Genomic DNA, 144,179 nt, shown 5'->3' with positions numbered 1-144,179 from the left:
TAACATGGTCGGAACAATGGGATGACGGACCAATGGCTTGTCGGAATAATGGGCTGTCGGACCAATGGGCAGGCCCCAGTTCAAACTGAGCAACATTTTGAAGTGCAAAAACAGAAAAAATGGGCTATGGCGGCTTAGTTGTAACACCACATTACAACTAAACCTGTTATGTGGAAATTTTATTAAGCCTAGCCAACACTTGCTGGGAGTTGGTTACATAGTTCAAAATGGTGCTACGTTTTAGGCAAGAAGGCAATGATTAAAATAATAAATGGCTTGATTCAATGACTTACATAGACAGCTCAAGTATGACAAAGACATTTACTTAAATCGTCCAAAAACACTGTTTTTGGACAGCTAGACCAGGGCGTAACAGTTATTGAACTCTACTGAAACACGTCCAATTTCTGTGGAATCTCGTAGGTCACTGTTTGGTGGTATTGTGGTCAACTTGCCAACTCTTGCTAAACTTGTTTACTTTAGGTTAGTGGTGCGTGCATATATAGCCAAAAACCTTAGTGTCCTCCTGTTTACAAAAGTCCTGTGTCTGCTTTCAGCAGGCCAAAGAGGAGAGAACTGTTGCTCATTGTTTAATGCAGCAGGGATTTGAGAAAGAGCAGAGGACCGGTAGGTAGCTCCTGCTACAGCAGTGGCCCTCCTTGCTGGGGGTTCCAGGACAAAGTAAGGAAGGGTCACATGCCACAGGGAACAATGGTGACTGAAGAATGGCTTCACAGGGAGGGTCTCATGGTGTGATCCATTTGCACTTGGAAGTCGGAATTTCCAAGTTCCCAGTCAGACATTTCAACTAGAAGGCCCCCTTAAGTCAGATTTCCAACTCAGAAAGTTGGAGGAACCTCACATACCCCAACCTCAAAATCCAATATGGCGGCTCCATGCATTAACAGTAGTCAAAGCTGTAGACCCTTTTACTGTTAGTAAGCAGTATGAGGTTTTTTTTGGTGGGCCGGACTTAGCTAGAGGCAAAACAATTCTCCACAGACATTAGCTAGTACTTGCTAGCAAGTTCTGATGGGGTGTTTTAGACAACAGAGGAAGATGATACAAGTGGTGCATTCAGAAATACTCATTCAGAGTGTCAGAGCACACTGGCTCAAACTGGACCGTTCATAAATTCAGAGTGGAGTGAATGTGTGAATAACTTAACAGCTGGTTAATTCATGTAGAAATATAACACTCTGTTTCTTCGACCAACAGGGCTCTCATTTTAGTGTAGAGCATCAGACTGAATTTACCAATGCACCATGTCAGGTCACTCACTCTGCGGGGCCGCACATGTTACTTGAATAAGTAAACACTGACCAACGTGACCAGACAGGGCAACCTGTATGCTCTCACTCAGTGGATGGATGATGTCACAGGAAGCTTGTGGTTGATTACTATTACTATCTTACAAAGGAGGACGACACTTGAACGGTTTCCTCCAGTTTGTTTTTCTGTTGAAGCTAACGTTAGCTAATGTGCTAAAAAGTTAGTGTTACAGAGAAATCCAATATTCCTCTTAATACCTCCTCAGTTTCTGATGAGGTGAACATGATAACCTTTAATACACATAACGTTATTCATCCTTAACACAGCAAATACTTTCTCCCTAACCTGATATGAAGTCTGCGCTGCACATGCGAGTATTTTTGATGATCGCCTTCGTCCAGTCCTTTTATCTAATTGCATTTATCCATACTTGTCTTTGTTTTGTTGATGGACAGTGGTGGCTGGTTTTGAGCCATGACTCCTTCTATTCTGGCTCCCAATAACACAGCAAGACCACATTTTAAGACTCCTATGTAGCCTACAGCCCTGTGGTGGAGAGGCAGGTTTTGCCTCCAGCTAATAAAATTACGTCATTGTGACGTCAGTTCTATAAGGGTCTATTGTGTCTCATTTAACCCTATGGGCCCTAGGCGTTTTTGGGGTATTTTTACTGCCTTTATTTTTAAGATCATGTCACAGTCATTATAAAGGCTACATAGACATGCTATATCTTGTTATTTTCAGGACAATCTGGGCTAACCAGATTTGCCATCATTTCATGTCCTTCTATGTGCCTGTATTTTATATTAATTTTTATATCAATGAAAAAAACAAATCTGTGTTACTAAATTCTTACATTTTTACATGTATGATAGCAAGTTGGAAGTTGACAAATTCTGCCATATATGAAGAGGGGGAAATTCCATTGACTCATTCACAAGTCAAAAATGTGTTTTATCTGAAAGAAACATGCAATATTTACATCTAAGATAACAGAAAAATAGTCAACCAAGTGCAATGATGTCCTCCAAGATAATATTTGCCACTTTGTTTGCAGTAAACAAAGTTTGTTGTTGTTTTTCAGTTTCAGTTATATATTGGGGGGACATTTTGGGCATTGGGGGGGGGGGGGGGGGGGGGGGGCATGTCCCCCCTCAATGTATATGGTGACTACAGCCCTGTCATGCATGCATAATTAGGCTACAGTTGTCTGGGTGTGCAAAGGTGAAGTATGCTGGTCTTGTCATACAAAGTTTGATGAGTGTCAACTGAACAATATGGAGATATTTGCATCTTGAAAGCCAGACTACAAATGTGGATAGACAGGGAGAAACACACGCAAGCCTAAGACGTGGTAAGATACGATATTCCTCACTATATGAAGTGACTGATAACAAGATGGATTGTAAAGAAATTCGTCAGGTTTTTATTTTGAGAACAAAAGATTTCAGCTGCCATTTTGAGTGGGCTGAGGTCACAGAAAATGCCTTTACAGTTTCCATTTATAGTTACACAGATAAAACAAATCATCTGCGGAGTGATCCCAACAGAATGGTAAACACACAGTTTCACTGGAACTACTTAGTAGGTGTCGGTTATCAGGAATTAACCTTGCAGCTAATCAGAATCAAGTATGCACCCAGACCATGGTGTAACTACAGATAAATCTAATTTCCTACATTAACTAATGAGGGCAGACAGCCCTCTGGAGGCCTGCTCATGCAGCTCTTAAATGAACCATGATAATTAGGGGCTGGGCAGCCTAAGCTGCCAGGACCCTGTTGTTATCCTGCATGTTCTTCTTCTTTCTTATTCTTCTGAGGAAATCCTACTTCCCATGTGCGAAAAATCAACAAATTTTGCACAAAGGTCCAGTCCCATGCCAGATTGCCTCAGCTGCAAAAACAGGCCAATAGTCCTGATGGTGGTGCTACAGCAAGCCTCTAAAGTTCAAAATTTTGAAAATTTCACAACAAATCAACCATATATGCCCCAATACTGACGAAACTTTTGTATGTTTAAACCTCTTGCAAATTATGAAGTCCATCACTCTGTTTTTTTTTCAAAAACTGTAAAACTTATTAAACCTATCTCCTCCCACAATTTTTGCTCAATTGACATCAAACTTGCTACAGAGCATCTTCAGACTGTCCTACACAAACGATCCACACAGATTTTTGATTTATCGAAAATTGAGCCTACAGTGCATCAAAATGTTTGACTGTAAACGGTATTGTAAACATATACTTGCAAATTCTTGCTAAATACATTTTCAATGCTCATTATAAAAATTGACAAAATTTTGGAGTCATGGTAGATGAATATCAGAATTTTATCTCAAAAACTGAATTTTTTACAGCATTTTGAATTTTGCTCTCATGCGAACAATTGGAGTCAATGCATAAATGGCATTTTTAAACATCAGTTTTTCACTTATGGAGCCAATAAATCATTGTTAAAAACAAATTACCAACATCTCCATGCTGTCTAGATGCAATTTGTGTATTTTCGGATTTTTGTCTTAATAACTGAATTTTTGACAGCCGTTTGAAATCTGCCTTTACACACTAACAGCTGCTGTCTTGGACACAGGTGACTGGCTTAGTCAATTTGTGAAGCTTCATGAGGCATTTCCGTTTGCCAATTAGCTCAGTGAGATAGAGGATGATTCTTGGTGTTGAAGATTATGAGTTCAAGCCTCAGCTCATGCAACATTTCCATATGAGAAATTTACCCAAACTTTTCATAAAGGTCCAGTCCCATGCCAGATGTCCTCAACTGGAAACACAAGACAATAGTCCTGATGGTGGCGCTACAGCAAGCCTTTAAATTCCAAAACTTTGAAAATTCATAACAAATCAACCATATGTGCTACAGCTTTGGAACTTTCACTTTGAAATTTGCTTTTCCATGGCATGGATGGCTACTGTCTGGCACCCTGATGTTTGGCTTAGTCAATTTGTGAAGCCACACATGAACTGTCACTTGCCAATTAGCTCAGTGAGATAGAAGACGGACCTCAGTCTCAGAGGATGTGAGTTCAAGCCTCAGCTAAGGCAGAACGGACATTCTAATGTGAAAGTCCTATGTTCAGGCATCATGCTATGTGGATTAGAGACTACCAAGGTTAAAATAATTATGATCCAGGCAGTTTCGTGGAGAGACAAATACTCTTTATCAACACTTTCCCCTGTTATCCCTTGTCTCTTTTCCCTGTTTATTTGGCTTAGCTATCAGTCAATATGCAGAGTCTATCCAATAGCTACTTTTACATTTTAAAAAATGTTTTCATCTTTGCCACCATGGATAATGTTTAGCTTTAAGCTAGATCAGGGCAGTTGATCATAATTGCTAGTAGTTAATGTTATTCTTACTTTCTTGTTCTTGAGTTTTTTCTTTCCTTTGTATATTATGAGTCTGATCACTTCAGCCACTCATCCACAAATTGAAGGGCATGCCATAATTATATGATGTAACTTCTATGTTGTGATATGCTTTGTTTTAGTGTGTGTGTTGCTCAGAATTGCCTAATTTTGCCTAAAATTGCCCGGCCCCGACCATTGCTGCGCAGTAGCTATAATTCATTCTAACATTCAGATATTTAAAGCAACCACAAACTTTCTACATTACATACAAACTTTACTTTCTTTAGTCAGCAGTCTATTACTGTTGATTTCCATCCAACAGTTTTCTGATTCGTCGAGGTGGTCTGACCGGGTCGTGGGACACGAGTGTGATGTGCTCATTTTTGAATGTAAACAGAGTGAATCAAAGGGTCAATCAGAGTTCAATAACACACTGAGCACAAACACTTTGGACCAGCTCAGCGTGGATGGGGGGCTTTGGGTGAATAAAAAATAAGAGAACTTCAACTAATGGAACTCTTAAAACCTGCCTCTCCACCACAGGGCTGTAGGCTTCAAAATAGTCTTAAACTGTGGTCTTGCTGTGTTATTCGGAGCCAGAATACAGAATTCATGGCTCAAAACCAGGCTCCACTGCCCATCAACAAAAACAAAGACATTTATGGTTAAATGTGATAAGACGAAAGGACTGGACGGAGGCGTCATCAAAAATGCTCGTACGTGCAGCACACAGTTTATATCAGGTTAGGGAAAAGGTATTTGCAGTTGTAGGGATGAATAACGTTATGTGTATGAAGGGTTATCATGTCCACCTCATCAGAAATTGGGGAGGTATTGAGAGGAATATTGGATTTCACTAACACTAAAACTTTTTAGCACATTAGCTAATGCTTCAAATTGGAGGAAACTGTTCAGGTGTCGTCCTCCCTTGCAGGATTGGCAGAGTAATCAATCACAAAGCTTCATCATCCATCCACTGACTGAGAGCGTACGGACCGGCCAGTCTGGTCACTTGCAGTCTCGGAGAGTGAGAGACCTGACATGGTGTGTTCATAAATTCAGACTGATGCTCTACACTAAAATGAGAGCCCTGTTGATCAAAGAAAGAAAGAAAGAGTGTCCAGAGTGCATTCTGCCACTCTGAGAGTGCAGTGCTCTGGATAACCGAACGGTACATTCAGACAGCGTTAAGAGTTTAAGAATTTATGAATGGTCCAGTTTGTGCCACAGTGCACTTCAACACTCAGAATGAGTATTTCTGAATGTACCACTCACATCAACTTCCTCCATTGTCTAAAACAAGCCAATAGAGCTTGAGAATCCTAGAATAGCGAGGAAATGACCACCCCCCTACTCCTCCAATGAGTGGCCAACCCATTCTCATTCCAAAGTCAACATGTATCACCACTTTGCAGATGCCTTTATTACTATTATTACAGTATACAAGTATCCTTCTGCATCTGCCGTTGACATTCCAGGACACCACAACAAATGCCAGGACATCGAGAAAAGCATGTGGTTAGGTTAAAAAAAAATAATCATGGTTTGGCTCTACATTCATACGGGAAGCAAACAAAGGCCTCCTGGATGAAAGTCTTGGGTTTATTGGACCCATTCTGACATCAGAATGAGAACAGACTGGAGGGGCTAGTACTCGTTGCCTTCAAAGGTTGGATTGGTTAGGTTTAGGCAAGAGGATAGGGGTTGGTTAGGGTTAGGCTAAGGATGTCAGTGTAAGCCTATCAGAGGCAGAGTGAAGGCCAAAATACACCCTGCCCCCATTATTTTTAATGTACAACCCCCCCACCAGCGGTGGCTAAATGTGCTTCAGTGCTCCTGGATGCGCTGCCTTGTGGCACTTCACACCACTGTCCTATTTCCAGCCTCGCCGCCCCCTGAATTAAATGCATTTTTCCCCCCACTCGCTCTCTGCTTGTACATACCAGCACCTGTAGCAGCTCTTTTTCTCTGCTCCCGTGGCAGCTTGACTCCTCTCCTCATCATGGATGTATAAAGAGAACACTGTAGCTGTTTTGTTTCATGTGTGATGAAGAATTGATGAAGAGACTCATTGTTGAGTCAGAAATATCCTGAGCTAAACAACCCACAATCCTAACAGCATTAAGACAAAGGCTAAAAAGATTGCCTCTCCAGATGAAATATTAAGTGTGCTCGCACGTGATCTTAAGCTAATGCCAAGGTGGGGGAAGTACAGATCTTTCAGTAAAAGTAGTAAGAACTTTGAGTGGTCGTCTGTTGACGAGCTGCAGCGCGACGCATCCAGTGAGGGGCGGGACTTGACATGAGGTGTCACATGACGTGCTGCACCTCAATGGTTCCGGTCTGTTTTCATTCCTTCACTATCCCAGGATTCGCAAATTGGCTTCCAGTCAGAGTTCTGCATCAGGTCCCTTTTTTTTGCTAATGACTTTGTACGTTTTGTGGCCAGAGCCGTATCAGGGCTCAGAATTAAGTTTGGTTAGTTACTTTGAAGTTACTTCAATTATAAGGCTCACTTAAACCATCAAAAGGCCACAGATCCCAAAATGATACAGGTGACGGTCAAATAATGGTCAAAGACAAAGGGCTTCCCCCAAGATTACAATCTTTATTGCACTAAGCAGCACATTTAAAATAAACCAAACTTTAATTAATCTAAACAGTTTAAAATACAGGCAGGAGCACTACAGGACGGCTTGGCATAGCCGTAGTCGGGGAGGGGAAAGTTAAATGGGGACAGAGTACTCACCACGCTCCCTGCCCAACACATGCACACACACACACAACAAAATAACCAAACTACAAGGGAAAACTATAAAGTGTGAAGGACGTTCAAAATTACCACTACACGCACACACATTTAACGGGATGTGAAGCTGGAGTGAGAAACTCTGAACACCAATCCGTCCACCGTCCAGGCGGCGACGCTATCACCAGTCCTGCAGCACTCATGCAAAGAAAAAGACAAACAAGAAATGTATTAAAAACACATAGAACTGCTGCAATAATCTATTAAAAGTCTCTTGGGGGAAATCAATCAAGGCCCCAGAGGACTAACAAAAGGACAAAAGAAATTAACAGAAGCCACCTAATATAATAAAAGGCAAAATAATGCTGAAATAATTCAAAAAATAGAACTACTGGATCAACAATGAAAAAAACTAAATGAGCAAAGCAAAATAAAATAAACAAAACAATGCAAACAAAACAGTGGCAGTCTAATAAATGAAAGAAAACAAGTTAAATGAATGACCATTCTGCCAAAAAAGTAATTCATGTGAACAAAGAGTTGGCATTTTACCTCTTCTGACAATACCCTACATGGGATTCACATGCGGGAGCAGGGGGGTAGCCAGGGAACAGGACCTAAGGTGTACCAGACAGAGTAAGGCACACATACACACTCATAAAACATTACAAACATTTACACAGGTAAAATCAACCCCTTACCACAGCACATGTGGCAATCTGTCACACAAAGGACCAAGGAGGAGAAGCATCAGCAGCAAAGGGAAAGCCGACACCTTGTCTGCCAGCTTATATCACTTTGTGAATGATTAGTGGGAGGAGCTGACTGCTGTCAAACCCTACGGTGGCCCGGAAGGGACATTCACTACCGGTCACAGTTTGGTTTGGGTAGGATTTCCATGGGCCTGTTTCAGAAGTTGAACCCATGAAGACCTCAGCTGGCAGTACACAGGGCGAGACAGCTGATTAAGTGTGGAGGTGCCAAACCATTCAGAACTGTAAACTGCTGATGAAATTATAAAATGGGTTTTACGAGATAAAGAAAGTGACCGCAAATCTGCTAAAATTAGTGTGATTTGATGAAGAGCTGCATTTTGTAGAATGAGGAATCCTGTAGAGCTAAAACATGTTAGCAGGGACCTTTTCTTCTTTTAACCTTTTACACACAAACACAGCAAACTGAGCGTAAACAGAGCGAATCAAAGGTTCATTCAAAGTTGAATAACACACTGAGTACACACACACTTTGGACTGGCTCAGGGTCCTGGGGGGGCTCAGGGGTGGTTATAAACCAACCTGGTTCGCTCCTCTCACTGTGCTGTCCTGACACATCACAGAACAGAAGGTGTTTGATTTGTGTCTCAGAACAGGATGAGTGTTGTGAAGCAAGGAACGCTGCTGCTGCTGCTGGCGGTGATCGGCACCAATGCAGACCACGATGACTGTCATGGTCTGAACACAAAGCTGCCAGCAACAGACCTGCATAAGGTGAGTCTGAGACCAGACGTCCATCACTTCTGAGGTGAGTGAGCTTTTCATACTCACACCATTCATTTTTTAAATTCAGTTGAACTTTATACAAGTTCATTTAACCTTTGGTATGTCCTGTCAGCCTGGTCTGCCAGCAGGTATGTTTACATTAATATGCAGAGGTGGGGGAGAGGTACTCAGATCCTTTACTTAGGTAAAAGTAGAAATGGCATTCTAAAAATACTCCAGTAAATGAATTCAAAATGTCACTGAAATAAAAGTACAGAAATATTTAAAATAGAAGTACTCATTATCAGAGTTGGGTATAACACATTACAAAGTAACGTGTTAGAGTACTTGAGTAATCAAATACTTGAGTACATTTTCAAACAAGCCATCAGTTACTTCCGTTACTTGTAGAACACGGGTCCTACAGCTCCGAAACAGCAACGACTGTCTTTTGGCTCTAATAACGGAGATAACGTTAAACCTATCAGTCCAAAAGAAGTCATGAAGCTTGTGGCTCGCTACGTGGTAGAAGAAATGCTGCAGTTGTCTACGGTGGAGTCTACAAACAGGTGGAGTAGGACTCGCTGACAGACAGGTCAGACTCAGGACTTGCATTATGCCTGGTACACACTACACGACTTTTCTGCCCGTTCTGAAAGTCACTATGTCACATTACACGATTGTGGAGTCATAAAATCATGCCGTGTCTTGGCCGACAGAAATGACACACTACATGATGGTACACACCAGTTATCCCCGGTCGTCTTTCACGGCATGTGTGATGTCATCGGGGTATTCTTGTCCTATTTTTATTACTTTTACTATTATTTGAGTCACTGTGTCTGTTCATGTGCCAGCCGACATGTTGTTGTAGTAATGTAAAAAGCGCAACCAGGTGGCAGAGCTCCATTTGAAGTACCGTACACAAACATTCAAGCTACTGTATCCGCCACAAGTTCCTACAAATGTTTCACAATAAAAGGCTATTTAGAAAATGGAGGGATTCTCTCAGCCAAGGTTATAAGGGGCTTTTAATTTGAAGGAAAATCAGGAAGTGTTGAGTTTGAAATGATGACACGATATGTTAACTTTATAAAGACAACAGGAGCGGATAAAAAGTAAATATATAAACACACAGAGGGATTAATAAATAACGGACCATCTATAATGTAGTCTGTTTCAAATGAAGCTGGGAGCCTCTGCAGTTGTGGTGAGTAAAAGCCCCGCCGCTATTTGTTAATGTTATTACTTTATGTCCGACCGTGAGGATGTAACATTGTTTGCTAGCTTGATGCTAATGACAGTAACGTTAACTCAGCGGGTTGACAAAGTGCCTCTGCTGTTTCACACCATCATTTCCCCCTTTACTCTGTGTGGTAACATCCCTAGAGGAAATATTAAAAATGCTGGGGTGTTGTTGTCATACAGTTGACTACAGCAGCAGATCGTTCTGTGTTTCTACTGGTCAAAGTGATGGCTGTGACGGGAGAATTGGATCTCAGTGAAGGGTAAGCGGTCCATAACTTTAATTTTGGAGAGAAAAAAATGTAGGCTTAGCGCCCTGTGGTCCATTGCCCAATAGGAAATGTAGAATACTCAAAAGTACTTTAAAAGTGCTTGAGTTACTTTTCTCAGGGAGTAATGTTGGAAGTACTTTTAAAGTAATTGAGTTACTTTTCTCAGGGAGTCAAGGTGGAAGTACTTTAAAAGTACTTGAGTTACTTTATTCAAGGAGTAACGCAGTAAAGTAACTGGTTACTTTAAAAAAAAGTAACCCAGTAAAGTACTTTGATTACTTTTAAAGTAGCCCTTACCCAATTCTGCTCATTATGCAGAATGTCTCCTTTCACGGTGTTTTATTATTTTAATCTGTTTTTATCACTAACGAATTCATGTAAGAGCATTCTAATGTTGTAGCTCATGGAGCCAGTTTTAGATAGTTTGTATACGACTAGGTAGATTAGTACTATAGTACTGCGTTATATCATATAAACGTATTTTTTTGCTGTTTGTTTGTTTTTAGGCAAAAATAACTATTTTGTAGTTTTGTATTCATGTGTATTTATGTAAAATAGCGTACGTCTTGGGACACGTGAAATTTCAGTAAATATTATGATGATAAAGTGTAATCAAATCAAATCAAACTTATGCCGGCTTCACACTTCACTATATCAGCCCGATTATAGCCCGATGCAGTGCTCAGATTGTGAACAACAACATGTTGAGTATCATAGTAGATGACAACAGATGTAGCGTCTGGGATGCCTCACGACGCCCCGACAGACGGTCTAGCATGTTGATTTTCTTTTAGTCATTCACGATTTCTTCCGTCACAGCCGTCAGTTTGACGAAAATAAGACAAGCATAACCCAATGACATCACACGTGTCGTGAAAGACGACCAGCGATGATTGGTCATGGACCATCATGTAGTCAGTCTGTCATGTCTGTCAGCCAAGTCATGTCACAATTTTATAACTCTACAATCACCTAATCTGACACAGTGACTGCTGGAACAGACAAAAATGTTGGGAAGTGTGAACCCCGTATTAAGCAGTCAAATAAATCTAGCGCAGTAAAAATGACAATATTTCCCTCTGAGATGTAGAGGAGTATAAAGAAGCAAAAAAATCGGAATAGCCTACTTAAAGCACAAGTATAACAAAGTTGAACTTAAAGAATACTTCACTGAGTTTCTCTGGCTCTCAGGCTGTTGCTCAAATTATAGGCTGTACTTCCGCATTTTGGTATTGCCCGCCACCCATATCACCACTGCGGACACAAAAGATGCGTTCCGAATCGTTTACTCGTCTTTTTACTTTCAGTAGGTACTGCAGCTGCCCTTAAAAAGTACGTACTGCTGCGTGCAGTATGCACAAAATTGGGATGTACTATTCTCTCATAACATTACACCCTGAACTTTGACCCTCTTGCTCATATATTTCTTACTTTGAAGATGAAACAAAATGTTGTTCACCGAGTTTGCAAGACAGAGGTCAACCCAGAGAGATCTGCTTTTGTTGTTACTTTGCGATGTATGTAGATTAACTTTTAAGTTATAACTGTATCATTTCTATTCAACTGGTCATCAGTTACTCGAATTAACCATCAGCCATCATTGCAACTTCTGACAGCTGTCACAGTCACAAGTGCACGTCACAAACTGAGTGAGCCGCCTGTTAATGATGCTGTCGGCAAAGCAGTAATGAAGTGGCTAATGGGCATGTAGCTACTTCCATGTTTCAAATGATGTTTCAAACACATATGTGTCATGTCTGTAGTTGACGAATGAAGGTGAGTTTACATATCACCTTGGGTTCATCCTTCACCTTCTCAAAATGATCCCACACTTTGGATTTCCTGCTCGACATGTTATTAACTAGCCTGTGGAATAACCACAGGTACCAGCCCTGGAAATTAGGGGCTGTACACATGCAGCGTCTTTAACTGCCTGGAAAATGCGAGGTCAGGCGCTGGGTACTACTCTTGTGCCTTTTTTTTTGTCAGCGGCAGATTTCATCTGAGGTTGCTAAGCAACCTTAACAAGCATCATATAGCCTGTTTACCTGAAATCCATCCAGAGAGCAGAGCTGATCTTCTTCCAGGCACTGTTCATAAGTGTGTAGACCTGTCGACTGTGGGACAGATGTAAAGCCCTGGGTAGCCCTGCACTAATATGATCAGCTGTTCAATATTTATCAGACTGAATATTTACAGAAGAAGGGAAAGATATTTGTCGGCTGTGATTGGTTTGTAACTCGACTCCTGTCTGACTGCTGAGCGTGGCCTCTTCCTGTGTCTTTCCTTTCAAATTAAATTCCCACATGGTCCAGTCATATAGGTTTGGATTTATTTTGACAAAGTGCAGCTCCTAGAGTTTCATGTTTGTTTGTTTGTTTGTTTTTATCTGGGGGGTTCTGCATCTAAGCGACCAATGAAATCTTGCTGACCTTTCTGGTCGACTAAAGTTTGGTTGACTTTTAGGGGTCAGCCCTACTGCATTTCACATACTATGTATTGAGACATATTAGGCCTACATCTTTTTCTGGTGTACTATATAGTCTGGTAGCATAGGGATTGGAATGCACAAAAAGACCTATAGATGCAGATGAAGAGACAGAGCCACCTCTTTCTCTGAAATCCCATCAAACGGTAAAACCATGTGGTGCAAATATAAATCAAGATTATGTTACTGCACTGCCTTTTCCTCACCTACAGTGTTTTAAGAAATGTACTCTAGTTCCCTGTTTAGCTGTAATAATGGGACTTTGTGAACAGGAAGTGGGCATCATACTGTTTCCTGAAATAAATATAAATCAAGATTGTGTTATTGAGTTGCATATTTCCCACCTCAAATGTTTTCAGAAACATGTGTCAGCTTACTGTTTAATTGTAATACTAGATCATTTGTTACCAGCAGGCCAAACAGATGTGTTTGCATTACGTCACCCACCAGCGGGATTGTTTATTGGTCTGCTGCGGGGCAGTGCATTCTGGTAGCTGTAGGTTTTCTCCCTCTTGACGAAAAGCATCCAGCTCCAGTTTAAAAAGCATTTGTGTCTTTTTACTGCAGAGACAGCCCAGTTTTATTGAAAGGCCATCTTTAAAGCAGTGAAGTACCCCTTTAAGTACAGTAGTTGAGTAAATGTAAATGTTGAATATAACAGATGTGTCCTCAGTGCCCTTGGTGGTAGCTTTAGCTTTATCTGACTCTGTCCTCCTCCTCCTCCTCCTGCAGATTGTTGGGGACTGGGTTCTGGTCTGGTCCGTCTCCGACCATCAAGAAGGCTGGGACCTGCTTCCAAACGTCACCAGCTCCCATGCTGAGTTCCGACTCCTCCCTGACAACCACACCTACATGTTCAACGAGAGGAACGTGTACATGTGAGTGTTTACATTAGAGATGGTTACAAAATTTAGAGCGTGATTGTGCAGTTATTTTGTTGTGTCTTTATGTTTTGTTATCTAACTTGTTCGTGTCGTTTCCAGTGACAAGTTGTGTGCTAACTACATCATCAACATGTCGACAGAAGGCTCTGACGACCACATGCTGCACAATCGCGGGGCCAGTGAGTTGCATTTACACACACACACACATTTGTCTGTCCAGGTCCCTCACTGACATCATTTTTTTTTAAATTTAATTCTATATACTTTTTTTTTTTTTTTTAAGATATTTTTTGGGAGCATTTTCAGCCTTTAATGGATAGGACAGACAAGTGTGAAAGGGGGAGAGAGAGAGAGGGAGTGACATGCAGCAAAGGGCCACAGGCTGGAGTCGAACCCGGGCTGCTGCGGCAACAGCCCTGTACATGGGGTGCCTGCTCTAGCACTAAGTCACCGACACCCCACTATATACGTGATGTCAGAGTGGGGCTGCCCATGACAGGCGCCTGGAGTGGTTTGGGGGGTTCAGTGCCTTGCTCAAGGGTGCCTCGGCAGTGCCCAGGAGGTGAACTGGCACCTCTCCAGCTACCAGTCCACGCTCCATATTTGGTCCAGATGGGGACTTGAACAGGCAAGCCTCTGGTTCCCAACCCTAATCCCCAAGTCCCTATGGACTGAGCTACTTCCGCCCCCCATAATGTAGTATGGTAAAGGAGTATAGTAGGGCCTATAGTATGAGTGTGGTCTGGGTGAGTACTCACTTCTGACTGGTTGCAGGGTGTCCATTAATTCCTGATGATAGACAACTAAGTGGGATTTAAACTTCTTTGTCGTATCGATGTTGTAGCCACCCCATAGGCTCTGCATAGACATGTACTCTACGCCATAGCCTAATGTGCATCTTCCCAGAAATGTGACTACATGTCGTGGCAACACAGACGTCCTGTCTATTTTGTTTCCCTCTGTGGAAACAAAGCTTTTATTTACTTTAATCTCACAGATGAGAAACAATAAATCATGAAGGGCTTCATATGAGTAGAGAAAAAAAAACTCTATTGGCCACTAATTTATGCAATGTAAAATATCAAAGGCTCATGCTAATAACGTTAGCATGTTGTATATGCTTAATTATTCAACTCTGCAATGTACTTCAGTATACTAATTTATTCTTACCAACACCTCTTGAATGTATATTCATTTAACATGTAAAGCACATAATTCTACATTTTCTTACTATTATTTTATTCTTTTTCTTATTTATATTCAATTGATGTATGTATTGTATTGAACACCGCAGCATAGTACATATTTTATTTTATTTTCTGCAACATAACATTCTAGTTTATACAGTGTAACATAGCACACTGCACATTTGTTTAACTTTATACACTTTACAGACCCAGCACACTGAACATATTTATATACTTAATATTTTGCATTTAAGTGTTAAATATTTCAGCGTACTGCACATTTTGTTTTTATTTCTATTTTATTTACTTTATATTTACATGTATCTTACTTCATACCCTTATTCTTACTTTCTTGTAATCTTCTATGCTTTACATTGGAGCAAATGTAATGAATCACAATTTTCCCTTGGGGATCAATAAAGTATTTCTGATTCTGAAAATGGAGCCAAATTTTGTAACGTTAACCTTTGTTAAATGTTGCTGTTGTTCCTGGCTTTATGAGTAGAGAAAAACTCGCCAGTTGCTAGGCTAATTTATGTGATGTAAAATGACAGGGTTACACTAATAACGTGAACATGTTGCGTTTGTGGGGAAAATGTGTCCAGGAAAAGAATCTTGGGAGTTGTAATGAAGCCAATTTGTGTGCCTGTGTTTAATATTGTCTCTGTAACACCAGTTTATGTCTGGGTGTGTTTTGAATCAATCAAACTTTACAGGACTTCACAGAAAATCAACAGACCTATATTTGGGACAGGCCTTTAATTCCTTTCACACAAAACTGTTGCTCAGCAAAGATGGGAAATACAATCAAAATGTTTATTCAAACCAGTATGAAAATCACTTGTCCAAATATGAGGCTTCAGATAATACAGTATATCAGTTAATAATCATTCATTTGATTTAGCTCAGACAGACGGAGCATTTACTTGTTTTATTGAGACTAGGCTTCTAATTGAAGTTTTACAACATTTTATAATATATTAAATGCATAACAATGATTGTACAGAACAACTTATTAACTGTACAACTAGCCCAAATACTGACCACAATAACTGCAGGACATTTGTGTAAAAAAGAAAAGAAAAAAAAGAAAAAGAAAGGAAGACTTTTGAGCAGGTTATTTACTATAAATATTCATCAGAGTTCCCCTGATATTTTAGTAATGTTTAATACAATTTTCTGTCAATATTGGGTTTTTTTTGTTTTTGTTATTGTTCTTTTGGTTTTTCTTGAATAGTCATACAAACTTAATGCGCTTTCTTCTTCAGTGTTTTCTTCTGCCTGACTGTATATTTTGTGTACTTTTCTAATGCAGGACGAGGCTGTTCAGTGAAGGCTCTGTAAATATAACTTGTGTTCAGGTCTTCACTGTGTCATTATCCTGTGAGATTATATCTTGAATAATAATTAGGGCTGTCAGGCGATTAAAAAAATAATTTGATTAATTACTGTACGTGCTCTGTGATTAAGTAATCTAAATTAATTGCATATATCAAGTTTTGCTGTGAAAGTATTAAAAAAATCTATTTAAATGAATTTTGGCAGATATGTCGTAGTAAAGCTGCTGGAATTTGGATACAGTTGTCCCCCTGTCCTCTACCGTCTAAAGTGGTCTACAGTCCATTTTATAAGGGAGTTAGTGAGCCGGTCACAGGTAAACTGACTCAGTTTAAATTCCTGGTTGAGTGTGGCTTGACAAGGCTGGCTGCTAGCACTAGCATCAGAGGCTGTGCTAGCTTGGACTTCCAGGTTCGCTGCTAAGTTCTTTGTGTTGAGGTGATAGTTCAGGCTTGAAGTTCTCAGATAGTACAAAAATTCCTTACTGCAGAAACTGCAGAGAACACTGCTCCTATCAACAGTTCCATTTTGGCATTTTTTTCTAAATGTAAACAGGGCCAAGCGTCGTCGTCTGCCTCCATCATGTAACAAAGCCACTGTGGCCTTCAATGACACACCGGGTCAAAGGGCACCATGGAGTGCCATTAATCAGCATAATGCGTTATTTTTTTCTGTGATTAAATAATTGAAAATTTACGCATTATTAAGACAGCCCTAATAATAACATAAACTTAAGAAATTAGTTTTCTTCACAGAAATGAATGGCATGGGGATGTACTGTAGGCCAACTGTGTATTTCTAAATAAAGTTTTCTTCACCCCTTAAAATCAAGAAGGCCTCACAACCCCTCGTGAAGCTCTGGTGACCCCTAGTGGGGACCCCCACTAGAAAATTGTTTTATCAGTGAATCTTTCAAGTTGCAATGGAGCCAATTTGTTTATCGGTGTTTGATATTGTCACCATTAATCCATGTTTAATGTGTGTTTTGAATCAACTAAACTTGACAGCACTTCAAAGAAACTCCACTGCCAACTCTACAGCATAAGTATAAATGCTCACAACAACATAGGCCACGTGCGTAGGCTCTGCATAGAGCTGACGCACAAGTATATATCAGCCTGAAGTAGTTTCAGTTAAACTGTTGCTGCTGTTGCTGCAATGTCTCTTCTTCTTGCTGTTACTGTATCACTGTTGTTGTTGTTGTTGTTGTTACGGTGGTGATGTGTGTTGTGTTTGTGTGTGTTAGCGGTGGAGAGGAACGGCATTGTTGAGCTGTACAATGAGTCAGGCCATGTGGATTTCTATGAGAGCTGCCCCGACTGTCTGGTGATGGTCTATTTTAGCCCTAGAGGCCGATACCTGATGAGCTACAGTAAACTCACCACACACACACACACACACGTCCATATTACTATCTTCATATTCAGAAACATAAAGAAATACTTCAACATTTTGGAAAACAAATTCATGTGAGAGGATGTGTTTCAGGGAGGGATGGGCATCATCGGGATGTTGAGGTGTTGAACGCAGCGCATGACAATCACAAGAAACAGGCTGAGTGTCTGGGATTCCCTCATGACAAACCGTTCAGCTATGACGGAGTTGCAGGTCAGTTTCTGTGTGTGGTCTGCATGTTTTTAATCCGACAGATAGCTTCAGTAAAAACTGCAAATAAATAGATGAAATAACAGATACATTTAAATGATTTATCTTCTCGTCTCCTTGCAGATTTTTGTCATAAGAAATCGTCTCCAGATGTGGAGGTTGACCACCATGACAAGGCTGAACAGCATGAGAAGGTTGAACCAACTGTGAAGGCTGCAGAGTCCTGAGTGACAAACATTGGAGAGGCAATATATCAGACATATCTTCCACCAATAGAATAAAATCAAGTACTAAAACCTGGATGTGTGTTTTTGCTTTTTTTTGGGGGGGGGGGTGGTACAGTTACAGCTCTACTAAGCCATTTATTTGGACTCGGGTCCTTGTCCCAGTTTACAAGCACTGGAGGGGAATCAACACATTGACCGAAGTGTGTCCGACTCCACTACGATAGGTGGTGAAATATCCCATTTCAGCTTCTTTCAGCTTGATAGTATTGGACCTTTTTCCAGTTGACCTATAGACCCTTTTTGTGTTTGTAAACAGTGTTGATGTATTTTGTGGGTGGAGCCGAACTCGTGGCAGAAAGGGACAGTAGTGGTGTAGGCTTAGGTGTGAGCACCAAATAAAACATAAAAAGCACTCTCATATTTATATTTCTTAACCAATTGCAATGAGTCGTTTTTATATCCATGACTTCATGATTTTCATGTAGTGGAAAAAAATAGTTTTGTCTCCAGTAAATTAGAATCCGGATATTTAGGCTAATTACTGCTGCTCAATACTCAGTGGAGGAGTGTGTGTTTGGCTTATTTGAATTACTTTATTATTTACATGGTGAGAGATGAATGATTATAAGAGCTGTAAAAACTCAAGTTCTATTTCATATCAGGTCAACACGCCACCGTATGGGTCACTCTCTCCGAGGGTGAGCTGTTTCAGGAGACAATGTAGCAAATTAATCACATTAACACCTCCGCCCTGCGGGTGCAATCAGAGCCTATATATACAGCTGTGTGATCGCCTGTTCAGTTTCTTTTTCTCCTCCTGGAGCGCGAGTATGGTTTTCAGATTGAGACATGTTATGTCAAACTATCCATAGCGATACTTATACGCCTTCTTCCTTCAGGAACAGCTTGTTGCTGCAGTAAGGAAGAGTGCGCGGATCATCGGATCGTTTTTGGACTTGTATTTATTGTGTGGCGCTGCAGGGAGCCTCTTCCCTCCGTGAGGGAAAACGCTACCTCACTCACCAGGGGCCTCATTTATAAAGCTTGCTTACGCACAAAACCAGGCTTGGAAGTGCGTACGCAACTTCTTACGCAAGAATTGGGATTTATAAAAAAAAGACTAGCATAGGAATGTGCGTAACTTTAAGCAAACTACAGACCTTGCTTAAGCACATTTTGGAGACAATTGTGACAAGGTGAGAACGATTGGTTAATGGAAAGAGCGCATATAAATAGCCATTCAGTGGCAGTCGTGCGCAATAAGGCACAATGGATGCACTTGCACTTCTCGAAGACCATGCCAATGGACGGATCCGACTGGAGAGGGTATTCCGAGATCGGGAAGATTTCCTGGTTCATGATGATGACTGGCTAATAAGCCGTTTCAGACTACCTAGAGCCTTGCTCTTGGATCTGATTGCTGAATTGAGTCCAATTTTAGAGCGACCAACCCACCGGAACCGCGCCATACCGGCACACATTAAAGTGCTGACAGCGTTGGGTTTCCTAGCAACGGGCTCGTTCCAGAGGGAATTATCCGACAGGTATGCCTATTTCTTTTATTGTCTATTGATATAAATTCAATTTATAGATTTCTGTTCTATTCAGGAAATAGAAATTAATAATAAATCCTGTGCGAATAGGTCTGGGATATCACAGCCATCCCTCAGTGCTGCACTGCCAGCTGTTTTGGATGGGATAATCCAAATGACCAGTCGCTACATCAGGTTTCCCTACACTGTTGTTGAACAGGCCAACAGCAAAAGGCAATTTGCAGCAATGTCCAGTTTCCCTAATGTAATCGGCGCAATTGACTGTACCCACATTGCTATAAGAGCCCCCAGCGAGAACGAATTTGTATATGTGAACCGAAAAAATGTGCACACCATAAATGTACAAATAATTTGTGACCCCTCAATGGTGTTGACAAATTTAGTGGCACGGTGGCCTGGTTCAACACATGATTCATTCATTTTGGCGCACAGCGGTGTAGGGAACAGACTGCAGGCAGGTGCTGGTCGTGATGGTTGGCTCCTCGGTAAGTATTACATTCTCACATAATGCAACTGTACTTGTTCTGTTGGGTAAATTCTTTTCTCTATTTGGCCCATTCTGTTGCTGCCACTGTCACTGAGTGGCGCTCGTGGAATGTTTTGTAATTCGAGTCTGCTTCTTAATTACTCTGGTTATACCTTGCAGGTGACAGCGGCTACCCACTGAGGCGGTGGCTCCTCACACCATTTCCAAACCCGCAGAGTGCAGAGGAACGGCGCTTCAACATAGCGCATGGCCGTGCACGTTCCGTTGTGGAGCGCGCCATCGGCCTGCTAAAAAATAGATGGAGGTGCTTATATTGCCTCAGGTGGCAGGCTGCTCTACCACCCCAGAAAAGTGTGCAAAATTATAAGAGCGTGTGGAGTACTGCACAATTTGGCACTGAGGGATGCAATCCCTCTCCCACCTGACCTCCCCCCCCCCCGCAACACGTAGACCCCGACCCACAGCCACCTCCCCAACATGAGGAACATCAGCATGGAGCAAGGCTACGTGAGGAAGTGATGCGGCGTGTGTAAAAAGGCAAGTGCGCTTCACTTTTGTAACTGTTTTATTGCGTCAGTTGCAGATGAAATCAGTTCACACATATTCTGCATGACCATGCGTATTTGTGTTAGTTCATCCCTGACTTCACGGATGGCACTGATGGTTTCCCGCTGTGTTTCCAGGACGCGATCGGTGAGAACCCGGCCACCTCCGCGCACTCTGGATCCGCTGGGCGCTTTGGGTACAGACGGGTCCGTGCCAGACGTGCTGGGAATCTCCTCCACCACCTGTTCCTCCTCCTCCTCGCCCACTGCTACCACCTGTAACGTGACTGAGGACACAAGTCACATTTATTGCCACATGTCTGTACAAACATTTGATTGAATAAACATATGAAATTGTAACCTACCACTCTCCTCTTGAGCAAAATCTGTGTCCCCCTCCCTCTCTGACACAACACCAGACATGCTGGCTGGTCCGAGAATGGAAGCCACTTTGGTGTGAAGTGGTGTAGGTTCTTCCATGGTACGGCCGCCACCTGTGTAAAACTACTTTTTCTGCTCAGTCAAGAGTCACAAAGGGGTGGCGGCAACATCACAGAAAATGAACCTTGCAAGCATGATTAAGTAGTGTTACATTTTTCATTCATAAAACCACATTGCAGCTATTGGGTGCCGTTAGATTTAACATTTCGATGTAGCTATATTTAGGACTTATTCACAACATTTAATCTGAAATGTGACCAACAGTTTTCACTTTGAATATTTTGATTTAGCAGATTCCGATTTTTTTATTGCCTAGTTTACAAATGTAGACTACATGTGCAAGAGAACAAATTCCACATGCATTTATCAGATTTTGTTTAAAGATAAATGTGCCTAAATCCTTTTTGTGTTTTTACAATGCTGCTTCAGAACTTTCACCACATGTGCATGTTTCATGTGTTTTCTGGACCCACCTGTAGCCGCCACGCTCCGGCGGTGCAAAGCCACTTTTTTTTTTTGCCTCCACCTTTAAATCCGACCACTTCTTTTTTATTTCGGCGACACTGCGCTCTGTGCCAGCCGCGCTTACTGCCGTGGCCACAGCGTGCCATTCAGTGGCTTTTCGTTTGTTGGTAATGCCACTTGAATGGCCGCCGAATAAAGTTTCCCATCTCGCTGACACCTCATCCACAAGCACCTCGATCTCTGTCTCAGAAAAGTTTCTCTTTCTTCTGGTTGCTGCCATGATTCAGCGTGAAATGCCGTGGATCCATCATGCCTATTTATATGCAAAACACATTCATGAGGTAATTTGCATGACCATACATGGTGAATTGTGGGTGTGGAGAGGGAGGGACATGAATCAAATCCTGCTGCGCAACTTTCCGGTTGGACTGTGATTTATAAAGGGAAAGTGCTTGCAGGTGTGCGTAGGCATGGTTTTATAAATCCGACTTCTTTTTTTCTTTTCAGCTTTTCAGCGTAGGTAAACTTTTAGTATGGATCCTACGCCAGGTTTTATAAATGAGGCCCCAGGTGAGTAGAAAGAGAGACAGAGAGAGAGAGAGAGAGAAAAAAGACTTACTTTTTCGACCCGAGAGGAGCCGCTGCGGCCGCGAGGTCGTACGCTGCCTGAGGTTTTATCCACACCTGTATTTTCCTCCGAGTGACTGTCTTGGCATGCCAGACCATGTCACAGGGCGGCGATGGCAACATTTTCCCCCCTCCCTCAGTTCCCCCTGGCCAAGGCGGTCAGCAGGCAGAGGATGAGCTGGAAACAGAGGCCGCGCACAGCTCGCTGCTGGTGGAAAGACGGCGCGCGCGGAAGAGGAAACGCCCGGAGGCGGAGTTTGGGCAGCTGCAGGTGCAGGCAATAGGCTCGTTCGAGATGAACTGCGCCTCGCCTGAAAAGTAGACGAGAGCAGGCGGCCACAGCTGGGGGCGGTGACAAAAAGCTGCAGTGAAGTCGGACAGTTTCCCGACAGTTTCCAGCAGCCTTCAGTCCATGCAGGAAGTCACAGACACACTTACATCCTGTCTGGAATGATGTCAATTCATTAAAAAAGTGATCAGGCCCATATATCGTTTGTTTTCACCATCAGTCACACAACATGTTTTCTGTTCACAGAATAAACCTTCAGATCAGACAAATACAATCTTAATCTCTAAAATACAACAAAAATGAGTAGTTTATCTAAAACGTCATCTTGTTGAGTCGACATTTAAACCAATCAGCTGTTAGATCAGGTGAGAGCCAGGCGGTGCAGTCGGTGGAGAGCAACTGCAGCGCCTGGCTCTAAAAACTGCAGCCGCCTCGCTCTCGCGGTTTTATCGCCGTCCACTTTTGTAATACGTCAAAGCAAGTCGGGATGAAGTCGGACACAAAACTAACCGGCATGCATTGTCCGCCGATCGCCGGTGATCGAATCTGCACAGGACTGGCTCATCTCGAATGAACCTAATGCAAGATACCCTGCAGGAGCTTGTTCATGCTCAGCGCCCTTTGGGCTGCATGACGTGAGCAGGCCAGTTTTGGATTTGAAAATAAGGGAAATTTTCCAGCGCCCGCTGCAAGCCGTCCCACCACCCAAACCAAGCTCCAGTATCCCTTACATTTTAAGACAGGTGTACAGGAAATCTAAAATAACCACTTGTCAACCAAACCCGCTGTCGACACTAACCTTGTGACAATGCCACCCAGGCTACTGCAGGTGGCAGTTCTCGCGAGGCTAGTGACAGAGTTCAGTTTGGAGAGGCAAAGGAATGGTTTTTTTTTGTTGTTTCTTTTTTAATTATATTATAATACGGGAGATTTACGGGAAAATACTAATATGGGAGGACGGCGGGAAAGAAGGGTAAAATACGGTAGTTTCCCAGCCAAAACGGGAGACTTGACAGCTATGGGCCAGCCCCTGAGGTCTGGGATAAGGATCCAGATGTGCTTTCTGTTGCAGCCTCTGACAATCTGGACTACCTGCATGACCCCCAGTCCGAGGAGGATGTCCAGTCACTCTCTGATTTGGGGGATGGTTCTTCGCAGGCTTTGGAGCCTGAGCCGATGGACCCTTCTGATAGGGCTATGGTTGTGAGAGCAGCAGCACGCTTCCAGCTGGTCTGCCAAGCTCCTCTTCCAGCTGCTTCAGTGTTTGACAGGGGCACACGCCGACGCAGGTCAGATGGGCTCCCTGTCCTCCCTGATTTTGTGACTGAACTACAGTCCTCGTGGAGGGCTCCTAGTTCTGCAGCCCTTCCGAGGACCCAGCTGGCCAACATTGCAGGGGCGGAAACATATGGGGTGGCCACGGCCCCCCAGATTGGGCCTACCTTTGCTATGCTAGCAGGAGCTGTGGCAAGAGCCGGCAGGGATGCAAATCACCCTAACAGGCGCTGCAGGGCAACTGATAACCAGCTCCGCCGAGCTTATCATGCCTCAGCTTTGGCAGCCAGGCTGGAGTGCACCAATTCCTTGTTGCTGCTTTATTTGGAGGGCCTGCTGCAGGATGTGGCTTCAGCAGCCCCAAGTGGTGAGACGGCTGAGATGCTCCGTGTAGCGGACATGTTGCTGCAGGGAACCAGTGCGCATGCTCAGGCCCTTGGTCAGTCAATGGCCTCAGTGGTCCAGGCGCACCACCAAGTCTGGCTGTCCCAGTCCAATTTGTCCGACCAGGACTGCATTGCTGTCCTGGTGGCTCCAGTGGTGCCAGGAGAGGTTTTTGGCCCACCCTGTGAGACAGCCATGGAGCAGTCTCGTAGGGCGAGGGAGCTGATGCACTCTGTGAGGGATGTACCAGCCTCACGTTTGCACTGGGGTCATGGGTCCTTTCCGGCCGTCTCTACGGCCTCCAGGGCACCGCAACCTGCCACCCGAGGGCCCCCGGGTGGCCAGGCTCGCCAGCGTTCCTTTCGCAATGACCGCAGTGGGACCACCCATCTCAGGGGCACCAGACCCCAGTCGGCTGGCGGCCGCTTCCGTCGCTGATGGTTATCGGCCTCCGGCTTCACGCTTCACTCCTCAGCACTTTGCTCACTGGCGCCAGCGTACTCGCTGCCCTTGGGTACTGAATACACTGGAGTCAGGGTACAGACTGCAGTTCCAAACCAGACCACCACAGTTTTCCGGAATCATTCCTACCCTCCTAAGCGACATGACAGATTGTCAGTCCCTTGTGGCAGAGGTCTTGACCCTTTTGAAGAAGGGGGCAATAACACCCGTCCCCAGCATGCGAGATACGCCAAGGGTTTTATTCAACCTACTTCCTGGTTCCAAAGAAGGACGGAGGCCTCCGTCCTATCTTGAACCTAAAGGGTTTCAACGGCTTTCTGAAACGCCTGCCCTTCCATATGCTCCGTCTGTCGCGCCTTCTGTCATCTATAAGGCACGGGGACTGGTTCACTACAGTGGATCTGCGAGACGCATACTTCCACATTGCTGTACACAGAGACCACAGGAAGTACCTCCGTTTCTTCTTTCAAGGCACTGCGTACGAGTACACCGTCCTCCCGTTCGGCCTGTCCTTGTCCCCTCGCACCTTCACAAAGTGCATGGAGGCGGCACTGGCCCCTCTCCGTCGCCAGGGTATTCATATCTTGAATTACCTGGACGATTGGTTGGTTTGCTCCCCAACAGAACAGCAAACCCGGCTCGACACTTTGAGAGTGTTGAAACACCTCAAGGACCTGGGGCTGGCCTTGAACAGGGAGAAGAGTTGCCTTGTTCCATCCAGGACAGTGGAATATCTGGGTTTTGTTCTAGATTCAAACTGTCCTGACCTTGAAGAGGACAGCGGTGCTGATGGACAGCTTGTCACATTTAACTGTGGGCGAGCACATAACAGTGAAGCATGGCCGGAGGCTGTTGGGCCTCATGGCGGCAGCATCCCAGGTGGTGCCCCTGGGGTTGCTTCATCTGTGGCCGCTGCAGCGTTGGCTTGCCAGGCACAAGGTGAGCCCCCACGAGGATGGCCTGAGGGCTATCCCTGTGTCTTTGATTTGCCTCCCAGTAATTGCATGGTGGACCACGGCCCTGGGCCTCAGGGAAGGAGTTCCACTGGGCCCAGTGTGCTCAAGGGTGACCGTAACTACAGACGCCTCAGAAGCAGGCTGGGGGGGCTCTATGGGAGCACCACCCAGCCCGGGGCCGGTGGGGTCCCTTTTGGAGGGAGGCTCACATCAACCTGCTCGAACTGGAGGTAATGTATCGGGCCTGTATTTCCGTTCCATGATTTGGGGGAAGCATGTGTTAGTTAGGACCGACAATTGAACCGTGGTTGCCTACATCAACCACCAGGGAGGTATGCGGTCATGGTCCCTGCACGACCTGGCACACAAACTCCTCCTCTGGGCTCATGCTCAGGGTGTGTCCCTGAAAGCCATCCACTTGCCGGGGAAGGTGAACGTAGCAGCAGATCTCCTGTCCAGGGGCGGCCCCAGGCCAGGGGAGTGGCAACTTCACCCACAGATTGTGGAAGCCATTTGGTCTCGATTCAGAGAGGCCCAGGTAGACCTGTTTGCGTCACTGGAGACCACCCACTGCCTGCTGTGGTACTCCATAGCGGGACCGGTGGGAACATTGGGGGTGGACACTCTTGCAGGCCGGTGGCCCCAGGGCCTGCTGTATGCATTTCCTCCCTTTCCCCTCATACCAGCCATTCTGGCCAAGATGGGAATGATGGAGGCCAGGGTTCTGCTTGTGGCCCCAGACTGGCCACATCAGCCATGGATGGCGACCTTGCAGAGGCTGCTGGCAGGAACCCCATGGTGTCTCCCAGTCAGGCTGGACATGCTGTCTCAGGGTCAAGGGCAGCTCCGGCACCAGAACCCAGGGATTTACAGGCTGCATGTCTGGCCCCTAGACGGGGCTCACGCTGCAGCTTGAGTCCTGCTGTTATGGCTACCGTGCAGGCAGCCAGAGCTCCCTCTACCAGGGTGCTTTATGCTGGTAGATGGAAACGGTTATGCCAGTGGTGTGCAGGAAAGGGCTGGAACCCAGTCTCCTGTGGGACACGGGGGTCCTCTTATTTTTACAGACACTGTTGGAGAAAGGGCTGACAGAATCCACCTTGAGGGGCTACGTGGCGGCCATATCTGACCGTCACATCCCTATTGAGGATAGAACAGTGGGCTCACAGCCCCTTGTTAGCCAGTTTTTGAAGGGGGCTAGGCGTATACGGCCACCAAGGTCCCACATGGTCCCATCATGGGATTTGCAGTTGATGCTGCGGGCTCTGTTGGATCCTCCTTTTGAGCCTTTGGCCAATTTGGGGCTGGAGCTTCTTTCCCTCAAAACAGCCTTTCTCCTTGCCATGGCCTCAGCGAAGCGGATCTCTGAACTGCATGCCCTGTCTGTGCATCCGTCTTGTCTGAGATTAGGAGGAGAGGGATCTGCCATCTCTCTCCTACCTAATCCAGCTTTTTTACCGAAGGTGCTCCCTTGCTCTTTTGTGTTGAGGCCCTTGGTTCTGGAGCCCTTCCATCCTCCTCCCCATGAATCTGCAGAGGCAGCCCAGTTGCACTTGGGCTGTCCAGTCCGGTCCCTGAGGGTGTACATTGACCGCACATGCCCCCTTAGACAGACCGATCAGCTCTTTGTGTGCTATGGGGAAGCTAAGCTGGGCCAAGCTCTGTCCAAGCAGCGTTTGGCCCGCTGGGTCATCAAGGCCATAGCTCTGGCCTATGATGGTGCTGGGGTCCCTCCACCTAGGGGAGTGGTGGCCCACTCCATCAGAGGGATGGCTGCCTCTTGGGCGCTCTTCAAGGGGGAGGACATTTGTGCGGCGGCCAGTTGGGCCTCTTCTGGGACCTTCGCAAGGTTTTACAGACTAAATTTTGCTTCATCAATGGCCTCTGCCATTCTGGAAGCAGGCCAGTGAACTGTGCAGCCCCTGCCATGCTGGACCGTGGCTTCAGGCCAGGGAAGTGTGTGTGGTCCCTGCCGTACTGGACCATGGCTTCAGGGTTGGTATTCACCCGGTGGTTGTGTTTCATTGATTAAGGAGGTTCTGTTTATGGGGACCTTTTCCTTCTCAGTTGAAAATGTTTTATTTCACAACAGGTGGCCTTCATCGGCCTTTGACTGTTTTATCACAACCTGAGGCTTTCCTCAATAAACTATGTTCTAAACCGAACTGTTGTTCTGAGTGTTTTTGGCCTCACTACACCTCCTGCCTGACGTTATTCGGTATACTGTTGACCCATTTGGTGGCGTGTTGACCTGATATGAAATAGAACGGATGGTTACGGAAGGTAACCGTGGTTCTACGAATAAAGGTCAACACACCAGCTTGCAGTGTCATTCAGAAGGCTGGTTCGGCCTCAGTCGGAGAAAAGAGACTGAACAGGCGATCACACAGCTGTATATATAGGCTCTGATTGCACCCGCAGATCGGAGGTGTTAATGTGATTAATTTGCTACATTGTCTCCTGAAACAGCTCACCCTCGGAGAGAGTGACCCATACAGTGGCGTGTTGACCTTTATTCATAGAACCACGGTTACTTTCCGTAACCATCCGTTTGTCAAAGATTTGGCTTAATGTCCTTGATTAATAGTTGTGGAGATGTCCCCATATAACATAATTTAATGTGGAAGTACAACTTATCTTATCAACCTTGATCATAACAAAGTATATGAACTTTCATCACTACTCATTTTAGAGAGGACACCAAAAGAAAACACACTCTTTGTTCATGTAAACTTATGGGCTCCAATCTGCATCCAGGCAGGGAAAATTAAAGGCCTGCTAACATTAGCGATGTGGCTGACGTAGATAGTGAGTTACCTATGGCTGATTATGACAGCTAAACAAACAAGTATCCATTGTTTGTATGCTAATCTAAACAAAGAACATTTTCTTGCGGTGTCCTTTCTGAAATGAGCAGCGGTGATAGTACTATATTCTGTTATGATCATGGAGTTAATAAGCACACAGCGTCAGCTAGCTAGTTCAAAAGTTTCTGTTACTTCCACATTAAATTATATTACATGGGGACATCTCCACAAATTTTAACCAAGGACAATAAAATCCATGCTTGACAAATGTGAGTTTTCACAGTTCCTGATGATGAATTATCTTTCACCACGTCAGTAATTCTATTCATGTAAGCCAAACACACACTCCTCTACAGTATCCAGCAGCAATTAGAGCCTGAATAATCACATTATCATTAACTGGAGACGAAACACTATTTTCTACTACGGCATCCTCTGCGACAGTTATCTGTAAAAAAGAGGGTTATCGAATACATTCTCACTCTGACCTCGTCACATTTTGACGTTTGGTCATGGGTTCTCCACGTCCACATACAGCGTGCAAGGTACTCTGGGTGCATTGGCTGTTGACAGTCTATTACAGTCAGTCTATTACATCACAGACCAAACAATCCCCCTTCCGTGTTTTCCTCCCATCCTTGTATTTTAAAATATTCAGCTAAATAGGCTGGGAATCTTCATCTTCCTTTGTATAAAACATTCCGTGGTCAGTTTTCTATTGGAGTTGGAGTTATTTTTTAGAATTAACCCCTTCATGCATCAATTATGAATACCTCAGTCAATATTTTTTCCCTTATTGTTTTTATTCCTCTTTAGTTATGAAAAAAAGAAATTTGAATTTCATTTTTACCTCCGCTAAGGAGGTTATGTTTTCACCGGCGTTAGTCTGTTTGTCTGTTTGTTTGTTTGTTTGTGTAGGAGCCAAATTCATCTTTTTGCTTTGTGAGAAGTGTATCTTTTTTGCCCCATTAAAGGTTTATTCTTTGTGTTAATAAATATTAACTATTATTAATATTAGAATAATTGGTTATGGTGACCTGCCTGACTTCACGCCTTCTTTTCCCATGTTCCTCTTGTTTCCTTTCCACGCCTTTATCTTGTCAGGTAATTTGGGACTCAGGTTGGCTCAGGTAGAGCGGCACTACACAGTTTTTTGACCGCATTTGATTTGTCCTTAAATAGGTTGTCTTAGAGGCTTGAGGCCGTTTTTTCGTTTATTTTTTATATAGTCAATTGGGGCTGTTGTATGAGAATATTTTCACATTTCTTCTAGAATAAATAAGTTCATTTTTATACAATTCTCGTGGGATCCCTCCCTTTTTTTTTTCTCCCTTTTTTTTTTTGTCAATTCAAGCGTGTCTGACTGCAAGCGGCATACCTGAAGCCAGAAGGCAGCAAGATTGGTTCGTATAACTGCCTATCAGTTTGTTTGTCTGTGTTGGAGCCATGATTATGATTTTTCCAAATTTTTGCTTTTGGAGTTAATTTTTGTTTAACGACTTTGTGTATGGATTTTGTTATTATAAATTATGTCAAATGAAATGAAAATGGGCTTGTTGCAAGCTGTATTTGCGTTAATTGTTAATCTGACAGGTAGATGTCTTTGACAATCAGCTGATTGAGCATCGGCTGAGTGATTGCTAGCAGCCGTGTATAAAGAGGTGGAGCTGTCAGCTGTCTAGTGCTTTTTCTGGTTTGTAGCGACACGTTTTTTTGACCACTTAATGACAGCAGTTAAGTTTTGAAGTCTGTGTTTTAAGTTTCGAGTGCCTGCCCTGCACCTTGTGGTAAGACAAGTTCATTTGTACATTTAATACGGAACGCAACAACATGGAACATGTGAAAAGTGAATGGAAAATAAACTGACAAAAGAAACCGGATTCTGACTGTTGTCTAAAGCGCGTCAGCCAGGCACACACACCAAAGAACAAATACGTGGAACGGAAATTGCCCTTACAGTCTGCAAAATAACTCAAAAAGTTATGAACAGATTTTGATGAAATTTGGATAATGAAAGGTGGAAAGGTGGATAATGGGACAAGGAACAGATGATAAAATTTTGGTGGTGATCGGTTGAAGCAAAGTGGATAAAATAATAAAAAAAAAGTCTATCATCTGACAGCCTCAGCAGCAATTCAATTTCTAATAATGAGATGGTGAAAATAGCGCCATCTGGTGGCCGGAAAGCACATCTCGTTCTACTTGCTAAATATTGTTGTAAGTTGAAATTGAAAAAGTTAAGTTGAAATTAATTTTCTGTGTTGGAAAAAAATAAAGTGAAAAATACAAAAAAAAAATTTATATTCTGTGTTGGTACAAAATAAAAACTAAATGAATACACCACAGTGTCTCCATGGTGAAGGCATATATAACCTAATAATGATAGTGAAGCAAATAACCTAATTGTGATGCAGGCTGCAAAATCTGATGCAGAGGGGGAGGGAATATCACCTACTTGGCGGAGGTCTGCACTCTCTGAGTGCTTTTCTAGTTTTAAACATGCATTTTTCAAGGAGTCATTTATTTTTCTATTCGGGTGGACAGCATGAGTTGAAGTTTTGAACTGAAGAAATAAAAAACAATGAAAAAAAATTATATATTATGTGAAACTATAAAAATGAAATTGTTAATTCTGTCAAACTAGTGTGTTTACATATTTTAACATATTCTAATGCCGTTCAGTGGAATGCAAAAGTACTGAAACTTGCTCCCACACCTTCCCCTGTTGGACTGTATATTTTCTTCAATTAACATTTTCTACAAAAATATTGTGAAAATATTGTTTTTGTTACAAAAACTGCAAGTTACACTGTCATAACATAAATTACTTACATCCCAAAAAGTGACTACAGATTAAGCATTTTAAAATTTAAAAAAACTGCAGTATTAGTATTAATTGTAGTTTGAATATAACCAGCGATGCATGATGTCCAGTTTGGTGGACAGATGAATAATTGAAATCTCCTCCAAGCATAAAATCAGAACTTGGAAATTTGAACAACTGTATTACTCTTTAGATATAACATAATGTAACCAAATTTGATCTATCTGCAAGGGTTTCCAATTAAAGGGGACCTAATGTTTTTTTTTCAACTTGGGCCCTATTTTCCGATCTACTTTTGTCTAAATTCAGTTTTCAATTTTCAATTTTATTTATAAAGCCCAATGTCACAAATCACAATTTGCCTCACAGGGCTTTACAGCATACAACATCCCTCTGTCCTTAGGACCCTCACCGCGGATAAGGAAAAACTCCCCAAAAAAAACCCTTTAACGGGGGAAAAAAACGGTAGAAACCTCAGGAAGAGCAACTGAGGAGGGATCCCTCTTCCAGGACAGACAGATGTGCAATAGATGTCGTACAGAACAGATCAGCATAATAAATTAACAGTAATCCGTATGACACAATGAGACAGAAAGAGAGACAGAGAGAGAGAAAGAGATTCAGGACAGACGGTAATGACAGTAGCTTACAACAACATTAATGAAAGTAATAAGATTAGTTATAGTTCTGGCTACTGTGGTACAATATGTTGAAAGTATATATTAATATCTGGCAGTATACATGTGTGACAGTAATCATATGTGTATAATAACAGTAGAAGTATGACTAATGACTAATGATGGCAGCAGCAGCAGGAGGCATCTGGCAGGACCACGGCAGCAGCACAACCACACACATCACGCTATCCAGGCACCGCTGCGATATGAGTTAATCTGAGAGACAGTGGAGCACAAAGGCTCCGGAGAAGAAGCCGAGTTAGTGACATCCAGAATGGCCGAGTTAGCAAGATGCAGTAATAGGATACAAGAGAGAGAGAGAGAGAGAGAGAGAGAGAGAGAGAGAGAGAGAGAGAGAGAAGGAGAGAAGGTGCCCGGTGTATTATAGGGGGGTCCTCCGGCAGACTAGGCCTAAGTCAGCCTAACTAGGGGCTGGTACAGGGCAAGCCTGAGCCAGCCCTAACTATAAGCTTTATCAAAGAGGAAAGTCTTAAGTCTAGTCTTAAATGTGGAGACGGTGTCTGCCTCCCGGACCACAACAGGAAGATGATTCCACAGGAGAGGAGCCTGATAGCTGAAGGCTCTGGCTCCTGATCTACTTTTGGAGACTTTAGGGACCACGAGTAACCCTGCGTTCTCAGAGTGCAGTGTTCTGGTGGAATAATAGGGCACTATGAGCTCTCTAAAATATGACGGAGCTTGACCATTTAGAGCTTTATAAGTTAACAGTAGGATTTTAAATTCAGTTCTGGATTTTACAGGGAGCCAGTGCAGAGAAGCTAAAACAGGAGAAATATGATCTCATTTCTTAGTTCCTGTTAGTACACGTGCTGCTGCATTCTGAATTAGCTGGAGAGTTTTTAAGGACTTACTAGAGCTACCTGATAATAGAGTTACAGTAATCCAGCCTTGAGGTAACAAAAGCGTGGACCAATTTTTCTGCATCTTTTCGGGTCAGGATAGGCCTGATTTTCGCAATATTACACAGATGAAAAAATGCAGTCTGTGAGATTTGTTTTAAATGAGAATTAAAAGACAAATCTTGATCAAATGTTACTCCGAGGTTTCTTACGGTAGTGCTAGAGGCCAGAGCAATGCCATCTAGAGAAACTATGTCATCAGATAAAGAGTCTCTGAGTTGTTTGGGGCCAAGAACAATAACTTCAGTTTTGTCTGAATTTAACATCAGGAAATTGGTGCTCATCCAGGTTTTTATGTCTTTAAGGCAGTTATGGAGTTTAGTTAATTGATTACTTTCTTCTGGCTTCATCGATAAATACAACTGTGTATCATCCGCATAACAATGAAAATTTATAGAGTGATTTCTAATGATGTTACCTAAAGGAAGCATATATAGGGTAAATAGGATTGGTCCGAGCACAGAACCTTGCAGAACTCCAAAACAAACTTTAGTACGTAAGGATGATTCATTATGAACGTCAACAAACTGAAAACGATCAGATAAATAAGATTTAAACCAGCTTAGTGTAGAACCTTTTAGGCCAATTAAGTGATCCAGTCTCTGCAGTAGAATTTGATGGTCAATAGTGTCAAACGCCGCACTAAGATCTAATAAAACAAGTACAGAGTTGAGTCCTTTGTCTGAAGCAATCAGGTCATTTGTAATTTTAACTAGTGCTGTCTCAGTGCTATGATGCACTCTAAATCCTGACTGAAATTCCTCAAATAAATTATTATCATGGAGAAAATCACACAGCTGGTCTGCAACTACTTTCTCAAGGATCTTTGACAGAAAGGGAAGATTAGATATTGGTCTATAGTTGGCTAACACCTCTGGATCCAGGGTGGGCTTTTTTAGTAAAGGTTTAATTACAGCTACCTTAAAAGACTGTGGTACATAGCCTGTTAATAAGGATATATTGATCATATCTAATATATGAGTGTTAACTAAAGGTAAGACCTCCTTAAGTAGCCTAGTTGGGATGGGGTCTAAGAGACATGTTGATGATTTAGATGAAGAAATCACTGCAGTCAATTCTTGAAGAGAAATTGGGGAGAAGCTATCTAAATATATATTAGGTCTTACAGCTGTGTTTGAGGTTAGATAGGTACTATCTGAGGACAGGAGGTCATGAATTTTACCTCTAATAGTTAGAATTTTGTCATTAAAAAGCTCATAAAATCATTACTGCTAAGGGCTAAAGGAATACAAGACTCAATAGAGCTGTGACACTCAGTCAGCCTGGCTACAGTGCTGAAAAGAAACCTGTGTTTATTCTTGTTTTCTTCTATTAATGCTGAGTAATAGTTTGCTCTGGCATTGCGGAAGCCCCTCTTATAAGTTTTGAGACTGTCTGCCCAGATTAAACGAGATTCTTCCAGTTTGGTTAATCGCCTTTCAAATTTTCGCGATATTTGTTTTAACTTACGTGTTTGAGAGTTATGCCAAGGAGCGAACTTTCTCTGCTTTGTTAACATCTCTTTAAGAAGAGCTACAGAGTCGAGTGTTGTTCGCAGTGAGCCTACGGCGCTGTTGACAAAATGATCAATTCGGGAGAGGTTAAAGTCGGCACGGGAAACCTCTGTTACTGAAGGACTTGGTATTGAATTTAACGACGGAGTAATCATTTCCTTAAATTTTGCGACAGCACTATCTGATAAACATCTAGTATAGTAACTGTTGCTGAGTGGTGTGTAATTGAGTAAAAAGAAATCAAAAGTAATCAAATAATGATCCGATAGTGAGGAATTCTGTGGAAAGACTGTTAGGTTATCAATCTCAATTCCATACATCAGAACTAGATCAAGGGTATGGTTAAAACAATGAGTGGGTTCATGTACACCCTGACTGAAGCCAATGGAGTCTAATAATGAGATAAATGCAGTAGCCAGGGAGTCATTATCAACGTCGACATGAATGTTAAAATCGCCTACAATAATAACTTTATCTGATTTAAGAACTAAACTGGATAAAAACACTGAGAATTCAGATACAAATTCAGAATACGGGCCAGGAGCACAGTACACTATAACAAATAAAAGTGGCTGCGAGGTTTTCCAGGTCGGATGTAAAAGACTAAGAACGAGGCTTTCAAATGAATTATAATGTAGTTTAGGTTAAGGGCTGATTAACAGACTAGAGTTAAAAATGGCTGCAACTCCCCCTTCTCGGCCGCTGCCTCGAGGAATGTGGGTGTTATTATGACTGGGAGGAGTGGATTCATTTAGACTGACATATTCATCTTGACACAGCCAGGTTTCAGTGAGACTGAGTAAATCAATATAATTATTTGATATTAATTCGTTTACTAACACTGCTTTAGATGATAGAGACCTGATATTTAACAGTCTGCATTTAATTCTCCTGTTTTGTCTTTCTGTCACAGAAGAGGTTTTAATTTTTATGAGGTTGTTATGCACAACTCCTCTTTGTTTCATTTTAGATTTAAGTAATTTAGGTAGACGGGGGACAGACACCGTTTGTATAAAACTATGAAATGAGTGATAGGATATTCAATATTTGATATTTCTCCAGTACTAAGCTATGGCTGACCTGCCTGCAGCCCGTGAGCACACGCTACCTTACAAATGCAAGGAGTTACTCTGTTTGGAGTAGTCATGGCTGAATTTTTACCCGATTTTGACGAACTGTAAGGTCACTACAGCGGTAATTTCCTGCAACAACTCAAATCTTGTGAGACCAACTGCCATAAAATACCAAAGAAGAAGAAGAAGAAGAATCTCACGAGACGTGAGATTTCAGAGCCAGTCAGCCATCTTGGTTTTGAGAGATGTTTGTTGCACTTACAACACTTGGCCAGTGGGTGGCAGTGTATGGCATCACACAGTGGGGTCGACTGTAGTGGCTTACAGTAAATGCAACTATAGTATCAGAATCCATGCATATACAGGAAAATGGCTTTAAAATTGCTGTCCACCGTGGTGACCACTATACGTGAAAGGGTTAAAATGTTTAATTAACTTGATTCTTCTGTATTTGTACAAAAAGAAATGTCAGAATCTTCAGCTTTCAAAATAATTGGATTTACAACAGTACTGATCACTGTTAGTCACTGTTGTTCATGCTGTTACTATAACAGTTACTTTATATTTAAATTTTAACTGTGTACTTACTGTGTAAATTTTTCTCAATTCTAGTATTTAAAATGTATTGGCAATTTGTTTGTATTTTACCATTTCTATGTTTTATGACTATGGTTTTATGAAATGAATAAAATAAATAACTCTCTCAGCTGACACAGCATGAACAGTGTCTCCTTGTCCATCCAAAAATGCACAGCTCTGGATGTAGATTTCACCATGTTGTTACCGGCTTCTTCTTCTGTTACACATTTAATGCTACTTGACTCTCAGGATGCAAGCAGCCGAAATGAGTTTCTTCCGTGGAGTGACAGGGTTCAGCCTTGGGTTCAGACATCCAGAGGGAGCTTGGAGTAGAGCCGCTGCTCCTTTGCATTTAAAAAGTGTCAGTTGAGGTGGTTGGGATCAGAATCCTCCTGCGTGCCTTTTGTTAGAGGTTGTCTGGCCACATCCAACTGGTAGGGAGCCCAGAACACACTAGAGGGATTACCTGTCTCGTCTGGCCTGGGAACACCTTGGGCTCCCCCAGGAGGAGCTGGAAAGCGTCACTGGGGAGAGGGACATCTGGGGTGCTTTGCTTGGCCTGCTGCCCCCGCGACCTGACCCTGGATAAGCAGAAGAAGTTGGATGGATGGATGGACTTCTGGGTCAATGCCCGGGTGCATGTGCAGAACGCCTCGGCCAATTTGAGTAAGTAAATAATATAGCACCCTTCACAGCATGAATGCAGAGTGCTTTACATCAATAAACAATACAATAAAATACAAGATAATAAAATAAAATAAGGAATTAGAAATTAACAAGGTAAAAGCATAGAATAAGACAACCAGTACCACAAGAAGAGGACGGTGGTTGGCTACAGGTGGGCGAAAGCCTGCCTGTACATAGGTGCTCTAGGATGGGACTGAACACAGGGCTAGGGGGAGGGCATTCCAGAGCCTTGGGGCCACTACCCCAAAGGGTTGGTCCCCTTTGGTCTATAGTCTGGTCCTGGGGAGCACCAGTAGCTCCTGGTCAGCTGATCGCAGTGATCGGCTGGAGGAATATGGGGAGGATGAGATCAGGGGTCCGTTTCACAAAGCAGGTTTAGTGAAAACTCAGAGTCTGTTAACCCTGAAATGAGGGAAACTCTGAGTTTTCTGTTTCAAAAAGGGAGGTAACTCAAACCAGAGAAAGAGGGGTAACTCTAGCCTGTTTCAGAGAGAGAGGTAACTTAAGCTCTCGGTCAGTTACCGTAGTAACAGACTCTATGAACCTAACCTGGTCAGGACCAGGTTTTCTCAATGAACCGAAGAACCTCGAGTTTCTCTCAGTCTCCGCCCTCTTTCAGAGCCACACACTCCATTTGATTTCCTCATTCATTCAGTCAGCAGGCGAGTTTTGGCTTAGCCTAGTTCTTCCGTCTGTCATTTCAAAAAAAATCAGAGTCAGTATATTAGAGGTCCATTAGGCACAGTAGGTGGCGACTTTTTTCACTAACATGGCATGTCCTTTAGATAACGATCCCGTGGATGAAGGTGCAGCATTACTGCGCAGAGAATTAAATATTCGTCGGGAGATGGTTATCAGACCGCGCATAGATGTTCTAGCATTTCCAGACAATTATCTTTTTGAGCTGTACCGTTTCACGTCACAGTCCATCATCTACATACACAACCTAATCCGTCCTTACATTTGCAACATTACCAATCGTAGTCATGCTCTCACATCCCAGCAGATATTGTGTGTTGTGCTGTGTTTCTTTGCAAATGGAAGTTTTTTGTACAATGTCGGAGATGCTGAGCACTTGAGTAAGGCAACTGTATGCAGGGCGGTCAGAAAAGTTTGCTCGTTTTATGGGCATCTGCCTTCTTTCTGTTGGCTGAGTAGAAGTCTGTGTTAGTTTAAATAGGCTTAATTATTTAACAGAACATGATATAGATGAGAAGACATTTATGTGTGTGAAAACAGCATTATGTTGGGGATAAATCAACTGCACAGTCAAACAGCCACTTAATATTTACTTTACAATGTAAAACATGATCAAAATAAGGTACCTCAATGAGATTATGCCGAGGTCTTACCTGTTTGAACAATGTTTTTATATTTCATCCTAAACTGCTGCCAAGTGCGCTTCTCCTCCGCGGGATTGCACTTAAATGAAATAAATTAATAGGCTACCATTCAAGCAGTTTTCCCCTGTAATATTAAAATAAATTAATAGGCTACCATTCAAGCAGTTTTCCCCTGTAATATTATTGTGATTGCAAAGGACTACATTTAAACTTATGCATTCTCCCACGTCGTCTCCCTCTCTTTTGCAGCTGCAGCGGTGTTGCACTTCTTTTTGAAAACGTGTGCAAACTCGCCGTATGAGCGCATTAAGATTAACTCCAGGTGAAACTACTCCGAGTTGATTAAACTGATTCAAATCAGTTTGTTCTGGAACCGGAAACTCAGAGTTTCCTATCTCAGAGTAGATCAACTCAGAGTTCAGGATTTGACTCAGAGTTTGTTGAACCTGTTTTGTGAAACGGACCCCAGATATGTAGGAGGGGGCTTGACAGTGGAGGGCTCTGTGGGTAAATACCATGACCTTGAAATAAATTCTGAATTGGACTGGGAGCCAGTGCAGAGCAGCAAGGATGGGGGTGATGTGGCATGATTTCTTGGACCTGGTGAACAGTCTAGCAGCAGCATTGAACTAGTTGAAGTTGGCTGACAGATGATTTGTTGAGGCAGGTGAACAGAGAATTACAGTAATCAAGCCTTGATGAGATAAAGGCATGTACAGACATTTCTAATTCGGAGTGAGATATGATGGACCGGAGTTTTGCAATATTTCTGAGTTGAAAGACACAGGTGCGGGTGAGGGATTTGACATGCTTGTCGAGATGCATAGACTGAAAAATAAGACGCTGCAAAAATCACACTTGCTCCCGCACACACATTGAAGCTCTGTTTATTGGGTCATTGGGTCAACGGTCGTAGACCTTCATCAGGACCAACATGTTACAATTCAATTCAATTCAATTCAATTCAATTTTATTTATAAAGCCCAATATCACAAATCACAATTTGCCTCACAGGGCTTTACAGCATACGACATCCCTCTGTCCTTATGACCCTCACAGCGGATAAGGAAAAACTCCCCAAAAAAAACCCTTTAACGGGGAAAAAAAAACGGTAGAAACCTCAGGAAGAGCAACTGAGGAGGGATCCCTCTTCCAGGACGGACAGACGTGCAATAGATGTCGTACAGAACAGATCAGCATAATAAATTAACAGTAATCCATATGACACAATGAGACAGAGAGAGAGAGAGAGAGAGAGAGAGAGAGAGAGAGATGCAGGTAATGACAGTAGCTTACAACAACATTAATGAAAGTAATAATATTATAGTTATAGTTCTGGCTACTGTGGTACAATATGTTGAAAGTATGTATTAATATCTGACAGTATACTTGTGTGACAATAGTCATATGTGTATAATAACAGTAGAAGTATGACTAATGACTAATGATGGCAGCAGCAGCAGGAGGCATCTGGCAGGACCACGGCAGCAGCACAACCACACACGTCACACTGTCCAGGCACCGCTGCGGTATGAGTTATTCTGAGAGACAGTGGAGCACAAAGGCTCCGGAGAAGAAGCCGAGTTAGTGACATCCAGAATGGCCGAGTTAGCAAGATGCAGTACAACTGCTGTATTGCTTCCTTTTAACTCATCAGTACACTCATGTAATTAGTTGATTACAGGTGCTTGCAATTATAGGAGGAAGTGACATCACTACACTGGAAAACAGAGAGATGAACTAAATACTAAATATTAATAAATTTACCTAATAATGTATGGAACCACACTAAAAAAATTGTGGTAATCTAGAAAAAAGAGAGAAAAAGATCAAATATAGAGAAGAATATCAAATATAAGTGTTATCTCCACCAGCAACCCTTCATCTCCGAAAAAATAGGGGGGAAAAATGAATATACATGTCATAAAATACAGACAACAATCTTCATTCTTTATAGAAAATCATTAAAAACTTCAATAAAGTTACAAATATTTAAGCAACAATTCAATAAGTCAGACTGATTATAGGAACATTCTCTACAGACACACACTCAAGTCCAATTCATCATTAAGACCAAAGTTAGTCACAAAAGTCTGGAGTTCTGTGATCCAGAAGGCTTCTCACCTAAGGAGTGTCTCGTTTAGATCACCCCCACGTCTAGGCAGGACAACGTTTTCTATACTACAGTAGCTAAAGGCTGTAATTGGATGATTAGCCTGTTTAAAGTGGACTGCTACTGGGTTGTCTGGATCGTTATTGCGGATAGCTGAACGATGTTCTGCAATTCGTACTTTGAATGCTCTTAATGTCATTCCAACGTACCCTTTAGAGCAGCTACATTTAATCAATTAAATAACTCCTGTTGTAGAGCACGTGATAACTCCTCTGATTTTATATTTCTTACCAGTTAAAGGGTGCGAGAAGGTATCACACTTAGTTGTACAATTGCATTGTGCGCACCGGCCACATTTATAATTGCCATCTGGTAAAGAGGGAAGGCTACTCTTAGGTTTTTGTGTGCGGGAGCAAGTGTGCATGTTGTTGAAGAAAATTATAGCCCATCCAGATTTCAATAGTGGAGAGACTCCTGTAGGCATGTGAGGCAATGTTCGCTCACGTTTTCTGGGGTTAATGTTAACAAATAAATTAAAAAACAAGTTCCACCAAACCGACCCACCCCCGTATCGTATCAAGCTAACGTTAGCTAACTACCGACTAACCAGATAATATTAGCATGAAGATCAAGCCTAGTAAATCTAGAAGCATCTCAATACATAGAGGGAAGTTAAGTGATAGGAAGTTTGTCATAGATGATGAGGAAATCCCAACAATTAGGGAAAAGTCAGTAAAGAGCTTAGGTAGGTGGTACAATGTGGAGTTGAATGATGAGGAACAGGTGGTGAAATTTAGGAAAGATGTGGCAGAAGGATTGGATAGAATAGATAAATCAGAACTTCCAGGAAAGTTGAAGTTGTGGTGTTTGCAATTTGGGCTATATCCTAGGTTAATGTGGCCATTGTCAATTTATGAAATTCCAATATCCGTAGTGGAGAGAATTGAAAGGTCGGTTAGCTCCTATATTAGGAAGTGGTTGGGTGCTCCTAGGTGCCTGAGTAGTGTTGCATTGTATGGAAAAGGGATACTTCAGCTGCCAGTATCTAGTTTAACAGAGGAATTTAAATGTACCAAGGTCAGGACAGAGCTCTTGTTATCTGGGAGTAAGGACGTGGTAGTTAGGAGTGTGCTTCCAAATCCAACCAAGGGGAGGAAGTGGAAGCCAAGTTCGGCAGTTCAGGAGGCAGAGGCAGCTCTTAGGCATGCAGAGATTGTAGGTAATGTTCAGTTTGGCTGGGGAGGCCTGGGGCTTGGCTCAGGCAAACCGGTATGGAATACAGCAGGTCTCAAAGATAAAAGAAAGCTGGTTGTAGAACAGATACGTAGACAGGAAGAGATGCTAAGGGGTGCAAAGGTAGAGGCCCAGGCTAAACAGGGACAGTGGTTGAATTGGGAAAGTGTAGAAAAGAGGAAGCTTAGTTGGAGGGACCTGTGGAGTATGGAGGAGAATCGTATTAGATTCCTGGTAGGGGCTACATACGATGTGTTACCAACCCCCCAGAACCTAAAACTGTGGGTAAATGAGGACCCATCATGCCCATTGTTTTTCAGGTACTGCAACCTTAAAGCATATTTTGTCAGGCTGTAAAGTTAGCTTGTCACAAGGCCGATATACATGGCGACATAACCAGGTGTTGAAATGTTTAGCTGCAGGCATCGAAGGGAATCGAAGACAGGTGAATTCAGAAGGTGTTAAGGACAGGAGTTTAGCAATTCAGTTTGTCCGTGAGGGAGAGAAATACAGAAGGGACAAGTTAGTGAGGAGGCAAGGGTGTGGCGGCCTAGAAGGTGCTTGTAATTGGGAAATACAAGTAGATTTAGGCAGAAAGCTTGTTGTTCCCCAGGAAATAGTTTGTACCAGGCAGAGGCCTGACTTAGTGTTGTGGTCAGTGAGTCAACGGATAGTTTATTTCATTGAGCTGACAGTTCCTTGGGAAGACTCAGTGGAAGAAGCCTATGAAAGAAAAAAGCTTAGATATGCAGACTTAGGAGCAGAAGCTGAGCAGCGAGGATGGAAGACTAGGATTTGTCCAGTGGAAGTGGGGTGTAGGGGATTCATAGCAAGATCAGCTGTCTTGCTCCTGGGGGAACTCGGAGTGCGGGGACAGAGTTTAAGGAAGACAGTTAGGGAAATGTCAGATGAAGCAGCAAGAACCAGCCAGTTTATCTATTACCGAAGAAATAATGTCAGTTGGGGGCCAGCAGGGGGAACTACTAAACAGGGCACATAACTCCTTGAGATCAGGTGGAGAGATCCACTTCCTCTCAGGAGGAAATCCAGGAAGAGGAAGTATTTAAGTGTGGGAGTGGCCTATTTGAATCCATTTTGTTTGAGGCCATGCGGCAAGGTGAGTGTGCTTGCTGATCCTGTTAGTTTATTTAGCTCCTTTAACTTTAGCTTATATTGTAGTTATGCTATGTAGCATGTGAAATAGAGTATGGTGAAAGGTAGTATCAGCCCTATTTCTACCTGGAGCTCACATGTACGGAGCCTGGGTTTGGTTGAAGGTGACAGTGCTGTTTGGGCTGAGAAAGCCATGTGTAAGTAAGGTAAAGGAGGTTATTGGGTTGGTGCGGGGAGGGGAGCAGTGAGACCTGGCATTAGGGGAGTGTCTCTGGGACGCCAGAGATGACTGTCTAGCCTCCTGGAGGTGTCGTGGGACCAACTAGACAAAACACTGGTGAAAGGAGGATCCCACCCGATGACCCCAAAGACATGCTAGTTATCACTGCTCACTGGTTTGTATAGTTAAGCATTGCCATATTAGCTTATCATAGGGCTTAGGTTATTCACTGAGTATTCACCTGTGTTTATTTGAACTCATGAGCTAATTGACAAGCAGGAATAAGCGCAATCTGGTGGACATAGTTCATTTAGAGAGCCCTATTTCAGAAAGCAGGCTTAAGAAACTCTGAGCCTAACCCTGATCTCCGGGTTGACTGAGCCTGAGCTGAGTTTTCAGTTCCAGAACAGCTGATCAGACAGATCAGCTCACCGACAGACAGGGTGCATCACAGGGTGCAGCAATGAGCAGCAGCACTGCACTGAGCATAAACTTTTTGTGGCATTTTGGACCATATTACTGCATACTTTTCACTTGGTTCTATTAATGGTGGCTGTGAAGTGGTTTTGGACAACTTGTGGCAGTGGATTGATAGTTTAAGAGGAGATATCTGGAGGATTTGGATTTGGATCTGTCTGTCTGCATCAGCAGCAGCCTAGACACCAGGCCTTGACAGCTCAGCTACCACCTGGGCCCAGCAGCAGCAGCAGCAGCAGCAGCAGCAGCAGCAGCAGCACCTTATCCACCAGGAAAAACCCAGGCCCTGCAGCAGCCCATCCACCTGCCCAGGCCCAGGCCCAGGCCCTGCAACCAGCCAAGCCCAGGCCCTGCAGCAGCCCATCCACCTGCCTAGGCCCAGGCCTTGTTGCAGCCCATCCACCTGCCCAGCCCAGGCCCTGCAGCAGCCCATCCGCCTGCCTAGGCCCAGGCCCTGCTGCAGCCCATCCACCTGCCCAGGCCCTGTAGCAGCCCATCCACCTGCCCAGGCCCAGGTCCTGCAGCAGCCCATCCACCTGCCCAGGCCCAGGTCCTGCAGCAGCCCATCCACCTGCCCAAGCCCAGGTCCTACAGCAGCTCATCCACCAGCTGAAATGGGCACTAAGAAATATTTTGAGGATTTTAAAAAATCTATCAATTTAATGGGTGAGGAGTTGGCAACCATAGCTAAGCAGCAGCGTACTTTATTGTGCCTGATGGATGAAATTAAGGAACTCAAAAAACAAAATGAGGAAAAAGAGAAGAGGATTGCACACTTGGAAAACTGAGTGTCTGACCTTGGGCAGCACTTGCGTATGAACGATGTCATAATAACAGGGCTGGTAATCAAACCACGGTCATATGCCTATGCCATGAAAAGGGATGACAGACTGAGCAATCTTGAAATGGAGGAGGAATCAGTGGAGCAACAGGTAACTGCACGAAGTCCACGAGGTTGAGCGCAAACTGTCCGTGCAACTCCTCTCTAGTGGGAATCTAACCCTCTACCTTCGCCTGATGTTTGTTATTTGTGCTGCCATCGCCCATCGTGTTTCTGAGAGCAGGCTAACTTCAGCCTACCTGCTCGGCTCACCACCTGGCTCCGCGTCTCATCCTCTCCGCCACGCTCCACAATGTTGGTCAGCGGGGTCTATGTGTCAGCTATTCTGGTGTGGACTGTCTTGTTGCTCCTCCATCTTCCCGTGGAAGGACTCCTCCAGTACTCGGCGACAGAGCTTCTCAGGCTCCGCTCCCAGCAGTCTGGATCTCCACCGGCAGCTCTGCACCTCCATCCGGACATCGCCCTCCTGCCTCGTCGGAGGTACATCCACCGCAGGTCTCGGCGGGGATTCCACTACAGCGGTTCCAAGGGGATTGCCTCCTTTTGGTCCTCCACTCACCGCCCACCCAGAAACACCGGCCGGTCTGTGGACGACAGTGTGTTAGCCGGCCTGGCTAGGTCGGCTAGCGCTCCCCACAACAACAACACCGGCGTCAGCTTTGGTCTGCTGAACATCTGATCCCTCACCGGCAAAGGGCATCTTATCCAGGATCTCCTTAACGACTGTAAGCTTGATTTTCTTTGCTTAAACGAGACGTGGCAAGTTCCTGGTGACTATTCTCAGTTGAATGACTCTACTCCGGCGGGGTTTGTTTATATCTGCAAACCTCATGGCTCGGGTCGCGGGGGAGGTCTCGCGATACTCTATCGCGAGAAGTGGAAAGTCCTTCCTGTTTCTGTGCCTCCCCTCTCCTCACTGGAATGCCTTGTCTGTCAGATCCCCAGACCCACCCCCACAATCATTGCCACAGTTTACCGTCCCCCCAAGCCTCACAGTGACTTTTTAAATGAATTCTCCACCCTCCTTACCCACCTCTCCACTCTCTCACCCAATATAATTCTGCTAGGAGATTTCAATATCCACATGGACAATACTGCTCTTCCCCTCACCACCGCTGAACTGGCCATCGGGCATACTGGCCATTTGCCCGGTGGGCCGATGGCGATTTTGGGCCGGGCCTTTTTTTATTTTTTTTACACTAATGGTAGTGGTATTAGTCATAATACCTATTGGTACACAAAACTGGTAGATCGGCCCATTAGTCATGATTGATTCTGGGCTGGACCAATTACAGCCGAGGGCCGATGCCCCCCTCCCTCTTGGGCCTCGGCTGCAAATCAATCAATCATACAGAGAGAGAGGAGATGACAAAATGGAGAGCAGCAAAAAACGCAAAGGAGGCGCAAAAAAAATAAGGCAGAAAAAGAGATAAGCACTTCAGGCAGATGCTGCCAAATGTGCTAAAATAACACACGTTTGCTGGCTATGGGGGAGGTTCTTCAGCAGCAGCATCATTGGCTGCACCCGCAGCCGCAGGTAACGTTAATGATGGTGGAGATGGCTGTCAGGTGGATGAGGTGAAGGGGAGGCAGGAGGAGGAGAGACCCGTGGCCGCCGCATATGACGATGGCACAGGCGATGCGAGTGGAGGGGGATTTGAACTTCAGTTAAGAAGTGATGAACTGTAGTCTACCTGGGTCAGATATGAATTAAGTTTGGTTGATAGTTTATTTTTCGTTGTGCTTGCTAACTCTTAACACAGCATAGTTATGAGTAGGCCACGTTAGCTCAGTTAATAGCACTCGCTTGATTTTAACAATTTAGCTGGCTGTTGAACAGCATGACAGGTTTTCTCTACTGCTGGGCTGTTTCTATGATGTTATACTAACGTTAGTGATAGTGATCTTAGTGCTTCAGCAATTTTATTTTATTCATTTAGTTAGTTAAGTATAGTCTTTATTAGTTAGGTAGCTAAATATTTCAATGTCTATTAATTGATATAAGTGCACTATGCAGTAATTCTTTACTCTTTAAAGCTCAACAAAGCAAAAATGTTCATGTAAAACCAAATGATGAGGCTAGTATTCATCATAAACCCACTGCACTTGCAGATATAATTTAGATTGAATCAAATTAGGATTTGCCAGGAGATGTGATGCTGCTCATTAACATAAAAGTGGCTTGGAGTTAAAAGTAACTACTTAAATGTATTTGTCTTTTATACATAAATATCCTCTTTATTCTAATGGGCATGTTTCCGTTCAATTTAAAATATTTTTCGGTAAAATGTTCTTGTGGGCCTTCTTGTTCTTGGGAAAAATGCGGGCCTTGAGGTTGTAACTATGATATGGCATGAGTATGGTATGGGGCCACCCTACATGTACTTGAAAACAGTACAGATTTAATACAGATAAATAGATTGCATTTGTTACATTATTTTTTTCACCTGGTTTATGTTTGATTTTATTAAACAATAATTTGTCCATTAGCTATATTACTGGTTATTGTAATGCAGCTTTTTGTTACCTTGTTATCAGGGAACTCCTCAAAACCTCAACAAATTGTGTCAGTCCTCATATATTACACCAGATTGATCCACCATCCCCAGTGGAGCAGTGTGTGAGAGAGAGAGAGAGACGAGACGGAAGAGCAGGAGAGAGAAACAGAAGAGAAGGAGAGAGAGACGTCAGAGCAGGAGAGAGAGACGGAAGAGCAGGAGAGAGAGACGGAAGAGCAGGAGAGAGAGAGCCAGGGCATAGACTACTTTGCTCGCCCTGAGCTCGCCATATTACAGGCATTCCTAGATCACCACCCACAGCAGAGCACCAGCAGTGCAGTTGTGATGAGGGTGTTCACCTGTAAAGATGGCACTAGCAGGAAGTGGCTCACTTATTGCAAAGAACGGCATTTATTGTTCTGCTTTGTGTGTCTGGCATTTGCAAGGAGGACTGATACCAGCGCATTTATTACAGGCATGAGTGATTGGCGACATGTACATCTGCGCACAGAGGAACATGAAAAGAGCACTGCACACCAGACCTGTGCCGAAGCTTTTTTCTTAAGGTGCTCAAAAAGCAACATCAGCAGCTTTTTCGCTGGCAGTCAGATGTCAGCTCATAGGGAACAAGTGAAAAAGAGATGCAAAGTTTTGGAGCGAGTAGTGGATGTGGTCAAAGTGCTTGGGAAGAGGGGGCTGAGCTATAGGCAGGTGGAGAATGAGGCCGCATACACTTTAGATGATAACACCATAGATCATGGTAACTTTTTGGAACTGATTGTGTTATTAGGCAAATATGATATCTGCCTTAGAGAGCATTTGGATGGCTGTGTCGAAAAAAGCAGGAAGTTGCATCAGTCCAGTGGATCAAGAGGTAGAGGGTCTCTCATCACCCTACTCTCCAAAACAACAGTTAACTCAGTGATTGATGCACTTGGGCACCTCATTCAAGAGAGCATCGCCAGTGACGTCCAGAAAGCTGGAATGTTTTCTGTTCAGCTAGACACAACTCAGGACATAACCAGTTATGATCAGTGTTCGGTAATCCTTAGGTATGTTACTGAGGCTGTGCAGGAGAGGCTTGTTGCCATAGTGAGGTGCGAAGCATCCACAGGGCAGTACTTTGTGGACTTGCTCTCAGGAGTTTTAGAGCATCTGAATCTGGACAAGGCCATGTGCATTGGGAATGCAACAGATGGGGCATCAAATATGCAGGGCCAGTACAAAGGCTTTTCAGCACTGATGACCTCTCAGTCTCCAACTCATGTGCATGTGTGGTGCTATGCACATGTACTTAATCTTGTGCTTGCTAACACAACACAAACTGTCACTGAAAGTGGATCACTCTTCAATCTACTTAATGACATAGCTGTGTTCATCAAGGAGTCCTATCAGAGGGTCAATCTTTGGGAGAAACAAACCCAGGAGACAAGACACAGACGCCTCAGTCCAATTGGTGAGACACGGTGGTGGGCCAAGCATGATGCTCTCCGAAAAATCTTTGGACATTTTGGAAAACCAGAGAATGGCCTCTTCATTGATGCAGTGCTCACACTGGAAGCAATCGAAAAGTGGGAAAAAGAAAAGCCAGCTGTTCGTGCCAAAGCAGGAGGCTTTAAAGAGTGTCTCTTGAAACATGAAACTGTGTTAACAGCACAGATTTTCCTTAGAGTGTTTGAGCAAACAACTCCGCTGTCCAAGTACCTCCAGTCAAAGGGGATGGACAACCTCTCTGCCCATCGTATGGTGACTGCCACACAAGAGAGCCTCAAAAGCATCGCCAGGGACTTCACAACTGTGAAGGCAGCTGCAGACTCATTTGTGAAATGGACAAATGAGAAACTGGAGGAGAGGGAGGACAACACAGACATGGAAGTGGAGGCTGCACTACCTGAGAAGAGAGCCAAGAAGAGAAAAAGCAGGGCTGGAGAGATGGCTCAAGATGAGGTACATATCAATGCTGAGAAAGCATATGAGGTGAAAGTGCACAACACCATCCTGGACACAGCTATTGAGGCAACCCACAGACGATTTGTCACACATGGCAATCTCCTTGCTGATTTGGCATGGCTGGACCCCAGGAAGTTTGAGCAGGTCAGAACTATTTCTCTTCCTAGTAATGCACTTCAAAACCTCAGCACATGTCTCCTCAAATTTGACAGCAGGGCTACAGTAAATAACCTTCAGTCAGAACTGAAAAGTTTTGCTGGACAGTGGGACAGGCTTAAGGCATCACATGTGGATGAGTACAAGACCAGAACAGCAGAGGATGGATCTGCAGAATGGGAAGAAGAAAGTGAAATTGTGACCAAAAGCTGTGATTCTTGCAAAAATTGCCCATTGTGCTGCTATCAAATACTCAGGCGGTTCAACATGCTATCAGATGCCTATCGTCTCCTTGGGCTTGCATACAAGTACCTGCTGACCCTCTCCCTGACTCAGGTGGCCTGTGAAAGAACATTTTCAACACTCAAATTCATTAAAAACAGACTCCGAAGCAGCCTGTCCACAAACAAGCTGGAGATGTTTATGCTGATGGCCACTGAGAAGGACATTCTCATGTCATTGGACTCCGACATGGTCATTGACAGGGTAGCTGAGAAGAGTGAGCTGTTGAGAAAGCTGCTTTTGTAGCCTGATGAGGTAAAATAAAATGATCAAAACACTCATTATAATGTATCAGGTAAGATTAGATTAAACTTTATTGTCATTGCACAAAGTACAGTGCAAAGAAAAAGTTTCGCATTTAACTTGAGTGCAAACAAGTGAAGTGCTCAGAAAATGCTTATATTAGAATTAATTAGAATTAGTGCATCTTAATAGGTCTTAATGTATAAGAAACTTGATGGAGGTATTGTATGTACAAACAGCTGTTTTCTTCCAGCCTTAACCTCTCACTGTCTCTTATAGGATGCTGTCACTTGTTTTTGGAAGCCTGCTGTGGTTTCCTCTAAGTAAGTACTGTAGAGAATACATGATGCAACTATTTTTTTTTAGAGTAAAGATACCAGCACTGTGATCATCTAAGCAAGTCCATCAAGTGTCATTCTTTCTCACCTTTCTCTGTCTGTCTCCTTTCACTTTTTAAAGATTACCATGTTTGAGGGAATAGTGTGTGTTGCTGTGCTGAGTATTGCTGCTGTGGAGGTCTTAGGTGACTGTTTATTGATTTGGTGAGTACATAGTTTTATGAAACTATCACTAAATCACATTTTAATATTCATCTCACCTCTATTCCTCTCTGTCCTATTTTTCAGGATCCCATCATACATTCATTGTTCAGGAGGTTCACTAGACCAAGCAGCCTTTTGGGTTCCTTTAAGTAAGTACTGTATAGAATAATGGGACTGGGAGGATGGTGTAGGTTTTGTAAGTTTATTAGACAACTACATATACACCAACAAGACAGTGTACAAGCGGTGTCACAAGAAAGTTTGTTTTCATTCATGGGCTTCATTGTCTGTCCATCAATACCTGGTGGGCCGGTCTAGACTCAAAATGCCCGGGCTGATTTTCTGTCCCAGTCCAGCCCTGCCCCTCACCATGGACTTCTCATCACTACTTGACAGCTTTGGTTTCCAACAGTTTGCAGACTTCTCCACACACATAAAAGGTCACACAATTGATTTAATTTGCTGCTCAGGTCTCACCCCCTCCAACTGTACTGCTGACAATCTTCACATTACGGACCATTTCCTCCTCTCTTTTAACGTCACCCTCCAGCTCTCCATCTCCAAACCTCTCTGTATCATCTCATACCGCAATATGAAGGACATTAACATGGACTCCCTCTCCTCCTGCATCACCACCCTGACTACGGACCCCGCTTCCACCCCCGATGATCTCGTCACACAGTACAATAATGGACTCTCCAACATACTCAATTGACTTGCTCCTGTCAAATCCCGCTCTGTCTCCTTTACCCGGTCTGCCCCCTGGTTCACCCCATATCTCCGTTCCATGAAATCCCAAAATCGACAGCTTGAAAGACTCTTCAGAAAAACCAGTCTCAATATCCACAAAGACATCTACTTAGCTCAGTTAACTCTCTACAAGGACTCCATTTCTCATGCCAAATCTCAACACTACTCTGGACTCTTTTGCTCAAATGCTGGAAACACCAAGACTCTCTTCTCCGTTTATAACAGAATCATTCAACCCCCGGACTCCCTACCCCCCCACATGTACTCCTCAGACACCTGTGAGTCCCTCCTCCGGTTTTTCAATGACAAAATCAATAAAATTCACCAGCACTTGGGCTCCACTTCCTTACCACTCCCCTCCTCTGAACTCCTCCCTCCTTATCAACCATTCTCCACCTTCGAACTCCCTCATCCCTCAGTTATCTCTGACCTCATCAGAAAGTCCAAACCTTCATCCTGCCAGCTAGATCCCCTCCCTACTCCTACCTGGTCGGTACCAAATCCACTTTATCCAAAACTGACAGTTTCTCCTTCACTATTGACAGTTCCACAGTGTCCCCCTCCCCTCAGGTTAAGAGTCTGGGTGTCATCCTCGACAGCTCACTGTCTTTCCACTCACACATCAATAACATCACCCGGTCTGCATATTTCCACCTACGAAACATTAACCGTCTCCGCCCCTCCCTCACCTCTCACACCACGGCTATCCTGGTCCACAGCCTCGTCACCTCCCGCATTGATTATTGTAACTCACTCCTCCTTGGTGCCCCTCACAAATCCCTCCATAAGCTTCAACTGGTCCAAAACTCTGCAGCCCGTATTATTACCAGAACCCCCTCCTTTCACCACATCACCCCTGTCCTCCAGCAGCTTCACTGGCTTCCAGTCAAATTCAGAATCCATTACAAAATCCTTCTGTATACTTTCAAGGCTATTCACAACAAAAGGCCATTCACAACAAAAAGATGCATTTGTGAGTGAGATAGAACAAATAGACTGGTCTGTAGTATGCAAGGAGGACAATCCAGAAATAGCACTCATTATATTCATAAACCTGTTTATAGATATTGCTAATAAGCATGATCCATTTAAAAAGATTTCAGTTAGGTCAAAAAGTGCTTTGTGGCTAGATAAAGAACTCAGGGACTTAATGGCTTCAAGGGATAATGCAAAGAAAAAAGCTAACAAACTTGGTTCAGAGTCAGAAAGACAAGTTTACTGCAAATTAAGGAATCTAGTGACTAAGCTAAATAAAAGAAAAAAGAGAGAGTACTATAAACAAAAGATCAATTAAGTAAAAAATTATGGGAAAAAATAATGGTCCACACTGAATGAAATAATGGGGAGGAAAATAAATTCACCTATCTCATTCATACAATCATTTATAACTAAGCCTCATGACATTGCAAACCATTTTAATGATTTTTTCAAAAGTAAAGTTGACAAGTTAAGAAAGGGTAAGCAATGCAGTGATGGCTCACTATCATATACATTAATAAAGAATAGAATTATTAAGGACAAAAACCGCCTCTTTAAATTCAGTCAGATTGACAGAAAAACTGTTTCAGACTCCAGTTCCCCTGGTACAGATAACTTAGAAAGTAAAATGCTCAAACTTGTAGTCAACTTTGTTACCACTTCTATATGCCACATTTTCAATCAATGCCTAAGCTATGGGGTTCATCCAACTATGTGGAAAGAAGCCAAAATTATTCCTCTTCCAAAAGACAAAAACAAAATGTTTAACAGTCCCAACAGTCGGCCAATTAGTATTTTACCATTATTAAGTAAAGTTATTGAAAGTTATACTTTCTAGCTGTCAACATGCTTACAGAGAAAACCATTCAACAGGCACCGCACTTGCACATATGACTGATGACTGGCTAATAGGCATGGAAGAAAAGAAATTAGCGGGAGCAGTTATATTGGATTTCAGTGCGGCATTTGATGTCATCGATCACAGCTTGCTAATTGGCAAGTTACAATGCTATGGCCTCTCTCCCACTGCAACCTCATGGTTTAGACATTAGTAGTAGTAATAGTAATAGTTATAGTAGTAATAGTTTAAGAAAGAAGCAGAGAGTCTACTTTAACGGCAGCTATTCAAACTGGAACGTTATACACTGTGGGGTCCTATAAGGGAGCTGCCTCGTGCCTTTATTATACTCCATTTTCACTAATGATCTACCTCTGTATGTTAAAAATGTCAACACTGTTATGTATGTGGATGACACTACCTTGTACAGTGCCGCTATATCTGAGCAAGCTGTAACCTGTTCCCTAAGTAATGCTCTAACAGAAGTGAATAAGTGGGTTGAATGCAATAAGCTGGATTTAAATATCTCCAAGACAAAATCCATTGTGTTTGGAACCTGACATATGTTGGCCAAAAACCCTCAACTAAAATTAGCAATAAACAACATAAATATTGAACAAGTCAACACAATAAAACTTTTAGGTGTAACCATTTGTCTTTTATTATGATGTTTTTACATGTAGCACTGAGATTTGTTTTCAAATGTAAAGTGCGTTACAAATAAAATGCATCATCATTATTATTATTATTATTATTATTATTGACAGCTCACTATCCTGGTCAAATCATATAAATAATATTGACACTAAAATGGGTAAAGGAATCAGTATGACCAGAAAGTGTTTTACATTCATTACTCCCTGAATAATCAAATCAGTTATTCATTCTGTGGTTCTATCTCATCTAGAATACTGTTCTGTAATTTGGTCCTAAGCTTCAAAATCTCAGCTGAGAAGAGTGCAGGTTGCTCAGAAAAAGGCGGCTCGTCTAGTTCTTGGTTGTTCATACAAAACAAGCACAGACTATATGCACACACAACTGGTGTGGCTGACAGTAGAACAGAAAATATCTTTACATCTTTTAATGCTACTGCGGAGCATTATTAGCACCAAATATCCATCAGGCTTGGCTCATCAGATACATGTGACCTCCGTGCATGGTTACAGTAGTAGAAGTGCTGCCTTCGGTCATATATTGCTCCCAGTTCCAAAAACTTACTCTCGTAAGCTTACCGTTATATATAGATCAATAGTCCTCTGGAATTGTTTGCCTAAAGAAATCATATCTACTGCCAATAACAAAATAATTTTCAAAAACCTTACTAAGAAATATCTAGCCAATTAACAAAAGTGTATATCCATCTATACATGTAATCTGTCTGATTATGTTTTGTCATTTTGTCATAGTTTTGTCATATTGTCCTCTCATCACTGGATTCATACATCTGTACTATGTTAGCCTGGTCACTGTAGTATTATTTTCTATTTAAGAGTTTTTTTCTGTTTTTCGGTTCTATTGTACTATTATCTATATTATTTTATGGTGTATCACGTTAGCTCATTTGTTATATACTCTATGTTGATTATAATTATCACTGTATGTCTGTATTATTGGTCTTGTACATTGTATCATTTGTACATTATACTGTACAATCAGTCTGTCTGATTGTTTTTTAAGTTGTCTGTATATTCTTCATTGTATGTCTGTTCAGGACCCCAGGAAGACTAGAGGCATATTTGTGTGCTTCTAATGGGGATCCTTAAATAAATTAAACTAAGCTAAATAAACTAAACTGATCAGAATCAGTTCAATCAACTCTGAGTATGTTCAGCTACTCAAATTTGAGATTGGAAAATATTTGAGGAAATATGGCAGCATTTTAGTTAAATCTAGGAGAGCCTTAGAAGAGAAAGTTGTCTCCAAAATTACAGCCCTTGCTAATGTCCCTCCAGAAAATCTATCTGAAGAAGAGAGGTTAAAGTTGGCCGAATTACAAGGTAAATTAGATGACATGTACAAAATAAAAGTAGAGGGTGCCTTCATAAGGTCCAGACAAAAGTGGTTGAAGCATGGTGAGCAGATGTCTGCCTATTTTTTTAATTTGGAAAAGTCACAAGCAAAGAACAATTCTATCCTCCAGCTGAATATTGAGGGAACTGTTACTGATAACAGGAAGGACATTTCTAAGTTCTGTTATAATTACTATTCTTCATTATACAAATCTAAGTTCAATGTAGATAATACGTCTGCATTTTCTAGGCATTTGGATGGATTGAATACAATTAGCCCTGAAGATAAGTTGATGTGTGACTCCCCAATCACTTTACAAGAAGTTGTAGATTCCATAAAACATTTAAAAGTTAACAATTCACCTGGTAACGATGGACTCAGCGCTGAATTTTATAAGTCATTTTTGGAGTTGCTTGCACCATTCCTAAAGTTTTTTCAGAGAGTATTGCTAATTCTACAATTCCTAACAGCATGACACAAGGGGCTCTAGTTTCGCAGACTTGGCGAGGCAGGGGCGCAGCGCACCTGCGCTTCGCCAACTGGGTGTGGCCAGGCGGATTTTGCAAGTTTGGCACACCGTGCGCCCTGGCGCAGCTACTCCTCTGTCCCACCTCCATCCCTCCTACCTGCGCAAGTCGGAAAGAGGGAGGAGAGAAGGCGTGGAGTGGGTTTTACACACATCACACCAGTCAAATGAGCCCCTCTCCTCGCCCTTAAATGTGCCGCGCGAAGGCGTAATGAGAGTTTACTCAATTCGCCGTGGCAGAAGAGAGCAGCAGCGTCAGACGGCCAAACTTCTCCCAGGAGGAAACTGATGTTTTGGTCCGGGAGGTCTGCTCGCAGTGTCCGAATATATGGAACTGCGAGCAGACCTCCACGGGCTGATGATGCAAAGGTAGCCTTTACAATTGTAAATCAATGTTGCGTTTCTCTCGTGCGCGCGCGCTCTCTCTTTCTCTCTCGCAGTCTCACTGTTTCTTTTCTTTTGACTTTTCTAAGATGACAGATGCTGAATATATACTCCCTATCTGATGCTGTGGCTGTTTGTGGTTGGCTGAGAGGGATGTGAACTCATATATTTGCAGCTGTGTTAATCAAATCAGGTTGGGTTTCCATTACGCGTGCCAAACGTGCCAAACGGTGCCAATCCCCTTTGATCTGACATCAGATGTGACGGGACAGTCGATATAGAGATACATTTATGTGCTGATTGCAGATAGTTGCATTGAATAGTGTTTTTTTGGGTATTTATTGCATCGTTAATGTGCCTGACATTCTGGAAACCTGCCTGTGAGGTTTTGGTGACATGTGCGCACTGTCCGCCGGTCAGCCAAACTTCGGCTTACACCGGCTGCACTCCCCCTGTGTTGACAGTAGACCTGGTTTCAGCTTTTGGCACGAAACTGTCACTGTGCCAAGCTGGATCTGTCGACACCTCCCCCTGCTGAGCCGCCACACCCATCTTGGCGCACCTCGGTCTGCCAAACTACCAAACTGAGCGTGCCTCGGGTTGCGCTGCTCGAAACTAGCTCTGCGCGGGGTTCGCCACCCTGCGCCACCCTGCGCCGCGCCGGGAAACTAGAGCCCAAGGTGTCATTTGTCTTATACCTAAACCAAAAAAAGATGTTCTTTTGCTTGATAACTGGAGACCTATTAGTCTACTCAACAACAATTACAAACTTTTTGCCATTATATTTGCCATGAGGTTTAAAAAAGTCTTAGACACAATCATAGACGATAATCAATCAGGATTTATGGGTAACAGGCACATTTCTAACAACATAAGGCTGGTCTTTGATCTTATTGATTACTCTGATCTGATAACTGAGGATAGTTTTATATTTTTCTTGATTTTTACAGGGCCTTTGATACTGTTGAGCATCCCTTCATCTTTTATTGCCTTGAGAAATTTGGTTTTGGTACATATTTCTGCAATGCTTTTAAAACCCTCTATGCAAAAGGAAACAACTCTGTGAAGTTAACAGGTGGTACCACTCAAAGATTTTGTCTCAAACATGGAATACGGCAGGGCTGCCCAGTATCTGTTTATCTCTTTCTCATTGTTGCACAAGTTTTTTGTCACTATATAAAATCAAGTGACTTAGAAGGTATATATGTTGCGGGTAGGAACATCTTATTAAGCCAACTGGCAGATGATGCGGCTTCATTTTTAAAAAACTCTCTACAGGTAGATACAGTGAAGTGTAGGCCTATTGCAATATTTTCAAAAGCCTCAGGTTTTTGTTTGAATTTAAAGAAATGTGAATTGTTTGCGTTAAAAGAGTGTGCTGTATCCTCTATTAATAGTATCCCTGTCAAGGAAAACGTAAACTATCTAGGTATTGTTGTAACAAAAAAACATCAAGAAAGAGGTGATCTCAATTTTAATCCAATGATTAAAAAGGCTGATAGCAAATTCAATCGTTGGTTACAACGAGATTTGTCCATAAAGGGTCGTGTCCTCCTATCAAAAGCTGAAGGCATTTCACGACTTATTTATGTTGCATCCTCGCTATATCTTGATAATAGAACTGCCAAGAGAATTGATCAAATGTTGTTTATGTTTTCGTGGAGGAACCGTATACATTATGTCAGAAAATCTGTTGTTGTTAATTCTTGTAGAAATGGTGGCCTTGACTTTCTGGATTTCTCCACGTTGAATAACGTGTTTAAGATCAACTGGTTAAAACACTTTCTGAAAAATGAATCCTCCATGTGGAACTTTATCCCCAAATTTGTTTTTGATCAAATTGGAGGACTCCCGTTCCTTTTAGTTTGCAATTACAAGTTAAACTGTCCAATTTTCACAAGCAGGCTTTACTGGCATGGAACTTAATCTACAAGCACAACTTCTCACCACAGCATTATTATATGGAATAATAGAGACATTCTGCGTAAAAAGAAGAGTATTTTTCTAAAGAACTGGTTTGACAAAAATATTTTTTTGGTAAGTCAGCTGATTAACGCTGAAGGTAGTCTTATGAGTCATGATGAATTTACTACATATTATGATTTCCCTGTCACAGCGAAGGAATTTGCTCTGGTAATGGGGGCTATCCCACATGGCTCGGTGACTCTGTGCAGAGGCTCATTCCCAATTGATGTCTCTTTAGTTAATCTTGATGATAGTCCATGTGGTAAAGTGTGTTTTTCAACAGCATGTAAGAATAATAACAAAGCCATTTGGTCTCTATTTCAGAATGAAATTGTTACAAAACCTTGTGTCATTACTTATTGGAGTAATTTTGTCAACAACATTCCCTGGATTAAGGTGTGGGCATTGCCCCATAAATATTTAATTACTAATAAGATTAAGGAGATTTCTTTTAAAATTTTGCACAAAATGTATCCAGTTAAACATTTTCTCAAAAAATTTAAACCAGATCTAAATATAAATTGTTCTCTGTGTGCAGCCCATCCAGAAACTGTCTCATCTGTTTTGGATATGTCAATATTCTAGTAAATTATGGAAAGATGTTGTTAAATTTATTAATGACATGGTTTACAAGGACTTTGTATTATTGTATGATCATGTTTTATTTGTTTTTTTCCCCAATGATAGGAATTTGCATGAAAAAGCATATATGATAAATCTACTGATCATTCTAACCAAATTTCATATACACAAGTGCAAGTTTTTATATAGAAGACCCCTGTTCACTGTTTTTTACAAAGAGTTTGAACAGTACTTAGAATCTATCAAATCCTCTGTCAATAATAAGGCCTTACAAACAATTAATGTTTGTGTCAAACTTAAAATCTGTATTTGAACACAGTTTATGTGGTGCTGGATTGTGATGTGATGCTTGATCTGATGCTTAGACTGACTGCTGGACTTTGGTCTAAATATGCCTTGAATACTTATTTTTCCTTTTATTTTCTATTTTATTTATGTATTTTTTCTTTTTTTTTTTTTAAAATCCTTTCTGTGTCATGACCCCCTGGCTTATTTTGTTGAATGCACTCTGAATTTGCACGATGGCTACTCTGAGCATTTTTAAAATGTGCAACATGTATAATAAAAAATGTTCAATTTATTAAAAACAAAACAAAAAAAAAACTCTGAGTATGTTCAGCCTGAGAGAGGCGCGTTCACAGTGAGCACCAAAAGACATCATCAATGGAGTGCAGAAATCATGATTCTCAGTGGCAGCTGCAGCTAAACAACGTGAAGTGTGATGGGGAAAGATTGCAAAGTGTGTTAATAGATAACGTGAAGTGACATTTGTAATGTGATGCATTAATGCCTGTCTGATATGCAGAAAATATAGAAACATTACACAGAGTTCATATATTTTAACACAATTTGCTATATCCTCTTATTCAGCTGTAATCTGATGGGGCCCAAAGACACTGGACAGCAACTCAAAATCAAACACAAAGATATTGGACAGACTGGTACAAGTTTTGCTTATACTTTCTTCATTCTGTCGACATGAGGCTGAGGTTAACTGAATTGCTGAATTGCTGTGTAATGACTTCTGACTCACGTAATCTCCTTCATTCTCAGATGGAGCTATGATGGGATGTTGAGTCCCATAAATGAGCCAAATACACTGCAGAATCTTTGAATATATGAAAAGTTTTCATGAATCATTGCATCATGTATCTGCATATGAATTTCTTATTAACACTGACAAACCTGCAGTTCTGTGGAATTCCTCTTTTTTATAGATTATTTCTCAGGCTTTTGTTGCCTTTAATGGCAAAACATAATTAAAAAAGCATAACATTAAGGGGTAGAGAGGGAACGTCACGCGCGAGAGGCTGCACGCTGAGTTTGAACCCGCAGCCGCTGCATCATGGACTGAGCGTCAGATCACGGGGCCTACGCTCCATCCACTATGCAATCGAGGCCTCGTACTATTTATGTTGATAATCAAATCTGATTTATGTCCAGGGAAAACCACAAAAACAGGTAAAAGTTCTTTCAGAGCCAGCGTCACTTTTCTTACGGCCGGACAATCCGCTGTCTCGCTGATGTGTTCAGTGTCCCTGATGTTATAAAGAAAAGAATCAAAGGGCAATGCATAAAATTTGCTCCGATGATAATGTAAATCCACAATGTGTAATATTTGATATATCTGGGTGAAACAGATTGTTAAGATAAATTATAGTGTGAGGTGAAATTGTATCTTTTATACAGACACTCCTTCGGGGTCTAAACACCCTCTCTTTACACAACAGTCTATGAATAAACTGTGCCCCAACGTCCACGACTTCATTTACTAAAGGTTCTCCTGTTTCTTCTTCCTGCTACACGCTCAGCGAGCGATCAGCCTCAGGCTTAGATAAAGCAAACCTGCGAGCCAGCAGGTTTGCTTCACGGAGTAAGTTGCCATAGTAACTGACTCAGGGTAGCTGAACTGGCTTTGTGAAAAGGAAAACTCAGAGTTTCCCTCATCTCAGGCTCAACATACTCAGAGTTTTCACTAATCTTGTAAGGACGTGGTAGTTAGGAGTGTGGTTCCAAATTCAACCAAGGGGAGGAAGTGGAACCCAAGATCGGCAGTTCAGGAGGCAGAAGCAGCTCTTAGGCATGCAGAGATTGTAGGTAATGTTCAGTTTGGCCGGGGAGGCCTGGGGCTTGGCTCAGGCAAACCGGTATGGAATACAGCAGGTCTCAAAGATAAAAGAAAGCTGGTTGTGGAACAGATACATAGACAGGAGGAGATAGTAAGGGGTGCAAAGGTAGTGGCCCAGGCTAACCAGGGACAGTGGTTGAATTGGGAAATTGTAGAGAAGAGGAAGCAGTAACACTTCATAAGTCAGCCCGCGTTTTAGAGTGTACCTACATGTACTTTCCCAGGAGTTAGAGTATCCCTCACGGTCACTTAGCACATACTTTCCCGGGAGTTAGAGTATCCCTTGCAGACACTTACCACATACTTTCCAGGGAGTTAGTGTATAACGACGCAGTCACTTAGCACATACTTTCCCGGGAGTTAGAGTATCCCTCGTGGTCACTTAGCACATACTTTCCCGGGAGTTAGAGTATAACTTGTCACTTGTGTAATTTCCCAAAACTTATGGTTTAATTTCCTTATATGAATCTGTATATGTATGAAGTGCAGTAAAAACAAATGCTTTTGCCCTTTGCTCATGGCAGTTGATTCAGTCACTTTTATGTAGACTATGTGTCATCAGGCAATTTCACCCACACTCCAGGGTTTTAATATTTATGTTTTGTTTACATTTCATTGAATGAGTTTGAATATGAATATGTCAAGAAATGGGTCTATATTCTGCAAATTGCCTAATTAATGGGCAGGCTGGAGTACAAAGCAAACTTTTCCCCCCCTTAAGTGCACATCTCTGGAAGTCTTGTAGTGCCATCGGAGGACGAAACACAAACAATACAATAATGTAATAATATAGCCTACATATATCTTAAAATACACAATAATGAGTCATGAAAAGTTATAAAATGTTTTTATTATTTAATTACACAGAAACCACATGGTAAGTGCTGTTCTCACATCTACAGCATACTTTCACCAAAACTTACAGGGAAACTAGGCAGTACTTTCCACCCAAGTATATACTTGCAAAGGAGACTGGGCTGGATTATGAAGTTTGCACTGTTTGCCTGTCCTTAGTCTGAAAGTCCTGGGTAATTTCCCCAAAACTTACAGGGAAACTAGGCAGTACTTTCCACCCAAGTATATACCAACAAAAGAGACCGGGCTGGATTATGAAGTTTGCACTGTTTGCCTGTCCTTAGTCTGTAGCGTGGCACTCAGATGTTAACCCTTTAAAAACAGTTAGTTCAATGCTTCACAAGGTAACAATATTACCAGAAAATAATACAAAGACGAATCAAAGTGTCTGACAAAAAATAACAGAGTTCCACTGGTTGTCTTATTCAAGTTCAGTTTTGTTCCTTCTGTTATAAACTGTTCAGTTTAGTTTTAATCCTTTATTGTGACAAATGCACTTTTTAAGTCACAAGTCAAGTGGAAAAGGTTGTTGTGATACTACTACCACACTGGAGTGTGATGCTCAAGTGATGGAGATAGAAGAATGGATGGGCTCCTGCGGATAATAGGTGATCTTGATCCAACTCCTTGGGTCAAGGCAGAGATCAGGTTCATGGGTGGCTCGCCATCTCTCTCGTCAGGTAGAATCTCAAATCCACATGTAATTTTCCATAGGATCTCAAAAACCTCACCTGTGTAGAAACAGAGCTATTACTATTTTGCATCATCAACTTCAACTTTGGTGGAAGCCAAGATGGCGCTCTGAGCAGTCCCGTTTCCTCGAGCTCTGCAAACCTAATTATTTCTTTCCAACTAAACACAGTGAACAGAGACTTTATTTGTGCCTATTCGATCATTTTTGCCAACTGCAACTTTTGGTTGTCGTCAACGAACCAAAATGAGCAAACCTGAGAAGAGAAAGACTGAACCCAAGAAGTCGCTAGCTAACGTCTGCTCCGCTAGCAAGCCTGCTAACGTTAGCCAACCCATGAAACTAATTTCCACTCTCGATAAGCCTGCTGATGCTAAAAATACTCTTATCGACTCCATGCATGACTATTTGGAAGCGGTTTCCGAACCATCACAGTATACCCTGATGGAAGAAGAATTTCCTCCGCTTCCTCTCACACCATGTGCCTCTCCTGCCGGTAAGCTAAGAAAAGTTGGGGACACGGAGACAACTACTGTCCTCTCCCAGCTCTCGTCACTTACCAGACTGATTAACTCGAGGTCGGATACTCTCGAAAAAATGGTCAGTGGCAACTCCATAGTGATCTCCGAGATGAAAAAGGCAGTTCAAGAGAACACTAAACAAATCACGGCTGTGAAAGAGTCCTTTGATGCCGTTTGTGTCAAGATAAATGATATGAAGGACAGAGTTGTCAACGTTGAATCACAACTTAAAAAATACAAGGTAAATGCTGAAACACAGGAGAAACGGATCTCTCACCTGGAGAGCTACTCACGCCGTTGGAATTTGAAACTTTACGGCTTGGCCGAGAAGGAGAAGCAAGACGTGCAGCAAGAGGTTATCCAGGTCTGCCAGTCTATTTTTTTTTAAAGGATAAACTACCAGACGTTGTGGATTTCTGATACTTGAGGCTGCACACTCTATCTATATTTTAGTCAATGTGTACGGATTCAACTGTCAAACAGAGAATAATCTCTATTTTGACAGGTTGGAAGAGCGTTTACTGCACTGGCTATCCAAATATCCAGATTCTTATATAATCTTTGGTGGAGACTTTAATATTGTGTTTAATAATTGCATGGATAGGTGGCCTTCTAGGAGTTTAGACTCCTCTAACTCGTATGTAAGGTTGTTTGCACAAAGATTTAATTTTACTGATTCTTGGGGGGGATTCTCATCCAGCTCTAAGAGCATATACATGGTGCAACAAGACACAGACTAGTCACTCGCGCATCGACTATTGGCTTATCTCAAAAGACTTGAAAGAAGTTAAAACGGATATTTATCCTGCGCCGCTTTCAGATCACAGAACAATTCATTTAACTGTCCCTTTGTCATCCTCCTCTGGTGCTAAAGCATCATATTGGAAACTTAACAGTACTATCCTTGAGCATAAGGAAGTAATTGCTGAAGTTCATAGTTTGATAAGGCTTCACTGGAACAAAGCTCTAGCTGAAAATATGTTCTGTAACAACTGGGTGCTTTTGAAATATGAACTTGGTAAATTTTTTCGAAAATACAGCATTAATTTGGCAAAGAGAAGAAGGGCTGATGAGAAAGAAGTAATACATAAGATTGCATTTTTTACTTCCAAACCAATAGAGGCCCTCATTTTTAAGTGCAAAGCTGAAGGAGCATTTGTTCGGTCTCGTAAAAAGTGGCTTGAAAAAGGAGAACAGAACTCGTCTTATTTTTTCAGACTTGAGAAACACCAATCCAACACTAACTCTATTCTACAACTAAATATCAATGGAACAATTTCTAATGATAAGAATACCATTGCAAAATATTGTGCTGATTTTTATAGTAAACTCTATTCTTCCGAATATTGCCCTCAAGCTGCTTTCGATTTTTTTTAATTCCATAGATAATATTACTCAGCTGAGTGAGGCTGATAGTGAATTTTGTGACAGGGCAATTTCTCTGAATGAAGTCGCAGATGCTATAAAGTATCTAAAAGTTAATAAGTCTCCTGGGACAGACGGCCTTACTGCCGAGCTTTATAAACAATTCTCTGACAGCTTAGCCCTGTTTCTTCTAGAAGTCTTTAAGGAAAGCATTGATAGGGGTGCACTTCCTCCTACTCTATGTCAGGGCCTAATCACCCTGACATAAAGTAGGAGGAAGTGCACCCCTCCTACTACTACCTCCTACTTTATGTCAGGGCCTAATCACCCTGATTCCCAAACCAAGAAAGGACCCTTTACTCTTAGATAATTGGCGACCAATTTCCCTATTGAACAATGATTATAAGATACTAGCACTGATTCTTGCAAATAGAGTAAAACCTGTTTTAGATACTGTTATTGATGAGAGTCAATCTGGATTTATGCAGAATCGGCACATTTCAAATAATATAAGATTAATTTTAGATATAATAGATTACCCAGAACTTGTACAGGATGACAGTTTTATTCTTTTTTTGGATTTCTATAAAGCTTTCGACTCCTTGGAACATGATTTTCTTATTACTGCTTTAAATAAATTTGGCTTTGGTCAATCTTTTTGCAATGCAGTTCATACGTTATATTTCAATAGTAATAGTTCTATAAAACTTGCTAGTGGTACTTCCCCAAGATTTTCTTTGAAACGTGGAGTGAGGCAGGGGTGCCCCCTATCAGTGTATCTATTTCTTCTTTCTGTACAACTCCTTAATTTACATATCAAACTCAGTTCATTAAAGGGTATGGTTGTCGCTAACAGGGAAATATTCATAAGTCAACTAGCAGATGACACTGCTCTCTTTCTCAAGGATGCTTCGCAAGTATCAGTGGCAATCAACAGTATCCAGTCCTTTTCGAAAGCCTCCAGATTTTCCCTTAATCTTAATAAATGCGAACTTCTGCCTGTTAAAGACTGTTTGGTGGCCTCAATTCATGGAATTCCTGTGAGAAACTCTGTAACATACCTTGGTATTCAGATCACTAAAAATGGGCAATCCAGACGCTCTGTAAACTTCACTGCTATTATAGAAAAAACCCCAAAAATCCTTAACCACTGGCTGCAGAGAGACTTGTCTTTAAAGGGAAGAGTTCTGCTTTCAAAGGCAGAGGGAATCACACGTCTAACCTATGCTGCTCAGTCTTTACATGTTGATAGCACAACTTGCAAATCAATTGATAAAATGTTACACAATTTTTTATGGAAAAACAAAACCCACTACTTAAGAAAATCTGTCACTTTAAACTCCTATGACAAAGGCGGTTTGAATTTTATTGATTTTGGCGCACTTAATAATACCTTCAAGATAAATTGGATCAAAAAATATTTGAAAAACCCCACATCTATTTGGAATTTCATCTCACATCATGTGTTCTCAAATTTGGGCGGCCTTAATTTCTTGTTGCTCTGCAATTATAGCATTCCAAAAATACCACTGAAACTTTCTCACTTTCATCAGCAGGTTCTTTTAGCGTGGACATTGATTTACAAACACAATTTTTCTCCGCAGAGTTGCTTCATCTGGAACAACTGTAACATTGTTTACAAAAACAAATCAATTTTTTTGGATAAATGGTTTAACAACGGAATTGTTTTGGTCAGTCAATTGTTCAAAAAAGACGGACTGTTGTATAATTACTCTGAATTTCTTATGAGATATAATGTACCAATAACACCTAGAGAATTTTCAGTGGTATTTGACGCTATTCCTTCTGACCTGTACATGTTATTCAGGTACTCTGACAGCTCTCCTCCCTTATCATTCAATCCTCCTGATGTGTCACAGTCTTCTCTCGGTAGTGTTTGCTTTTCATCTGGTAAGCTTCTGAACCCCAGAATAAGAGCCATGTTTCAGGATGGCCAAGTTTCCGTCCCACCAGCGACATTTTATTGGGCCAATTTCGTGTCTGATATTGAGTGGAAAAAAGTTTGGACGTTACCACAAAGATTTTTTTTAACAAACAAAGTCAGAGAGATCTCATTTAAATTGATACACAAATTCTACCCTACAAAACAATATTTATCAAAATTTAAGAATGGTATAGATGTTAATTGTTCTTTCTGCCAAAAGCATCCTGAAACATGCACTCACTTGTTTTGGTCATGTGAATTCAGTTATAAATTCTGGAGGGACTTCCACAAGTTTATTGCTGACTCTGTCTTTTCTGATTTTCACCTTTACTATAAGAATGTTATTTTTGGTTTTAATAATTTTATTCACAAGGATAGTGATGCTTTCTTTTTTATAAATGTGTTTTTAATTTTTGCAAAATTTCACATACACAAGTGCAAATTCATCAACAGAAAGCCTGATCTCTTTTTACTTAAAAAAGAATTTGAACAATATTTGAGGACAATCTCTTCATCGAAAAACACAAAGGCTTTAAAGACTATCAACATTTGCAAGTCGCTAAATTTGTTTACATGAGATATGGTCTCGCATACTTAATTACTTTCCTACTTATTCTGCTTTTTTTTTTTTTTCATTATATTTTACATTTGTCTCTTGTCCTTTTTCTTTTTCCAGTATGTTCTTGGAATGTCTCACCTTTATCTGTATTTTGCTCCTGTTTTGCTCTGTTTAACTGTACTTACCAAAGATTTAATAAAGGAGGAAAAAAAAAAAAAAAAAAAGACCTGTCTATTGAACTAGTCACCAGTAGGCATATTAACCCCCTTCACACACAGCTCTCTGTTGCTGGCAGATGTTTGATGTTAAATATATTTACAGCTATGCAGCTGCTGGCACTATATTCTGTCTGCACGTGAAGCAGCCTTACATTCACATTACTTTTATTTGTAGTGTAACATACTTGCACATTCTTACTACATTACTTAATATGTATTTGACTTTTACTATTTATATATTTACTAGTCTATACTGCTCATACCTGGCCCCTAGTGTATTCATATTTAGTCATATTCATTCATTATTTATACCACACTTACACCACTGCCTATACTGGTAGAATCTTCTATATTGTAGTCATAGTTGAACCCTAACATTGATTATACTATAATCACAATAAAGTTAAATGTTGTAACCGTGTTCTTGCAAAACTGTATGATATGTGACAGTATATAATCAGATCATTGCAGTCCTAATATGTAGTGTCTTAGTATCTCAAATTAAATAAACCATGTCTGAAAGGAAGTGTGGGCGTTGGCTGTACACGCAGCTCAGTCAGTGCGACGTAACTTGGCCATTTGGGTCAGAATGGCCAAAGAAGCATGCTGACATCAGAGATATTGAATGAAGTGAGATACCCCACCTTAGGCTTATTCAGTGTTAAGAAAACGGTTACTCTTCCTGTCTCCTAAGTGGGCGTGGTTAGCTCTCCCTCCAATCAGCACCACCACCACCACCGTGTTGAACAGAGGCTCTGTGGATGTCTGTGTATGCGGATCGAGAAGCAGGTGTAATGAAAATACATTCTTCCTATTATTGCAGCCTGTTGTTGCACAAAGCTTGGGCATTTTTTATTTATTACTAGCGGTAAATAACTGTTTGTAAGCTAACTGTGATTTTACCGCCTGTTCATCAAGATCACAAGATCTCGCGAGAACTTGTTTTCTGAGACGGACAGGGCTCAAACAAAGTTAACTTTCTCTTGATCTGTGCGGATGAAAAATGCAGCTTTAGTGTCAGAATGTTGGTAAGATGTGTGGCTTGTGGAAAACGAACCCAATATTTACTTTAGTGACTATAAGGCGAAAGAATTGACCATAAATTGTGATCATGTTCATTTTCCTCATTGACGACAATACATTCAGAGCTGCCGCAAGTCTCCTACGGGGGCGTGGCGCTGACGTCACTGAATCAGGAAGTGAGCTGAGTTGGGTATCTCGCTTCATCCAATATCTCTGCTGACATTTATACTGCGAAATATGACCGGATGTAGTAGAACATCCTGGTACTTTTGGCATACTGCATCTGACATACTATGTATTGGGACACACTAATTCTTTTTCTGGCATACTAAATAGTATGGTAGTATGGGTATTGGAACGCAGGGTGAGTTTCGAAAGACTGACGAAAGCAAAGAAGGCTGCGCCCTATATTTACCATAAGTGGCTGTGGTCTTTACTATTATTTTTACTGTTTAGCAAATTTGAGTCTTCATTTTAATTACTCGTATACATTACAATGCCTTATGGGAATGCTGTATGATGTGTTGTTGTGCGTGGAATATCGTGTATGTGCAGGCCCGGACTGGCCCACGGGAGAACCGGGGAGTTCCCCGGTGGCCTGGCCCGCAAGTGGTCTGCTCTGGCCTGCCTGTCTTGTTTGTTTTTTTGTTTTGTTTTGTTTTTTGAGGCACGCTCTGCAGCGCAGGCTGCGCAGCGCAGGTGGCCGTGCCGGCTGGCAGAGAGCCCGCCCGCTGTCAGAAATGATAGTGCTTGTCAGCATTTGTCACAACAATTGGTCAAAAAGGTTTTTTTTTTGTAGATTCAAGACGTGATTAGTTTGTTTCGCTTTCCGCCCGCGCCCGCCCCCAAATCAGCGTGCCTGTTAACTGAAAGCAGCTTGGTTGTGGAGAGTCAGGTGGAGCAGAGAGCAGAGGGTGTGTACGTGTACCTGTGTGTGCAGACTGTGCAGTAGGAGCTCTGCAGCTCAGCAGCGCCGTTACAATGGACCGCAAAAAGAGGAAAGGTGGAGCTGAACGGGAGCGAGATTAAAAAAAAAGGGCCATTGAGGAGGAGGCGGCCAAATGTCATAAACTTACAGAGCCCCCCCCAGCCCCCAGCAGCACCGTGACGTCGTCAAATGATGATGCTGCAACAAGTAAGTTAACATAGAAAAGTAAGAAAACTGGTTATTCTCAACATGAGGTCCGGGGAGGTGGTGATTACTTAGCCCATATGTGTGTCCGTGTGCACGTGCACGTGTGTGAGCATCTAATGTGTGGATTGGGTGGCCTGGGTGGATGTATGACTCCCGGCCTGAATTTTTGTCCCAGTCCGGCCCTGTGTATATGTTGTTTATCTGTTGGTGTTGGTGAAAGTAGCTAATAGTGTTGCTAATAATAAAGGCTCTGCTACTGCAATAGCAACAACTGCGGTTCGGGGCTTTGAGTTTGAATGATGCTGCGCTTTAGTTTGGAGGATGCTGTGCTTTAGCCAATCACAATGGAGGGGGCGGGGCTGAGACTTGCAGGTGTCCCCTGGAAATATGTACCTACAGGCAACCGCTCCACCCATAACGCTGTCTCGTCAATGTGAAATATTTTTTTTCCCCAGCAGATGTCTTAGTTACAACATGATTGAGCTAACTGGAGTAATTTCATGTCGTATCCGACAACAGGAGGCTTTTAACAGATGACGTCCTGATGTTTTGCTGCTGCTGTTAGGCTGTTAGCTGTTCCTGTCAGCTGCAGCCACTGATGCTTTCTAGACATCGTGATTTCCCAAAACTGAATAAATACCACACATAGCAACACAAAACTGCTACAATCATGTTGTAACTAAGATATCCGCTGGAAATTTTTTTTTTTTTTTTCACGGACCGTTTATTGAGGTACTGAGTTGCTACAGACACCGCTAACGGGGCTAACAGCTAACGGTTAGCCCAGCTAATCTATGATAACCATGTTATTAATTACAAAATGTGCACACAGAAATAGTAATGTTTGTTCAATCATTGTGTTTATAGACTTCACAAACGTCAGATTAGTCTAAACGGTGATATAGTGACGTGAAAAATGTGATATATATATGAAACGCTAATGTGATGTGATATATATATATATATATATACATATATATATATATATATATATATATCCCTGGGGCCAAGATATCTACAACTTCATTCTGACTCTCTGAAACTTAATTCAAGATATCTAGAAAGGACCATGTAGATATCTCAGTTGATGATAATTAAAGATATCTTGAACTTGAATTATGACTAGTCAAAATTAAATTGTAGATATCTCAAACTGGAATTAGAGATATCTCCAATTCAGTTGCAGATATCCGCAATAAGAACTGCAGATATCCGCAACTAAATTGGAGATATCTATAATGAGAAACCCCATACACATGAATGGCAAAAGTAGTTTGAATCTTACTAGTCAAAACTGAATTACAAATATCTTACATTAGAGTTTTGACTAGTCAAAATCTAATTACAGATATCTGTAACTGTAGTTTTGACTAGTCAGAATGACGTTATAGATATCTTCTATTAAAATTCATACTAGTCACAATGACATTACGACTAGTCAAAATGGTGTTGATATCTATAATGTTAATTACGGATAGTCAAGCTTAGCCATTAAACATTAAAACAGCTTACCATAAGAGTACAAAATCTATTCTCAAGTTAAAATATAAATTTTATATATTGTTGGACTAAGAGTCTCATCCTACTTTCCTCTCATGTATGTGTGAGCTCAGTCCTGCGTGTTCTTAAATGAAGCAATAGGAGAAGATATTCGGTCTCAGTCAATGCAGTTTTATTAAGCCGTAAAGGAATAAAATTACAGAGCTCTGGGTCTTTCTGTCAGTCCCTGACAAGCAACAAGTGTGTCAGTTCACGAAGTCTGACTGACTATCTCTCCCTGACCCAGCATGTTTAAGCGTAACATGAGTCATTGCGCATGCAAGGCGTCGTCCTCTTCTCATTGGTTGTTCCATTTCCTTCTCTGCTGCACCACGCCCCCGCCTCGTGTTAATCTGACTCCTTCCTGATGACGAGTGGGGTGTGGTTCCTGTTTTGTGAGACGAGAACAACAGCACCTCCCTACACCTGCAGTACTCTACTATCTGTACATCGTTCTGTTCTTTTAACTGTATATGGAGCTAATTATCTAAGCATTGCGATATGCACTCATCTGTCTCCGTGTCTCTTCCTCTCCTGTACTTCTCCACTTCTGCAAAGCAAGCACATTTTGATTAGCCGAACTCATCACAGTGTTTAACATCAAACCATTACCTAAAGTTCAAATAGCAGACACATTAAAATCATTATATTCCAACAACATATATAAACAATGATTCCAGTAATAGTAAAATGACCCTTTGAGAAACCTACTCAAGTAAAGGTAAAAAACTACCTGTGGATGGAAAACATTAATATTAAATTATACCTGCTGCGCAGCGATGGGTCGGGTCCAGGCATTTTTAGGCAATTCTGAGCAACGAGCAGAAGAACTGGAAGACATTTAGGAATTTAGCAACACAATCTGCCTTTTGCATCAGCTGAGGCTTGAACTCACAACCTCTGAGACTAAAAATCTATTTCTCTCTCACTGAGCTAATTAGTCAGTGACAATTCATCTGTAGCTTCACAAATTGACAAAGCCAGACGTGCAGGTTTAGCAGCCGTCCATGCATGGAAAAGCAGATTTCAAACCACTGTAAAAAAAACTCAGTTATCGAAACAAAAAAATCTGAAAATACACATATTGCATCTAGACAGCATGGAGATGTTGGTAATTTATTTTAACAATGATTGATTTGCTTCATAAGTGAAAAACTGATGTTTAAAATTGCCATTTTTACATTGACTCCAACTGTTCACATTAGAGCAAAATTCAAAATGCTGTAAAAAAAAATTCAGTTTTTGAGATAAAATTCTGAAATTTGCCACACATCATCTACTATGACTCTAGAATTGTGTCATTTTTTTCATTAACATTGAAGATTTATTTAGCAAGAATTTGCATGTATATGTTTACAGTACCATTTACAGTCAAAGTTTGGTGTCAATTGAGCAAAGATTGTGGGAGAAGATAGGTTTAAGAAGTTTTACAGTTTTTGAAAAAACAATGATGAACTTGATAATTTTAATAGGTTTAAATGTACAAAAGGTTCTTCAGTATTGGGGCTACAGTTTGATAAAAGTTGTGAAGTTGTAGCACGTATGGTTTTCAAAGTTTTGAACTTTAGACGTTTGCTGTAGCGCCACCATCAGGACTATTGGCTTGAGTTTACAGCTGAGGATATCTGGCATGAGACTGTACCTTTGTGCAAAGTTTGGTGAGTTTTTACCCATGGGAAGTATGATTTCCTCGGAAGAAGAAGAAGAAGAAGAAGAAGAAGAAGAACTAGGATTACAATAGTGTCCTGGCAGCTTAGCTGCAAGGACCCTAATAATAGGTAATTTTAAAATCAGTTTTTGGTCTCCCAAGAGCCATTTAGATGAATATACTAAATTTATTCAAGGGTTCATGTTGCTCCCAACAGCAGGCGGCGGTACCACACCGCTCCTTGACGTCAGACTAGTTCCCTCAACAAGAAGACACTGTGTCGTCACTTCCTGAAAGTATTTCCAACATGGAGTCAAGCGGTTTGAAGCTAAATTTCTGGGAGAACGGACCGAAGCCCGGACAGTTTTACTCTTTTCCCGGGGGCGACAGCAGCAGCGGACCGGGCACATCATGCGGGCCGGTCAGACACACACTGTGAGTGATCTACTCCGACAGAACCGAGACTGCGTGCCGTTAATTTCAGCCTGAACTCCCCTGTCGCTTTCGGTTTGTGCTCCGCCGCTGTGCTGTATCATCATGGAGAAACCATAGCTAACTGGTGCTAAGCTAACTGATGGTTTACACCGTTTTAACACTTTACAGTTAAATAAAGATACTTAAGAACATATTTGATAAACTAAAACAGTAGGGAAGAACCAATATTGATCATTTTAAAACTGGAAATATCGTATTTTGTTCTTACTGTCTTTGTTTTGCTGACTAACTGTTAGCTGTGTTAGCTAGCCACTGAGGGCTAATGCATTGCAGAAAACTCAGGTTTACTAAAATTATAATGGCCGCGTTGCCCCGATCGCTCTTAACGCTAAGAGCTTCTTAAGAACGCTTAAGCTGCCCGTGAAAGAAAAACGCGTTTCCCAGATCGCTCTTAGCTTAAGAAGATCTTTAACTAAGAAGGAGGTGTAAGATCGAGCTGACCCACTCTTAACAGTCTTCTTAGACCAAACGCTCACAGATCCAGCCGCAGCAGGCAAATTAATATTATACTTTGCAAGGAGATGTTAAAACAGTGCGCACCGTATATATTTATACTTCATTAAAGTAGGGATGCACCGAAATGAAAATTTGTGGCCGAAGCCGAATAATATTCAACGCTTGGCCGAATACCGAGTACCGAGTACCGAATACCGAATATTGTTGTTTAGTTTTTCATTAGTTTTTGCAGATGAACCCCCTCCAGATTAGTGTTGTCAGGGTACCAAAATTGGATCCCACTGTGCAATACCAATGAAAATATCATGGTTCTGAGTTGTATCACGATACCACAACGAAAATGAGGCAGATGTGCCTTTTGTCATTTATAAAAAGATAAATCACTTTTCTATAATACATCAATGATATTTCAATGGAATAAATTATTTATTGACTTATTCATACTTCAAAAACAGCATCAATAAGTGATTAACATAGGGGGGATCAAAATAAATTAATAAAATAAGAATCAACCAGCTGCCCTCCTCCCCTTCATAAGTAAAGAACAGTCCCTAAAGTGCAGTGAGGTTTGTGGGCCGTGAACAGCTCGTTTCTCCTCTGACACATCACATAGACCTACCTGTGTTCGGCTGGCTCGGCTGTTCAGGTACTTCTGGGCAGTCATGACGCCAAGAAGAGGATATTATTGGAGCCGACTTCTCTGTCGCGGTAAGCCTATGGCCGCCGTATTTGACAGGAATATATTACTGTCTGTGTCTGTGAGCCCCGTTCAACCCACAATCGGTGGGATTCGCCTTTTGTTTCTGCTGCTGGTTGAAATCTGTAGGCTGCTCGCACAGCGTGCTGAATGATTTAAGCCTATTTTGCTCGCTCAAAACTAGTTTTAGTCGCAAATGCGAGTGCCGTGACAGACGGATCGCCACACTGCCGTCATTTTACTCAGCCCGTCACAGCACGCTGTTTGATTGTTTTATCAAAACACGCCGCTATTATTCGGCCTTGCTTTTAACTTATTCCACCGAATACCGAATGTGTGTTTTTTTGCAATATTCGGCTGAATATATTCGGTTACCGAATATTCGGTGCATCCCTACTTTATCTAGATCTATTTTATACTTAAGATTTATATTGTTTAGCATTATTTGGTGACAGAAAAGAACGAATTTCATTCTGCAGGGAAACGCGTGTCCTTACTGTGCATATGACAATAAACACTTTGAATCTTGAATCTATATGTTTTATTAAGACCCTATGTGCTCTCAAACCTGTGGCATAAGTTACGCACCAAAATCTGGCAAAAGAAAAATAATAATAAGAAAAATAAGTATGAGGAATAACAAGTGTGTTCCTGTAGGCTATGTGCTGTGCACATCAGGCACACAAATAAAATGAATCATCATGACTATCATTTATCATAATTTGTCCACACATATCCCACATCTGTATGCACATATGAGATAGTTTACCGCATCCAAAAAATGCATCAGGGCACAACAGAAACACATCCACCCTCCAAAGCTGCCGCATTCAGATATCAGGCAACTGACAGGTGTAATTGAGCTCAGCTGGAACCTCATCAAGGGACGCTCCACCCGCTACTCTATATAAAGGCGTTGCCACATCACATGTGTGAGATACCATGGCTGCTTTACAGTATATTCTCGCTGCTAACCAACAGCGTCACCGTGTGCGAAGCCAAACCGTATATGTAACTGTATTTGTGCATCAGCACTTCAGCCCACTCGACGTGCTGTCAGACCAGGCTGTCCAAATGAAGTACCAGCTGCCCTGTGCTGAGATACAATGCCTCATCAACTAGTGTCTCCACACATCCAGAGGGCAACCCGGTGCAGTTTGGCCCTCGGAGGTGCAGTGCCTGGCCGCACTGCGTTTTTACGCAGTGGGGAGCTTCCTGGAGGTGCTGGGAGACATCACCGGCCTCAGCAAGGCGTCTGTGTTTTTTTGTTTAAATATAATACATTTCCTCATGATTCTCTTACCAAGACTACTTTTTATTTAGTTGTAGTCTTGTTTTCATCATGAAAATAGGTCAAATATTTATCGTCTTAGTTTTTCATTAGAATCATTAAAACACACATACACACGAGCAGCAGAGAGTTAGTGTGTTAGGTAGCAGCGCTGTGTTACTTATGCGCTGATTAAGTGGTGGGTGATCGATTTGCCTGACATCGATTGATTTAGTTTCAGCACTGTAGTAGTGGACAACTCCTCTTAAGAGCTTCTTAAAGAGCGACCCTAAGAAGGGAATTAAGAACACATCTGGGAAACTTGGTATCTTAGCAACCCTTCTTAGCTAGGACGTTTCTTAACTGTGCTCTTAAGTCTTAAGATCACTCTTAACTGGGAAACGCAGCCAATAACTATTGAACACAATTTACAATCAGCAAAGCAGGATGGACACATTTATATCTCTATTTATATAAGTATCTATATATGTAGATAGATAGATACGTGGAACACAACACCTGTTACAGCTCTAACGGGATTATGTGATCATACCTCTGCCACCTCTGAGAGCCATCTCAAAGCATAGTTTTTTCTTCCTTTTTAACTGAGCACGACAGCAATTAGTTCGCTCGCTCCGTTAAAATATTGTTAACTTTGACATGGCCCGAGCTAGCTTAAGGTAAACATCTGCTCCCTCTGAAGATTATTTATTTTTTCTGATTGCTTATTAAGAGATGCTAACACATTCAGCTAACATTCAATATAATTTAGTATTAACTGTAGCTCCATGTAAAGTGAATAAATGTGATGTTTCCCAGCTAATCCTCCCCTCGTCTGCTTTAACGACGCAGTTTACACGTTTTTATCTTCTGATTTATTAAAAACTGTTCTGGGCGTACCATGATGCTGAATTTAGCAGCAGACTTCAGTAATAGTAATATAAAGTAGTTGTAAAAGACTTTTGGCATTAATCTTTTTATATGATATAAAGGAAGTATGGTAAATCAGTAACACATTCTCAGCCCTAATGACTAAATACATATTTCAAGGTATGTTGCTGAGCAATTTTCTAATGTAGGTTGAGAATGAAGTCAGATGGGGAAAGACGGGGATATCATGTACTGACGTTGAGTGACGGACCTGTCAGTCTAGGTGTCATTCTCTTCTGCAAATTCTGATTTAATACTTTTTCACTACTCATGAAACTCTTGTGATTTTATTTCTCATATCAGTTGTACCTTTTGCGACAGGAACAATCCCTTTTTGTTCTGGTTACATGCTCAACACACAGTTGCTGAAGACAAAAATTTAGCTTAGATTGGTCATTAGTCGCTACAGACATGGACAGTGCATGACCAGAGCTCTGCAAAGACATTTTAGAAAATGCCAAGTTAACATTAGTTAATTATTTGTTAAAAAATAAATCAGTATTTGCTTAACTGAAGGCAAATTACTTCAGAAAAGAGCCAGTGTTGGCAGTCAGCCACCAAGAGTAGCCACTGGGACTAACCTCAGACAGTCTATGGGACTAACTAGTTTACTGCTACTTCCGCTATCTCACGGGAAGTTGCGCTCAAAATCATTTCTACAGGAATAAGGTGGATATAGATAGATATGTTAGTTAAAACATAAAATATCTAAAACAAAAATTGAGGGATAAGACAATGATTATATTACATAAATAGTAAATAATTAGGGTTGCACTATAATATCGGTATGTCAGTGGTATTGACCAATATCTGCTCTAAATGAATCAGCCAACATGCTTTTTCTCATTTTGCCCAATTGATAAATACTACATACATTGAAAAGCACTGTATTTCAAGTCTCCATCTGCTGGTGGGCCACCACGATAAGATTATGCATGCATAATATGATGTTAATTCCACTACAGAAGACACGTGATGATTGATTTTGGTTATGTGTCAAATGAGTTGTAAGATATTGTCATATTGGATATCGGCAAATAATAAATGAATAATAATAAATAAATAATTGAAATAAACAATGTAATAAATATAGAGAATTTAAATTAAAGGTAAGTACATTCAAACAATAATTTGTATAATCTTATACCTCTTAGCAGATCTTTTGCAAATTCATATATTTAATGCATCTGTGTCGTTTAAATGTATATTATATCTTGCCTTACAAGAATTGTGGTAATCAGCAGATGTTCCAGTTCATACATACAGTGGTGGAAAAAAGTTTTCGGACACCCCATGTATTTGTGAAATATTGCATTAAGAATCACTCTTAGGTCTTCAAGTGCAATTTCTTTTAGTACAGTCACAGCCAAAATACTAAATAAATCCTAAAAAAGCCATTAAAAACTTAAAATTGATTGGTTCCATAAAAATACATAAGAAATTTTGAGTATTGGGTCATTTTGGTACCAGTGATGAAGGTCGTTCTTTTTATTAAAAGACACAATTTTTGTTGCCAAGCTTCGTGTCTACATAAAGCCAGCACATTTGAAAGTTCGTCAGACACAAAAATGGCTAAAACAAGGAACCTAACGCAGGAAACACACCTGAAGATAAAGATTCTCAGCCAGAAAGGGTACAGCTGCCGCCAGATAGCCAGGAAGTGCAGATGCAGTCCTTCAGCAGTTGCATACACTCTGCAGAAATACAGACGAACCAACAGCTTGGAAGACAAACCAAGATCTGGGCGTCCAAGGGTTTCTTCAGCAAGAAATGACCGCATCCTGATCTGCTTGTGCAGGCAAAACCGCCGAATGACATCACAGGAGCTTCAGCAGCAGTGGTCAAACCAAACTGGTGTCCACTGTTCCACCCGCACTGTACGTGGCCGACTTTTAGATCATTGCTTAAGGTCCTACAAGGCTATCAAGAAGCCCCTGATCAATGAGAGACAGAGGTTAGCCCAGCGTCGTTGGGCCCAGGCACACAAGAACTGGACAGCCAGGAATTGGAAGAAGATTTTGTGGTCAAATGAGTCCAGTTTCCAGCTTTATCTTCCTCCTACTAATGTGAGGGTACGCAGAAGGCCAGGCGAAGCATTATCTCCAGCATGTACAGTACCTACTGTCAAGCATGGTGGAGGCAGTATCATGGTTTGGGGATGCATGAGTGCTGCTGGTGTTGGTCATCTCACTGTCTGTGATGGCACATTGAACTCTACCAAGTATTGTACCATTCTCGAAACCCACATGCTCCCTTCTGCGCATGCACTGTTCCGTCGAGGTAAAAACTGGATGTTTCAACAAGATAATGCCCCTTGCCACACATCCAAGGCCAGTAGAACTTGGCTGCAGGAGCACAGTATCCAGGTCTTAGAGTGGCCAGCTCAATCCCCGGACATGAGCCCCATTGAAAATCTGTGGTGGATTATCAAAAGGTCTGTTTCAAAGCATAAACCAAAGAATTTAGAAGAATTAAAAGCAGTAATTCAAGAAGAATGGGACAAGATTACCCCTCAACAGTGTGAAAGGCTCGTGGGGAACATGCCAGCCAGGATTAGAGCTCTACTACGTGCCAATGGCAGGACTACTAAATATTAATTTGATGATGTGATGGTTTATTTATTTTTTGTTCAGTTTTGAACACATTCTCTGTTATTTGTTGACTTTGATACAGACAATGTTGAGAACTGACATATTGAAACTGTCAAGAATTTAGTTTTATTAGTTTTTCTTGTAAACAAATAAACAAAAAAATATAATTTGTATTTGTTTGTATCTGTCTAATGCAGCCACACCTTTTGAAACACAAAAAAGATTTTTCCACAAATATTTCATGATAATATTTGAGATTGTGTAAAATTTTAAGGGTGTCCGAAAACTTTTTTCCACCACTGTACATCTACGTGCGATTTGAGTTCAACAGATAAATTCTTTTGTAGATTTATTTGAGTTTTTAGACCTGTAAAGCATCTGAACATCATTTTTCCTCTGCAGTTTAAGATAATATTTCTAATTTGTTGTATAACATTATTGTTCACTACTTTTATTTTTTAAAATGTTTGCTCTATCTTATTGAGTTTATTAATGAAGGTTGTTGTTGTTTCCTCAAAATGAGTTCTCTTTGAAGAGTGAAACTGAAAGGTTGCATTCAATCACTAAACCAGCATAGAAAAATTAAGAAGGTGAAATAGTCGTTTGTCTCATGTGTACGGGATTTTTAGAAATAACTCCTGGGTTTATTCACATGATTTAATCATCTAATTGGGCCCCCATTAAAACAAAAAAAAACTTTGGCCAGCCCTGCTTTAGTTGAACATAGTTGTACACAAGGCATCTATTGCACGTCTGTCCGTCCTGCAAGAGGGATCTCTCCTCAGTTACTTCCTGAGGTTTCTACCATTTTTCCTCCTGTTTTTCCCCCCATTAAAGGGTTTTTTGGGGTTTTTCCTTATCCAAAGCACAGAGGGATGTCCTATGCTGTAAAGCCCTCCTAGGCAAATTCTGATTTGTGATATTGGGCTTTATACATAAAACCTTGAAAAATGTAAATGTGCATTTGAAGAAAAAGAAGACTTAACATTATGCAAAAATTAGAATATAAATTAAATAATATAAATTTGTGGTAGACAGGTGCACAGGAATATAGATAGATAGATAGATAGATAGATAGATAGATAGATAGATAGACATAAATATGATGGACGACATTCATTGCTTTCAGAACATTTTTCACTTACAAGGAATTTGCTTTTTTCTTTTTTTAGTGTGTACATTAAACATACAAAATCATATTAAGAGGAATATAAATAATGCTGCAACACCCAAGAACATAAATGTAGAATAGGAAAATTATAATAAAATTGAGAGATACATGTAAAAAGTACAATAACATAATAAATATGCACAATATTGCTGTTACAGAATAGGCGATACAGTTTTGTGCAGTATGTGCCAAAATATCAAGCAGGGGATGTATGAAAGTTCACAGTACAGCAAATAGGTGCAATGTGTAAATATAATAATCCAGGATGTGTGTCAATGTAAGGTATTACTTTAATACAAACAATTGTTTGATTATTCAGGTAATCTTTCAATCTTACTTGAATGTGATTAGTGACATAATTTAGTTAAACTGTCAAAATTTGATAACAGAACAAATCATTATACTTCTAAAGCACTGTTTAACCCAAGCATCCAGTGTATGATATAAAGATTGTTTTATCAGATTTTGGAACTGCAAACATGGCTGCAGCTTTAACTTTAGAAACACTGGGTCATCAGAAATGTTGGATTACACAATGAAAAATTCACTTACTTGTCATCCTACATTTGTATTTACCTTTTAGGTTTTATTTTCTGTAAATTGTATATCCTTGTGTGATAGGCCACACTGCCAGCAATATATTTCAGGTGATAAAAATCCACCTTTTTTTCAACATCTTCTTATTTTGTATATAATTTACCAGTAAACTCATGTTCAGGTTAATAAAACTTCTTTAATCTCCAGAGGAAAACGGTTTCTATGAACAGATACAGTGTTATTGCGAGCTTGTCTGCCAATGTGTTGGTCTTAAGCTGTAAATTGATGAGATATCAGGAAAGCCCTTCTGAGACTGAACCTCCTCCCTGTCTCCCTGCAGTAACCCCATGGTAACCGGGACGTCGGTGCTCGGAGTGAAGTTCACCGGGGGCGTCATCATTGCTGCAGACATGTTGGGCTCATACGGCTCTCTGGCCCGCTTTAGGAACATCTCACGTCTCATGAAGGTGATGGTCTCTGCTGACACAACATAACTGTAGCAAACACATGTTAGCATTTCCCCTAGATCAGAGGTTATCAATTGTTCTTCAACCAAGGATCCCTTCCTTATAAGAATACACTATCAGGGGACCCATTAATTTATGTCCCTTGGAATAATCTAATGCAGCCTGTTTTTTACACTCGTGAAAAATCAGCACAAGAGAGGAGTTTTAGATCTGTTAGATTAGAACAGTAATCTACCATCTTAGATTTAACAATTAAAATATTATTCGTTGAACAATGAGGTCTTTTGTTACATAAATAGAAAATAATAATTTGTGCTACAGAAACAGCTTGATAATCTCTGCCATAGATCAACTAGATACACATTTGAATTGAATAATCGTAGATAAGGAAGATGACCATTTAAGAGAAGTAATTACAATAATCAGTTCTTCTCTGGTGGTCCAGAGCAGCAGCTGATGTTTCTGCATTGGCGTTTGTCTCTTTCAAAGAACTGTAATAGTTTCTGACTGCCTTAGTTTTTTGTCAGCCATTGTTCGGCTCTAAAAATGTGTCTAGCTGCAACTGCAGAGAATAATGCTTTGGTCTTTGACAGATTTACAGCTGTGAATATTTGAGAAATCTAATGAATATAACACCATGACATACATGAATAAAGCCCTGTTTCCACCAAGCAGTCTGGTATGGTTCAGTTCAGTTCACTAAGTGTTGTTTTTGTTTTTTTCTTTTCCACTGTGAAAAGTTGGTATCAATGGAACCGTTCCTTACCTTCCCCATTTTTGGTCCCCCCTCTGTTGGGATACCTAGCACACAGATCTGGTACTAAAAGGTGGAGCCAGAAACACTGCAGTCTGATTGGTCAATAGCGGATGGTTACTCTGCTCAGGGCTGAGTAACATTAGCAGAGGTAAACAGAGTACACAACTTCACTACTTGAGTAAAAGTACAGATACTCCTTGTCAAATATTACTCCAATACAAGTAAAAGTAGCTTAGTCAAAATATTACTTAAGTAAAAGTACTAAAGTAAAGTATTTGCTTAAGAAATTACTTAAGTAGAAGTACTTAAAAAAATCTCAGGAAAGGAAAGTTGCTTTATTGTCTTCTGAAGCGATTCTGCTACAGAAATGTTTATAGCTCAAAAATAAACAAAGGCAAGAAGCCTCAGAACACAAACTCAGCTGCATTCATCAACAAATGAAATTCCTTCATATTGCCAAGAAAACAAATTTCACCCCCCAACTGTATTTTGCTCACAAAAACCCAAATTTCCGTTTCTTGTAGTTACATTTGAACACATCATGAGGTATACACTGCAAAAACTCAAAATGTTACCAAGAATATTTGTCTTATTTCTAGTCAAAATGTCTCATTTCTAGTCAAAACAAATCTCATTACACTTAAAATAAGACACATCACCTAAAAAGTAACTTGTTTTTAACCAATTTTCACTTGTTTCAAGCACGTTTTCACTTGAAACAGGTAGAAAAATCTACCAGTTGAGCAAGATTTTTGCTTGTAATAAGAAAAAAAAAACCTTGCTCCACTGGCAGATTTTTCTACGTATTTCAAGTGAAAATTTGCTTTTAGCTAAGTTACATACCGCAACATACTTTTTCAAGTTGGAAGACGAGTTTTTGTAGGCCGTGATATAGTTGTTCGCAGTAAACACAGCAAACCCTTCAACTGATACGAATCATTCTTTGTATCAAAAACCTCGAACATGGGCTTGAGATATGGCCACGGATGCTCGGGGCTAGGGGAAGTTTCTCCGTTGGTTTCTTCCTCCATCGCTGCTGAAGCCATTGAGCCTATGTGGATGTGAACCGCCAAAGTTAAGTTTCGTTTTAAGCATGACGTAGTACAGGTACGGCAATACGGCTAAGACAGAAAAGAAAATTCATCAGCTGACGTAAGAGCAAAAGTAGCGAGTAACGAGAGCATCAATAGAAATGTAGTGGAGAAAAAAGTACAATATTTGTCCTTCAAATGTAGTGGAGAAAAAGTAAAAGTATCCCCCAAAAATAATACTCAAGTAAAGTATGGATACTCAAGTAAATTTACTTTGTTACTGTCCACCACTGTATATTAGTAAACTTTAACTATAAAATGAAGGGATGTTTTGCTGCCTCTTACAGCAGCTGTAGTCTGTGAAAAAATAATTAAATTAATTGGGCAGACTGCTGGCAACTTTTAAGGTGGAATGTTAACTAGAAATGTTACTCAGTGCATGAGGTGATGATTTGAATCCATCAAAACACCTTAAATTTCAATGTTTTTATATGACATATAATTTAAGTAATGAGTGGATCTTAAAGCACTTAAAAATACACATTAATTTGGACCGGATTATGTGAGCGTCATATGTTATAATCCTCACTTGGAGAGAAAAACATAATGGAGCGCCGTTCCTGTGGGCTATGGCAGAAAGCCTTCATCAGCCTTGATACCGATCTTTGATATCGGATCGGGACATCCGTACTTAACACTCATATTTTTATATATTATAACATATGAATTAATGAAATCATTAGCTCCTTGTTGTTCAGGCAGCGGTCCAAAAAGTGGGGTTGACAGTTTTGGATGTGTCTCTACTTCAGGTTAACAACAGCACCATCCTGGGAGCTTCAGGAGACTACGCTGACTACCAGCATCTGAAGCAGATCATCGAGCAGATGGTGTAAGCTGACAGAAATGTAACCTCCTGCATGTAGAGCTGCTCCGTGCTCAGATATGAACTTCGTTTTTTTTTTTTTTTTGTCTGTCAGCATTGACGAGGAGTTGCTTGGTGACGGTCACAGCTACAGTCCGAAGGCAGTCCACTCCTGGCTGACCAGAGTGATGTACAACCGTCGCAGCAGGATGAATCCTCTGTGGAACACCGTGGTGATCGGAGGTTTCTACAACGGAGAGAGGTTAGTGCTCTGTAAATGAATTTGTGTTGTTGTAATTGTCGCACTATTTCACTGCTGTCCTGAAACATTTTTGTTCCTGTTTCAACCCCATAAAGCACTTTGTGACTTTAATATGAAAAAGATAAATAAAGTTTATCATTATTATTATTATTATTATTATCATTATCATTATTATTATTACAAACAGCATCTTGTGAGCTGCAGTTAACCAGTAGGCCATCTTGCCTCCCTCTAGTTTCCTAGGTTACGTGGACAAGCTGGGCGTGGCCTATGAGGCTCCCACAGTGGCCACAGGCTTTGGAGCGTACTTGGCTCAGGTGAGTGAGTCAGTAAACTAAAGCCCTGTTAACACTGCAGCTGAAAGTTTGTTGATACACAGTCCGACAGACACACCAAACCGACATCAAAGAACTAGTGGCAACGAGAGCTGACTGCTGTATCAGTGTCTCAGCCAAAAAGTTGCACATGAACAGACCTCAAAGACTATAGCTGACGGCCAACCTGCATGTAGGATCGGCGCCTGCATAAGAGCAAATACCTCTCCATGCCAGCAGACGGCGGTCAGCTGTATTCATCATTCAAAAAGGGAAACAGGAAGACCATCTTGATGCTAGAGTTAGCCAGTCAGCACTTTAACAAAACAATCCAATGTTGAGAGAACAGAGCATATTTACCTTGCGCCAGTGAACAATAACACAAACTATCAGGAAACGTTTCAAAAAATGCTCAGTGGCTGACGAGGGGCAACAGTACAGGACACCGCAAAGACTAGGGCAACAGATGCTCACCGACGGCCCAACATTGAATGACGGCTGATCGTCAGCTTGGTGTGTCAGGGCCTTTAGATTTATACTTAACAAACATTAAATTAAAATATGACACATGGAAATAACACCTGTAGACACAAATTTGACATCTCATTTTTCACGAGCTACTGATCTCATGAGGTGTCGGTGGCTTAGTGGATAGAGCAGGTGCCCCATGTTCAAGGCTGTTGCCGCAGCGGCACGGGTTCGAGTCCAGCCTGTGGCCCTTTGCTGCATGTCATCCCCTCTCCCTCTCTCTCTCTCTCCCCCCCTCCCCCTGTCACACTAGGCTGTCCTGTCCATTAAAGGCAAAATGCCCAAAAAGTATCTTTAAAAAAATAAAAAGGGGTGATCTCAGGAGCCATGGCTTGCCAGGTAGTATCTTTTTTTGTCATTGTCTTTATAATGACAGGATTGTGGGTCAATTAGTTCTGGATATTTCTCAACCTCAGCAATTAGTCTCTCCTCATCTATCCTCATCCATTTGTCAGCACACAAGAGACAGCAACACAGTGTCCTTTATACATCCACGGTGGGGAGAGGAGTCAAGCTGCCATAGAAGCAGAGAAAAAGAGCTGTACAGTGGTGTAACAGAGTGGAGCGTGTTACCTCACTGAATATTTTTCGTTGAGTTACAGACAAACAGGCAATTTACATTTTGTTGGTTTACTCATTGAATTAACATGAATTAGCGAACAGCTTATCTGGCTAAACCCTCTTAATAATTTCATCTGTAGGCATCCAAGCAGTAATTGACCTTTTGCTAAGCTCCGCCCCTTTGTGATGGACAGAGCTAACTGCACTCCCCCGAGGAAATATTATCATATTTTTGGAAAATGAAACAGTAATTCCAGAAAGAAGCAAGACAGAGGGGTCTACAAAATGTGCTTGAAGAATATATCCAGGATGTCAAACTGACTGAGCAGCAAAAACAGGTTAAAAAGACAAAGATAGAAGCCAAAGCCAAACTATAGGCTACAGATCACAATGTAAAACTGAATCACCACATCACTGGTGATCGTGACAGAAGACAATGAATATAAAGGGAAACTTCGTCGATATTGATCAGCTGTGTGGCATCGCAGTTTGTGCAGATGAACAGTGTTTGGCTTCATCTGCGTACAGTGCGATGACATACAGCTGGTTGAATATCATCAAAGTTTCCCTGCTTCCCTTCACTGATTCCTGTACAGCAGGGTAGGTCTTTTTTTCACAGTTGTTGTCATTAAATAGCTAAAGCAGCATGTGCATACATTCAGTAGGTGAAAAAAAAGTCCAAAAAAGTTAATAACTTAAGAATTATGGCGAAAAGGTAGTGTCTTGCAACCCTAGAATTAAGATAAAAATATTCACAAACGAAAAAGCACTTTTACTTCTAGTAGTGTTTAACTTTTGATTTAACACTAAAAATTAAAACCCTCTGCGCGCACTGCAGCGCAAGCAGACAGATGTGCAGCATGTGTCACTGACACCAGACTCAGAGCGCAGCGGACCAGTGGAAAATGTCACCATCAGCATATTATTTTACATCAATAAAATCTATTTTATCATTATTTTGAGTCACATTGTTGAAAAAATTTAGTCGTCTGTGTTCAAGCAGGATAATAGGTCTCATTCATTGCACGTCAAGCTTTCTGTTTCCTTGTCAGAGATGTTTTCTTTTTTTAATTACATGGTAGCTATTCTCCCTTAACTCACCAGTAAAGAATACCTTTGTCCATTTCAAATAACCCGTGGCAATAATAATATCCCTGTTCTCTGATTTACGGGAGAAAAAAAAGGCAGAATATTCGATTTTTTTTTTTTTTTTTTCCACAATCGAATCCTGTGCCATTGAACGAAGCTTCGAATTTTTTGGGTCAGCCCTAGAAACCTCAGGAAGAGCAACTGAGGAGGGATCCCTCTTCCAGGACGGACAGACATGCAATAGATATTGTACAGAACAGATCAACATGATAAATTAACACTAATCTGTATGACAATGTCAATGTATGTCAGTTAGCTTTCATTTCATCACACTACACTTCACTGTTATTTCCATGTTGTTTGTACGTTGTTCTTTTACTTGATACTCTGTTAAAAGGTATGTTCTTGTACTGTTATATATTATATTACTGCCTTTCACTGTATACTCATATCTGAAACTAATACTATGCTGTTACATGTTCATATGTTCGCACAGTTTTTTGCATCATATTCTATTTTCTATTTATATAACACCTCCACATTAATACACTCAAACACCAAGTAACAGTATTTAATCGTACCATCTGTCTTGTGTACACTGTTAACGTAGGCTTTTATATCATACTACAACACACCACTGTCGTGTTACCTTTTAATTTTATCTCCATATGCTCTGTGTAATTTTCTATTTTTTATTCTATTCTTATATTTATTTATTTATTTATTGTAGTTTCTCTGTTTACCTGAACTGTTCAGTGTGCTGCTGCAACAGTCCCCTCTGGTGACCAGTTAAAGTTTATTTTATCATTTAACTGTTATTACATTTAAATATAGAATATTAACAAAAAAGAAACAACACTCAAAATAGTGTTTGGCCTCTGTTTTAGCCTCTGATGAGGGAGGTGGTGGAGAACAAGGTGGAAATCACTAAGCAGGAGGCCCGGGAGCTGGTAGAGCGCTGCCTCAAAGTCCTCTACTACAGAGACGCTCGCTCCTACAACAGGGTGAGTTCACTTAACCTGTAGACTGATCCTGAGTCAGCTGTTTTAAAGCAGTACTGTTGGTAACTGCTAATGTTATATAGTTTATATTTCACTTCTTGACTGGTTTGACTGTATCATTTAATATTATCGGTCTCCTCCTTTTCACACGTACACTGCCGTGAAGTTTAATGAGTTATGTGTTGATGTTTTTGTTTTAGCATGAGATTGCCATAGTAACAGAAGAGGGCGTGGAGATTATTGGACCTTTGTCATCAGAAACCAACTGGGACATCGCTCACATGGTCAGGTAAGGTCAAAGGTCGCAGGATGGTCCCCATAAGGTTCCCCGTGATAACAGTCAAATAAAATGAAATAGTTGGTCGTTTTGCAAAATGTCAGTGATATTCAAGTACGGATGTAGAACAACTTTAAGTCCAGCTGAGAGTTTGCTCTCAGAGCACTCAGAGTGTGCAGCTTTTTCACAGTAAAAACCTTCCAGCTGTGCAGAATCTGATGAAAGAAGGGCAACATGTAACAAGGAGACTCTGGAGGAATTTAACTGAGAAGCAGGTGGAGGATTTGGCACTCTGTTAGCAGAGACAAACCTGATACTGACGTTGAAGCAAATATTAACTGTTTGCTGTTGATTTTTAAAATTAAATTTGAATTTTAAAGTCATTGAACAGTTTTATCCTTTCATATAACAAATCAAAATAAAATTTACATTATCAGAAAGTTTGATATTTTTTTCAAGACTTGCCTCATAATAAAATTTTAGTTGCTTTGTGTGAAATACTAAAAAATTATATCTGCTGATTCCTCCTAAACTTATTGAAATCAAACCGAGAAAACAAATCTTTCTGTTGAACTGGTCACAGTCATTGATGAAGACTTACAAGACAGAGCTTCTCAAGATGCTTAGCGATGAAATGCAGTCTGAAAAAATTATATGTATTTCTGCTTTTCAAGTGTCATTGATGACCCTTAAGGTGATAAAAGTTGTAATTGTAATCATGTTTTTTTTTTTTCTGCAGTGGGTTTGAATGAGGATGAGGTGTGACTGATGAAGCCTTCCATCAAAAACAATTGCAACTTATCTAACCCAGTTTAGTTTTTTTTCTGATGTTTATTCTAACTTTTGTATGATGGAAAATAAATGTAATAAATAAAAAAGGAATTGCATTGGTTTTTTTGTTTTCATTTGTGTTTTAAACAAATGTGGTTCACATTTAAAAACTTTAAACTGGAAATCAAATGTTCCTTTTTCCCCCAGATAAATCATTTAAAGTTTTGCTTATTAAATTATGCACATCACACCACTGCTCAAAAAAAATGAAGGGAACACTTAAATCACACATCCCAGATCTTGATGAATGAAATATTCCAGAAGAAATTTTTTATTGATTACATAGTGTAATTCATTTAGAACAATTCATGGAAACCAAAATATTAACTCATTTAGGACTGGATTCAGAATCATACCCAAAATCAAAGTGGAAAAATCAGATCGCAGGCTGATCCAACTTCTGTGAATTTCCTCAGGACAACTCATAATGTGGCTCAGTAGTGTGTATGGCCTCCACGTGCCTGTATACATTCCCTACAATGTCTGGGAATGCTCCTGATGAGACGACGGATGGTCTCCTGGGGGATCTCCTCCCAGACCTGGATCAGGGCATCAGTCAGCTCCGGGCGATGGATGCTACGATACACGATGCCCCAAAGGTGCTCGATTGGATTCAGGTCTGGTCTGGGTAACGGCAGGCAATAGCATCAATGCCTTTGTCATCCAGGAACTGCTGACACACTCCAGCCACATGAGGCCGGGCATTGTCATGCATCAGAAGGAACCCAGGGCCCACTGCACCAGCATATGGTCTGACAATGGGTCTGAGGATCTCATCCCGGTACCTAACAGCAGACAGGGTACCTCTGGCTAGCACGTGGAGGTCTGTGTTGCCCTCCAAGGATATGCCTCCCCAGACCATCACTGACCCACCACCAAACCGGTCATGCTGGAGGATGTTACAGGCAGCAAAACGTTCTCTATGGCGTCTCCAGACTCTGTCACATCTGTCACATGTGCTCAGTGTGAACCTGCTCTCATCTCTGAAGACAACAGGGCGCCAGTGGCAAATCTGGCAATTCTGGTCTTCAAACGGGCTGCACGGTGCCAGGGTGTGAGCACAGGCCCCACTTGTGGACATCGGGCCCTCATGCCACCCTCATGGAGTCTGTTTCTGACAGTAAGGGCAGAAACCTGCACACGAGTGGCCTGCTGGAGGTCATTTTGGAGGGCTCTGGCAGTGCTCCTTGCAGTGACTCCTTGCACAAAGAAGCAGATAGTGGGTTGCTGCTGGGTTGATGCCCTCCTACGGCCCCCTCCACCTCTCCTGGTGTACTGGCCTGTCTCCTGGTATCTCCTCCATGCTCCTGACACTGTGCTGGGAGACACAGCAAACCCTCGGGCCACTGTGCGTATGGATGTGCCATCCTGGAGTAGCTGCACTACCTGAGCATCTTCTGACGGCTGCAGATACCACCTCATGATACCACTAGTGGTGAGGCCACTGGAAAAATTCAAACTAGCCAAGAATCAACCAGAAAGGACGCAGAGAGGGAAATGGTCTGTGGCCACCACCCGCAAAACCATTCCTAATTAGGGGTTGTCTCGGTAATTGCCTCTCCTTTCTTCCTATTGTCTGTCCAATTTGCACAACAGCAGGTGAAATTGCTTCACAATCAGTATTGCTTCCTAACTGGACAGGTTGATATCCCAGGAGCTTGATTGACTTTGAGTTACACTGTGATGATTATGTGTTCCCTTTATTTTTTTTGAGCAGTGTATTTTACTTTCAGTTGGACATTACTGTTCCTCTCACATGAACATCCTGTGGTAAATGTGTACATTTTAACCATTTCAGGCTGATGGTGTCTTCTAGAAACCGGACATTTTTTAGAACAAATTTTTTTTTCAAATAACTTTTTTCAATTAAATTTGTTTTTAATTGCAGTCCACAATAAATTCTCAGATTCCTGTCAAAAATAGTTGTCAATTTTTCCTCACAAAGTGTGTTTGATTTAACAAGTCTTTAAAATATTAACCAAAAACAAAACTGTATATCAGAAGTTTCTTTGACAACATACGATTAAAGAAATTTGCTTTACAGTGATAAAAATAAAAACTGTACAAAAAAACAACATAAAAATAAAATTACTTATGCATAGCCTCTAAAAATGTTTGCTCTTATCTAGACTGTATAATAATCATACATATTTAATAGACAGAAATGTTAACTACGTATTTATAAAACATGTATTTGAATACTTTCGCTTTCGCTGTCTAAACAGGCCGCTGTTGCTATGCAGATTTAGCGAAATAAATTCATCTGTTTTGTAACTGGGCAGACCAGGAAAAGGCGTCCAATCAGAAAAATCCCTGTCAGAAAAATAATTCTGATCGACGAATGAAATTTCACCCGCTTTTGGTATCCGGGTAGATTTGTAACAGTCGACCAGTCGGAATAGACGTTGGCTTTGTAGTCAGGCAGACATAACAAAGCCGTCCAATCACAAAAAAATCTGAAAGGGGATTTTTGCTGTATCTTGGCTCAGGTACTTTCTTTTTCTTTTTTAAAATAAATACTCAAATGGGACTAGCCGAACTGTTCATACAGTAGTAACAGAATAAATAAACTTTTATCGGGAACTATTCTGAAATTACGAATAGCGTGTAAAAACACATTTAAGGGGTGTTTCATTGCTTGCTAGCTAATGCTATCTGATAGCAACCAGCTAGGCTAGTTAGCTAGTTAGCCTCTCAGGGATAGCAGCGAGCTTCTAGCTAGCCACACAGGAACGCGGAAAATGTTAGCCAGACTAATGTGGTGTTTTTCCGTGTGAACCAGTTTTCTCGGTTACGGCGTTTAAGCGCTGTTAAACCTGTTGGTTTTAATTCCAGCTAACGCGCTGAAGTGTCACCTCCTCGGTTAGCTAATGCAGAGGGTGTCTGTGTTGTCCGTTAGCCAGTTAGCTCGGCAGGAACATGTTGAGCTGGGTCACAGTATGCGCGCGAGTGTGTGTGCGTGTTGAAATAGTAAATGGCAGGCACATGACTACCGGCTCTCTGCGCGCTGTAAACACGGCAATCGAGCATGTCATGCGGGGAACGGCTGTCACATTTCGGCCGCTGGCACATTAACATCTCCGGCTAACAGTAGCTGCCGTGTGTGTACCGAGTATGGCCGGCGACGGGCTGTGTTTTCCTCCCCAGAAACATGCCTCCCGCTCCGGTAGTAGTCGTAACGTTTAACTGCACCGTGACAGCCGGCATGTGTCACTACCCGGCAGCCAGCGGGCCTATTTTTACCGGCTGACAGCGCGAGTTGGGCTGAAACCTGAGCTTTAAAATGTCGTCTTATGTTAAAATTCATTGCGCCGCTCAGGTGCTGCAGTGACTGGAGACAGGTGGGAGTGACCCGGCTGTCTGTCTGATGTCTGACAGCAGTGTTACTGTCTCAGTGTTGAAACCAACGACCCAACTAACTCATGCATTAAAGTCAGTTTCTCTTTCCAGCATCTATATTACCTATATTACATCAAATCAATCCTTCAAAACCCAATTCACCTGTTCCTCAAGTAGCGTCCTGGTTGTGCAAATCAAGTGGTGAAACGTAAATATGAACATTTACACAAGTACTGTACTTACGTACAACATCGAGGTACTTGTACTTTATATTTGAGTCTTTTAATGCCACGTTATACATCCACTTCATTACATTCTAGATGGAATTATTGTATCTTTTACTGAACAGCATTTATCTGACAGCTTTAGTTACTTCACCAATTAACATTTAACACGTTTACTTAAGTAAAAGATAATTCCTCCACTCTTTTAAATGGAATATGTTTTAAACAAAATGTATAATACAATACAGTGTGCAAAAAGCAGATAAATATTCAATTTACATATATGGTCATTATCTCAAAATTCATCCTGACAAGTCTGGTATCTGTGGAAACTTTGAGTTCTCTACTAGAATCAGAAATAAAATTGTGTGGATTTGAACAAAATTTATAAGCACATTATCAGGCTGCAATTTACAATTATTTATTTATTGACTGATTAATCATCAAACTGTAAGAAAGTTGTAAAAAAGGAGCCAGCGCAAGTTCTTAGTCCTCAGGTTGACGCCTTCAAATGTCTTCTGATTTTTCCAATTAAAAGTCCAAAAAGATTTTCAGTTCTTAAATATGGAAGAAAACCGGCATTTGGCAAGCTGGGCTCATTCCAGCCTAAAACAATGACCGTAATTTGATTATTTAAATTGTTGATAATGAATTTTTGTGAACTGATTAATCAAGTTATGTATTTCAGTTCTACAAGCTATGATATAAAGTATATTTGTCACAACAGCAGTGTAGTTGAGAATGTGTTTTTGTCTCCTTAGATGGTGGTACTTAGCACTGGTTAGTTGGTCCAGATGTCGGAGGCAGAGCGGCACCAGCAAGCCGAAGCCTCCCGGCGGGGGGATGGCAGTCTGGAGGCAGGTGAGGGCGACACGGAGCCCAGCATGCTGTTGCAGAAACTCAAGAGCAACATCTCGTAAGTTCATTTTGTTGTCTCACAGGAAATAATGCATTCCATGACAATCCATGACAATGCCAGAAACATTGTGGCAGCCAACTCCCCAGCACGTGTCCCCAGGCACTCTGGGCCATGCTTCGCACACATGCTGCAACTCGCTATCAATGATGGCTTCAGCGCACACATCAGTCACATAATCGTTGCTGCAGCGAGGCTGGTAAAGCACTTTAACCACAGCCACACCGCCAGCATGGGACTTAAAACAAAACAGGCCCAGGTGCAACTGCCACAGCACACTCTGCTCCAGTCAACAAAAACACGGCGGAACTCTGTTTATGACATGTTCAAGAGGTTGGTGGAGCAGAGATGGGCTGTGACAGCTGTTTTGTCTGACCAGACGATCACTTAATTTCCAGACGCCAGGACCCTAGAACTACAAGATGAGTACTGGCAAATCATGGCCGAGATCTTGCCAAAACTGAAAACTCTGAAATGTGCGTGTGAGAGAGAGAGAGAGAGATAGAAAAAGATAAAGGGTAAACATTTACAACACAAAACATCAAAGGACAGTGCTTCGAAATGCCGTAGAGCTCACTGAGATAAGGGAGTGCCAGACTAGAGCCTATTTCACATCATTTTGCATTTTTTTAACCGGTTAGTTGTTGGTTAATGCATTGCTGTTGAAAAATTGTGCCTACCCTTCGGTCTTCCCAGAGGTCAACTTGGTGTGTAAGCAGCTCAGTTTGAGCCCTTTAGCATCACTGTTAGTTTTGTTAGCAATGTAAGCACAGTTTCTGATGCTAACATTGTTAACCCTATGGGCCCGAACGACACATAGTGCGTCCAAATTCACACCTGTTCTTCTCTATTGATTTTCTCCGCGACCGTGCATCATAGTGAGAAGCCACACATATCACGTGAAACAGCGGCATCGTAGCTTTCCGACAAGACCAAGCACTTGTCGGTAGTCCAGTGTTTTCACAGTGTAAAAAAATGATAAATTTACACTAAAATGATGTATAACAGAGCTTTCATACAGCTTTGCACACACATTACTCTTAGATGGATTACTCGCGAATGCAGGCTCGCACAGAAATGCCACGCATATCACATGAAAGCGCAGGACTAGAGCTTTCCAGTGATACCACACACATCATTGTGCTGTCATCCCATCATGCAGTAAATACAGATTGATTGTCTACAAAATAAAAACCTGATGAATTTCTTTACAATCCATCTTGTTATCAGTCACTTCATATAGTGAGGAATATCGTATCTTACCACGTCTTAGACTTGCGTGTGTTTCTCCCTGTCTATCCACATTTGTAGTCCGGCTTTCAAGATGCAGACATCTCCATATTGTCTAGTTGACACTCGTCAAACTTTGTATGACAAGACCAGCGTACTTCACCTTTGCGCACCCAGACAACTGTAGCCTAAAGGCCCATTTATGCTCAACGTTAAATTCGGATACGGATACGGACGGAGTCTTCTGTCCGTGCTCCGCGTTCATTTCGTCCGTATTTCTGCACATTTCCATAAAGCTTACAGATACAGGCCAAACGGAGCAGTACCACCGGGAACTGTGAGGGCAGTGTTGCTGTCACTACCCGATACGTAGCTCTCGTGAGACACGAAGAAGAAATAACAATTCAATTTCTCTCATCAGCAGTACTAGAGAAAAGAATTCTCCGTCCTCCAGTCGTGACGTATTTAACAGCCTCACCGACCACCGCCTCCCACAACGCTGCCTCTGTTTTTGTCTTTTATGCACGAGGTACATTATCAATATCTCCTCCACAGTTGTCATGTTTGTTTTTGAGTTTGTTGTTGTCATAAACATTTGACGCTGGGCTGCCTCCTGGTGGATATATTGGTTAAAGTCCGTGTAAAGTGAAAATAAATATGTCATCTGAGTTTGACATACCACAGAAAAAGGTGTTGTAAGCTACCCTGTCAAATTTGAACGATTAAAAAATTCGGCAAATATATGAAATTAGGCTTCAAAGTTGTGTAAAAATCAGCCTCTGTCTCTGCTCCCAAACGCTGTGGGTGTGTCCGCGGAATGCGTGAAAACCCCGCCCCCTACCAAGTGTCACCTGTCCATCAAAGTCACCACCGCTACCAGGAAAATGGATGCATCTCCGAACTGTCTTCTGCAACCGCAGCCCTACATGTTTGAGCCACCAGAGCCAGAATGCAGCTCTGAGCCAGAGGACACTAACCCCCATGAGAGTGGACCTTGGTCCTCTCAGTCTGCAACAGAGTGGTAATTTTATTTCTCCCAATTATAAATAGCAATGTGTGTAACTGTCTATTATAACCCAACGATAACTTAATTAAGCTAGGCTATGGAATAAAACGTCTTCTGTCACTTTAGCACACTGTGCTTAGCTTAGCTTAGCCTAGCCTCTACAGCCAAGCATCAGTCTAGCAGGCATCATGTAATATTTTTGGCGTGTTAATGAATATGAGGCCCCACCATCATCAATATTAGACTAAAGTAAAAATTTAGCTCATGTATTATTTGTTTAATTTCACCAGGCCTACACATATCTGCAGGTCTTTTAACTTTTTATGAGGATTGCTTACTGTCATGGCAACACACAACCTTAGTATCAGACTATCCATGCCAACGTAAAGGGCGCATGGAAGTATGTGGGCTGTGATGGTAACATCGTTTGAAATGGATGTATACATTTTCGTACGTAAAGGGAGCATAAATGGGCCTTAATTATGCATGCATGACAGGGCCGTAGTCACCATATACATTGAGGGGGACATGCCCGACATGCTGCGTTCAAGTGACATCGGCATAATCAGAAAAACTCTTTCTGACTGGGAAAATTCAAGAAAACCCCCTCATGTTGGAAAACAACTCGTTAACTCGGTCATAATTTCACAAAGACGCGCACTCTCTCTCTCTCTCTCTCTCTCTCACACACACACACACAGATGCGCACACTCTCTCTCACACACAAACACACAGATGCGCACACTCTCTCTCACACTAGTGTTGCACGGTATACTGGTACCAACGGTAGACCGCGGCACTAAAACTCCATAGTACATATGATACCATAATGTTGGAGTACTGTAGTACTATAGTACCTCACGGTACCACTACTGTGGGATAAGTTCAAAGTCCAGTCGCAAGAGGGTGAGTGTCCATGCGCCATCCAATAACGGCAATTCCTGCCGGTTGTGGGTTGAACGGGGGTCACAGACAGACAGGAATACGTATTCCTATCAAATACGGCGGCCATGTGCTCCGCGGCGCAAGATAATGGCTTACCAGCGACGGATAAGTCCGGCTCCACGTCCAGTAATGTCCTCTTGTTGGCATCATGACTGCCCAGAAGTACCTGAAAAGCCAAGCCCTGGCGGCACACAGGTATGTGACGTGTCAGAGGAGAAACGGGCCGATCACATTACTCTTTGTGGCAGGAAACGGTCCACAAACCTCACCGCACTTTAGGGACTGTTCTTTACTTATGAAGGGACTGTTCTTTACTTGTCAGGGGAGGAGGGTGGCTGGTTGATTTTTATTTTATTAATTTATTTTATTTTGATCTCCCCTATGTTAATCACTTATTGATGCTGTTTTTGAAGTATGAATAAGTCAATAAGTAATTTATTCCATTGAAATATCATTGATGTATTATAGAAAAGTGATTTATCTTTTTATAAATGACAAAAGGCACATCTGCCTCATTTTTGCTGTGGTATCGTGATACTACTCAGAACTGTGATACTGTCATTGGTATCATACTGTGGGTCCCAATTTTGGTACCGTGACAACACACACACACAGACGCGCTCTCTCTCTCTCTCTCTCTCTCTCTTCTAATTTGAGATATATATACATTTGAATGGAACCATAAGCCAAAATTCTTTAAACCTATTTTACTGTTACTGAATGCACTTTTTCAGTTTGTTTACATAGACAAGTCTGTATATATCTATATATATGTATATATATATATATATATATGTATGTGTATATGTATATATATATATATACACACATATACTTTATATGTGTGTGTGTTATCGGTATCGGCCTTTAGGAGCTGAAAGTTATCGGTATCAGTTTAAAAGAAAAGTTATCATGCATCCCTAGTTCTTATATTGCCAGATTCCAGAGAGTCTCCCCTCTTCATATATGGCAGAATATGTCAACTTCCAGCTTGCTATGCTGAGATACATGTAAAAAAGTAAGAATTTAGTAACACAGATTTGTTTTTTTTAATTGATATGAAAATTAATATAAAATACAGGCACATAGAAGGACATGAAATGATGGTTAGCCCAGATTGTCCTGAAAAAAAACAAGATATAGCATGTGTATGTAGCCTTTATAATGACCAGAGTTGGGTATAACGCGTTACAAAGTAACGCGTTAGAGTACTTTGATTACTTTTTGCAGTAACAAGTAACCTAACGCGTTAGTTTGCTGTTTAAGTAATCAAATACTTAAGTACATTTTCAAACAAGACATCAGTTACTTCCGTTACTTTTAGAACGCTGGTCCTTCAGCTACGAAACAGCAGCGGCTGTCATGTGGTTTTAATAACGGAGATAACGTTAAACTTATCAGTCTGAAAGAAGCCACGGAGCTTGTGGCTCGCTACGTGGTCGGAGAAATGCTGCCGTCTATGGCGGAGTCTAAATAGGTGGAGTAGGACTCACTGACAGACATATTTCAGACTCAGGACTTGCATTATGCCTGGTATACGCTACGCGCTGGTACTCACCAATTATCCCTGGTCGTCTTTTACGGCGTGTGTTATGTCATCAGGTTATTCTTGTCCTATTTTAATTACTTTTACTATTATTTGAGTCACTGTGTCTGTTCATGTGCCAGCCGACATGTTGTTGTAGTCACCTAAAAGCGTCAGCAGATGGCAGGAGCTACATTTGAAGCGCCACAAGTAAACTATCAAGCTACTGTATCTTCCACAGGAAGTTCTGACAAATGTTTCAGAATAAAAGCCTATTTAGAAAATGGAGGGATTCTCTCAGCTGAGGATATAAGGGGCTTTTAATTTGAAACAAGTGTTGAGTTTGAAATGGCGGTGCAATATGTTAACTTTACAAAGACAACAGAGTGGATAAAAAGTAAATATATAAACACACAGAGGGATTGATAAATAACATACCGTCTATAATGTAGTTTGTTTCAAATGAAGCTGGGAGCCTCTGCAGTTGTGGTGAGTAAAAGCCCCGCCGCTATTTGTTAATGTTTACTACTTTATGTCCGACTGTGAGGATGTAACATTGTTTGCTAACTTGATGCTAATGACAGTAACGTTAACTCAGCGGGTTGACAAAGTGCCTCTGCTGTTTCACACCATCATTTCCCCCTTTTACTCTGTGTGGTAACATCCCTAGAGGAAATATTAAAAATGCTGGGGTGTTGTTGTCATACAGTTGACTACAGCAGCAGATCGTTCTGTGTTTCTACTGGTCAAAGTGATGGCTGTGACGGGAGAATTGGATCTCAGTGAAGGGCAAGTGGTCCATAACTTTAATTTTGGAGACAAAAAAATGTAGGCTTAGCGCCCTGTGGTCCATTGCCCAATAGGAAATGTAGAATACTCAAAAGTACTTTAAAAGTGCCTGAGTTACTTTTCTCAGGGAGTAACGCTAGAAGTACTTTTAAAGTAATTGAGTTACTTTACTCAGGGAGTAACGCAGTAAAGTAACTGGTTACTTTTTAAAAAAGTAACGTAGTAACATACTTTGATTACTTTTAAAGTAACCCTTACCCAACACTGTACATGAATACATATTACCTCAATGATGGTAATTTATGTGATACAGAGACAGTTCTATACAGCAGTAATTAGACACCGATTTATCGGCAGTGCTTTGAATCGGGCCGGTTTTCACGGAATCGGCCATGACCTGCGACCAGCCGGTCAGTCTAAAATATGCCGATTTAAAATGCCGGTCAACCTCCCGGCGCACCACATGATTCACATCGTGTAACATCAGCAGCGCACGCACATGCACATGTGCAAGTCACGGCTTGGGCGATGTGAGGAAGTGAAACATTTCACCTTAATCATTCACACACACACATCAAAAGAGAGAAGGAGAAAGTTGTTAATTGTCCATGTTAAACTGAACTGCGGAGCTCTCACTGCTGCACTGTGCCACTTGAAACTGACGAGGCGTGTGCCTGTGTGTCGAAGATGCACGTGTCCGCGTGCCGAAGATGCGCATGTCCACGCTTACTGGCAAGCGCGTCCTGAAGACCTTTGTGAATTTTCCACAGGAGATATTTTTACTTTTTTGTCTTTTAAAGAAATGACCCACAAATGCTATACACCAAGAATTATTATTTTATTTATCCATGTTTTTATTTATGTATGCTTTTTTTACTTATTTATTTTAATACTGTACCTGAAGTTATATCTGAGCAAAAAGGAAAATGTTTCTTAACCACTGTTTTTGTTTGTTTGTTTGAGATGATTATTGAAAAGCTGGTTGTATCTTGGTTAAAATGTTCTAATAAAGCAAAGATAGAAAATATTGCAATATCTTGTGTGCTGTAAAGTGGTTTGAAAAAAAATGAAATTGGAAAAGGCCATCCAAACACTCTGCAAATCGGAAATCGGTATCGGCCCAAAAACTTGTAATAGGTGCAAGTCTAGCAATAATGGTACTACAAGACATCCAATTAAGAAATAAAATGAAGTTAACCCTAGATGTCTGCACATTAGATATACCCCATGTTGGCTCAGTTAGAAATCGTAGACAGTGTCACCAGGTTCAAGTTAATGCTGCCAAGATTGGGTAGATAGGAGCCATTTTTTTAGCTTCAAGACAAAAACGATTATAACCAGGGATGTTTTTTAAGTTGGTAGGAAGCCTATTCCTCTCCTTGATAGCCTTGTAAGAAAAGGCAGTTTGTGCAAATGCAGAACTGCGCTGTGGGATATTAGTCTCCTCTAGATGTGGACCTGAGAGCTCTAGTTCTCAGCTCAGAGCAAGGCTGCACATAGGATTTCAAGGGAGGAGGGGCAGCACCGTTAATTATTTTGCGAACCAAGTGCAGATCAGAAAAGGTGATTGGATTGTAGAAGCTTAGCATATTGTATATTGAGAATATTACAGTGGTGATACTGTCATGATTTCTTGTCTAGGATTTTGAAAGCCTGACTGTATAATAATTTAATTGAGTTTTGGGCAGTTTGACTTGCCTGGGACCAGCATGGCAATGCAATACCTCATATAAGACAAGATCATAGCCTTCATGTAAGTTTTGGCAACTTCAGTTAGTGAATTTCTTATATGGTGGAAGTTTGAATTATTTAGCCTCATTACCTGAGCTGTTTTTTTATATCAATCAATCAATCAATCAATTTTATTTATAAAGCCCAATATCACAAATCACAATTTGCCTCACAGGGCTTTACAGCATACGACATCCCTCTGTCCTTATGACCCTCGCAGTGGATAAGGAAAAACTCCCCAAAAAAACCCCTTTAACGGGGAAAAAAACGGTAGAAACCTCAGGAAGAGCAACTGAGGAGGGATCCCTCTTCCAGGACGGACAGACGTGCAATAGATGTCGTACAGAACAGATCAGCATAATAAATTAACAGTAATCCGCATGACACAATGAGACAGAGAGAGAGAGAGACAGAGAGAGAGATGCAGGTAATAACAGTAGCTTACAACAACATTATTGAAAGTAATAATATTATATTTATAGTTCTGGCTACTGTGGTACAATATGTTGAAAGTATGTATTAATATCTGGCAGTATACATGTGTGACAATAGTCATATGTGTATAATAACAATAGAAGTATGACTAATGACTAATGATGGCAGCAGCAGCAGGAGGCATCTGGCAGGACCACGGCAGCAGCACAACCACACACGTCACGCTGTCCAGGCACCGCTGCGATATGAGTTAATCTGAGAGACAGTGGAGCACAAAGGCTCCGGAGAAGAAGCCGAGTTAGTGACATCCAGAATGGCCGAGTTAGCAAGATGCAGTAATAGAATACGAGAGAGAGAGAGAGAGAGAGAAGGAGAGAAGGTGCCCGGTGTATTATGGGGGGGTCCTCCAGCAGACTAGGCCTAAGTCAGCCTAACTAGGGGCTGGTACAGGGCAAGCCTGAGCCAGCCCTAACTATAAGTTTTATCAAAGAGGAAAGTCTTAAGTCTAGTCTTAAATGTGGAGACGGTGTCTGCCTCCCGGACCATAACAGGAAGATGATTCCACAGGAGAGGAGCCTGATAGCTGAAGGCTCTAGCTCCTGATCTACTTTTGGAGACTTTAGGGACCACGAGTAACCCTGCGTTCTCAGAGCGCAGTGTTCTGGTGGGATAATATGGCACTATGAGCTCACTAAGATATGATGGAGCTTGACCATTTAGAGCTTTATAAGTTAACAGTAGGATTTTAAATTCAATTCTGGATTTTACAGGGAGCCAGTGCAGAGAAGCTAAAACAGGAGAAATATGATCACGTTTCTTAGTTCCTGTTAGTACACGTGCTGCTGCATTCTGAATTAGCTGGAGAGTTTTTAAGGACTTACTAGAGCTACCTGATAATAGAGAGTTACAGTAATCCAGCCTAGAGGTAATAAAAGCGTGGACCAATTTTTCTGCATCTTTTCGGGTCAGGATAGGCCTAATTTTCGCAATATTACGCAGATGAAAAAATGCAGTCCGTGAGGTTTGTTTTAAATGAGAATTAAAAGACAAATCTTGATCAAATATTACTCCGAGGTTTCTTACGGTAGTGCTAGAGGCCAGAGCAATGCCATCTAGAGAAACTATGTCATCAGATAAAGAGTCTCTGAGTTGTTTGGGGCCAAGAACAATAACTTCAGTTTTGTCTGAATTTAACATCAGGAAATTGGTGCTCATCCAAGTTTTTATGTCTTTAAGGCAGTTATGGAGTTTAGTTAATTGATTACTTTCTTCTGGCTTCATCGATAAATACAACTGAGTATCATCCGCATAACAATGAAAATTTATAGAGTGATTTCTAATGATGTTACCTAAAGGAAGCATATATAGAGTAAATAGGATTGGTCCGAGCACAGAACCTTGCGGAACTCCAAAACAAACTTTGGTACGTAAGGATGATTCATTATGAACATCAACAAACTGAAAACGATCAGATAAATAAGATTTAAACCAGCTTAGTGCAGAACCTTTTAGGCCAATTAAGTGATCCAGTCTCTGCAGTAGAATTTGATGGTCAATTGTGTCAAACGCCGCACTAAGATCTAATGAAACAAGTACAGAGACAAGTCCTTTGTCTGAAGCAATCGGAAGGTCATTTGTAATTTTAACTAGTGCTGTCTCAGTGCTATGATGCACTCTAAATCCTGACTGAAATTCCTCAAATAAATTATTATCATGGAGAAAATCACACAGCTGGTCTGCGACTACTTTCTCAAGGATCTTTGACATAAAGGGAAGATTAGATATTGGTCTATAGTTGGCTAACACCTCTGGATCCAGGGTGGGCTTTTTTAGTAGAGGTTTAATTACAGCTACCTTAAAAGACTGTGGTACATAGCCTGTTAATAAGGATATATTGATCATATCTAATATATGAGTGTTAACTAAAGGAAAGACCTCCTTAAGTAGCCTAGTTGGGATGGGGTCTAAGAGACACGTTGATGATTTAGATGAAGAAATCACTGCTGTCAATTCTTGAAGAGAAATTGGGGAGAAGCAATCTAAATATATATTAGGTCTTACAGCTGTGTTTGAGGTTAGATAGGTACTATCTGAGGACAGGAGGTCATGAATTTTGCCTCTAATAGTTAGAATTTTGTCATTAAAAAAGCTCATAAAATCATTACTGCTAAGGGCTAAAGGAATACAAGGCTCAATAGAGCTTTGACTCTCAGTCAGCCTGGCTACAGTGCTGAAAAGAAACCTGGGGTTGTTCTTGTTTTCATCTATTAATGCTGAGTAATAGTTTGCTCTGGCATTGCGGAGGCCCCTCTTATAAGTTTTGAGACTGTCTGTCCAGATTAAACGAGATTCTTCCAGTTTGGTCAATCGCCAATTCCTTTCAAATTTTCGCGATATTTGTTTTAACTTACGGGTTTGAGAGTTATACCAAGGAGCGAACTTTCTTTGCTTTTTTAACTTCTTTTTAAGAGGAGCTACAGAGTCAAGTGTTGTTCGCAGCGAGCCTACGGCACTATCGACAAAATGATCAAAGTCGGTACAGGAAACCTCTGTTACTGAGGGACTTGGTATTGAATTTAACGACGGAGTAATCTTTTCCTTAAATTTTGCGACAGCACTATCTGATAAACATCTAGTATAATAACTGTTGCTGAGTGGCGTGTAATCGGGTAAAAAGAAATCAAAAGTAATCAGATAATGATCCGATAGCGAGGGATTCTGTGGAAAGACTTTTAGGTTATCAATTTCAATTCCATACGTCAGAACTAGATTGAGGGTATGGTTAAAACAATGAGTGGGTTCATGTACACCCTGATTGAAGTCAATGGAGTCTAATAATGAGATAAACGCGGTAGCCAGGGAGTCATTATCAACGTCGACATGAATGTTAAAATCACCTACAATAATAACTTTATCTGATTTAAGAACTAAACTGGATAAAAACTCTGAGAATTCAGATACAAATTCAGAATACGGGCCAGGAGCACGGTACACTATAACAAATAAAAGTGGCTGCGAGGTTTTCCAGGTCGGATGTAAAAGACTAAGAACGAGGCTTTCAAATGAATTATAATCTAGTTTAGGTTTAGGGCTGATTAACAGACTAGAGTTAAAAATGGCTGCAACTCCCCCTCCTCGGCTGCTGCCTCGAGGAATGTGGGTATTATTATGACTGGGAGGAGTGGATTCATTGAGACTGACATATTCATCTTGACACAGCCAGGTTTCTGTGACACTGAGTAAATCAATATGATTATCTGATATTAATTCGTTTACTAACACTGCTTTAGACGATAGAGACCTGATATTTAACAGTCCGCATTTAATTCTCCTGTTTTGTCTTTCTGTCACAGAAGAGGTTTTAATTTTTATGAGGTTGTTATGCACAACTCCTCTTTGTTTAATTTTAGATTTAAATAATTTAGGTGGTCGGGGGACAGACACCGTTTGTATAAAACTATGAAAACTATGGCTGGGTAACTGAACTAGAAGCTCAGAGAGGCGTATAGGACTGCGTCTCCGAGTCCTGGTCTCAACTCTGGGTTGTCAGGGATTTGATTTACTAATAAAGTTTGCCAGTTTCCTAGAAATGAGAGCAGCTCCATCCAAAGTGGGGTGAATGCCGTCTCTCCTAATAAGACCAGGTTTTCCCCAGAAAGTTTGCCAATTATTAACGAAACCCACATCGTTTGCTGGACACCACCTGGACAGCCAGCGATTAAATGATGACATGCGGCTAAACATGTCATCACTGGTCAGATTTGGGAGGGGTCCAGAGAAAACTACGGAGTCCGACATCGTTTGTGCATATTCACACACCGAGGCAATATTAATTTTAGTGACCTCCGATTGGCGTAACCGGGTGTCATTGCCGCCGACGTGAATAACAATCTTACTGAATCTACGTTTAGCTTTAGCCAGCAGTTTTAAATTTGACTCAATGTCGCCCGCTCTGGCCCCAGGGATACATTTGACTATGGCCGCTGGTGTTGCTAACTTCACGTTCCTCAGAATAGAGCTGCCAATAACCAGAGTTTTATCCTCAGCGGGTGTGTCGCTGAGTGGGGAAAAGCGATTGGAAATGTGAACAGGCTGGTGGTGAGCCGTGGGCTTCGGCTTGGAGCTGCGCCTCTCACGAACAGTTACCCAGCCTCCCGGCTGCACGGGAGTTGCCGGAGGACAGTTAGCAGAGGCTATGCTATGTGGCTCCGCACCGGCTACAGGGGGCTGGCTAACTACCGCAGCTACTGAATGGTTTTCCATGGTGCGGAGCCGCGCTTCTAATTCACTAAGCCTCGCCTCCAACGCAGCAAATAAGCTACACTTATTACAATTACCACTGTCGCTAAAGGAGGTTGAAGGTTAGATTAGGATCGAGAATGACTCACAAGTATTTAAATTCCTCAACATTTTTTTAATTTTTGCCCGTTTATGTATACACTGGACCATAATCTATGTTTATGCTGTTTAGTAAAGTACCTGGACACAGTTTTATCTGTGTTTAAGGTAAGGCATGATTGGCCGAGCCACTTCACTACTTCACTTATTACATCAGATAGTTTAGCCACTACTGCATCTGCATTTTTCCCATGTGCGAGTAAGACTGTATCATCTGCGTACATTATTATCTCAACCTCATCAGATACCTGAGGGAGATCATTAATGTACGTACAAAATAAGAGTGGGCCAAGTATTGATCCTTGAGGCACTCCTATATTGCAGTTTTGAAAGGTGGATATTTTATCTTTAACTCTAACACTTCGGGAGCGGATAGACAGATATAATGTTAGCCATTTAAGTGTATTCACAGAAAGTTGAAATTGGCAAGTATTGAGAGCAAGATGGAGTGGTTAACGGTATCGAGTGCCTTACGTAAATCCACAAAAACAGCCCCCATAACACCCCCTTGGAAATAACAACAAGCCGTTTCGGTGGAGTAGTGTGTTCGAAAACCAAACTGCATAGGATTTATTAACGTCTCACTATCAAAGTGGAATTTCAGTTGTTCTCCTATTACTTTTTCAAGCACTTTGGAGATGACAGGCAGTATGCTAATAGGTCTGTAGTTAGTTACTACAGGGCAGGACTTCAGGGCAGATGGAAACATACATTCGGCCAGCAGTACGTTTATGATATAAGTTAAAGGCACAGTTAGTTGATCACAATGTTTTTTAAAGAAAAATCTGATCAAGCCCCCATATATCTCTAGAACCAGGGTCCAAAACTAACACTCACCACTCGCCAATTACAGGTAGATTTTGTCTCTGGCTGCTACAATTTTAAGACCACTCGCCACTCTGGCAAGTTATTTTTTTACCAGCGAAAAATGCATTTTTTGTTACTGGAGAACAATGCTGGTGTCGGCTGGTTTCCTGGCAGAGTATTGTGTATTTCAGGCAGAGACGATATTTGGTCATGTAAGTGTGTCAGTCATGACGTTAACACAGCGCGCCGAGGTGGATAGCTGTTGTTAGGCGCATTGGCGAGGCGCAGCTGTGAGGCTAGCGGAGCCTTAGCCGCAGCATGACTGGAGGGAGGCACAGCCAATTAGCCTCCGCTAGCTTCCCAGCTAGCCCCGGCTCTCCGTTTGAATCCTACCAGAGCACCAAGCCCCGGTTTGTTATTCAGGTTAAAGTGGGAAGAAGCAGCAGGCTTGTTGGGCAGCTGAGTGAAGTGGAGGCTGCAGAGGAAACACGGGGACCGTCTAGATGTAATAGTCCCTGGAGGTGCTGTGGTGCTCAGCTGCACAGATAGGAAACCCCTTGGCTGACAGGATGTACCACTCTCTCACTCCGCTACTTTGTTAATAGGCTCGTTCGAGATGAACTGCGCCTCGTCTGCAAAGTAGACGAGAGCAGGCAGCCGCAGCGGGGGGCGGTGACAAAAAGCTGCGGTGAAGTCGTACAGTTTCCCAACCGTTTCCAGCAGCCTTCAGTCCGTACAGGAAGTCACAGACACACTTACATCCTGTCTGGAATGATGTCAATTCATTAAAAAAGTGATCAGACCCATATATCAGTTTGTTCTCAGTCTCCAGTTGTTTTAATTATGATAGATTCATTTATTAAAATGCTTTACAGGTGATCTGTAGTTTATGTTCATGGTTTATCCTCCATTTGATATGAATTCTCCTGTATCATATCAGTTTGACCTGTCCCCCCAACTACACAGGCTAAATAAACTATGTTTGACTATAAGGTTCATATTTTCAGAGGAAAAAAAATACAAGACAACAGTTTACATTAAAGATCAGTCAGATACAGTCAGGGCTTCACATTTGTACAGATGTTAGTTTAAGAATCCTCACATCCCACTGACCACAAGTCTCTGTGTTGCTAAATACTTAAATAATTAAAAAAGTCCAATATTAATATACAGTAGACTCTATATAGTTTATGATGAATGTATTTAGTCTCTGACAACTAAACTTCACCATCAGTCACACGACATGTTTTCTGTTCACAGAATAAACCTTCAAATCAGACAAATACAATCTTGATCTCTAAAATTCAACAAAAATGAATAGTTTATCTAAAACGTCATCTTGTTGAGTCGACATCTAAACCAATCAGCTGTTAGATCAGGTGAGAGCCAGGCGGTGCAGTCGGTGGAGAGCAACTGCAGCGCCTGGCTCTAAAAACTGTGGCCTTTGCTCTTGCGGTTTTATCGCCGTCGGCTTTTGTAATACGTCAGAGCAAGTCAGGATGAAGTCGGACACAAAACTAACCAGCATGCATTGTGCGTCAATCGCCGGTGATCGAATCTGCGCAGGCCTGGCTCATCTCGAACGAACCTGTTGTTAATGTACCTCCATGCTCTGAACCTTCGTAGAAGAAGAAGAAGTAAGAAAAAGTATAATGTGGCAATGCTGGCCAGGTATTGCGGAGCCTCCCACAAAAAAACTAAAGCAAAAGAACCTGCTGAGGCTGAGATTTTACCGACCGACAACCAAGAGACGGAGGTTAATGTTGCTGCTGCTGCTGCTCCCGCCGCTGCCATCCCCCAGTCTCATCCACCGGCAGCATTAAGTGACTAATTATTTGGTTGGCTGGTAAAATATCTGCCTGGCTGGTAAAAAAATTCACTTACCAGCCAGCCTGGGGAAAACACCCATCTTCTTGGTGTAACGCTATAGTGTAAGTTTGCGTCAATGTAGCAAGTGTGACAGTTGGTTAATTAATGGTTGTATTTATATTTATAACACCTGTGAGCAGAGTGATTTTACTGTTACAAGTCCCAGTGATGTTATACTCTATATCAGCACTCACGGAATGCCTCTTGTCCAATCAGATTACTCGGTCGGAACTAACTGTTGTATAAAATACAATAACATTGAAGCACATCTGTGGAGAGAGTTTAATGGTTACTCCAACACATTCCAGGGCATTATTGTAAAACTCAATTTGTTTGCATTTAAGAGTATTCTTAACATACAACAGTACCCCCCTCCCTTACCCTGTGTGCGATCCCTCCAAAATGTGTTATAGCCTGTAACATTCATAATTCCTGCGGATGTAGTTGAGCCAACCATGTTTCTGAGAGCCCCAGGTAATCAAGATTGGAATCAACAAGGAGTTTTACAAGTTGTTCAGATTTAGACACCATGCTTCTGATGTTGATGTGGCCTCCAAAAACACCCCTGGGCAGGGCTTGACGCTAACTTTTTTCCCAAGGAGCACATGTGCTCCTAAGTTGAAAAAGTAAGGAGCGCACAAAGAACTTTGGGGGCACAATGTAAATTGATCAAATAATGTGTTTTCCGTAATAAACGTGATGCAAATAGACATTTACAAGCAAAATTATTTAATGAATTTGTATACAAAATGTACAGAAAGGTAAAATCATCAAGTTAAAGTATTGCAATTTAATTTTGTCTTTAATGTTATTATCTTATATATATTATTTTTGTAATATGATTATCTTATATAATGTTATTACTATCCTAAAACATTCTCCAGGTCCTCTGAAACTTTGCAGGACTTAAGCTTAAGCCTCTCTCACACAGAGCTTTCGCAGCGCGGGGGCACATACACAATGAATGGGTTCGTCGGCGGAGGTCTGCGCTTTGCGCGCTCTGTGTGAAAAGAGCTTTATTTCCACCCTACCCAGCAGCGGTACTGTGGCGAACGGTCCCTAAAGGCCTCTAGCCGTGATCAGCTGTAAAACCGCTTTGCGCTGGCTGTCCCATTGTTTGTCTATGGAGAGGGCAGCAATGCCTGACAAAGCGGCACCACTAACCTTGGCGTCGCGCACGATATTCATTGTGCCGACAGTGGCTTGGAAAACCGCCCATAACCGTGTGACACGGGGAAGAGGGAAGGCAGCTGGAGTTCCTCCAACAGTTGCAGTTATCATATTTTTTTTATTGACAAAAATATAGGCTGCTTCGGCTGATTTTTTTATGCGCACATGTGCCCCTAAATATTTTTTACAGTTCGCACACACCTATTTTTAGTCACAAATGCGAGTGAAATGCTCGCACTGTCGAGCCCTGCCCCTGGGTTTAACCTTGGGGTCCCAGAGGACCTTGGCGTGGTTAACAGTTTGAAAGCATTTGGTTTGTTGTTGCTTCAGTGTTACCAGATTATTATAAACTCCACATGACATATTTTGGTGTGAGGGGCCTTCAGAGGGGGAATGACATGCAGCAAAGGGCCACAGGCTGGAGTCGAATCCGGACCGCTACCACTAAGCCACCAACGCACCGCATGCATGGTTTTTAAGCCGAACATTGCCAAAACAGAGCAGCTGATATCAAAGCAAGAAGTTAGTGAAGTGAGATACTCGTCCATCCAGGAAACCCTGCATCATGTTTTATCTTGTAACATTATTGTTTACACACACCATGTGCTGTCTGTTGCCCTGTATTTTCTCTGAAATCCAAAATATTTCCACTCTGCTGATTTATTCCAGAGTAAACAGTGGTATCCTCATCGTCTTTCTCTTGGCTGCTTGCTGTCTGCCTGCCACTGTTTGACAGTGACACAGACTTTCAAAATAAAAGCGTATGCTAAAGATGACGACTTGACGAATGTTGATGTTTTCACTTTGCATCGATGATATTGGATTGTTGATCATTAAATTGATATGTCGATCCAGAACGTTACACCCCTAACTTTTACATACCTGAGGTGGATGGGGTAATGGAAGGTGAACTACAAGCTAGGCGGTTGAAAACGGTGCATTTCTCTGCCTGTATGTGATGTACTTTTGCTGGATGTTTGGAAAGATTGCTAGTGTTATCTTATTGCAAATTAGAAACAGAGTTAGTGACATAAAAACTGTACAAGATCACATTTATATAACCTAAATGAACAAGAAATAGATCTTCTTAATTCCCCCAATACTGATAGCAGAACCGTTCATGTCGGAGCTTATCAATACTGTGGTGTTTAATAATTAGGCCCCGGGGCACATTTCATACCAGGTTTGGTACCCATCTATACTACCATGTTTCCACTGCAATGCCGTCCCCTCTGCCGTGGCTTGGGAATAAGCAAGCACCGCTAGCTAGCTCCCACCCTACGGAAGTGGTGCACTGTGCAGAGCTGTCAAGGCTACCTGATCAGTGGAGACTGGAGAGTGGGCACTATGTGTCACCATGTTAACGTGGCTAGCCAGCGGTCCGTCAGCAAAGTCAACAGAAAATAAATTATAATCAGGAAACATTAAAATTTCACCACATTTCAAAGCACTGTCCATTTGGACAGCGTGTTGAAATGTGGCACTGAAGCCCACTGAGTCAGTGGAGCTCTGGACTAAAAGGAAGGGCCTCTTGCATTTCACCTCATTACAGAATTACCAAAAACTGACAGACACAGACTCTGGAAAAGAAAACATAACAAAAAACATGAAAACATGAATACATCAAGTGACAGCAGGAAACTAAGAGCATGTTATCGCTAAGACCATCATCATCAGGTCACAGGAGTCAGTCAGTTCAGTCAAGATAATTGTTTTCTTTATTCTTGAATAGAACATAAAAAATTCAAAGTCTTAAAGAAACGAGTGGATTTTTAAAATGAATAAATTCCTGTTTTTGGCTGCTGTCTTGTGGAAACTTCCTGATTTACATGAATTGTCAGTAGGCTCTGACTAAAACTGAATGATGTTTTTGCTTCAGGAAAAGAAGTGTAAATTTGCTAAGGATGTTTCAGAGTCCATCAGATCATGACCTTTGTCACAAATGTAAGATTTGTTCTGTACGCCCTCGCTGTGTGGATGACTGCTGTGTTCTCTGTGTTGCAGGAAGAGTGTTCAGACCAAAGTGGATCAGATCCTGGTAAGAACCAACAGTTGATGATTAAGCATGAGATCAGTGACGTGTGCAGTTGAGAGGAAGCTCCTCACATCAGAGCACAGGTCTGATTTGTTCTGTTCTGTTTTAACAGCAAGATGTTCAGCGTTTCTCCGACAATGACAAGCTGTACCTGTACCTCCAGTTGCCCTCTGGACCCAGCTCTGGAGACAAGAGGTCAGACCTGCTGCTGGTTAACCCTTTAAAAATGGACTGGGAGATCGTCGTTTGCATGATCCTGTTTAAATAGATCTAAAATAAGAACCATAACAGATGGAGTATTTATTCTTTTAGCAGCAGAAAGCAAAGGCTTCTGTCTTCTTCAACATTATCAAGTCATTACTTTGTTACCTTACCTTATGTGTTGTGCAATTTTGCCATAATTGCAGCAGAATTTTGCCAGGAATTTCCCCGTAATAGCCACAGGAGATTGCTGTTTGTGTAATTCTGTATATATCAATCTAAAATAAGAACCATAGTAGCCAGAACATTCATTCTTTTTACAGCAAAAGCCTAAGGCTTCTCTCTTCCCTGTCATGTCATGACCTTTAATTACCTTACCTTATGTGCCGTGCAAATGTCATTTGCAGTAATTATGCTGGGATTTCTATTAGTAGCCTCAGGAAATTCCTGTTCCTAAAAGTACGGATGCATGATATGCTGATATGTAAGAACTAGGAGTGTGCCATCATCTCGTTCACAATAATACCAGTGTAATTTTTAATATTATATGAAAAATTAATATTGTGATACTCATAATATTTTGACTTGTTGACATAATGACGTCATACTATTACCCACAGCCAGGGGCAGAAATCCCGGGGGGGACAGGGGGGACATGACCCCATCACAAGTAAAGCTGTACCCCCCTAGAATAATTTGAGACACAATTAATAATTTTTGAACAATGCAGTAGTATTTATTAAAAGCACAATGTAAGCAGTGCTCATTATAATCACGCAATAATGTGCTATTTAAATCTTAAAAGATTTAGTCCCCCCCTCCCATTCCTAGTAGTGGTATATCCCACACTCTTTCCAACAAGCGGGGCTAGCAACTGCAGCAGTAGCAGCGTGTGGCTGGACCCAGCTGCCCACATCGCGCATCGCGGGTTAAGATGTTCACTCACGTGGACACAGTTTAACTTACACGAGTTACAACACATCCCATTTACTGTTACAACAAGTCCCAGGCCCAGGCTGATAATATAAAATGTCTGCAACGTTTCTCCTGCATTGTTCAAAAGCCAGAGTTTAGTGATAGTCAGAGAGTACAGGAGAGAAAGAAGAGGGAGAGGACAGGACAAGAGCAGTCAGTGGCGGAGCGGCTCGTAGCTAATGGATACCTGTCTGTAGGCTCTCCACCTGTCAGTGAGACAAACATGAAAGACATGCAGTTTAACCGACAAGGAGCGGTAATTACGCGCGACTATTACGCACAGTTGTGAGGTGCGCAGCGACAGATCTCACAGCACACTGTTTATAAACCAGTTTACCAGTTTAATTGCAGGAAATGTTTAGTTGTTAAGCCATTTCTCATAAGTATAGACATTCACTGTATATCCACTTTTCTACATGTGGCTGCTGCTGGCTTGAGTCTTGACTCTCTCGTTATCAATAACTTGCAATGCTGAGATAAATGTTTAAAGTCCAAAAAAAAGTAATTTATTACGAACAGGTCAATAAAACAGGTTTCAAAATTCAAAAAACCTTGTAAAGAAACGAAATATTCAGTGTTACACATTTTCTTTGGTTACTTTTCTTTCAAACGTTTTTCAAAGTTATGATCTCACAGTAGGTAAAAAAACAAAACAAAACAAAAAAAAAAACCGGTTTGCTCCTGCAGCCAGCCAGAGAGGACGGATTCATTCCACACACCTGAAAAGATGCTGTATAAAAGACAGGCTACAACTTTTTTTCCTTGTCCCCCCCTGGAATTATTCTCTAAAAGTTTACTGTTTAGTGTTCCCTCCAACCATGAAATGGGATTTTCGCCCCTGCCCACGGCAACAACAAGTATGGATGAAAGCAAATTTTTTACTGACTCCACCGTGGTTACAAAAAGAGGAGCAGCTTCAGAAGTGTGGAATAAACTGTGGCGTACTGAGGCCTCATTTACACCGCAAGCGATGCTTTGCATAGCAATCGCAAACAGTCGCTGTTTACCAGCATTTTCATTTCGGCGAGCATGTTGATAGGTTAGAGCATTCACACCACATCCGTTCTACATGCTGCTCGAGTCACGCTGCTTTGGCGAGCAAGCTTGAAAATAGAAGAGACGCCAAATTTTTTGCGTGAGTCGCAAGTGAATGGTCGTTGTATTCAACAAAAAACTTGTGTTTGCATGTGTTGTGACCTCTCTCGACCACCGTAGACACCGAGACTAATAGGCTTATTGTGCTAGTTAAGGCTAGTAATACAAAGCAGACAAAGACTACTTACTCATTTGTAGTGCTAAATATTAATTCTCCAAGCGTTAGAATAATCACTGGCACGCGAACCTGTCCACCCTGGGCTTTGGGTCCAAACTCACTTCTTCTTCTTTGGGGTTTATTGGAGATTTGCAAACCAGTGCACTATCGCCACCAACGGTTCGGGTGTGGTTTGTATTTTGACAGGACAGCAGCGGCCGCTGCACGATGCGTCTGTCCGGTTTTGGTGTGAATACACGTGTGCTGCCACTCCACTGTGGACTGCTTCACGAGCACTACGCGAACGCATCGCTTGCGGTGTAAATGAGGCCTGAGTGTTTTATAAACAGCCATGGACTTCTCAGACTCTTTTAGCGACTTGCCACTGCTCAGAGGGAACTCATTCAGCGGCTCCTCTGGCAGCAGCACAGCTTCTATCCCTCTCTTCTCTAGCTGTGCGCACATGGTAGTCGGTGTCATCAAGTGATTTGGTCACTTGACCTTTGGTAATGTAAGCTAACGTGACACTTGACAAAAAACAACATATATGAGAATGTGCCATAGTTATGGCAACTTGTTTTTTACTAATTTGTTATATCATCAAGAATATTGCTATCACAAAAATATCCTGAAATATTGTGATACTATTTTAGGGCCATATCGCCCACCCCTAGTAACAACTCATTTGACCAATGTTATGGTTATGTTATCGATATATCCACTTTTTTCCCCACCTAATTTTAGTGATCAAGTCTCTTCTGTAGTGGAATTAACATCATATAATGCATGCATACTCTTATCACTGCATGTATCAATCTTATCAATGTATGTAATATTTATTCATTGTGCAAAATAAGAAAAAGCATGTTGGTCGATTCTGAGTTATTTTAAAGCTTATATCAGCTGATATAGATGACAATATCTAAAGTAACTACACCTGAGAGTGTCCATCTCCGGCACAGCTTGGTGTGGCACTGTGCATCCTACCTGACAAAGTAAACACAAGTCGCCGCAGCATGGCTTTACTTGGCACGGCAAAGAGTGACAATGGAAAAAGGGTATAAAATAATTAAGAAATGTTTTGTTCATGTTTCTACACTGAAAAATATTTTGAATCAAAATGTTTTGTGTTTTTATGTTGTAGAATAAGCTGAAAAAACATATCAGATTTTTTATTTTTTGTTAATGACACTATTTTAATGCTTTTATCAGTTCTCATGGTTTTTGACTTACATAACCTTTCAGCTTGGCTTGTACAGATTTAAGAGATATGAAGCATTTGAAGAAATTACATCACAATAAGCAAAAATGTCAGTGTAGGCACTGGTGGACCATTTCTGTTGCTCACTTCAAAGGGTTAACTAAAGGACATGAATACTGCAGTGTGTGTCATATTGAGTGTGTGTGTGTGTGTGTGTGTGTGTGTGTGTAGTGGTGGCGACTCCAGCTCCTTCAACACAGCTGATCAGCTTCACACCTGTAACTGGATCCGCAGTCACCTGGAGGAGCATTCAGACACCTGCCTGCCTAAACAGGATGTCTACGAGACATACAAGTCAGAGACACACACATTCAGATCATCATCAGATCAGAGTTTTTTGGTTGGGTCATGTAATCTCTGACTGTCTTCCTGTCTATGTCAGGAGATACTGTGAGAACCTGCAGCATCGCCCTCTGAGCGCCGCAAACTTTGGGAAAATCATCAGAGACATTTTCCCCAACATCAAGGCCCGACGGCTCGGCGGCAGAGGACAGTCCAAATATCCTTTTACCTGCTGGACGGACGCACAGGATATACCATGACTCCTTAAAACAAAGAAGTAAATAAAAGTAAAATAAGGGTTGCCATCCATCCATTTTCGTAACTGCTTACCCCCTTTGGGGGGGGGGGGGGGGGGGGAGCTGGAGCCTATCCCAGCTCACGTTGGGCGAGAGGCAGGTACACCCTGGAAAGGGCACCAGAGTATCGCAGGGCTAACACAAAGACACAGATAACCATTCACACCTATTGACAATTTAGAGCCACCAATTAGCCTATCCCCAACCTGCATGTCTTTGGACTGTGGTAGGAAGCTGGAGTACCCGGAGAGAACCCCTGCTGACACAGGGAGAACATGCAAACCCCGCTCCCTCCTGGGATCGATCCAGGAGCGCTCTTGCTGTGTGGCGACAGTACTAACCACCACACCACTGTGCTGCCAATGAGTTTTCATACAACTAAAATAAGAATAGAAGTACAAATACACAGAGATTATGCAATAGGGGCGTGATGGAGTCCCTCCTTCATGCCAGCTTTGCTTTTTTATACAGAACCAAATAATAGCGGCGTCATGTTGCCCTAGTGTGTCGCTGGTGTTCTCAAAGCAAAACAGGCATGACAAGCATACCGTGTAACACACAGAGTTGGGTAAGGGTTACTTTAAAAGTAATCAAAGTACTTTACTGCGTTACTTTTTAAAAAAGTAACCAGTTACTTTACTGCGTTACTCCCTGAGTAAAGTAACTCAATTACTTTAAAAGTACTTCCAAAGTTACTCCCTGAGAAAAATAACTCAAGCACTTTTAAAGTACTTTTGAGTATTCTACATTTCCTATTGGGCAATGGACCACAGGGCGCTAAGCCTACATTTTTTTGTCTCCAAAATTAAAGTTATGGACCACTTGCCCTTAACTGAGATCCAGTTCTCCCATCACAGTCGTCACTTTGACCAGTAGAAACACAGAACGACCTGCTGCCGTAGTCAACTGTATGACAACAACACCCCAGCATTTTTAATATTTCCTCTAGGGATGTTACCACACAGAGTAAAAGGGGGAAATGATGGTGTGAAACAGCAGAGGCACTTTGTCAACCCGCTGAGTTAACCTTACTGTCATTAGCATCAAGCTAGCAAACAATGGTACATCCTCACGGTTGGACATAAAGTAATAACATTAACAAATAGCGGCGGGGCTTTTACTCATCACAACTGCAGAGGCTAGCAGCTTCACTTGAAACAGACTACATTATAGACGGTCCGTTATTTATTAATCCCTCTGTATCTTTGTGTTCTTACTTTTTATCGGCATGCGTTGTCTTCATAAAGTTAACGCATTGCGTCGTCATTTCAAACTCAACACTTCCTGATTTTCCTTCAAATTAAAAGCCCCTTATAACCTCGGCTTAGAAAATCCCTCAGTTTTCTAAATAGGCTTTTATTGTGAAACATTTGTAAGAACTTGGTTGTGGCGGATACAGTAGCTTGAATGTTTATGTATGGTGCTTCAAATGTAGCTCCTGCCATCTGCTGACACTTTTAGGTGACTACAACAACATTTCAGCTGGCACATGAACAGACACAGTGACTGAAATAATAGTAAAAGTAGTAGAATAGGGCAAGAATACCCCGATGACATCACACACGCTGTCAAAGACGACCGGGGATAATTGGTGAGTACTATCGTGTAGTGTGTCATGTCTGTCGGCCAAGTCACGGCACGATTTTGACTCCACAATTGTGTAATGTGACATAATGATAAAGTCGTGTAGTGTGTACCAGGCATAATGCAAGTCCTGAGTCTGACCTGTCTGTCAGCGAGTCCTCCTCCACCTTTTTTTAGACTCCACCGTAGACAATTGCAGCATTTCTTCTACCACGTAGCGAGCCACAAGCTTTGTGGCTTCTTTCGGACTGAAAGGTTTAACGTTATCTCCGTTATTAGAACCAAAAGACAGTCGTTGCTGTTTTGGAGCTGTAGGACCCGTGTTCTACAAGTAACGGAAGTAACTGATGGCTTGTAGAAAATGTACTTAAGTATTTGATTACTCAAACAGCAAACTAACATGTTAGGTTAGTCATTACTGCAAAAAGTAATCAAAGTACTCTCTGGTAACACAACAGTGTCAGCTTCTAGTTTTAGTTTAGTTTAGTTTAGTAATCTTTATTTCGAACATGCAAAGAAATGAATAAATAAATAGCAGAAGAAAACAAAACAAAAACAGTATTTGTAACAAGAACAAGTGTAAAGCCACTGAATTAGAAAAATAATCTATAAATAAATAAATAATAATAATACAAAAGCAAACAATTTACAATACAAACAAAAAAAAAACAAAAAAATGAAACAGAGACGCACTAAGTGGTCTTGTGTTTACATGTCCGAAAAGGAGTGGGCTGAAGTAAAAACTTTTTTAATCCCACCCCTCTTCCTAAGTCAATATACATTGCTTATATAGCTTCCTTATATGTATATATATACATATATATATATATATATATATATATATATATATATGTATGTATATATAACTACCATACGTATTGGCAGCACTTTATAAACAATAACAACAGTATAACATGTCGATAACATTTATACGTTTATTTACCATTCCTCTTATTTGGCAGCTGATCTCATCCTTTGCTCAGAGGGTAAGGAGCTCCTGTACCTTACTGTCTTTTCAGTTTGCGGACATTTTCGGCCCATGTTCTTTTTCTTTAAATTAGCTGCTAACTGCTATTAATGGTTTTTTAAGTCTTCCTCAGTGGGTCACATGCATAACATGTTGTCAAACGTCTCAACCTTGCAGTCCTGCCAACTTTTACACAGATGCTGATTCAGTGCGGTCACCTCCACTGCAAGCACAAAGGTAAATTTTGCAGGATTTTCGGTTACTGTTTGTAAACAAGTTTGCCAGCGAGTAAAAGCTAACTCCAGATTCACTCTTGTTTGGTTTTTGCCTGGCTATTTTTGCTTCTTTTTTACGTGCTGTGCAAGCCTGGAATTTCGTCATTTTAGGGGCAAGGCCACTAGGCCTTTCCTGTTGTCAATTTTTTGAGGGCACAAAGGCCAAAAGCCAGGGCAGCAAGGCCATAAAATAAAGCAATGATTTAGCAAGTCCACATCCATAATGAATTTAATTTAAGGACTAAGGATGTATAACTATCTGTGAAATGAATAAATAAAACAAGCTCAAGTAATAATAATGAGTATAATAAGTAGTAATGTGATTTATTTAATAGCACTAATAAACCCAATGTGTTTTAAATATAGAACAACCAGGTTTATGTATTTATAAGCAAACAATCTTAATATGTTTTGAGTCTTCATGATAAACTGATTCACTGAACAAGACTGGCTTACAATTATTTTTGATGTGTTGTTAGATAGCTAACAAGCAAACAAACAAACTACAGCAGGGCTATTCAATTACTATTTCAACTGGGCTGCATTTCAAAACCAGATTATGTCAATGGGCCACATTTTTAGCAGCAAGCAAGTGATCCACTTTTTTTTTTCATACATATATATATATTTATATACAGGCATGGCCCTCCTCAACATGATGCAGAAACAGACTAAAAAGAGCTATCAATGCACAGAAGCATAATAAGTGACATTAACAGTATCTAATAACACACACTCTCTCTCTACCATCTCCCTCTTTCCTCTCCTCCACACACACACATGCACACACCTCACCTCCTGACATTTTCCTTATAGGTCAGATACACAGGATATAGTTTTATACAGTCCATGGCAGCAACAGTCATGTTTACAACAACAAAGTCACAATATAAACTCAATAATATCTCACTGGAATATAAATATTCCTCCTGACATCACAATACTGAGTGAAGAAAGTCACGTTATCTCAGCATGAAGACAAACATCAGTATCAGTCATTCATCCTGCTCTCTGTCCCTCCTCTACTGAGGACACTCACTGTCTGCAGGTCGGCTGCCTCAGGTACATGTTCAGATAAAGTGTTAGCCTACACACAGACAGCTTTCATTTTAGTTTGTCTTTAACACTTTGCTGTTAGCCCCGCAAGCACGAATGAGAGACTGTGGACAGAGTAGACTGAAATAGGGTCCTATGTCTTTCTACATGCTGATCACATGTATTGATAAAGTATTGGCTTGGCTGGCAGAGGTTTTATCGCACTTACCCACAGTAACAAGCGCAGCTGTCGTTAACTAGAGCAATCTTGAAGTTATATTCCCTTCATCTGAAACTGAAACTTTAAAAAGTAACGCCAATAATGGCGGAGCTTACTATTATTACGGTGTTGATTAAATTTACCTTGGGTTGTTTAATACCGGGTCTCGGTACCGATCCCTGCCCAGGCGTTTGATGAAGTCTCCTGGTTGGCCGGTGAGAGACTGGTGTCAAACTGTCTTTATAGCCTGTCCGAGCAGTTCATGCCAGGCTCCAATCAAACCCACCACTGATGATGTACGCATCGTCTCATTCGATGTTGCTCAATAAGTATCCAGAATGTCATTGCATTTTTTTTTTCTCAAAAGGGGTGTCAAAGCCATGTTGACAGGAAAGAGACAGAGGAGAGAACCGCAAAATCAACCAGGGCAGTGCGGGCGGGGCATCAAGGCAGAAATTTGTGAAATTCCTGCCCTGGTGCTGTGTCTCCTGGATGCCTGCTACTTATAGTCTGGTGGCTTACTTTTTATAAAGCCCTGACCTCACCTGAGCGCTGAGGTGGTACACGCCTATGAAGGTTTTTCCCCGGTAAAGGGTTTTTTTGGGTTGGTTTTTCCTTGTCCTCTGTGAGGGTCCAAAGGATAGAGGGATGTCGTATGCTGTAAAGTCCTCTGAGGCAAATTGTGATTTCTGATATCGGGCTTGGTACACCACCAAACGCTGACAGTGACTCATAAGTGATGATGGAGAGGGATTACTGCTGCATGGGTCTGAACAGTGTTTTTTGGGAAAATCTGCAGAGTATTCCTTTAAAGGTGAGACAACTCTGTCCCCCCATTCTGCAGTTGTACCTTTTATACAGAACGTCAAAGCAAAATTACAGCACAACATTCCTGCCTTGAACAGGCAGTGTGAAAGGGGCTAAAGACAATGTTGGGAGGTAAAATGGCAGCAGTTAGGTATGTTTAATAGTTTAGTATGTAAACAACAGAGTAATATATAATATGATTAAAGGTCCAGTGTGTGGATTTTAGGGGGCTATAATGGCAGAAATGGAATATAGTGTTTTTTCTTAATTGTAAAATCACCTGAAAATAAGAATCTTTATGTTTTGTTTACCTTAGAATGAGCCAACATACAGAGTCCTCTTCCATCGAGTCCGCCAAGGGGGTTTCTTCAGTAGCCCAGAACAGACAAACCAAAGACTGGCTCTAGAAAGGGCCATTCATGTGTTTGTGTTGGCCAACGTAGCTCTCCCACACGCTTGGAAAGTTTCAGTTCCGCACCCTCACTGCCACCAAATCCTACTCACTGGACCTTTAAGTGATGATACTGAGTGTTTGTGTGTATTAATATAGAATCATATGAGACTCGTGGTGGTGATGTGGTTTATGAGTCTGTCCAGGTTGCTGGTTGAATTCCCTGACCTGTCCAGCTAATACATACTGTTACAGCGGTATCAGGAGAAAGACGGTTCTTAACATGCCTCTGCTGCCCAACCTGGACCTGAAGAATGACCCGGTACACACACACACACTTTCTCTGATACTTTTTTAACACACACCTCAAAAGTTTATAATCAGCTGTTATATTGATGTTCTTCTTTTTTCCTTCAATTTTAACTATTTGAACAAGAGAAGAAGAATGAAATGAGTGGATGTCCCACAGTTTCTCTTGACTGGAGAATGCTGTGTAAACGTGGATGTTTAATTTGTTTTCAGTGTCCACCGATCATTATTAAACCACAGTGGAGTGACTAGGCTCTATATATTGAGGTAGTTCTTTGCAGTGTCTCGTCTCGAATTAGAGGTTCGGCTGAAGAGATTTAAACTGGACTACAGATTGGCCGTAATGGCTGAACAGACAAAGAAAAGAGCTTCACCTGTAGAAACTGTTCCTCACACATATGTAACAGCCCAGTTAACATTTCCTTCTCTTCGTCTCCAGGCAGAGCTGACTGAGCTGGTCCAGACGTACAAGCAGGAAGTGACAGAGGCGGCATGTGAGCTGATCTGTGATTGGGCGCAGAAGATCCTAAAGCGTTCATTCGACACGGTGGTGGAGATCGCTCGTTACCTGATCCAGGAGCACATTGTCAACCCTCGCTGCAGCCAGGCCGAGCTGGTGACCTCCGCAGCGCTGGCAGGTGAGTCTGTATGTGTGGATGTGTGTGTGTGTGTGTGTGTTTGTACTTGTACATGCCACATAATGAGGACCAAAATATGTATTTTGAGTGAGGAAATTTTTTGGAAAATTGAGGACATTTTAGCCCACCCTCACCTCTTTAAAGACCTGTTTGAGGGTTAAAACTTGGTTTTAGGGTTTCAGGTAACAATTTTTAGGTGAGGGGATTACGGAATAAATGATGTCAATGAGGGTCCTCACAAAGATAGAAGTGAAAGAATATGTGTGTGTGTGTGTGTGTGTGTGTGTGTGTGTGTGTTTTCAGCCCCTTTTCCACTGCTTCTTCAAGGCAGGAATGTCTCACCATTATTCCGCCTTGTCGTTCTATGTAAAGGTGTGATTGCGAAATGGGGCGACAGAGTCGTCCCAACTTCAAGCTGGCAGCAGAGGTAGTTACAGCAGCAAATCAATGTCTCTGTAAAAAGGACACCCAGCAGGATGCAACCATGGACAGTGTGACGTTTTGGTGATGTGTTATGTGTGCGACCCATCATAGGAGATTAGCAGCAGTTAGCAGCTAACTCAAAGACGAACAGCGACCATAGTATCCACAAATAGTGAAAACAATGAGGTCCAGGAGCTCCGTACCTTTAGAGCAGAGGACAAGATCAGCCGCTATATAACAGGGACAGTAAATGATTGTTAGTGACATGTTCATGTCATTGTTTTTGTTTCTAAAGTGCCATTGGTGCGTATATAGCCCCGTTTCCACCGAGCAGTACCGTACAGTTCAGTTAGGTATGCTTTTTTTCTGTTTCCACTGTGAAAAATTGTGGATGGTACCAATGGAACCGTTCCGTATCGTACCAATTTTTGGTCCCCCCTCTGTTGGGGTACCTAGCACACAGATCTGGTACTTAAAGGTGGAGCTGTGAACACTGCAGTCTGTTGATTGGTTAATAGTGGACAGTCACTTTGCTCAGGGCTGAGTTGTGGCTAGTTTTGAGGCTTATATGTAACCACTGTTCATACTGTGGAGAGTCTTATACATCAGTAGACTGTAATTATAAAATAAAGGATGTTTTGCTGCCTCTCGCAGCAGCTGCAGACTGAGAAAAAAATAATTTGATTCACTGGGCCAACTTGTAATGTAATGTTACTCTGGGGCATCAGTGGCTTTGTGGTTAGAGCAGGCGCCTCATGTGCAAAAGCTCTGTCCTTGCTGCAGCGGCCTGGGTTCAATTCCAGCCTGTGGCCCGGGTTCAATTCCAGCTTGTAGCCCTTTGCTGCTTGTCACTCCCTCTTCCATTAAAGGCAGAACGCTCCAAAAAAAAAAAGAAATTAATTGAGCTGACGACATGAATCCATCAGCATGCCTTAAATTTCACTGTGACAACTTTGATCATTAATTTTTATATGACATACACTTTTAGTAATGAATGGAGCTTCAAGCGTTGTTTTTTATATTAATTTCGACAGGATAATGTGACCTGCATATATTCTAGTGCTGTTCCTGTGAGCTATGACAACGTTAAACCCCCAAGCTTGCCTGAGAAGGACCAAATGTACAAACCTGCTATTTTTAAATATCCCATGGAGAGAGACTCTCACTGCAGCCTGTTCTGTTTTGTTCTGAAAATGTCGGCCGGCCCACTTGACATACTGCTGTGCTGTGCTATGGCCTATTCAAGTGCTGGAATTTGTTATTTATGTAACAACACATGAATGTTACACAGGCTCCACTCCAACTGAGTGTTTGTACAGTGCCGTGCTGCGCTGCTGTGTGAGCAGCGTGTATGACTGTGGGTAACAGTAGCCTTTTGATGGTCATTTACACACTGTCCATAACAATAACTATGTCAGATAACAAACTGCGTTGGGTTTGGGACAGGTTTGGACTTAAAAATCAGAAAGTCTTTCCTGTCGTGTTCGGGCCGGGCTCAGTCATAATTGTCTCGGACTCGGGTCAGGTTTGGTCAGAAAAATGCGGCCGGCATTAGCTCCCCTAATAGTGTTGTCACAGTACCAAAATTGGGACCACAGTACGATACCAGTGAAAGTATCACGGTTCTGAGTAGTATCACGATACCAGAGCAAAAATGAGGCAGATGTGCCTTTTGTCATTTATAAAAAGATAAATCACTTTTCTATAATACATCACCGATATTTCAATGGAATAAATTACTTATTGACTTATTCATACTTCAAAAACAGCATCAATAAGTGATTAACATAGGGGGGGATCAAAATAAAATAACTAAATAAAATAAAAATCAACCAGCCACCCTTCTCCTCTGATAAGTTAAGAACAGTCCCTAAAGTGCGGTAAGTTTTGTGGACCGTTACCTGCCCCAAAGAGAGAAATGTGAACGGCAGGGTTGGGTCGGTATGAGGGAAAAAAAAAACGGTCAGGTTTTTGTGAAAAGCCACATCAAGTCGGTAATACCCGATTTTCGCCACTTGGAGGCGCAATTGACTCATTTAAAATAAAAAACGACCATAGGACAACAGAGTGACAGTAACACAATTTTTTTTTATTCCTTACAAATAAATTTGCAGGTTTAGCTTACTCAGTCAGTGCAAACAAGGGTTGCCTCCTTCGTCTGGCTCAAAGCCAAAGTGTTGCCATATTGGTGCATTCTTTGATTTCTTAGAGACTAAATTGTCCGCCAATATCGATTCCCCTTCACTGTTAAACAAACTCCAGGCTACAGTAGAGGCCTTGGCGCATGCGCACTTGCACCCCCTAGCTCAGTCCCCACCCCACCCCCACCCCCCTTTCTCTCCGGCTCGCTGTGCGCTTGGCGAAGAGGCAGACACAGGCTGTAAAATGACATTTGCGGTCCGGTTGGTCTCACACAAAAATAAACCTGGTCCAAGACAGAGTACCGAACCGAATTGGTATTACCGAGAACCGACCCAACCCTAGTGAACGACTTGTTTCTCCTCTGACACGCCACATACCTGTGTGCCACCACGGCTCGGCTGTTCAGGTTCTTTTGGGCAGTCATGACACCAACAAAGAGGAAATTATTGGACCTGGAGCTGGGCTTCTCGGTCGCCGGTAAGCCGTTATCTTGTGGTGGCCATAGTGCTCCACCGTATTGACCCCTGTTCAACCTACAACCGGAAGGATTCGCCTTTCGTTTCTGCTGCTGGTTGAAATCTGTACTCGCACAGCATGCTCCTGAATGATTTCTTTTGCTCGCACAAAACTATTTTTAGTTGCAAATGCAAGTAAAATACTCGCACCATAGAGCTTTGTAGTGGAAAACAAATCACTGTAGCATATATAACCAAATCTAACCTACAAGTAAAAAGAAATAAATAATAACTTTCACTGCTTAAAGATACTCAATAGCTCAGCTAATACCTGAAATGTCACTGGAAAACAAACCACTGCAGCAGCATATTGAGTGCCAGGTGGCCAGCGCGTTATTGGACGGCGCATGGACACTCACCCTCTTGCGATTGGACTTTGGACCAGAGATACTGGATAAAGGAGATACCCCGCCGTAGGCTTATCCAATGTTAAGAAAACGGTTACTCTTCCTGTCTCACCACATCACTCTCCACCACCGTGTTGAACAGAGGATCTGTGGATGTCTGTGTATGCGGATCGAGAAGCAGGTGGAATGAAAATACATTCTTCCTATTATTGCAGCCTGTTGCTGCACAAAGCTTGGGCATTTTTTATTTATTACTAGCGGTAAATAACTGTTTGTAAGCTAACTGTGATTTTACCGCCTGTTCATCAAGATCACGAGATCTCACGAGAACTTGTTTTCTGAGACGGACAGGGCTCAAACAAAGTTAACTTTCTCTTGATCTGTGCTGATGAAAAATGCAGCTTTAGTGTCAGAATGTTGGTAAGATGTGTGGCTTGTGGAAAATGAACCCAGTATTTACTTTAGTGACTATAGGGTGAAAGAATTGACCATAAATTGTGATCACATTCATTTTCCTCATTGACGACAATACATTCAGAGCTGCCGCAAGTCTCCTACGGGGGCGTGGTGCTGACGTCACTGAATCAAGAAGTGAGCTGAGTGGGGTATCTCGCTTTATCCAGTAACTCTGTTTGAACTTATCCCACAGTAGTGGTACCATGAGGTACCGTGGTACTACGGTAATCCAACATTATGGTATCATATGTACCGTGGTGTTTTAGTACCGCGGTCTACCGTTGGTACCAGTATGCCGTGCAACACTACCCCCTAGGGATGGGTACCGAACCCCGGTATTGAACAAGCCCCGGGGCTACATTCTTCAAGACCATAGTATTGATAAGCTCTGACGTTAACGGTTCTGCTATCGGTACTGGAGCAGTCGCAGGTTTTTGTTTTTTTTTGTTTGTTTGTTTTTGTTTTGTTTTACAAGTTAAACCTTATCTTGCACATTTATCTCACCAACTCGTCAATTATCTGTCACTGTATCATGATTTTCGCTATTCTCCCTGAAGACGAGAGATCTGTCTCGCTCACCCTGGCTGCCTGCTGTGTGTGAGTGGAGAGCAGGGGGGCAGGGCTGTTGTTCCAGTGACACACACACACACACACACACACACACAAGACAGCGCATACACCAACTCAAGCTCGTAGCCTACCTTTAGATAGATAACGATGGCAGAGAGAGCCAAATGGTCAAAAGTGTGGCTTTACATTACCAGAGTTGATGCAGACACAGTGCGTTGTCACAAGTGTGACAAATGTTTTGCTTGTAAGGGCAGCAACACTAATAATTTGTCAAAACACCTTGCGAAAGTGCATCATATTCAGACAGAAAGATGTACAGGGTTTGACTGCCCTAGCACAGCTAGTTCATCTACGTCCAGTCCAGGTTTGTAACATTATGCTAGCAGCCAACACGTGGAGTTAATAACCATTAGCTATTTTGCGACCATATTTACTTAATAGGGTTTCAGATTTGGGATTTTATTTGTGTATTTTTCAGATACTTCTAAATACATGAATATAACCACAATTAAAGCCTGGGCTGGGTGCGTGGGATCCCCCCCCCCCCCCATATATCCATAGTGATTAATGTTACATCACCATATAAAATATCTAGAATACCTAACATACCTAGAATACCTAATATTTTTACTTGTAGGCTAGATTTGTTTATATATGCTACAGTGATTTGTTTTCGAGAGAGCTGTATGGTGGGAGCATTTTACTGCATTTGCGACTACAGATAGTGTTGTGCAAGTAAAAGAAATCATTCAGGAGCACGCTGTACGAGTACAGATTTCAACCAGCAGCAGGCAAATCCTGTTGGTTGTGGGTTGAACGGGGGTCACAGATACAGACAGGAATACGTATTCCTGTCAAATACGGCGGCCATAGTGCTCCGTGGCGCAAGTACGGCTTACCAGCGACGGAGAAGCCTGGCTCCAGGTCCAATATTTTCCTCTTTGTTGATGTCATGACTGTCCAGAAGTACCTGAACAGCCGAGCCGTGGTGGCACACAGGTATGTGACATGTCAGAGGAGAAACGAGCCGTTCACATTTCTGTCTTTGTGGCAGGTAACAGTCCACAAACCTCACCGCACTTGAGGGATTGTTCTTTATTTTGATCCCCCCTATGTTAATCACTTATTGATGCTGTTTTTCAAGTATGAATAAGTCAATAAGTAATTTATTCCATTGAAATATCACTGATGTATTGTAGAAAAGTGATTTATGTTTTTATAAATAACAAAAGGCACATCTGCCTCATCATACTGTGGGTCCCAATTTTGGTACCGTGACAACACTATTATTTTATGTATTTTACATTTCAAGTTGTAAAAAGTAAAATGTTTTGTTAAAAAAATATTTTGTTGCATAATGAGAATTGAGAAAATAAAGCAATTTATGTTCTTGATTTGTTTTTTTCTTCCTCAAAAAGTATCGATAAGAGTACCGTTAAAATACCGAATCGATAAGCAGTACCGATAAGAGTAGTAGTTTTGTTATAATCCTAACGATACCCATCCCTACTACCCCCTAATATAATGGTAGGGGAAACACTGCATCAAGCAAGACTCATGATAGCATTTATTTATTATACTGTAATCGCAATCTCAAATCGCCCACTAAAATCGCAGTCGCACATTTTTATCGAATCGTGCAGCACTAAGATGGACCTGTTCTATAGGAAAGGTAACCTTAAATGACTTCTGTTGTGACCTGGCGCTATATAGAAAATTTAATTAGATAAAATTAACTTGACCTTCTGATATAATGGTAGGGGAAACACTGACACTGTAAAGAAGACTCTGTTACAAGTTTTTTTTTTTTTTTTTTTTTTTTTTTTTTAAAGGGTAGTTTAATAAATAGCATTAGAAGAGAATTGTTGTAAAACTGATGTTTGTTCAGGGATGATTGACGGCTGAGTCATCTGTTTGTCTGTCTGCAGGAGGTCCAGCCAAACCCCACAAGGTCATCAAGAAAACACCCGTCATCTCCAAAGCTGAGAGCGACCTAGCTGCTGATCAGAAGGTGATCATGTGTTTCTGTTCAAACATTGATCACTTATTGATAATTTGTCACTGCTGCTCATTACTTCCTATTGGTCTGTCTGTCTGTCTGTCTGTCTGTCTGTAGAAGGAACACACTGACTCGTCCTCCTCCTCTTCATTAAAGCCCCTGCCTGGAGATAAATCAGCTGCAGCAGCCAAACCTTCCTCCTTGGATGCTCCTCCTCTTCCTCCCACCTCGTCCTCTTCCTCCTCTCTGCGTCCTGCGGTAGGTTGATAACTGTAGGACCCTCTTGAAAGTGAAGGAATTATTATTATTTCGCGCAGTGAATCTTATTTTTAAATTTAATTTAATTTAATTTTTAATTTTATATATGTATTTATATATGCGTGTGTGTGTCTTATTTTCTAGAAGTGCTCAAAAACTCATGAAACTTTGCATGTACATCAGCGCTGGTGAAAAATATAATATTTTACAGGTCTCATGATCGGATTTGACTAAGTGGCTCAGTAGTCCCCATAATACCTTTCACCTAGATGTACGTCCATTAGGAGGCACACGTAACATCCCAGGACTTGAGAAAAAGTCTCATGAAGCCATACCCTGAACCCAAAAGGAAGTCAGCCAATTTATATTGACTCTGCAATTTTAGTGTATTTTTTGTTATGCTTTTGTTATGCTTTAAGGAACCCTATCTAATTTTGTCTGTGCCATCTAAAGACCTTCGAGATGAAAAGTTATGATTGGCTTGAGTCCTGGTTGACCCATGTGTCGAGGCGTCAAATTTCCATGTCTTGTCACCAAACAGGAAGTGAATTGTAACTCCAGTGTACATGCTCCAGTCTGCCCCAATTCATTCAATTCAATTCAGTTTTATTTATAAAGCCCAATATCACAAATCACAATTTGCCTCACAGGGCTTTACAGCATACTACATCCCTCTGTCCTTAGGACCCTCACAGCGGATAAGGAAAAACTCCCCAAAAAAACCCTTTTAACAGGGAAAAAAATGGTAGAAACCTCAGGAAGAGCAACTGAGGAGGGATCCCTCTTCCAGGACTGACAGATGTGCAATAGATGTCGTACAGAACAGATCAACATAATAAATTTACAGTAATCCATATGACAAAATGAGACAGAAAGAGAGACAGAGACAGAGAGAAATTGAGACAGAGAAAGACAGAGCCAGAGAGAGAGAGATGCAGGACAGACAGTAGTGACAATAACTTACAATAACATTAATTTTAGTAATAATATTATAATAATAACAGTAATTGCAGTATCATATGTTGTTATTATATATTAATATATGATAGTATATGTATGTGGCAATAATAATCATGTGTATAATAATAGTATAAGTATGACTAATAATAACAGCAGCAGTAGGAGGCATCAGGCAGGACCACGGCAGCAGCACAACCATGTCACACCATCCAGGCGTAGCTGTGATACGAGGTAACCTGCCAGTCAGTGGAGCACAAAGGCTCCGGAGCAGAGGCCGAGTTAGTGACATGTAGTTAAGCCAAGTTAGCGATGTGCAGTAATAGGATGTGGATGTTAACATATGAGGAAGAGCCCTAATATTTGCAATGTTACGCAGAATAAAGAACAAACATGTTCGATAGGAGTCCTGGTCTGAAGACATTTGCATGCCTATTTATTCATAGTCAGAGTGCCACCAACTCGCAACAGAAAATTTTATATGTCGGCGTAATGTGACGAAGATCATCTGATTTACATGGTGTGGTCAACACATGATATACAGCAACATGACGTATAATCAGTGTGTGTTTTCTAGCGCTATGTAGTGGACACAGGAAGTGGTACACAATTTACAATACCTCATTGCCAGTGCCACATACTCCACACAGTTAAGGGCCCATTTAATGTTAGTTACACAGATGGATGGAGCCTTGTGTTCATACTCTGCATTCATTTCGTCTGTATTTGGATACGTTTTCTGAGAGCTTAAAGATACAGACAAAATGTAGCAGTACCACCGCAGATCCTGTAGGCAGAGTAGTGTAGTTCAAGCCAGACACAACTGTAGGAGACGACAAAGAAATTTAACAGAATGAATCCATAATAGAGTGAAAAGAATTCTCCGTCCACATACTGCTGTCTACAACACTGTCCCCGTTTAAAACCTCTTGCACTCCACCCCCATTTTTTAGCGAAAACGCCTAAAATGACATACCCAAATTAAAATGACTGTAGTTTCTTGTGAAAGTGTTAGAAATACTCTAGGTGATACAGAGACAGAGTAATGGGCCTCTGAAGTCAGTAAAAAGATGAAGATTTTGCCTAAAATAAAAAATGATTTTCAGGATGAATAACTGTCTGTGGCTTCATCTGAGCAAGTAAATGACACTGTGGGGCTGTAGGCACACTATCAATGAACATTTGTTTCAAGTTTGAAGAAGATTGCTCAAAGTATGACCATTCTACAGTGTTTTTTCCATGAAAAGATCCAGGCGGAGCTCCAAATGACAGAGCGCTCACTCCGCTTCAAAACAGTACTGTCAGTGATCAAACAATACTCAGCCAGCTTCAAACATCATACCTTATTGAAATCAGGTGTGATTATGATAGCTGATGTTTATGACAGAAACACCATAAAATATCACCAAATAAAGCCATATGAAACGTGAAAGTTGTGATCAAACTTTCTAGGCGGTATATCTCAGCCAAAAATAGTGGTAGGAGTGAGAGCTCACCTTTTATAAACCAGCCAGGGCTCAACAATAAGGACTGCCCGATTGCAAGTAAAACTCACGGTCGGGCATGTAAACTAACAACTCACTTGCTCGATCGGGCAAGTTGCTAAAAATAGTAAAAGTTAATAACTAATTGATAAAATAAATGTATTTTAAAACATGCTCTTCTGCTCTGATGCAGCTGTCTCTCTGCCTGAAGTCAAAAGCACACGCTGTGTAACAATGTCCTGCCCACAGCCCTGATTGATAATATTTTGCACGACGGATGCTTCATATAATAACATAACAATATACTATTTATGGTGTTATGCCATCGTGTCATTTCTGTCTCTACATGGTCACGCGTTAACAATTCTCCTCTGCTCTCTGTATCGCGCATGGCGGAGTTCCGCCACACACACAGCTGAGCAGCATTTTCCTGACCAAACCTGACCCTGAGCCCGGTGCAGTTTGTCAGCTAACAAAGTTATTGAAATGGACAATGTGTAAATAACCATCAACAGACTGCTGTTACGCACAGACAAACACGCTGCTCGCACAGCAGCTCAACACGGCACTCATGCAGAGCTTGTGTTGCGTTCAGGTGTTGTCACGTAAATAACAACTTCCAACACTTAAATAGGTCATAGCACAAAACAGCAGCATGTCATGTGACTTTTTACTTTATTATATTCAATAAAATTGTATGTTCCTAAATCTTGAGACGCCTCATATGTAAGCTAGACAGACATTTCACCTGCTCATACTGTGCACACATGTACTGTATGTACTTAGTCCTAAAGAGCCCTTCTGGTGCCAGTAGATACATAGAAACATCCCAGCAGGCTGTGCTTTGCAAGCATACAAAAAAGTTTAACGCATGTGAAAATTATTTTTCATGCGTGTGCTTCACCTCCGCTGCTACAACTCCATCCTAGGGAAACACTGCTGTGTGCATTTTGTGCAACAGGTGGATGTGGTAGTCTACTGGTAGAGTAGAGAGAGAGCTAAGTAGTGTTGAAGTAGAGTAGAGCAGGGCAGAGAGATGGAAGCAAAATATATTAAACCCGGTGTTAATACAGCAGAACTGGAGAGAGGAGTGAAAAATAAATAGAGGTGGGCATGGCTCAAGTAGGGCGACAAATTTTTCACTTTAAGCCCTGACACTGTCATTTTTGTGTAGGAATTAAGCTACAATACATGACGTATGTTGTTTTAATTAATAAATACAGTGTGAATAAAGATTACATAACATAAAAATAACTGCAGTCTTTGTTATTTGATAGCCGCTTAAATTAAACAATTTTTATAGGCCAAGTAAAAACTGACTTTGGGCAAGTAGATCTCTGACCAACTTGCCCGACCGGGCAAGTGAAAAAAAAACCTTAGCGTTGAACCCTGCCAGCTATGTATTCCCCGGACAGCTCGGCATGAGATCGCGAGTAATCCTTTAACTTTTCCCCTCGAAAAATGGCATGACATGCCTTGTCACCACTCGTCACGATTTTGGACTTTGTGTATTTAGGCTGCTCTGGTGCGAAAACCATAAGGAATAAAAGAAAAACGATGCCGGATTCAGGAAGCCGAGAGCTCCCTGAATCCAGTGATACCAAACATCACATGGTTTGATGATGTAGTGCGCCTGTGAGATCCCATTTAACAGAGGAGGGAGGGAGCACGGACGCCAGCGTCCTAACAGAGTTAACGAGGTTAAAGGTACATTATTGCCACCTCCTCCACTGTCGACTCGTTTGCTGTTGTGTAAAATTTTTGACTCTGCCCTCTAAAGCCATCTATTGGCTGTATCAATGCCAACATCTAGGACACGTGGAAGTATGAGGGCAGAGATGTTTACAAGCTTTGAAATGGACATATCTATTTTTGTACATAATGAGAGTATAAGTGGGCCTTAAATCATGCCATGCACGCAGTGTCCCACAGCCACGTCGGCTGGCGTCCCACAAGTAACCCTGACATGCTGGAAGGCTTATGGGTGCGTCCATCAATGCTTGCAAATGTGTTGTGTGTTTGTGTGCTGTTTAATTTCAATCTTTGTAGGTAGAATTATCAGTAAGCACCATTCAGACTTTATTACTCTGTTTTTTCTCCACAGTTATCAATAAACAGTTCGTTTAGTAACATGATTACCTGTGATATGATGTGATACAGGTGGAGGCATTCATGAAGCAGTTACCCAGAATCCTCCCTCGGAGCTCCATCCCTGATAAGACCCAGCTATCGGTCCGCTCCTCTCCCCCCTCACTGGCTCCCAAAGATGCCTCAGGTGTCGGGGGGGCTTCTGGACCCGGAGGCCCAGCTGCTGCTGCTGCCGCTAGTGGTGGTGGGGTGAAGGTCATTGCCATGGCGACGCTGCCCCAGCAGCAGGGCGGGCCTGTCCCAGTGATGATCCTGCCTCAGGGCTGTCTGTCGTACGAGCGGGAGAAGGTTGCGCCCCCGCCACAACCTCCTCCTCCACCTCCTCCTCCTCCTCAGCAGCAGCAGCAGCAGCACACCCCTGCAGCCCCCACCTCAGTGGTCCAGAAAGCACGAGGGAACGCCAGCAAGCGCCCCCTGGAGGTGGTGGCATCAAGCGGTGGCCCTGTGGGTGTGTCTGGTGGTTCTGCTGCTCCTCCAGTGAAACGGAAACGTGGCAGACCAAGAAAACCTCGACCGGAAGACACCCTGCCTCCTCCTCCTCCTGCTGCTCTTTCTCCCAAGCCTCCCCCTCCTGCCCCTCCCTCCCATCCTCCCATCATCACCTCCCTCACCGGCGGCGTCATCCAGAAAGCTTCCTCCTCCTCCTCCTCCTCTTCCTCCTCCTCCTCGCAGCAGGTGCTGGAGCTGGTGATCCAGGACCAGCCGGGGCTGGTTGTCAGTCAGCTACCAGCAGTGTCGGACCCTGCTCACCGGCTGGTGGAGCACCGCGGGGTAGTGGTGCAGTGTCAGCCAGGTGGCGCAGTGGAGGCTGACCGCCACAGCAGGCCGCTGCTGCTGTTCCAGAGTCCAGGGAACCCCAGCTGGGAGCTGGCGGCGTCGGGACGGACCCCAATGGTGGAGGTCATCCAAAAAGCTCCTAGGCCAAGCAATAACAACAGCAGCACCGCTCCTCTACCTGCAGCACACCTCCACCCTCCTCCTCCTCCTCTTCCTCTGCCCACGCTGCACGAGGAGCGGGGTGAGGTTGAGATAACGTTGACGCCGGTGGAGCTGCACGTCAACCCGCCGCTGCCTTCCACCTCTTCCTCTGGTCTTGCCTCCTCTTCCTCCATCTGCTCCATCACAGCAGGGAAGAGTGAGGAAGAGGAGGCAGGAGAGGGCAGCAGCACCTCCTCAAAGAAAGAGGGACACTAGCTGTCATCACTCTTCTTCCTCCTCATCCTTTGTATCAGCCCTCACTCAGCTTTTACCTCACCTGCGACAAAACCCCACCCCCTTATATCCCCTCTTCCCTTATTGGTGGAAATCCCAGATTGGCAACAGCAGAGAGCCAATCGAGGAGGATAAATGAAGCCAAACCTCAACACTCTGTCCTTCCATCGGCTCTCATTGCACTTGTAAACAGACTGGATGCTGTTAGAAACCAGTGAATCTTTATCTGCATGTCTGTCTGTCTGTGTGTCTGTCTGTGTGTCGACTGAAACCAGCAGAACGACTCCTCAGGTGGCCGGACCTGAAATCAAACCTCTTCCTCTCTCATCTTCCCTTCCTTTCTTCCTTCCTTGCCTCCTTGTATCCTTTATCTCCAGACTTGTCATTTTCTGTGCTGAGGTTTGGTCGTCTGCTGCGTTGCTTCAGATCAGTCGATTTATAAAAAAAAACAAAAAAAACAAAACAAAACACAGATAAAAGAACAGAGTGATGTAAAGGAAGGAGAGAAGAGGAAGAGGGGAAGGAGACATGTCTCCAGGATTGAATCAAGCCCCAGATGAAGTTCAGCCTGGAGTGGATAGACACAGAAGATACTACGGGTCAGAGCCTTGTAAAGGTTCTTTGTGCTAAATATGAAAAAATGACCTCTTTAATGGAGCTCTGCCTCAATTCACCTTCACTTCACTTCATACAAAAAAACAAAATAAGATTTTAGGATGCTGTGCTGCAACTGTTGGACAATAAATCTGGATGTTTTCAAGCCTGTAAAAGTTAATTAAGTCAACAAAGAGTAAGTGGAAGTGAAAACAAAGTCCTGGATTGAATGTGAATTGAAGCTCGGCTCCACTCTCCTCTTTAAAGAGTTCCTCTGTTCTAAACAGCTTTGGTTTGTTGTGTTTGTGTTGGTTTAGTAGATGTTTCTGATTGCTTGTGTGTGTCTGTCTGTCTGTCTGTCTGTATGTCTTTGTCTGTGTGTGTGTGAGACAGGGAGAGTTTCAAGGCCCTCATCAACTACAGAAAAACGTTCACATGAAAGTCAGTCATTTATTTAGTCGAGGCTAATTATCAAATCCTTAATTCAGACTTGTTTTTTTTGTATTTTAGTGAGGTCGTTAATGAAATCGTTTAAAACTAATGAAAAACACTTAATGTCAGGTTCAAGTCTGTGGTGGGGGGCAGTCATGTTTGTAGTTTAAAGGCCTGTTTTTCCAAAAAGGCACCTTCAGCCTGGTTCCTGTTTACCTCAGTCTCTTATCAAACCTTTTATTGTTGCTTTAAAAGTTTAACTTTACAGCAAATTTCACTATTTGAAACGACTAAAATCTCACTTCATTGTAGAGCTGCGTGCAGCGCATCGATTCACCCAGCTCCCCCACATGCGATTAAAACACCTGCCCCACATTTTGATTTTTTAATTTTCCGAGCTGGACTGTTTATTTGGAGACTTTTTGAAATATATAAACCGTTCAGTGCTCCACAATGTCAGAGCGCAAGTTTGAAGTGTGCATTCATGGTACTGCAAAAAATCTGAATTTAGAGAGGTTACAAAAAATGATACACAAGGGGCACACAGGCAAGGAAGAGGAAAATTATCGGAAAGTTAGCAACCCTCTCTCTCTTTATCATGAGACTGCTGCTGCTGACCAGAGCTCTGTGCCTGACACAGAGTCACACATACAGGGAGACGGCTAACTAGCTAACACTACCAGGAGGATATTAACAGGTTTAATGACAGAGTGGAGTGTACAACAATTTTTTTTTTTTTTTGAAGATATTTTTTGGGGCATTTTTGCCTTTAATGCACAGGACAGGTAAGTATGAAAAGGGAAAACAGAGGGGGGATGACATGCAGCAAAGGGCCACAAGCTGGATTCGAACCCGGGCCGCTGCAGCAACAGCCTTGTACATGGGGTGTCTGCTCTACCACTAAGCCACCGACACCCCAGAGTGTACAACTGTTTTTGAAATTTTCCCTTGCCCCTGCAATTTCATCACAAAAAATAACAACATTTATTTGAAAGCTGTCATGAAATCAGGCATTCCAGGCCGCAACAGTCCCAAAAAACAGCCCCAGAAATTCTTGAGAAACTGTACAATCAGGAGCGTGTGGAAGATTATTGACAATGAAAGATCTTGAAAAACACAAAACAAGTTTGAGCATCACTCCATCTGCAACATTTGAGGGCATGCAAGCAGAATTGGATTTGTGCAACTAAAACAAAACTTTCTGCTATTTTACTTTCATATTTTACTGTAAAAGACTTTATCTATGAGGGAAGCTTGAGGTCAGGGACATGGATAAAATCTGCTGTAATTTTTTTTAGTATATTTTGATATAAAACACTTTTTGAAAGACAAACCAGACAGAAATGTTTGTTCTAAAATACCTGACAAATTGAAGTACTTTAACACGTGGATATATAAGTAAATCCTGCAAAGTAATATATACATTTCCCACATAATCTCAGATGACAGAAAACATGTACATCATCATATTACCTGCACCTAAAGAAAGCCAAAACTCTCAAATGTTGAATTTTGTGTCAATACAAAAAAAACCCTTGAATTAAATGCAGTCTTAAGCTGGATAAACAAATAAGGAACTATCTGATCAACAGCTTCATCAACAAGATTATAAATCTGACCAGGTACTTTTACAGTCTTTAATACTCATTGTGACTGATGCATTGGGGTTTGATACCCAGCCCCACCAACCACAGCAAGAACCGACAGTGTTTTTATAATTTTTCATTTTCCTCATCTCCCAAGATGCCAAACTTACATGTCTGACATTAGCACTTACTTGTCCACAAAATGCCTCCAGCTTTATCCACCCCTAGGACACAAATGTCTGAGGTACAAACCCAGAAACGCAGAAGTTTGTCATCTCCTCTGAAGAAAATGGCTTCAGCTCAGGCACAGAGAGCAAAGCACAAAGTCACCTGCCACTAAGGACATGCAGTAGAATTCCAGTATGTGTTAATGATGAGGAATATTTGCAGAAAAATGGCTTCTGTAGCACTGAGTGGACAGGATTAGCCTGCTAGCCTAGCTTAACTGTTATTGTATGTTGCCATGAACACTTTGCACTAACTCTTTGACCACCTTCTCTCACTCACCACTGAAGCACTGTCTGGGTTAGCGGTGTGACGTTACCATGTCTGAAGATCTAAGATGTTCATTTCTGATTTCGGTCTTTGACTTTCCTTTCACCTTTCTGCTCACCTTGAAGTCATTTTTGGAATGTGACGTTAATGTTAAAGACACTCACTTTTCACTGTGGTGAAGGACTGATTTTTGTTGTCTAGATGACGTTGACAGAGTTGAGAGCAGTGATCAGAGTAGCTTTTGTAGACCTTTTATAGTCCAAAAAAGCAGATATGCAAGAGAAACTTGTTTGATTTTTAAAAGGTTTTATTGTTTTATTTTGTTATTTTAATTCATTTATTTATTAAAACTGACATCATAAAGTATGGTTCTTGACTTTGAACAACGATGGAGCTATACCTTAGTGACCCATCCTCAGAATATGAAACAAAAACAGCTCCTTATAAAAGATAAAATGTGGTATCGTAGTCATAAACAAATGCAAACACGTCCTTGTTTTTTAATCATCTTAAATGTTTAGAAAATAACACCACAATTTAGGCTTTTTTTTCCCCTGCAAAGCAGGAATTTCAATCTGGCTGGGACAGGCTTGTGATGGAATGTTTTGGGTGAATAAATGACCCGAAAGCAACAAAGACTGAAAAAATTACATTTTTATTAGAATTTAATGCATTTATTTCCATCTCAACCAAATTGCTGTTTCTTTAGGAAAAATATTTTGTGTTAAATCTTTTAGATCTGTGCTCCATCCATAAATGTGTGTTGTTATACATATGATTCATTATTCTAACCATTTAAAGTTACAGAAAAACAAGAGTTTAAACGGTTACCTGTTTTTTATTTACACACAAATTTGCTTCTTCTGTTCCATTTGGAATAAGCTCTTTGTATAGATTATGGTGAAATAAAAACACATTCATAATTGTAAGTTTCCTGTAACTTTAACTGACTAAACATCTGCAGAGTTCATTTATTTCTGTACCAGAAAGTGGCATCCAACGTCCAACCAATAAAACATGATGAGTTTTTTAAAATAAAAGTACAAATTAAAAGATAATTGTTGCAGCTTCAATAAAATCTTGATCAGATCTTGTGATTGTCCCACAAAAGTAAATTCTTTTTTGCAGCAAGACAGCATAAAGACACAACATGAAATATGAAACAAACAGTAAAAAACACACTAAGAAAACTGAAGCACAGAACCTACAGAACCACCACCACAAAACCACCTTAAATTTTAATTCCTAACCTCCTTCGTCAACCAGGAATATTCTGAAAAATTAACTTTTCAAACTGTTTAAATCATTTTCTCCTCCTTTTTTTCTTCTTCATTGGTGGAGTTTGACCCTCCATCGTCATGGTAACGTCACATTGCTGAAATTTGTTCTTCACCCTCTGCCAAACTGCCTCTCGTTCCGTCCGAGGGCGTCTTCTTCATTGTTGGTGCTACAAACTGCAGGGCTCGGCCCTCACTGTTTTCCATCCTGTGATCGCAGATCTATACAAAAAAAAACAAAAAAAAAAAAACGTTTTTTCTGTCAATGCTCACACATCAAGGTGTGATTATGTACACGTGTGTGTGTGTGTGTGTGTGTGTGTGTGTGTGTGTGTGTGTGCGCGTTTCCCTCCGTCCTGTGACAACGAGAGCTTCAGGTCGTGTAAAGGGTGGCCAGAAAAAAAATTGACTGTTAAAACAATATCTGTTGCATGATGGGAAAGTGAGTCTAACCACTTGTCCTTTGCCACGTGAGTGCAGCCTAGCTTACAGCACTACTCATAGTTAATAATTAAAAGGAGCACTAATGATGCTAATAAGTCATTTTTTATCACTTAAGTGAAGTGCGAAAATGTAGAAAAACATCTCAACTAAGATGTCTCGGTCTCCCTTTAACCGCCAAGCCTCAGCCCTTTTCAGACAGAACTGAAACAAATGAAAAGTTTCACTGTTAAAATTTAAAAAGAGAAAGAGAAAGTCCTTGTATGTTATGAAATTATTGTGATATGTGTTGAGAAAATACATTGACAAATATTTCTGTAACTTTCTGCTTCATCCTTGCACTTGGCTGGAGGCTGACTCAGTAGTGTCAGATTTATTTTTATTGGTCAGAATAATAATTCTTGTTTAAAGTATTTAACAGAGAGTTTATGAATAAAGAGAGAAACACTCTGTTATATTAAAGTTGTAGTAACTGGAGGGATTTGGAGAGACTGAACTAGACGTTCAAAGCAACAATTCACTTGATGGGCAACAGCAACAGGAAGCACTTCTGTTAAGGCATCAGTACACCTCTACTTAACTAATTCGTATGAAAACTAGACTGGACTTGTTGGTCTTGATTTGGGACTTGTTGGTTTTGACTGTGGACCTGTTGGTCTTTACTTGGGACTTGTTCTTGACTTGATATGGGAAAAGTGGTCTTAGGACTGTTGGATGAGACAAAAAGCACTTCATTTGAACTTGACTCTGTGTCTTGACTTGTTAGTCTTGACTTAAAATTTGTTGGTTTTGACTCTGGACTTGTTGGTATTGACTTGGGACTTGGTAAGGGTCTTGTTCTTGACTTGGGAGTTGATTTTATTATTAATTCTGACATGGAAATGGTGGCCTCAGGACTGTTGCGTGATACAAAAAGCACTTAATTTGAACTTGACTCTGTATTTTTGACTTGTTGGTAGTGACTTTGGACTGGGTAAGGGACTTGCTCTTGACTTGGGAGTTGATTTTATTATTAATTCTGACATGGGAAAGGTGATCATAGGACTGTTGGGTGATACAAACAGCACTTCATTTGAACTTGACTCTGTATCTTGACTTGTTGGTTTTGACTTGGAACTTGTTGGTTTGACTCTGGACTTGTTGATATTGACTTAGTCGTATTGACTTGGGACTTAGTAAGGGACTTGTTCTTGACATGGGAGTTGACTTTATTCATACTTCTGACACGGGAAAGGTGGGCGATGGTGCTGTTGGATGATCCAAGCACTTTTTTTAATGTAACTTTCGGTTTTGAATCTTGACTTATTGGTCTTGACTTGGGACTCAATTAGGGACTTGTTCTTGACTTGGGAGTTGACTGTATATATAATTCTGAAATTAGAAAGGTGTTCTTTGGTGCTGTTGGGTAATATGACAATCACTTTATCTGAATATGACTCTTGACTGAATCTTGTCTTGTTCGCATTAAGCTTGTTGGTTTTGACTTCATAATTAATTCTGACTGGGGAAAGTTGGTCAGCTCCTCCTAACTGTACGAGATGCAAACAAACAAGTGAGTGAACATCAGGTTGTTCCGTTTTTCGCACTGAAGATGTCCTAACCTGCTCCGTGTGTCAGCAAGTAGGCCAAGCAATTTGTCATTTATTTGAAAAACAGCTCACCCTGGCTCTATTTTGGCAAAGCTTCACACTCCTCCAACCTATTTTCAGAGCAACAGCAAGCTGCTTCTGAGGCTCGCTCAGGGCTCGATACAGCTCTTGGATGTTGTTATAGCTTGTAGTAAATCTGGACAATTTTTCCCGCTCCATTCACCAGACAAAAAGCACTTTGAACTTTACTTGGAGGTTGATGATCTTGACTCTAGACTGGACTTGTTTGTCTTGACATATTTTTGGCTTGGAACTTGGAACTAAGAAACTTGATCTTGACTTTGGAGTTGACTTTATTCTGACATTGGAAAGGTGGTCTCAGATGCTGTTGGATAATACGACAGCCACTCTATTCGAACTTGACCCTTGACTCTGAATCTTGACTCACTTGCTTTATTTGGGACGTGTTGGTTTTGACTTAGAACTTGTTTTTAATGTGGGACTTGTTGGTCCTGACACTGGTCTTTATCTCAGATTTGTTGACTTGATGAGCTGATAAGAACTTCATTTGAAACATACCGAAGACTTACCCTTGCAGGGTCAAAGAAATGAGAGCAAAATTATCTGTCATGTTGTCCAACAGGTTGCAGTCCTCACTTTCTGACTGGATTTCTAATTTCTAACAGTCAGATTGGCTTTTTAACATCAGACTTCCACAATTTGTTTGAAAAGTTGCAGTGAGGTGTGACAGTACGGAAACCTAAGACATAACACAGATGCAATGTATCTCAGCCCTGATATCAAAGTGAAGTAATGCTTTCAGCGTCTTGTTAGAAATCTAGAGTTGATAGAAAAAGTTCAGAGTGAAACCTGAGGTTACTTCTGCAGGATCTGCTGTGCTAAACTGGGCAAACTGCAAACTGGAAATATATTGGGCATAAAAAGTTGTGAGAGCGATCTAAAACAAGCTCAAGAAAGGCTTCAGTGCAAGTCAGCGATGGGAAGCCTCAGTTTGGACCACTTAACGGGATAACTGGACATGTTCTATTTCCTGGGGACAATGGAGGTTTGGGAAGTTCTGAACAGGGACTTGAAGTCCAGCAGCTTTGTGGGAATCTACATTCAAAAGGAGTTTCAAAAAATTCTTAAAGGGAAGTCGTCATTGGCATGAAACCGTAGTTTGGCCCAGTCTGGCTCTTGAACTGGGTAAACTGGGCTACTTGTACTGTGCAGATGTTTGGAAGGAACTTGAAAGATGAGCAACACTGTTGAAGTTAAGATCCAATCTAGATCTGGAAAGTCAAAGATGGGACCCTGGTCCACTAATGGGCAGGACTGGGCTAAGTGGACGTTCCCTGCAGAACAGGGTTTGGAAGAAGTCTGTAAGTTCAGCAGCACTGAAAAAGTTAAGTTGTAAAATAAGTTTGAGGTTAGAGAAAATCTATGATCGCAAGTAGCCCCAGTTTGGCCCTTAAACTGGACTGACTGGGCCAGTTGGAGTTTTCTTTGGAATCTGTGTGAACTTTCAAAGAGGCTTGGAAGTTCATCAGCACAGTGGATGTCAGAATAATAATAAAAAAAAGACCAGGAAATGGTTCATGGGCAGTCAGAGATGGCATGAAGCCCCAGGTTGTCTTACTTCCTGGGCTATGTGCACATGTAGCAGCTTAAATTTAAAAGTCAACATCTAAAATGAATTTGAGAGCCCCAGTGTATCCCTTAAACTGGACTGACAGGGCCAGTTGGGCATTCCGAAGCAGTTGCTTCAGAATCAGTGGGAATATTCGGAAGAAGCTTGGAAGGTCAGCAGCACTTATGAAAGTCCAGATCTTAAAGTAAAACCAGTCAATGTGAAAACAAGAAAGCCCAGTTTGGCTTGCTTTAAGTGGGTGAACTGGGCATGTGGAGTTCCATGCAGAGTGTTTCACAGCACTCTGAAAGTCCAAATCTAAAAAGAGTTGGGAAATGGTTCAGAACCAGCCAGTGAAGGCGGGAAACTCCAGTTCGGCCCAGTTTGGACCTGCAGTAGGAACCCTGGTTTGAAAGTGAAGGTGGTGGTGGGAATCTTTCACTGTGGAGCAATGTTGCTCAAAAACAAAACCAGAAACGGGTCAGATAATCAAAGATTAAAGGATCGGGATTCGGGTAGCGGTGTGTTGACCTTGAAGGATCAGACTCGATGACACAGCGTCCTCTGATGTCACTTCCTGTGCTGTGGTTTTTAAGGGTGCTACATGCATCACTTTTACTGATTTGTTTGTTTGATCTCACTTCATCTTGAAGTTACATAAACATGAGTGTTGTTCATTTCCTTTTAATTCAACCACAGGACTCATCAAAGATTATTTCAAGAAAACAGTTTACTGCAAATGTTTTCATTCAGCTTGTAAACATGTAGGTTCAGTCGTCCAGGTCAAGAGATCCCTGGGCGTACAAAGATTTGTTTTATTCTGTAAGACGCCTCTTAGCTCTTCTGTACTGACTGGTGGGGAGTCAGAGAGCCTTTTTTCACCTGGTATTAACAAGCATTCACCTCTATCTATCATGCATTTCCAACTTGTATTCAGATTTTGTTAGTGGCTACATCATTTACACTAGAAGATCATAAGCCCCTGCGAACAGTTACATCCACAGTCTGACAAGACACGTTAGCAGTTGTGTGGGTACAGCTGGAGATATTGCTGTCAGCAGAATCCAGCATGTCTCCTTCCATAGGACAAAACGATGGATGGTCATGCAACACTTCGGAAGCATTAGCATTTACTTCAAAAAAGATATGTGGTCAAATGCTTCTGACAACCTCGGCAAGTAGTTTGAGTTATCTGATCACAAGACCTCTTGGTGGTTGTTTATGCTTGTATTTAGCGTCATCCACTTGTGATCGGATCACCCAAAACACGTAACCTCTTTTTGGCTGAGGGTCATTGAGGTCAACAGAGTCTTTACAGTCACATTAATCAAATCAACTTGATTGACTTAGCTGTTATGACTCTCACTTGACTGTCATGTGACCTGATTGAGCCTCAGATGAAGTCAACGTGTGAATGACCCAGACGGGTTGAAAGTGCAGAGCACTCACAAACACATCAGATTTAGAGAATAAAATAGATTCAGTTCAGTTCCCTTTGATTTAATTTTATTGTCCACAAAGTAAAATAAAAAAAAAAACATTTTTAAGCACTTCTATTGTTCTAAACAAAAAAAAAATAAATAAAAATAATTAAATGAGTTGATGAAGTCTGATGAGCTGTTTGAAGAATCAACAGTTCTGGTGACGTGATGACGAGACGTTTGTACGACCGAGCTGATCCTGGTCAAACACAGCAGTGAGTGCGATGATGATGGTTAACTCCCAGTCTAAACTGAAAGTAGCTCTGTTTCTTGTCAGAAACCCACTCAAAGTGTTTATTTAATTTCCTGACTTCAGTTATTAAATTCTCATTTTCAAACTGATTTTGAGACATTTGATGTTCTGAATCAGGGATGTCAGTTTTGGTTCATTTTGTGCAAGCCCGATATCCATTAACCGGCAACTACCGGTTAATTTCCTTTTATTACAGTGCTCCATTGACTCAGTGAGCTTTGGTGCTTTAGTTTAAAGCGCTAACCATTTAGAGGTGATGAAATTTTAATGTTATGTAATTTAAATGTCTGGCCTTTTATTTTCTGTTGGCTTTGCTTACTGACAACTGGCTAGCTGTGTAAACATGCAGAAACTGCCCACCCTCAGGTCTTTACTGCTTAGCTAACATTAGCCTTGACAGCTCTACACTGTGCACTACCTGAGTCGAGTGGGGGCCAAGTTAGCGAGTTCCACTGCACACTCTTGATTACCATTTGTAATGCCATCCTGTAGTGGGATGACATTGTTGTGGAAATATTGTGGTCAGCCTCCGGTCTCCCCCCAGGTAGCAGCATCATTTTGAGCCACGAAACCCCTTTAGCATTGTTGACTATGTTAGCTCCACTAACTGTGCTGATGCTGCTAACTGTGCTAACAGAGCTTAAGCCCAGTTCAGATCAAAGATTTGCAACGAGACAAAAGTGTTTTAGAACGCTGCAGAGAAAAGTTGCAGCAGTGTTAACTGGCAGGTCTGAGCTCGACACTGATGATTTTACCTGCAATTCAGCTGGTCAAATCGCCGGCAGCTGGTTTTAGAATGTAAAGCACGTCACCTGTTTCAACAGCCAATCAGCTTGTAGTGAAGTCTGTTGGTCAAGTCAAAATGATCGCTGATGGCATATTCGCTTGCTGCAGCAGGTGCTTCGTCCCTGCCTAGCCCTCTGCTTCCATCCTCACGATGTGCCGGTGTCGGACGGTGGGTCGCTGCAGCATCTCACTGTATGTGCTTATGCCCCGCCCACACACACACATTTACTGACTTATTAATTGGCGCTGGTTATTTATATTTATGTGGAGTATTAATTTTGAATACAGTCCATCTGATGCTGGTTTTGTGTCTGTTTTTTACCATTTCATCACTGTTACAAATGCAACTGTAGCCACTATCTCACTATCACTATTCTCATTCATATTTTAAGAAGCTACAAATTATATTCAGCCACAAAATGAAAAGCTGTAAATCATAACAAGTACAGAGAGTTGTTGCATAGAGATCATACACCGTCTCATTTAGTTGACATGGTGTGAACCAGCTGGTTTTTACAATGTTGCAGAACGGCTGATTGCAAGTAGTTGCTTGTTTCAACTCATCTCATCGTGAATCTTAAGAGTGTTGTTAAACGGGGGTTGTGGCTCAAAATCTGGAGGGTGAGCACAATGTTTCCACGGCACCGCTGTTGGGTTGGGACCACATTAGAAATTGCAGAATGAGCGTTTCCGATAGTCAACTCCCACCTGAACCACCT

The 144,179-nt window shown here is 41.6% G+C and overlaps 5 protein-coding genes across 6 annotated transcripts; 4 read left to right on the top strand and 1 right to left on the bottom strand.

Annotated features, from left to right (window-relative positions):
- The first annotated feature begins 8,646 nt into the window (after positions 1-8,646).
- Positions 8,647-18,183, top strand: LOC117263737 (saxitoxin and tetrodotoxin-binding protein 1-like). Its single transcript, XM_033637357.2, has 6 exons — positions 8,647-8,873; positions 13,602-13,747; positions 13,853-13,932; positions 17,525-17,650; positions 17,767-17,886; positions 18,007-18,183. The coding sequence occupies exons 1-6, from the start codon at positions 8,757-8,759 to the stop codon at positions 18,108-18,110; spliced, it is 693 nt and encodes a 230-aa protein (XP_033493248.1). The 5' UTR covers positions 8,647-8,756; the 3' UTR covers positions 18,111-18,183.
- Positions 18,184-20,694: 2,511 nt separating this feature from the next.
- LOC144467452 (uncharacterized) lies at positions 20,695-21,380 on the bottom strand. Its single transcript, XM_078176089.1, has 2 exons — positions 21,061-21,380; positions 20,695-20,982 (listed from the first exon to the last, which is right to left on the bottom strand). The coding sequence occupies exons 1-2, from the start codon at positions 21,173-21,175 to the stop codon at positions 20,699-20,701; spliced, it is 399 nt and encodes a 132-aa protein (XP_078032215.1). The 5' UTR covers positions 21,176-21,380; the 3' UTR covers positions 20,695-20,698.
- Positions 21,381-46,938: 25,558 nt separating this feature from the next.
- Positions 46,939-55,072, top strand: LOC117263746 (zinc finger MYM-type protein 1-like). Its single transcript, XM_078176081.1, has 3 exons — positions 46,939-49,467; positions 49,604-49,686; positions 49,771-55,072. Exon 1 carries the CDS (start codon positions 46,991-46,993, stop codon positions 49,145-49,147), a length of 2,157 nt encoding a protein of 718 aa, XP_078032207.1. The 5' UTR covers positions 46,939-46,990; the 3' UTR covers positions 49,148-49,467; positions 49,604-49,686; positions 49,771-55,072.
- A 16,549-nt stretch (positions 55,073-71,621) lies between these two features.
- Positions 71,622-87,529, top strand: psmb4 (proteasome 20S subunit beta 4). The gene is made up of 8 exons (XM_033637351.2): positions 71,622-71,781; positions 79,834-79,960; positions 82,558-82,637; positions 82,726-82,872; positions 83,108-83,189; positions 86,252-86,368; positions 86,566-86,654; positions 87,382-87,529. Exons 1-8 carry the CDS (start codon positions 71,654-71,656, stop codon positions 87,392-87,394), a joined length of 783 nt encoding a protein of 260 aa, XP_033493242.1. The 5' UTR covers positions 71,622-71,653; the 3' UTR covers positions 87,395-87,529.
- Positions 87,530-89,876: 2,347 nt separating this feature from the next.
- On the top strand, positions 89,877-133,364 carry rfx5 (regulatory factor X, 5). Of its 2 annotated transcripts, none has more exons than XM_078176080.1 (11): positions 89,877-89,962; positions 91,798-91,952; positions 109,862-109,895; positions 110,005-110,087; positions 113,753-113,875; positions 113,964-114,083; positions 119,685-119,760; positions 120,187-120,385; positions 126,767-126,849; positions 126,994-127,095; positions 131,697-133,364. In XM_078176080.1, the coding sequence occupies exons 2-11, from the start codon at positions 91,831-91,833 to the stop codon at positions 132,876-132,878; spliced, it is 2,124 nt and encodes a 707-aa protein (XP_078032206.1). In that variant the 5' UTR covers positions 89,877-89,962; positions 91,798-91,830; the 3' UTR covers positions 132,879-133,364. The 2 variants fall into 2 exon arrangements, with proteins under 2 accessions (XP_078032206.1, XP_078032205.1); XM_078176079.1 differs by having other exon boundaries at positions 126,955-127,095.
- Positions 133,365-144,179: the final 10,815 nt, after the last annotated feature.

Source organism: Epinephelus lanceolatus, chromosome 16 (genome assembly GCF_041903045.1).
Source record: "Epinephelus lanceolatus isolate andai-2023 chromosome 16, ASM4190304v1, whole genome shotgun sequence".
NCBI classification, from domain to species: Eukaryota; Metazoa; Chordata; class Actinopteri; order Perciformes; family Serranidae; genus Epinephelus; species Epinephelus lanceolatus.
The sequence above is the reverse complement of the archived record's forward strand: the minus strand, read 5'-3'. Positions and strand labels throughout refer to the sequence as shown.

Coding starts and splice junctions, on each gene's coding strand:
- LOC117263737 (XM_033637357.2), top strand. CDS start 8,757: ATGAGTGTTGTGAAGCAAGGAACGCTGCTGCTGCTGCTGGCGGTGATC. Junction 13,748..13,852: donor AACGAGAGGAACGTGTACAT/GTGAGTGTTTAC, acceptor TGTCGTTTCCAG/TGACAAGTTGTGTGCTAACT. Junction 17,887..18,006: donor CAGCTATGACGGAGTTGCAG/GTCAGTTTCTGT, acceptor GTCTCCTTGCAG/ATTTTTGTCATAAGAAATCG.
- LOC144467452 (XM_078176089.1), bottom strand. CDS start 21,175: ATGGAAGAACCTACACCACTTCACACCAAAGTGGCTTCCATTCTCGGA. Junction 20,983..21,060: donor TTTTGCTCAAGAGGAGAGTG/GTAGGTTACAAT, acceptor TTGTGTCCTCAG/TCACGTTACAGGTGGTAGCA.
- LOC117263746 (XM_078176081.1), top strand. CDS start 46,991: ATGAGTGATTGGCGACATGTACATCTGCGCACAGAGGAACATGAAAAG.
- psmb4 (XM_033637351.2), top strand. CDS start 71,654: ATGGAGTCAAGCGGTTTGAAGCTAAATTTCTGGGAGAACGGACCGAAG. Junction 82,638..82,725: donor CAGATCATCGAGCAGATGGT/GTAAGCTGACAG, acceptor TTTGTCTGTCAG/CATTGACGAGGAGTTGCTTG. Junction 86,369..86,565: donor ACGCTCGCTCCTACAACAGG/GTGAGTTCACTT, acceptor TTTTTGTTTTAG/CATGAGATTGCCATAGTAAC.
- rfx5 (XM_078176079.1), top strand. CDS start 91,831: ATGTCGGAGGCAGAGCGGCACCAGCAAGCCGAAGCCTCCCGGCGGGGG. Junction 91,953..109,861: donor AAACTCAAGAGCAACATCTC/GTAAGTTCATTT, acceptor TCTGTGTTGCAG/GAAGAGTGTTCAGACCAAAG. Junction 110,088..113,752: donor CCCAGCTCTGGAGACAAGAG/GTCAGACCTGCT, acceptor GTGTGTGTGTAG/TGGTGGCGACTCCAGCTCCT.